Source organism: Tachyglossus aculeatus, chromosome 14 (assembly GCF_015852505.1).
Source record: "Tachyglossus aculeatus isolate mTacAcu1 chromosome 14, mTacAcu1.pri, whole genome shotgun sequence".
In the NCBI taxonomy this organism is placed as follows: domain Eukaryota; kingdom Metazoa; phylum Chordata; class Mammalia; order Monotremata; family Tachyglossidae; genus Tachyglossus; species Tachyglossus aculeatus.
In genome coordinates, this window is record NC_052079.1 from 6,698,772 (window position 1) to 6,824,034 (window position 125,263).

At 44.9% G+C, this 125,263-nt stretch overlaps 2 protein-coding genes across 3 annotated transcripts; one reads left to right on the forward strand and one right to left on the reverse strand.

Moving 5' to 3' along the window:
• Positions 1-56,375: 56,375 nt before the first annotated feature.
• On the forward strand, positions 56,376-77,993 carry MIS18BP1 (MIS18 binding protein 1). 2 transcript variants are annotated; one of them, XM_038756001.1, is made up of 17 exons: positions 56,376-56,424; positions 61,714-62,417; positions 63,661-63,822; positions 64,883-65,346; positions 66,140-66,213; positions 66,794-66,924; positions 67,295-67,382; positions 67,931-68,109; positions 68,756-68,925; positions 70,621-70,723; positions 72,917-73,784; positions 74,729-74,901; positions 75,204-75,352; positions 76,182-76,327; positions 76,439-76,526; positions 77,557-77,626; positions 77,798-77,993. In XM_038756001.1, exons 2-17 carry the CDS (start codon positions 61,799-61,801, stop codon positions 77,911-77,913), a joined length of 3,600 nt encoding a protein of 1,199 aa, XP_038611929.1. In that variant the 5' UTR covers positions 56,376-56,424; positions 61,714-61,798; the 3' UTR covers positions 77,914-77,993. The 2 variants fall into 2 exon arrangements, with proteins under 2 accessions (XP_038611929.1, XP_038611930.1); XM_038756002.1 differs by lacking the exon at positions 56,376-56,424 and adding an exon at positions 58,250-58,269.
• On the reverse strand, positions 62,160-120,957 carry FANCM (FA complementation group M). Its single transcript, XM_038756000.1, has 26 exons — positions 120,721-120,957; positions 112,917-113,089; positions 112,586-112,663; positions 111,398-111,556; positions 110,380-110,511; positions 108,147-108,279; positions 107,499-107,630; positions 106,105-106,191; positions 105,444-105,628; positions 103,166-103,372; positions 102,080-102,287; positions 100,437-100,594; positions 99,052-99,207; positions 93,732-95,664; positions 91,154-91,236; positions 91,002-91,070; positions 88,982-89,110; positions 87,239-87,395; positions 86,428-86,534; positions 85,181-85,735; positions 84,506-84,878; positions 82,821-83,112; positions 82,100-82,309; positions 70,469-70,627; positions 68,242-68,412; positions 62,160-62,233 (listed from the first exon to the last, which is right to left on the reverse strand). The coding sequence occupies exons 1-23, from the start codon at positions 120,935-120,937 to the stop codon at positions 82,168-82,170; spliced, it is 5,865 nt and encodes a 1,954-aa protein (XP_038611928.1). The 5' UTR covers positions 120,938-120,957; the 3' UTR covers positions 62,160-62,233; positions 68,242-68,412; positions 70,469-70,627; positions 82,100-82,167.
• Between the last annotated feature and the right edge of the window lie 4,306 nt (positions 120,958-125,263).

The following is a 125,263-nucleotide window of genomic DNA, read 5'->3' on the forward strand; positions in this document are numbered from 1 at the left end:
CGGAGACATCTCTTCCAGAACGCCCCACTCTCCATCTGCAATCTTTCTGGCAGTGAATCAATAGAGTTTTCTTGGTAAAAAATATGGAAGTGGTTTACCATTGCCTCTTTCCGCGCAGTCAACTTGAGTCTCCGCCTTCGACTCTCTCCCACGTCGCTATTGCCCAGCACAATTGAGTTTTGTCCATTATCATATTTTCACGGACCAAGTGGGCAAGGGTGCAAGAGATTGTCAAATTGTAAGCTCTTCCACTGGATTGTAAATTCCTACACTAGACTGTAAGATCCTAAAGAATAATAATAATAATTGTAGTATTTATTAAGCACTTACGACGTGCCAGGCACTGTTCTAAGCACTGGGGTAGATATGCAAAGGTAATCAGGTGGGACACAGTCCCTGTCCCATATGGGACTCACAATCTTAGCAGGAGGGAGAACGGGTATTGAATCCCCATTTTACAGATGAAGAAACTGAGGTAAAGGTGCTTGCCCAACAGCACACCTAAGGGCAGGGTTCACGTCTATCAATTTTACTGTATCGTACTCTCCCAAGCACTTAGTACAGTGGTCTGCGTACAGTAATTGCTCAATAAACACCACTGACTGATCAACTGATTGAAAGTCTCTCTGAAAGACCCTCACTCACATAGGTGTTTTCTCACTCTGGCAGCGTCACTTTTGAACTGTATTAACTTGTACTAAATGAATACTATATACTCAGAGTCGTTTTCACATGAAATTAGCTGACAGCAGTGAAGAGCCATTTATTATCATTTTCACGATTGGGATTTAAATATTCTTCATACCCCTAACAGTGCTGTATCCAGAATACTCAGGGAGACAATGTGGCCTCGTGGAAAGGGCATGAAACTGAGAGTCAAGAGACCTGGGTTTTAATCCTGGCCCTGCCACCCACCTGCTGTGTGACAAGGTATTGAACTACTTTATACCTCAGCTTCCTCATCTGTAAAATGTGGTTAAGATACCTGTTCTTCCTCCACCTTAGACTGTGAGACCCATATGGGACAGGGACCGTGTTCCACCTGATAATCTTGTACCCACCTCAGAGCTTAGAACAGTGCTTGACACATAGTCAGCGCTTAACAAGTACCCTCATTATTAAATGCCTGAAAACTGGGAAAGGGAAAATGCAAACCTACAAGTAAAAGTCGATCTCAGATTCCAAATCAGTAGATTTCCATATCTGGGAAGATAATGGAACAGTCAAACCGGCCAACAAAGAGTGGGTCTTTAATTTGACTAAAGCAAGAGGAAATGGGTTTAGTTGCAGTAAGTCTGAAAGAAGAAGGACAGATGGTTTAATACTAGAGGAAGTCTAGGAGGGGATGTGGTTTCCCCCAGAGACATTTATGAATGTAACCAACAGCCATATATCTTGGATGGTATAAACACAGTTCTACTCGGAAGCAATTCTTTTCCCCTAATGACACCAAATTGCTTTTGGAGGAATCAGCAAGTTGATGTTGTGCTCTCCCTTTTGTGGCAAATAATGATAGTATCTGTTAAGCCCCAACTGTGCTCCAAGCACTGTGCTAAGGGCTGAGAGAGTACAAGATAATTACTCCATTCACAGTCCCTGTCTCACGTGGGGCTGACAGTCTAAGGGAAGTACAGTGTTTTTAACCACATTTCACAGATGAGGAAACTGAGGCGCTGAGTAGTTAAATAACTTATCCTAGGTCACACAGCAGGTGAGTGGCAGGGCTGGGACTTTGAACCCAGGTCTCCTGACTCCCAGTCCTGGGATTTTCCATTAGGCCACACTATCTCCCTAAGTGTTCTGTACGAACACTGTTAGGAAAGAAAACACCACTTTTCTAACAGTGCGTAGAGGGTTCATCACAGACATAGCTCCTTCATTACAAGAAAACTGAATGTACTTTAGAATTGTTTAAGCCTGTATACCTTTATAAATCCAGCTACGTAAACACAGCCAAAGTCAGTAAATTAATCATTTTTATTGAGCACTTACTGTGTGCAGAGCACTGAACTAAGTGCTTGGGAGCATACAATATAACAGACACATTCCCATCTCACAATGAGGTTACATTCTAGAGGGGATCAATCAATCAATCGTATTTATTGAGTGCTTACTGTGTGCAGAGCACTGTACTAAGTGCTTGGGAGGTACAAGTTGGCAACATATAGAGACAGTCAATCAATCAATCAATCAATCCAATCGTATTTATTGAGCACTTACTGTGTGCAGAGCACTGTACTAAGCGCTTGGGAAGTACAAGTTGGCAACATAGAGAGACAGTCCCTACCCAACGGTGGGCTCACAGTCTAGAAGGGGGAGACAGAGAACAAAACCAAACATATTAACAAAATAAAATAAATAGAGTAGATATGTACAAGTAAAATAAATAAATAAATAAATAGAGTAATAAATATGTACAAACGTATATACATATATACAATGTACAATACAAGGGGAAATGTCAAAGCTGGTCAATAACATTTTTTTTAATGGCTCTTGCTAAGCACTTACTATGTGCCAGGCACTGTACTAAGGGCTGAGGCAGATACAAGAGATAATTACGTTGGATAAAGCTCCTGTCCCACATGAGGCTCACTATCTACTTCAGAGTGGGGAGGATTTAATGCCCATTTGACAGATGAGTAACTGAGGCACAGAGAAGTTAAGTGACTTGCCCAAGGTCATACAGCAGGCAAGTGGCAGAATCTTAAAGGCAGAATGGAAGCAAGGCTGCATTACTGACCACGGTCCTTTCCACTTTTTCAGATAATGTGGTCGCCTGGTTCAAATATTTCTTCTTTAACATCAGTTCAGTCAGTTATTGGAAAGAAGCTCATTCAATCGTACTTCTCATCCAATCGTATTTATCGAGCACTTACTATTTGCAGAGCTCTGAACTAGGTGCTTGGGAAAGTACAATACAACAATAAACCAGTGACATTCCCTGCCCACAACGAGCTCACAGTCTAGAGATCCGCTGGGATCATTGCACCATTTAAAGTAACACCCGGGCTCTTCATAAAGCCACAGGCATCAAAGACTGACCAACAACTATTATTTACTCAGATGGAAAAGCCCGCTTGGGGAACAAGGGGGACAACAAACTTGAGTGCTGTTGTTTTTTAATAGCTCATTTAAAAAGTGATCTTTGCTGGATTATTTAGGGGAAGAGGTTAACTGTTTAAAATGAACACCTTCAACTTCTTGGAAGCCTAATGAACATATTGGACTACCTGTGGACAACAATTTGCAGACATTTATATATCACTGGAAGTACATTTCCTTCTATTTAAGGCTATTGCACTTTGACTTCCAACCGTTATTAAACACTGGTGAAATCACCATCCTTATCATCATCATCAATCGTATTTATTGAGCGCTTACTATGTGCAGAGCACTGTACTAAGCGCTTAGGAAGTACAAATTGGCAACATATAAAGACAGTCCCTACCCAACAGTGGGCTCACAGTCTAAAAACAATATGAAACAATAACTGGAAGAGAAGAAAGGTAAGAAGAACTCCACTTACGCTTAACCTATCCTACTTGAAAACACATTAAATTTGAACCTACGGCATATGTCTATCACTTCATTCCATACTCCATTCTTCTCCTTAGCTATATTATGATATCTTCTCACATTACTATACAAGGGTGGCAAAGACCTAATAGTTCAAATGAAATTAGAATAGGAGCTGCTTAGCTGAGCTATAATTTTCCAGACTAACAGCTAGCTCATAGGATTCACCCACTAACACAGGTAACAAATCCAAATACTAGATACTACCCTTACCGCTCTCTTCTAAATATGAAAACACAAAGACATTTTCCAGCGTGAAGTCATAAAGAACTAGAATGCCATTTTAGAACATGTACTATCACACGCCTGAAAAGCTTGCCTGCTTTCATAGCTCTTGACAAGACAGCACATCTGAAAGTTGAAAGAAAAAAGGACATAACATTTCTTCAATTTGCTACTTTCCTGGAAAAAAGCTACAACGACACAGATACGATTAGCATCACCTCGTATGGGAAAATAAATGGGGCTGAAAGAGGCAAACAGAATAAGCGAGGAAGGAGAAAATGGCCTCGATGAGCAAAATAAAGAAGGTCCAAGCTTCAAGCCAATTGTGCTCAGAGAAAGAATTGGTCCAGAGTTCCAGACTTTATGGAGAGAAATGATGGGATAAGCCCTTTAGAGTGGATAAAGGATGGGCCTGGGAATCGGAAGGACTGTGTTCTAAACCCGGCTCCGCCGCTCTCTGCTGAGTGACTTTGGGCAAGTCACTTCAGTTTTCTGCGCCTCAGTTACTTTATCTGTAAAATGGGGATTAAGACTGTAAACCCAAAGTGTGACAGGGCTTGTGTGCAACCCGATTTACATGAATCCACCTCAGCACTCAGTAGTATTCCTAGCACATAGTAAGTGCTTAACAGAGACCATATATGCATATATTCTCTTTTGGAAAGAAAAAACTTAATTTTTGCAAAGTTCTCATAAAGTTTCACAGCATTTGCTGAAAATTTGGTTGTTCCTTTATCTACCTAGAAGGGTTTTTTCCCCCAAATTAATCTCATGTTGGGTTTTGTTCTAAATTTGGTTTGCCAAACTCCAACTCAGCAAATAAAATGCTGTTCTCCAGGGATTTGAGAGGGAGCAGCAATAAATCGTGTATTGGAGAATGTGTGTTGAATTCACGCTGTGTGGAAAGTTTCTCTATATTGCAATGTGTCTTCTGTCGTTCTGTGTCATCCACAAGCTTGGCTCGTAGAGTGTAATAGTCTGTTCTGCTTAGTGTTCTCATTTGCGACAATCAATATTATTTGTGGAACACCTACTGTTTGTGGAGCACTGTATTCAGCCCCCGAGAGAGTATAATAGAATAAGTGGATATGATACCTGTCCCAAGGAGTTTGGATCCTGTTGCTTACAAAATTACTTACAGTATCTAGTAGGTAGTGCATTATACATAGCTTCTGACAGCATGTTCAGAACTACAGCTGAAGCTTTCATCTACCAAAATAATCCAAGATGTCTTTGGGGATGTGGATGAAATACAAGTTTGGGGAAAACTGGAATCCAAGCACTGCACCCAAATTTCCTCTAAGATACCATTTTGTAAATAGAAAGATTCAAGGCCTCCGGTTCAATATTCAAAATGTTATTTCATCTCCTAAAATAAAAAATGCTGTACATTGCTCTACAGCTCTCTGCCTCTGCCTTTTCCAAACCATGATGTTTCCATTTTAATAATGGAAGATGGAATTCAATTGTAAATAATCCATTGACAAACCCAGAAAGCAATTTTCTGTGCAATTAATACTGCCAATACACATTTCAGATGCTGGCTAAAATTCATAAGAAGACCGGGCAGTTTTTATTAGAAGTTCTGAGAGGTTGAGACAAAGCGGTCATCTCCTACAATTTCTCAATGCCTCAACTTAGCAAAAACGAAGAGTGCTGTTCCAAAAACATAGGCTAAAACCTAGCCTTTCTTTTCTGGATACTCTGCCCAGTCTCTTTTGAAAGTTGCATTGCACATCCCTGTTTAGCTCAAGAATCGCTCAGCCCCTAAGCATGGTTTCAAAGCAAGCACTATTATTCCCACTTTTTTTTTCATATAACTGAGAGGTAGAATATACTGTCTGGCCTGGATTGCTACAGCCATAAATCATTCCATTCTTGTCCCTCTCCGCTCTCCATCCATTACACAATGTTTCATGTAAGAAAAGAGGAATCTTGCTAAGATTAAGGGAGCTGCTAAATCGATTCAAACCATCTCGGGGGAGCCTCACCGGGCACCCAATTAATTCTCTAAATTTTTCTTACCATATTTGCTGGCCCCACTTCTCTGTTTGGACAGCATTTTAAAATGCAGAAATTCGAATGCAGCCCCGCGGAATAGGGCAGTGCAGTTTACGTAAAATCTCATACAGGAACGCCCATCCATTGTGGACACATTCAAGGAGGGTCAGACTCGGTAGCATTAAAGTAGACAATCTTCATTTGCAGAGATGAAGCGGACCATAAGAAAGGAAATGACAACAGAGCCTCCTTCCCCGTTAGGATAGTCAGAGAAAAGAGAACAGACTTCAGAGCTTAAGTCTGCTCTGCCAGGAACCGTTAAAAGGTCAGCATTTTCAAATGGGGAATTTATGTGAAGATAAAAATAGGATATAAATTAAGACAGAAAATAAATTTCATGCAGGTACACTACCCTGGGGGAATGGAACCCATCTCACGTTGGAATTCTAAACTTTCATGAGGCAAGAAATGTTTGTTTTGGGTCTTACCTAGAATCACTCCATGCAGCATAACTGAGGGGGTCACTGAAGAATGTAGAGTCAACGCACCTCACGGACACACTGCTTTATCGGGTGGGCCCGTGAGCAACGAGAGCGGCAGATGGGCCTCAATCAATCAGGTATTTACTGAGCGCTCAGAGCACTGGACGAAGCCCTTGGAAAAGTACAATACCGCCGAGTTGGCAGATGCAGTCCCTAGCCAAGAGGAGCTTACAGTCTACAAGGGAAGACAGGCGTCATCAGTCCTGAGAATATGCCCAGAGGAACTGATTAGAGCGTCGATGGCTTGCAAAATGCCACCGGGCTCCCTCATCCATGCCAGGCGTGTTCTTGCTGAGGCACGGAGGGCAAAGGGCAAGCGGGTAGACAGGGGTACAGCACGTGGCAAACTGCACATTGGGGCTTCCCCCAGGCCAGCCACCTGATTGGATAGGAACTAGAGAAAAGCTTTAAAGACAAGGGCAGAACGGGATCAAATTAACATGTCTAGGCTGGCCAGGTGAGCAGCAGTCGACTGACTAGATTGAAGTCGAGAGAGTCCGCTCTCCTAGGACAAACCGGGACTGCAATAACCGGGACTCCAAGCAAGAGGCGGGTCTAAAAACAGAGAGGGCCCCTAAACGGGGCACACAGGGTGGCAGAGAGGGACGATCGCATCGACTTTTTCCGCCACATCCGCACACCTGGAGAAACACACAGGATGATATCCGATGGAATAACCAGAGTTGGAATGCAAGACTGATTCTACTGAAATAAACATAAACCCTGGAGCTTTTATTGCAGTCCAGGAAGAACAATACTACCCTTCAGCTAACATATTTTTCCAATCCAGAGACCGCCGTATTGGCCGGTATCCAGTTTCTAAATATAAATGCCCAGCCTAAGGCCGAGGAATAGAGACATATGCTTTCCCCACCCCCCACCCTGCCTCAATATAAGACTATAACAAAAACAGGGTCAGCTGGTCAGGATAGGTGATTTATTTCCGCAGCACTGATAACCAAGGGCTGGTGATACCTAACTGCTATCTCTTCTCGATGTTGTCATATTCCATTTGACACAGGATTTGGGCTCCCCGTGAGGCAAGTTGGATTCTGGACAATTAAGGATTATTATTTTAATTGAAAAGAACCACCCAGAAGATGTTGTAGCCTCAAGTAACTGGCAGATCATCCTCTGACAGGCACTTACTCTGATGAATGGCCTCGATAATTTCCCACAAGACTTGAGAGAATGCATTTCGAGGTTTCTGAGGCTCGTGAGTGCTATGGGGGAACTGTGACCACATAAGAAGAGTTCCCCTGTCCCTTTTAAGTGTGGATTTTTGGCAAACATAAAACTACCATGAGTCATGCCGTGACAATAGAGACCCAAAAACATAATAATGATTTGCCACTTACTACAAGACAACGTCTGAGCACTTAAATGTCTCAGGGCCACAAGCTTAGGATAATGGATTCCCAAACCACCACTTTTTCTAGTCCTCAGGAACAAAAAACAACTAAAACCGTTTAAGAGTAATAATACTTGTGGCATTTGTTAAGAGCTTACCAGCTGGGCACGTAGTAAGCGCTGGAGTAGAAACAACATCATCAGATCCCACATGGGGGTCACAGTCCAAGTAGGAGGGAGAACAGATATCGAATCCCCATTTTCCAAATGAGGAAACTGAGGTAGAGAGGGGTGAAGTGATTTGAGCAAGGTCACACAGCAGACAAGTGGCAGAGCCGCAATTAGAGCCCAGGTCCTCTGACTCCCAAGCCCACTAGAGCATCCTATTTTCCTATCTCAGACGGGACACAGTCCCTGTCCCATACGGTGCTTGCCGGCCGGGGAGAGGGAGAACAAGTATTGAATCCCTACAATACAGATGAGGAAACTGAGGGACAGAGAAGTGACCTGCCCACGGTCCCACAGCAGGTTGGGAGCAGATCAGAACCCAGTTCATCTAACTCCCGGACCTGAGCTCTTTCCACTAGGCCATATGGCTTCTTAATTGTATTTATTGATCACTCACTGTCTAGAGCACTGAACTGAACATCTTGGAGTGTACGATACAACAGAGTTGGTAGATGTGTTCTCTACAGGGACTACCAAGAAGTCTTGACAACACTCTCCCCACAGCACTGCGGAAAACATCCTCCTGATAATGGTAAGAAAACTAAACAAGGATGTTCCCAAACAGTTTGGGACCCTTAAATCAGTTTCTCCTGTTAGGATATGTTACTCAACACAGTACCTCTCTGCCACATTGTTATATCGTGCTGGGTCACGAATGAAATCATGGCTGTCCTATGTCCAAACTGAAATGGAATTAGTCCACTGACCCTCTAGCCAAGGTTGACGAGAGCTCGAAACTGAAGGCTATTTGCCATATCATCAGCGGTCTATTATTCTCCTTTTTTAGCTTTGTTATTCCTTTCTTAGCAGGCAAAGTTACCCCACGGACTTGAAAGCCTGTGTCACGTCTCTGGCTGTCTACAGGAACAATTTTATTAATCAGGACTCAAGAGGAGACCTGTTAAAACGGCAGGACCTTCCTCTAAACAACGTGAGTGCATAAAGCCAAACTTGTTACCTTGGAAACCAGTGGTAAGTAGCTTGTTATTTTTAATTATTTCCCATCTTTAGTAGGGTTTATTCTTTTGAACAGCAGCTTGTGACTCAGACTCATCTTTGGAACTTGGGAAAGTTGGTGTCCTCATACCAATCGGCAGAGTGTCAGGAGATGCCCTGGGCCTTTCCATGATAGTCTGTAAACAGCACTCCTCATCTTCCCACCCAAACCTTGTCTTCTCCCTGAATTTCCCATTGCTTTAGACAGCACCATCATCCTTCCTGCCTCACAGGCCTGTAACCTTTGCGTTAGCCTTGATTACTATCTCTCCCTCCACCCACATATTCCATCCGTTACTAAATCCTGTCAGTTTGACCTTCACATCTCTGAATTCCCCATCCTTTCTTCTCCATCCAAACTGCTACCACTTTAATCAATCCAAACGCTTATCCCACCTCGATTACTGTATCAGCCTCCTTGCTGATCTCTCTGCCTCCTGTATCTCACCACTCCAGTCCACACTTCACTCTGCTGTCCGGATCATTTTTCTACAACAACACTCCCTCTACATTTCCCCCCTCCTCAGGAACCTCCAGTGGTTGTCAATCCACCTTTGCATCAAACAGAAACTCACCATCAGCTTCAAAGCACTCAATCACCTTGTCCTCTCCTACCTGACCTTGCTTCTCTCTTACTGCAACCCAGCCCCTGACCTCTGACCCTCTAGACTGGAAAGCCCTCCCTTTTCATATGTGACAGATGATTACTCTCCCCACCTTCAAAGCCTTATTGAAAGCACATCTCCTCCAAGAGGGCTTCCCTCATTTAGGCCTCAGTTCGTCTTTTCCCACTCCCTTCTGACTTGCTCCCCTTACTCGCCAGCCCCAGAGAACTTAGGTACATAACCATAATTGATTTGTATTAATGTCTGTCTCTCCCTCTAGATCCTAAAGGTCCGTCATATTGTTGTATTGTACTCTCCCAAGCACTTAGTACAGTGCCCTGCTCCCAGCACACACTCAATAAATACAATTGATTGAAACAAGTCACAGGCACTCAAACAAAAATCAAGGTGCCTAGTGAAACCCAAGACCTTAAGTTCAGCTGCACAGCTTTCCAACTCAACATGAGGATTGAATGAAAGAGAAAAATGCTGAAGATATTTATCTGAAAGTTGAATCAATCGATGGTATCTATTGAGCACTTACCGTGTGCACAGCATTGTACTAAATGCTTGGGAGAATACAACACAATAGAGTCGGTAGGCGCAATCACTGCCCACAAGGAGCTCAGCGTCTAGAAGGGGAGACAAACAGTAAAATAAATTACAGATTGGAGGAATGGGAAAGTATAAGGGTATTAAGGTGAGTGCTGTGGGGCTGAGGGTGGGGTGAATATCAAGTGGTTAAAGGGATCAGATTCGAGCGTAAAGGTGATACAGAAGGGGAGGGAATGGGGGAAAGATGGCTTGGGGAAGGCCTCTGGCAGGAGATGTGATTTTTAGAAAGGGTTTGAAAGTAAGGAGAGTGGTGGTCTGCGGCTCTGACGGGGAGGGAGCTTCAGGTCAGAAGGAGGACAAAGGCAAGGAGTCAGTGGTGAGATACACAAGATTGAGGTACAGTGAGTAGGTTGGCATTAGAGAACCATAGTGTGAAAGCTGGGTTGAAGCTAGAGATCAATGAGATAAAGATGAGGGGGGAAAGTTGCTATAAAATTGATGGTAAAGTGTTCTCTGTGTGATTCAGCAGTGGATGGGCAACCACTGGAAGTTTCTGAAGAGTGGGGAGATGCAGACTAACCTTTTTCTAGAAAAACAATCTAGGCAGTAGAATGCAGTATGCTTTGGCTGCAAAGGACAGGGCGATATCACGGAGAAGGGAGACACCTTTGGTACCTGAATAGTATGTTGGATTAAAGTTGTTATATGGATTTAGATCAAAGAAGGGAATAAAATGGGGACAGGTAACCAACTGCTTGAAACACAGACATTTGATCACTTTTGTGGCTACACTCTTTTCAACTAAGGGCTGCACAGACACTTTAAAACTCAATAAAGACATAAATGTTTGTCTATATGAGAAAAATTCATTTTTTAAAAAATCACTAGTTCCTCTCTCTCACATTTGGGCAAAACTACATAGTCCCTCACTTGTTTACTTCCTAAACTCTTTATCCAGGGTTCCAGGTCATCAAAATCATGGCTAACTTTCATTCTGTTCTAGATCAACCATATAATTGGAGGTCAAACCTGTGCCTAGATAGGAGGGCAAAGGGTTTGTGTCTCAGGGACTGATCAATCAATCAATCATACATACTGAGTGCTTACTGTGTGCCAAGCACTGTATTAAGCACTTGGGAGAGTACAGTAGAACAGAGTTGGTAGACACGTTCCCTGCCCACAAAGAGCTCACAATCCAGAGGGGCAGACAGACATTAATATCAATAAATAAATGGAGGATATGGACAAAAGTGTTGTGAGGCTGAGAGAGGGGAGTGTGAGAGGTGCAAATCCAAAGGCAAGTCCAAGGCCCCAACCAATACAGACCACACCAAACACTTAGGCACGGACAGCACGCCTCAAAGTCACAGCTCCTGCTCATCCTTTACCTCTACAGCACTAAGGATGGTTTCTTACAGGGGCACAGTCATGTCCATGAAATTAAATCCTTCCATGTAGTTTTGAGGCCTGTGAGGGGGAAGATGTGAAACCAAAGACAGGACCAGGCAAAGCAAGATGGGTGTTGTTGTGTGGTTCGTGAAATCAAAGTCAAGTGTCAGGGGCCACTGATCGACTTCACTGTATTATCTGAGCTGAAATAAGGTTGAACAGAGCAGCCAACGGTTCCGGCAGGGAAATGCTGAAGACGGAGGTGATTTTTTTTTCCTTTTTTATCTTTTATAAAACAAAGAGCTGACTGCTTTTGATGAACTTCCAAGAATCTAAAGCTCTTTGGGGTGAAAAATAAGGACTTGCAAAGGTCAGCTGCAGTCCACAGAATTCTGAAGCCTTTTAAAGGGTTGAATTTATGATTCTCTTAGTATCTAACCATCTCACCCTTCAACAATGAGTAATGATCATTATTCTCCAAAGGTTATTACCTGAGGAGCCCAGGCTGACTGACAACTCAGCTTCCACTTGGTAACAGGCACTGTTTCAGTCCTGCCCCTCCCTTCCCATACTTACAAGGCACTAGAGCAAGCAAGGTAAAAGAGCTTCAGAGTGCTCTACTTAAACTAAGCTCAGGCTGCAGTCTTGAATTCCTTTTAAAAGTGCCAAAATATAAAAGTTCCAGAGGGGAGTTTCAAAGAGACCATTTCCCATCCTATTTTCTCTTCCTTCTGTGTCACCCATGCACGTGAGTCTGCTGTCCCTAAGTGCTAAGGACCTCACCCCACTGAATTTACGTACCTCTCTTTATTCCCTGTGGCTTCCCCTGCGTATGACTTATTATAACGGCTGTCTTCCCCGCTTAACAGTAAGCTCCTTGAAGAAAGGACTCATTTCTGCTGACTATACTGGACTCTCCCTTGCAACAGGTAGTGCTCTGCACACCATTCATTCATTCAATTGCATTTATTGAGCGCTTACTGTGTGCAGAGCGATGTACTAAGTGCTTGGGAAGTACAAGTTGGCAACATATAGAGACGGTCCCTACCCAACAGTGGGCTCACAGTCTAGAAACAAGCACTCAGTACATTATTATACCATTTGTTAAGCGCTTACTATGTCAAGCACTGTTCAAAAAGCTCGGGTAGATCTAAGTTAATAATTAAGAACTGAAGGAAGTGAAAATATTCTTCTCTATCATCTTGTCAATAGGCAAAAAAGCTGCACTGACTCAGACTGAAAGCTCATTGTGGGCAGGGACATATCTACTAATGTGGCTCAGTGGAAAGACTCCAGTCTTTGGAGTCAGAGGTCATGGGTTCAAATCCCGGCTCCACCACTTGTCAGCTGTGTGACTTTGGGCAAGTCACTTCACTTCTCTGGGCCTCAGTTCCCTCGTCTGTAAAATGGGGATGAAGACTGTGAGCCCCCCGTGGGACAACCTGATCACCTTGTAACCTCCCCAGCGCTTAGAACAGTGCTTTGCACATGGTAAGAGCTTTATAAATGCCATTACTATTATTATTGTACTCTCCCAAGAGTTTAGTACAGTGCTCCAAACGCAGTAAGCACTTAATAAATACCATCGATTGATTGACTCGGGCAATCAGAGTCCATGATGAAAGTTGAAAGTCTTAGATGCCCAAAGAAACAAAATAGAAAGAGACCAGAAGCCACAACAGAATTCAGCGAAGAAATGTTTGCCCTGGAATTATTCATACTGGGCTTTAAATCCAACTCCACCAGGAATAGGGGATGATTAAGATGTATTTCCACATAAACAGCCTCATCAACAATTAGGCAGTACTGAAAACGGAGTGAAGAGAGAAATGATGGATCAAGAGAGAGGTGCTGAGAAGGGCACACACAAAAGTCGGAAAAAGAAAGTTGAGAAACACAGGACTCTTTGCAAGGATATTTGGGAGATGATTGAAAAAGACTCTGAAGAGTTCAGAATCAGTTGAGAGCATCAAAAGAAATGAAGAGCTTGAACACAGTCAAAAGGGATACGAGGTTGAAACAATATCCCAGGAGCAGTAAAAGACGAAAATGGAGAAGATGACAAATAGATCCGAGCTGGTGGAGCTATACACAAAATTCGACTCCGGACTCCTCTCCTTCACCGAGTCACAGCACACCACGGAGAGCGATCCCAGAATCAGTCCAGAAAGTAACTTGGCAAGAAGGTAGAAACTTCATTCCCACTGGGAATGCAGAAAATATCCAGGCAGAGCCATCCCAGAACCAGAATCTCTCAAAGGCAAGGGGGTGGACACGAGTGCTGTGAACTTGTTTGCATCTGCCTTGCATCTGCCCCACAGCACCTGTATATATGTATATATGTTTGTACATATTTTTTTACTCTATTTATTTATTTATTTATTTTATTTGTACATATCTATTCTATTTATTTTATTTTGTTAGTATGTTTGGTTTTGTTCTCTGTCTCCCCCTTTTAGACTGTGAGCCCACTGTTGGGTAGGGACTGTCTCTATATGTTGCCAATTTGTACTTCCCAAGCGCTTAGTACAGTGCTCTGCACATAGTAAGCGCTCAATAAATACGATTGATGATGATGATGATGATCAGTTTGGATCAACCCCCGTGCTTTGTACACTGCCTGGCACATAGAAAGCACCCAACAAATACCATAATAAACTGCTGAAACCATTTGCTACCATGGAGAACCTTGGAAGAGGAAAGAGGAGGAATTGATTTTAATTTGAAATTCATTACAGAAATTAATGACGGTGGAAAGATGAACTAAATGACTTTAATTTTCATCTTTTTCAGAATGAAGTACCACGGCGGTAACCCAAGTCTCCTGTTAATTTTTACAGTGGCCTGACATTCACCATTACCTACTTATAATGTTCCATTGGGTAGATACGGCGAGGGAAATATTTGTTAAGAAAATGAAGAAAAATTGAAGTCTGTGACATTGTTAGTTCTTTCCCCTCAGTTAACCTCCCCCTGGGCAATATGATGGCATCTCCTAGACCACAAAACCATCAGAATGTCACAACAGTGGAAATCTAGTGTACACGAATGAGGTAAAACATCATTTAAGGCTGGCAGAGTCATAATAGCTGACCTTGGGCTGCTTCTGAAAAAAATGAATAAGCTTCCAGAAGTAGTCAAGTGGAAAGCTGAAACTATCATTTTCTAAAGATATTCAGGGTAAAAGGCCTCAGAGACGATCTTCTGTCAGTTTCTGAAGCTTGATTAACTGTCTTAATTCACTGTGATTAATGATTTTTAAATCGCCAGGGTTTCACGGTTCTTTATATGTTACATTATTCAAGTCTTTTCTATGAAGTATTCCTCAATGCCACAACCTATATAAAATCTCCCATCAACCACCGGAACTTATAAAAATTTTATGCATTTTCGTCCGACGGTTGATACGAGAGACGTTTCTGGGTGAGGCATCCTATCCATTTAAATATAGATGTCAGCTTCTCAATGGAAATATAATCACACATCACTTCCACTGGAAATTTTTATATCAAAGATAAATGAGCAGCCACCTCACCCGCCGTGTTTTCACAGGTGACCATGTCGCTTAGGGAAGATTACCAATGATAAATTCTCTTCAAGTCTACTCGGGTCTTGGCATTTAGAAATCTGTCTCTCTACGACAGGGTGATGTGAATGAACTAAAAAGCACGTAAAGGCCGATGGCATTTATGGAGTAACTGTGTGCGTAGCTCTGTACTTCATGCTTGGGAGAGTACAACAGATGTGTGATGCACAAATCCTGCCCACACGGAGCTTACGATCGACAGTCTTATAGTGTACACGGAAGGGTTGGGGGAGGCCAGTCTAAGGTTTTGTTGGCTCTGAGACAAAATATAAATAAGTGGGCTCCTGCTCATCTTCTTCCTCCTGTCCCATTTGCTAATAACTGGCCGACAAGCAGCACGGTCTAGTGGAAAGAGCACGGGCCTGGGACTCACAAGGCCCTGGGTTCCAAACCCAGCTCCACACTTGTCCGCTGTGTGACCCTGGACAAGTTACTTCACTTCTCTGTGCCTCAGTTTCATCAACTGTAAAACGGGGATTTTAATCTCAGCCTGTGAGCTCCATTAGAGTCAGGGTCTGCATCCATCCTGATTAATTCGAATCTACCCCAGGGCTTGGAACAGCGCTTGGCACATAGAAAGTGCTAACAAGTGCCATAATAATAATAACAATAATAATGAGGGGTGTATGGAAGGGCAGGGAGGGGCTCCCTGGGGTTTCATACCTCTACCGGACATTTACAAAATAAATATATGTTAGCATCTTTCGTCATACAGAAACAGCCTTTGGCAAATTTTTAAAAATCATAGGGCAGGGAAATTATTTTTAGAACACATTTCATGTAAATAAAACACAGAACATGCAGGTCATACATTGCAGCTTACCTCTAAAAAATGCTTGCAGAAATACTTGCGTTTTGCCTGGGCTAGCTAATCAATAGATCAGTGATATTTACTGAGCACTTCCTGTGTGCAGTGCAATGTACTAGGCATCAGGTAGAGGACAATATAACAAATATAGTAGATGTGATCCCTGACTATAAGGAGTTTACAATCTACGGGGGAAGACGGTCATTAGTCCTCATTCCCTCATCTGTAAAATGGGGCTTAAGACTGTGAACCCCACGTGGGACAACCCGATTACCTTGTACTTACCCCGGCACCTAGAACGGTGTTTGGCATATAGTAAGTGCTTAACATCATCATCATTATTATTATTATTACTATTAATAAAGTAGATAAGGGGTAGGGGAAACAGTACAGTAATTTGCTAGACTATTTACTGCTTCTTACAATGGGCTTTTCTGATTTTCCTTCCTCTCTTCCTGTTTTCTTGCTACTCCCATTCAACCTCTGCTCCAATGTTCCCATTACTTTCCCTGCCTTGTATGAGAGAGTGAGTGAGTGTGTGTGTGTGTGTGTGTGTGTCAGAGGTGAATGTGAGTGAATGTGTTGCTCTCACCCTTCCTGACACTAATATCCATTTGAACATGTGCTAACCAAACGAGAAAAACAACATTAATTCCTCCTTTCGGCACATTATTTCAGAGTCTGCCTCTCTGCTAGATCATAGGAAACAGTGGTCTACCTAACTCCATTGTTTTGTACACTCCTGGGCGCCTAGCTTAGTGCTCTGAACATAGTCTATACTCAATACTATTGATGACTGAAGTTCCTAAATTCCATTATTACCATGTAAAACTTGGGATTCCTCTTTTTTTGTGTGTGTGCGTGGAAATAAATCAGTTACTAGAGAAGCAGCGTGGCTTAGTGGCAAAAGTAAGGGCTTGGAAGTCAGAGGTCGTGGGTTCTAATCCCGCCTCCGCCACTTGTCTGCTATGTGACCTTGGGCAAGGCACTTAACTTCTCTGTGCCTCAGTTACCTCATCTGTAAAAATGGGGATTAAGACTGTGAGCCATACGTGGGACAACCTGATTACCTTGTATCTCTCCCAGTGCTTAGAACAGTGCTTGGCACATAGTAAGTGCTTAACAAATACCAAAATTATTATTTCTAATTCATGTTTCCTTATTTGCTAAAAATTTTACAACACCAGAGGAAGCATAGATCAGAATGAAAAAAAAAAAGTACCTTCCTGTATTGATAGGCAGCTGAGAGATTGAACCAGTCTTTGCCAATTCTTTCTCATTCTCAACTCTACTCTGATCAAGGTTATTCAAGAAAGTAGCTCCCAGAAAACTTCTTGGTGCCATTAAAAAAAAGGCCCTCAAATTAATACCCAGTGGAGAGAAATGAACACACACACACACACATCCACACGCACAGTCCTTAATGTGTTTCTCTAATGTGGGTCATTAATCACTCAGAGGAGGTTAAACTGGCACCGCCCCCGGTGAAAATATGTAACATCTTATATGGTACAAGATCTGTGACAGATGAAAAATTCATTCTACTTCTGCCCTTGTTAATAAAACACATGAACTGTATGTCTGCGAAGTTTGATGCTAAGCTACTGGCGACTAAGTTTACTGTATGGAACGGGGAAATGCATGAAGTGGCACCTTGGGAGGAAGTGACACTGAGAAATTTATGTGCAGCGAATACTTACAGGCTTATTTGATGCTTTCTTTTTTTCCCCGGGAAAAAGGTTTCATGAACTCTAATTAAACTTAAGGTTCCTGAGTAGGGCTTCTGGCCATGGGGCTTCAAAGTAGGCACGAAACCAAAGTGCAAATCTCCTAAAGACGAATGAATGACTGAAAAAATTCAGAAACCCACCCATTCAGTTTGCTGAAATTCCTCAGTCCCTCACCTCGCTATTCTCCCACTATAACCCAGCCCGCTCAACTATCTCATACCCCCACCTCTCACCCAGTCCTGCCTCTGGCCTGAAATGCCCTCCCTCCTCATATTCAACAGATAATTGCTCTCCCCTGCTTCAAAGCCTTATTTAAGGTGCATCTCCTTTGAGACACCTTCCTTGACAAAGCCCTCCTTCCCTCTTCTCCCACTCCCTTCTGCCTTGCCCTGACTACTAGCTACCTTTATTCATACCCCCCCCAACCACCCAGCACTTATGTACATATCTGTAATTTATTTATATATATTAACATCTGTCTCCCCCTCTAGACTGTAAGCTCATTGTGAGCAGGGAATGCATCTATTATATTTCTCTGTTGTACTCTCCCAATCGCTTAGTATAGTGCTCTGCACAGTATGGACTCAATAAATCAAACTGACTGACTGACCTCCTCCTACCTGCACACTCCATCCCTCATCTTTCTGTCCCTCAGGATACCGGCTCCTCTGACATCTCTTCTCTTCATCCTTTCCTCCCTTTCTCTAGGGTTCCCTACCTTCTTTTTCCTCACGTCTTACTCAAAGTGCAGAATTTCCGATTCTCCAGGGTTTTCTCCCTTTCTTTTCTTTTTTTCCCCCTACCAACACCTGATTTGTTTTTGTCTCCTTTTTGGTTTTTTTTGCCTCCTGAATTTCTTTTTGTCCCTTTGTCACCCCTGTGTCACACTTGCGCTTGGACTTGCACCCTGTTTTCCCCCTTCTTTAGCCCCACAGCATTTATGTCCATATCCATAATTTATTAATATTAATATCTGTCTCCTCTGCTAGACTGTGAGCTCATTGTGGGCAGGGAAAATGTCTACCAACTCTGTTATATTGTGCTCTGCCAAGCGCTTACAACAGCGCTCTGAAGACAACAGGCACTCAATAAATCCCACTGATTGATGGATCATACTAACAAGGGGGGGTTCCTGAGGAGATTCTGGGCTGAGGGAGGAGGAATCCAGACCCCTGATGTCAGGGAGGAGGGCAGGACCTGGGAGCTGAAGGAGAAGAAACTGGAAAAGAGGACTGAGGCAGGGCCAACTCTGCAGGTGACCTACAGTCCCTGTGGGGCTGGGACAGGGCCTCCTCAGGGCTGGGAGCCAGAAACTCCTCTTCAGCCACAGCCCCGATGCCAGAAAAAGAGCCAGGCTGACAAGATACATTCCCCAAACTTCCCCCTCGGGTCGTTTCCCGCCCCAGCCACCCAGCACCTGGATGGGGCCGGATCCTTGATCCTATTATGGGAAAGCCCACTGCAGAATAGCTCCATTTTTCAATAGGTTCAGGAACCAGGAAAGAGAATTAGATCAGCGCTCCAGAGCTGGGGCCTAGAGGCTACAAGGAAGGTCTGACAAGATCGCAGACTGCCACAAAGTCACTGTTGGGGACCCCATCCCACTGTCTGGTGGGATGATGCACAACTAAATACGGAGGCCTCAGAGAAAGCTACTCCTTGAGCTGACTGCGCTCCATAGCCAACTCTCCTTTAATCACGAATTCCGTTCTAATGCGGAAACGAACTGGCTACGGGTCTCTAATCTTTCTCCCATTATTTTCCCCCTCTTTTATTTAAGTAGTTAAAAACAATACTCATTCTACACACAGTAAGCGCTCAATAAATACGATTGATTGATTGATTGATTGATTCTGCATGAGGCTACCTTGGCACAGCCATGAGCAAGTGAATACCAGATCAATTTCCTAAGCTTCGTTACCCCAAATGGAGTCATTCCTAACCATTCTGTCATGCTCTAGCATTCTCTTCTGTTAACCATTTTCTTTTCCCTGGTGCTACAAAGCGCTGCTTATTTATCCTAAATGAAGTCAATTTAATGTCAAATTTTTCTTTCTGTGTCTGGAATGTAATCATTCAGGTGCATGAAACTCCTACCAAGAATTCTATTTACATATATCTTTAATGTTCAGCCTGTAGGCATCTACTAGGTTAACGTATTGTGCCTTACGTTCACAATACACACACTAAACATAATTTAACACTCGGGGAAACTGCAAATATTCTTACGGCACAAAAGAGGTATTTCCAATCAGAAAAAAAAAATCGGTTTACTGGGTACAGAGTGGATGAATAAATGACTATAAGTCATTTGTGAAAAAACTCAAACTGTGTTATACAAGCAAGAAAAACAGAAGAGCTAGTATTTCATCTCTCCCCCCAGATTGTAAACTCCTTAAGGATAGGGATCATGTCTAACAACTGAGGCCTCTTTTTGGTCAGATCACTGTACTAAGCATTTTGGGAGCGTACAATACAATTGACAGACACAATCCTGTACTCTCCCATGAGCTTAATACATAGGTCTGACCAAAAAAAGGTCTTTATAAATTCATTCATTCAATCGTATTTATTGGGCGCTTACTGTGTGCAGAGCACTGTACTAAGGACTTGGGAAGTACAAATTGGCAACATATAGAGACGGTCCCTACCCAACAACGGGCTCACAGTCTAGAATACCACTGATTGAACGAATCTCTCTGCCTGTAACTCCTTTTACTGTCCATCTCCCCCACTAGATTACAAGCTCCTTGAGGACAGGAGTCACGTCTACTAACTCCATTGTACTCTTCCAAATTCTTTGTACAGTGCTCTGCACAGAGTAAGCACTCAGTGAACACGACACATTGAGTACATTCTGCACACCCTGCTTGTTGCTCAGGTTTGTGGTTGAGAACTGACAATTTTAAAGGATGAGAAGGGTGGAGCAGGAGAGGAAGACTGCATCCCTGGAGAATTTGCAGCAGAAATCTGTTATTGGCAGATGTGGTCCTCATTGAGCTGACACATCCCCTCTCCCCCAGACACACATCCGGGTATAGAGTGAAAAAAAAAAACGTGAGTGGGATTTAAGGAGAGTCACCTTTCCTGCCACCTGAGCCAAACTTAGGACAACACACAGTGTTACTCCTTCTGTCCCTGGCCTGAATGAAGCAAGAGAACAATAGTATTTTGCATAAAAGGTTCATAAAGGAACTCTTGAAGTTCTTTTAAAAATCCTGTTTCCCCTCTCCACCCCCCAACACACCATCCCACCAAATGTCTTAGAAATATCATCCTCATTTTGCACAAAACAGAATAAAGAGGGTGAGGTCGAGACTTCTGTAACGGCTGCTATTACTACGCTCAGTAATAATAATAATGATGGCATTTATTAAGCACTTTCTATGTGCAAAGCACTGGGGAGGTTCCAAGGTGATCAGGTTGTCCCACGGGGGGCGCACAGTCTTAATCCCCATTTTACAGATGAGGTAACTGAGGCACGGGGAAGTTAAGTGACTTGCCCAAAGTCACACAGCTAAGTGGCGGGGCCGAGATTTGAACCCATGACCTCTCACTCCAAAGCCTGGGCTCTTTCCACTTCGCCATGCTGCTTCTCAGTAAGCTCTGGGCCTCTCCTATTCAGAAACAATACGGCAGACTTTTACCACATTCACCTGCCAGGGTTAGCCTACCACACCCTCTTTAAAGAGAAAATGTCGGGTGAAACTTGGAGAAATGACAAAGCAAGGAAAACCGCACCGGCAACCGAGGCCACTTCCTCAGGTGATGAATCAGTGGATCATATTACAAGTCATCCATCTCTGAGAAAACCCTCTCTGAAAACTGTCAAGCACACTGATGATGGCATTTTTTCAGGTTTTCGGTGACATTCTCTCCCCCGATTTCTCCATCTAAAAGTTTTCACTTTCTCTTTCCCTCTTTCACCTATTTCTTCTGTCGAACCAATTATCAATGCCTGAAAATGCTTCCTGGTATTCCGTGCCCGTTCTCGCCATTAAAAGCCCCGGGGTGTGCTTAAGTCTTCCAGGAAGTCCATTCCAATGAGTATTCTTCAGAACTGGCTATTCAAACCTTTCTGGGCCACCGAAACCCCTCTACTCACCAGCTTCATCCAACAATTCGTTCCAACTCATCAGATAAACCGCTGCCTCCTAAACAAATTACCATTACTGAACTACAACTGGCAGAGCAGTACGACTTTTATATATCATTTCCCCTCAGCGTGACTAGCTTTGAACTGTCCTTTCAGAGAGGAAATAAGCCGCCCTAGGGCCCCGCTTCCTAAGGTAAAAATACAAATAAAGAAAAGAGTCTCATAATTCTCCTTCTTCGGCAATCATTGGACCATAAACGAAGGCATCTTGAGAAGCGTCTCATTCTTTAGCACAAATCAGGTTAATGACAAGCCGGGCTCTTTCGCACCAATCTAGATGCCGCCCTGCCAACTTGAAATGCAACGTTCTTCAACTGTGACCATTCTACAGAGGAATTTTGCTTGGGCTTTATTTCCCTAAACAATATCACTCACAAATGCAAACAGATATACTGCCAAGTCATTATTCCGGCCATTATTAAGGCAGGAAGTCGACACCGCTGACTAACCCGGGGCACCAGAAATAATGAGGGTGTTAAACTGTGCCCAATGAATAATGCATCCAGCCCGATTCCTCCAATCTCTTTGGAAGCTCTGCGCCAACCGGCTGAAACAACGCAAGGTGATTATTAAAAATTCACCGTCTGTATGGTTCGGATACACGCCTCCTCTACTGCGGTAGCTCAACTGTTGAAAAATAATAATCGGTGGGCTAGTTGGCATTCTGGGGCTTCGGCGTTGGAGAGTTAATCAATAATCGTACTTATTGAGCACTTACTGTGTGCACAGCACTGTACTAAGCGCTTGGGAAGTACAAGTTGGCAACATATCGAGACAGTCCCTACCGAATAGCGGGCTCACAGTCTAAAAGGGGGTGACGGAGAACAAAACCAAACATACTAACAAAATAAAATAAATAGATATGTACAAGTAAAATAAATAAATAAATAAATAGAGTAATAAATAAATAAGTAGAGTCATATGCTGAATTACAGTCCCGCTGATAAGGTCCCGCGTTTCCCTTACACGCTCACGGTCCGATGTGTGGAGTTTGTGGGTCTATCTGTAAAGGACGCTCTTGGGGAAATGGGGGTGTGTTGTTGGCTTAAGAACACCCAAACAGATCTGTGTCGTCTCCCATGGGAAAATCCTCCTGCGAACTCAATTCCGTTGAACTAAACCTGTGCAGAACAGACCAAAAGGCCAACTCCGTCAGGGCTCAAACCTCCTCATTCTCTGGCACCGGCTGGATTTAGAGTCCAGCATGACTTAACCTCCAACGGTCCTTCTAATGGCTTCAGCATCGCTCTGGCTGACGATGGATGAGTTTGCTAAATCTTACAAATTACACCATGTCTTAAGCGCCTACCCTGTGCCAAGCCCAGGGCTCACTGCTCCATTGAGTAAAAATTCCTGGTATCTTTCACTCTGCTGCACTCCTGCCTGTGCATTCATTCATTCATTCAATTGTATTTATTGAGCGCTTACTGTGTGCAGAGCACTGTACTAAGTGCATGGGAAGTACAAGTTGGCAACATATAGAGACGGTCCCTACCCAACAGTGGGCTCACAGTCTAGAAGGGGGAGACAGACAACAAAACAAAACATATTAACAAAATAAAATAAATAGAATAAATATGTACAAATAAAATAAATAGAGTAATAAATACGTACAAACATATATACATACATATGGGTGCTGTGGGGAGGGGAAGGAGGTAAGGTGGGGGGATGGGGAGGAGGGGGAGAGGAAGGGGGGGCTCAGTCTGGGAAGGCCTCCTGGAGGAGGTGAGCTCTCAATAGGGCTTTGAAGGGAGGAAGAGAGCTAGCTTGGCAGATGTGCAGAGGGAGGGCATTCCAGGCCAGGGGGATGACGTGGGCCGGGGGTCGACGGCGGGACAGGCGAGAACGAGGCACGATGAGGAGGTGAGCAGCAGAGGAGCGGAGGGTGCGGGCTGGGCTGGAGAAGGAGAGAAGGGATGTGAGATAGGAGGAGGTGAGGTGATGGATAGACAGCCTTGAAGCCCAGGGTGAGGAGTTTTTGCCTGATGCGTAGATTGATTGGTAGCCACTGGAGATTTTTAAGGAGGTGAGTAACATGCCCAGAGCGTTTCTGCACAGAGATGATCCTGGCAGTGGCGTGAAGTATGGATTGAAGTGGGGAGAGACAGGAGGATGGGAGATCAGAGAGTAGGCTGATGCAGTAATCCAGTCGGGATAAGATGAGCGATTGAACCAGCAGGGTAGCGGTTTGGATGGAGAAAAAAGGGCGGATCTTGGCAATGTCGCGGAGGTGAGACCGGCAGGTTTTGGTGACGGATTGGATGTGAAGAGTGAACGAGAGAGCGGAGTCGAGGGTGACACCAAGGTTGTGGGCCTGTGAGATGGGAAGGATGGTAGTATCGTCAACAGTGATGGGAAAGTCAGGGAGAGGGCAGGGTTTGGGAGGAAAGATAAGGAGTTCAGTCTTGGACATGTTGAGTTTTAGATGGTGGGCAGACATCCAGATGGAGATATCCTGAAGGCAGGAGGAGATGCGAGCCTGGAGGCGGGGGAGAGAGCAGGGGCAGAGATGTAGATTTGGGTGTCATCAGAGTAGAGATGATAGTTGAAGCCGTGGGAGCGAATGAGGTCACCAAGGGAGTGAGTGTAGATAGAGAACAGAAGGGGACCAAGAACTGACCCTTGAGGAACCCCTACAATAAGGGGATGTGAGGGGGAGGAGAAGCCCGCAAAGGAGACTGAGAATGAACGGCCGGAGAGATAAGAGGAGAACCAGGAGAGGACAGAGTCTGTGAAGCCAAGGTTGGATAGCGTGTTGAGAAGAAGGGGGTGGTCCACAGTGCCAAAGGCAGCTGAGAGGTCGAGGAGGATTAGGACAGAGTATGAGCTGTTGGATTTGTCAAGCAGGAGGTCAATGGTGACCTTTGAGAGGGCAGTTTCCGTGGAATGTAGGGGATGGAAGCCAGACTGGAGGGGTTCGAGGAGAGAGTTGGCGTTGAGGAATTCGAGGCAGTGCATGTAGACGACTCGTTCAAGGAGTTTGGAAAGGAATGGTAGGAGGGAGATGGGGTGATAACTAGAAGGTGAGGTGGGGTCAAGAGAGGGTTTTTCTAGGATGGGAGAGATGTGGGCATGTTTGAAGGCAGAGGGGAAGGAACCAGTGGAGAGTGAGCGGTTGAAGATGGAAGTTGAGGAGGGGAGAAGGGATGGAACGAGAGATTTCATAAGATAAGAGGGAATAGAGTCAGAAGCACAGGAGGCTGGAGTAGCACTTGAGAGGAGGGAGGAGAGCTCCTCTGAAGATACTGCTGGGAAGGATAGGAGAGTAGCAGAGAGCATTGAGAGCTGTGGCACTCTGGTCCCAGGGGAAAGACAACTGCCTGGGACAAGAGAATTCCAACGGCACTGCGTACACCGCCAACTCCAAGAGAAGCAGAATGGCTCAGTGGAAAGAGCATGGGCTGCGGAGTCAGAGGTCATGGGTTCAAATCCCGGCTCCTCCAATTGTCAGCTGTATGACTTCAGGCAAGTCACTTAACTTCTCTGTGCCTCAGTTACCTCATCTGTAAACTGGGGATTAAGACTGTGAGCCCCCTATGGGACAACCTGATCACCTTGTAACCTCCCCAGCGCTTAGAACAGTGCTTTGCACAAAGTACGTGCTTAATAAATGCCATTGTTATTATTATTAAAGTCAGTTCCTTTGTCCAGGTTCGCAGGCCTGAAGGCCTGGTGATTGGACCGAAGCTCGTTGGCCTCTTATGAAGAGGAAACGCCCTCATTATCATCCTAATCCATCACAGAGTCCTGACAGTTGCAAGCAGAATTTCACAAAATGAAAGTGTTACTTCTATCAGTCCCCACAGGATCAGGAACTAACAGATCTGTTTTTTGGTGGGGATTTTATTGATATTCGTTAAGCGTTTACCTTGTGCCAGGCACTGTACTGCGCGCTGAGGTAGACAGATGACAGCTAATCAGGTTGGTACAGGCCCTGTCCCACATGGGGCTCACAGTCATAATCCCCATTTTACAGATGAGGGAACTGAGACACAGAGAAGATAAGTGACTCGTCCAAGGTCACACAACAGACGAGTGGCCGAGCTGGGATTAGAACCTAGATCCTCCTGACGCCCCGGACACACTGCTTCTCTCAGACGTGAATTCCCTCCAAAAGAAAAACATACTGAACTGGAAAATTCAGCAAAGAATAGTCCTGGTGGGCCAATTTTCTGAGAAGTGGTATATCAAAATAGCTTCTGGGTTCAAAAAAAAAAAAGAATGAGTAGAAGAAGGGAGGCATCAGCCCTGGGAGAGGAAAAGAGGGTGGCGGGAGAGGGTTGAAAGGGGAAAGAGACTACCTAGAGATACTGTTTTACTTGGAACTCTGAGGGCAGAATGGGAATTGAAAGATGGCACTAGTTTTGGAGAGCTAATGACCCTTCCCTCACCATAATAAGGTCACGCTAAGCATCTGCTGTCCCTGTATTAAAGTTTTTCCTTCTCGCTCATGAATAACTACAGCTACTAAACCCTTGTTACTTGGTGCCCTGAGATACAGATGAAGAAAAGTACCATAGCCAGGGACCTGTACGCAGACTTAGGCAGACAACAGAAACACTTCATCTGTGTTCCTGTTGTAAACAGTGCTCTGAGTAGGAGAGCGGGCAAGAAAGTTAAAGATAGATGCCTGCCTCGAGCCTCCAGTTGTCAAGAAATATTGCACGTAACTGGAGAAGAGTCAGGTGAAAGTTTGGGTTGTAATTTACTGCTCAACAGAGGGAGAAAGTAAAATTCTAGATTTGGTTGCATGTTTTCGTGAAGGAGGATATGCTTAGATTTACAGAAGTCCCAGTATCGAGGAAGGAAAAATATATGGAAAGAAAACTCTGACCAAATTTGAGGACTATACCTCCAAAACCTAAGGTACTTGAAAGGGTACATAAGTGTTCAGAGGCATGCAAAAGCAGGATGAAAGTGTGGTAGAACATACATGTAAGAAAGCTGAAAAAGTTGGGTATTACCTGTCTGCATAGAGAAGTAACAGGCTCTGTGATGAGAGATTAACTGTGATAACTCAGGCAAAGCACTGAGAGAGACGACTGCATGATAGGACATAACTCTTGATTGGCAGAATAGCAGAACCTGTGATGGTCCTGGCCAGCCCCAAACAGAGAGTTTATGTACTGAGCAAAAAAGAACATGGTGGGCAAACTAGGGTGACTATTTTCCTAAATTTAAATTGGGATTGGGGATCAAAATTAGGGAGAAAGAAGCAGAAGCAAAGGGGGAGAGAGGGAGAAAAACTCAGTCACCAAAAAAGTCTTTCCTTAGGGAAATCAGGTGCCCTAGGTGAAGTAATTAGCCCTCCTCTCTCCTCCCCCTCCACTGCTGCTTCTCTGCCTTAACCAGCAGCTGTGGCCCAGCCCTGTTCCTGCGAGCTGCAATCTTTTAAGTTATTTTAAAAAGTCTCCAGTGAGAGTGCCAAACCACAAGACTGGAACTACCATCCACGAGTCAATCCGCGGCAGCTGGCAGTGGAACAAATGCTGGTCACTTATCAAGCCCGCCAAGCACAAGCCCATAAGTTTAGTTTAATAACTGGGGAGACAAAAAGGGGCAATATATAATAATAATAGCATTTATTAAGCGCTTACTATGTGCAAAGCACTGTTCCATGCTCAGTTCTATGTTCTCAGTAAATGGTATTTACTAAGCAATTACTGTGCACAGACCACTGTGTTGTACTAACCACTGGGTAGAATACACTCTGTGTTGGCAGACACGTTCCCTGCCCAAGCTAAACCAGGTCTAAAAGATCCCACTTTACTAATGATACAGATCTGTCTCAAAAAAACACTCTTTCATCAACTCCAAGCAAACTTGCATAGGCACAGCAGCTCCACAGAGCCCAAGATGAGTACTTACTGCTCACGACACAGGCCCTGGAGGTCAGAGGCTTGAAATGGCTCCCCTCCTGAATTTAAAAGTTCTGTCCCGCTTGCCGATTGGGTCTCATTCTCAGAGAATTCTGGTTAATGTAGTTCCCAGGACACAGATTCATTCAATCGTATTTATTGAGCGCTTACTGTGTGCAGAGCACTGTACTAAACGCTTGGGAAGTACAAGTTGGCAACATATAGAGACGGTCCCTACCCAATGGTGGGCTCTCAGTCTAGAAGGGGGACACAGATGCTAGGAGAGTCAGCCCTTGAGCTCAGTTCTGCCTCCAGTAGAGGCTTGAGTAGTTTTCAAGTCTTCATTACTCCAGGAAGGACTATTGTCACCCTCCTGCTCCCCCAGATCTCCAGGGTTTGGTCAGATTGCTCCATTCATTCATTCGATCCTATTTATTGAGCGCTTACTGTGTGCAAAGCACTGTACGAAGCACTTGGAAGAGTACAATATAACACTAAACAGACACATTCCCTGCCCACAATGAGCTTCCAGGTTAGAGAAGCTGGAACACCCAGGGAGGTGACACCCAGCGGATGCAGCTGCCACATAGGGCCAAAATAACAACAATAATAATAATAACGACATTTATTAAGCGCTTACTATGTGCCAAGCACTGTTCTAAGCGCTGGGGAGGTTACAAGGTGATCAGGTAGTCCCACGGGGGGCTCAGAGTCTTCATCCCCATTTTCCAGATGAGGGAATTGAGGTCCAGAGAAGTGAAGTGACTTGCCCAGAGTCACATAGCTGACAAGTGGCAGAGCTGGGATTTGAACCCACGACCTCTGACTCCAAAGCCCCGGCTCTTTCCACCGAGCCACGCTACTTCCAAAAGCCTGAAAGTCAGAGCTACCAGCCAATTCAGGGAATCAACAGCATCATAGGTGTGGACTCGCTCGTTTCCTCGCCATGGAGTGTAGGCTGCTGGTTGCCCGGCTACCAGGGTCCCTGCCAAACCAATTTTCTTAAAAAGAAAACTTTCCGTCAAAAGTTCAGGTGCCTGCCCTCTCCCCTGGGCCTTCCTGGACCAACCTACTCACCGTACCTCGACATCCCCTCCAAGAGGCCTTCTCCGACTAAGCGCTCATTTCCCCTACTACCTCTCCCTTCCGCATTCCCCTGTGCACTTGGCTTTGCGCCTTTTAAGCACCTGATATTCATCCCACCCTCAGCCCCCCAGCACAAATGTGCATATCCATAATTTATTTCAGCATCTGCCTCCCCATCCAGGCAGTGAGCTCCTTGAGGGCAGGGAATGTGACTATCAGCTCTGTTCTAGAGTATCTCAAAGCGCTTAACACAGTGATTCGGATACAGTAAGGGCTTAGTAAATACCATGGATTGATTGACTGTATTGTCGCCATATTCCAGGCACCGGATTACATTCTGCGGAAATATCACCGTATTGATGGGTTTCTATTTCTCTGTCTTTCCTTCCTGGACCCACGGAGCTGAGATAATCAAACATGGCTCTAGGGAATTGGTTGCCCAATTGGTCTCCAAGACCTCTAATTCCAGCTGCCTTTTGAGGAAGTCCTCCCTGATTAGCATTTGCCCAACCGTGCTGCACAGGAGAAGAGTCCGCAAAGTATTTCCGCAAAGTATTTTGACATTCCCCGGCTAAATAACTGCAGGTTAACTTGTATCCACTCCAGCACTTGACACAGTGCTTGGCGCCTAGTAAGTGCTTCACAATACCACCATTAATATAAAACAACAGGCAACTGCCTCCTCACTTTATACCTCACAGGTCCAGCCCTATCCATCATAAGGATTCCCTTCCAGCCTCGGAGGATGAAATCGATCATCATCAATCATCAATCGTATTTATTGAGTGCTTACTATGTGCAGAGCACTGTACTAAGCGCTTAATCGATCATTCCATCAATCAATCATATCTATTGAGTGCTTACCGTACATGGAGCACTCTACTAACCGCTTGGGAGCATACATTAGACAGAGTGGGTACCACTCTGCCCACAAGGAGCTTATAGTCTAGGTGGGGAGAGAGACATTAGTAGAAATGAATCCATTTCGGATATGGACAGGGTAGGAAGATGGCAGCGGGAGAGCTGACAGAGGCCTGTGGAGAGAGATGAGGAAGCAGACAGAGAGGGAGTTGGAAGGAGAGAGATAGGATAGGGAGAGAGTTGGAAGAAGAGAGACAGGAAGGGGACAGAGGAAGAAGAAGAGATGAGCAAGAGTAAAATGATGAGAGACAGAAACGGGACAGAGGAAGAAGGAGAGATGAACAAGAGTAAAATGGTGAGAGACAGAAACATAGAGCATGTTCAAGAAGATGTGCCTGGGATAGGGCAAAATGTTCAAATAGCATAAATGTTGCACAGGTTTGAGCTAGAAGCACCATATTTCCACAATCGGACAGCCAAGTTGGTTTCACAGTTTTGATGTTCACGATTAAGGCTCCTTTACTTGGCTAATTATGTATATGTACTTTTGAATTTTGGGCTGTACCGAAGGATCTCTGACTGAGTTCCAAACAGAAATCCCCGTTTCCTTCTAGATCCTCTATTTCCTTCACAGATAACAAATTTATAAAAAGCATGAAGGCCTTCATCTGAAAGAGAAATCATTTCCTCGAAGAAATAAATTTCCCACTTTTAATTTAAAAGGTATTTGAGAATTAATATGCTACTCTGAAGATTCGGGCCTTTCCTATTAATTTAAGTGTATAAATTAATGATACCATCAAATATTTAACTGTGATATTGAAATACTGAGCAGTGACTTAACATTTATTATTCTTTTAAAATTAACATTTTCCTGGACTGCCCATACTATCTGTTCCATAATAGCACCACAGAGGACGATGGAAGGCTTTGGGTTTGTTCTGAAACCAGTTTTAAGAGGCAGTATTTAATACAGATTAAGATCAATTTTGGGAGAACCAATGAATCAACACTCTAAATGAGTGAAATGGATGAGCCAAATGGAAAATGTTTCTTTTCAAATTAGAGCAACTTGTCTCACAGGGTCAAATCCAAGGGTCTTTTCTTCTGATAACTGTTCAACACTTACTATGTGTCAGGCACTGTACTAAGTGCTCAGGTAGATTCAAGCTAATCGGGTTGAACACAGTCCCTCTCCCACTTGGGGTTCACAGACTTAATCCCCATTTTGCGAATGAGTAACTGAGGCACAGAGAAGTGAAGTGACTTGCTCAAGATCACTCAGCAGACACGAGGTGGAGCTGGGATTAGAACTCAGGTTGTTCTGACTCACTAGGCCATGCTGTTTCTCAAGGGCAGGGATCATCATCATCATCATCGTCATCAATCATATTTATTGAGCGCTTACTATGTGCAGAGCACTGTACTAAGCGCTTGGGAAGTACAAATTGGCAACATCTAGAGACAGTCCCTACCCAACAGTGGGCTCACGGTCTAAAAGGGGGAGACAGAGAACAAAACCAAACATACTAACAAAATAAAATAAATAGAATAGATATGTACAAATAAAATAAATAAATAGAGTAAAAAATATGTACAAACATATATACGTATATACAGGTGCTGTGGGGAAGGGAAGGAGGTAAGACGGGGGGATGGAGAGGGGGATCCTGCCTACTGACTCTCTGTAATAATAATAATAATGGCATTTATTAAGCGCTTACTATGTGCAAAGCACTGTTGTAAACGCTGGGGCGGTTACAAGGTGATCAGGTTGTCCCACGGGGGATTCAGAGTCTTAATCCCCATTTTACAGATGAGGAAACTGAGGCACAGAGAAGTGAAGTGACTTGCCCAAGGTCACACAGCTGACAATTGGCGGACCCATGACCTCTGACTCTAAAGCCCAAGCTCTTTCCACTGAGCCACTCACCCAAGGGCTTAGTACAGTGCACGGTGCACAGTAAGCGCTAAATAAATACCACTGATTGATTAACTGATTGATGGAGTTCCGGTCTAAGGGGGAGAGAGAGAACGGGAATTGGATGTGAGGATCCAAAAACCAATGAGCAATGTGCACTGGCTCCACATTTCACCCTTCCTAAAGTGCACATCTGGAGAAAATCTCTCCATCAGTCCACGGTGTCAATATTCCACCCTCTTGGGTCTGGAGGGGAAGGAAAACCTTCCACATATCTATTCTATTTATTTGATTTTGTTAGTATGTTTGGTTTTGTTCTCCGTCTCCCCCTTTTAGACTGTGAGCCCACTGTTGGGTAGGGACCGTCTCTATATGTTGCCAACTTGTACTTCCCAAGCGCTTCGTACAGTGCTCTGCACACAGTAAACGCTCAATAAATACGATTGATTGATTGATATATATATTATATATGTTTGTACATATTTATTACTCTATTTATTTTACTTGTACATATCTATTCTATTTTTATTTTATATGTATATATGTATATATGTATATATGTTTGTACATGTTTATTACTCTATTTTACTTGTACATATCTATTCTATTTATTTTATTTTGTTAGTATGTTTGGTTTTGTTCTCTGTCTCCCCCTTTTACAGCGTTAGCCCACTGTTGGGTAGGGACTGTCTCTATATGTTGCCAACTTGTACTTCCCAAGCGCTTCGTACAGTGCTCTGCACACAGAAAACGCTCAATAAATACGATTGATTGATTGATATATATATATATGTATATATGTTTGTACATATTTATTACTCTATTTATTTATTTTACTTGTACATATCTATTCTATTTTTATTTTATATGTATATATGTTTGTACATGTTTATTACTCTATTTTACTTGTACATATCTATTCTATTTATTTTATTTTGTTAGTATGTTTGGTTTTGTTCTCTGTCTCCCCCTTTTAGACTGTGAGCCCACTGTTGGGTAGGGACTGTCTCTAGATGTTGCCAACTTGTACTTCCCAAGCGCTTCGTACAGTGCTCTGCACACAGTAAATGCTCAATAAATACGATTGATTGATTGATTGATATATGTATATATGTTTGTACATATTTATTACTCTATTTATTTTACTTGTACATATCTATTCTATTTTTATTTTATATGTATATATGTATATATATTTGTACATGTTTATTACTCTATTTTACTTGTACATATCTATTCTATTTATTTTATTTTGTTAGTATGTTTGGTTTTGTTCTCTGTCTCCCCCTTTTAGACTGTGAGCCCACTGTTGGCGCTTCGTACAGTGCTCTGCACACAGTAAATGCTCAATAAATATGATTGATTGATTGATTGATATATATATGTTTGTACATATTTATTACTCTATTTATTTTACTTGTACATATCTATTCTATTTTTATTTTATATGTGTATATGTTGCCAACTTGTACTTCCCAAGCGCTTCGTACAGTGCTCTGCACACAGTAAACGCTCAATAAATACGATTGATTGATTGATTGATATATATATGTATATATGTTTGTACATATTTATTACTCTATTTATTTATTTTACTTGTACTTATCTATTCTATTTTTATTTTATATGTATATATGTATATATGTTTGTACATGTTTATTACTCTATTTTACTTGTACATATCTATTCTATTTATTTTATTTTGTTAGTATGTTTGGTTTTGTTCTCTGTCTCCCCCTTATAGACTGTGAGCCTACTGTTGGGTAGGGACTGTCTCTATATGTTGCCAACTTGTACTTCCCAAGCGCTTCGTACAGTGCTCTGCACACAGTAAACGCTCAATAAATATGATTGATTGATTGATATATATATATGTTTGTACATATTTATTACTCTATTTATTTTACTTGTACATATCTATTCTATTTTTATTTTATATGTGTATATATATATATGTTTGTACATGTTTATTACTCTATTTTACTTGTACATATCTATTCTATTTATTTTATTTTGTTAGTATGTTTGGTTTTGTTCTCTGTCTCCCCCTTTTAGACTGTGAGCCCACTGTTAGGTGGGGACTGTCTCTATATGTTGCCAACTTGTACTTCCCAAGCGCTTAGTACAGTGCTCTGCACACAGTAAGCGCTCAATAAATACGATTGATTGATTGATTGATCCCACTTTGCAGCTTATCAGAGGCTCTCCGGGAAAACCCAGAGGAACTCTACTATGTGGCTTCAAAATGCAGCACAATGAAGTGGGGTCTTGGAGAGGAGCGAGAACGAATGTTCGTTCTACATATCTATTCTATTTTTATTTTATATGTATATATGTATATATGTTTGTACATGTTTATTACTCTATTTTACTTGTACATATCTATTCTATTTATTTTATTTTGTTAGTATGTTTGGTTTTGTTCTCTGTCTCCCCCTTTTAGACTGTGAGCCCACTGTTGGGTAGGGACTGTCTCTATGTGTTGCCAATTTGTACTTCCCAAGTGCTTAGTACAGTGCTCTGCACATAGTAAGCGCTCAATAAATACGATTGATTGATTGATTGATTGATTGAATGGGCCAGAGGATACCAGCGGACGATCGGCTCTAATCCCGGCTCAATCAATCAATGACATTTGTTGAGCGCTTGCTATGGGCAGAGTACTGTACTAAGGGCTTGGGAGATTACAATACAGCAGAATTAGCAGACACGTTTCCTGAAACGCATCTGGTTATTGTTATATTGCACTCTCCCAAGCGCTTAGTGCTTTGCACTCTCCCAAACGCTTAGTACAGTGCTTTGCACAGAGTAAGCACTCAGTAAATACAATTGAAATAATGAATGCCCACAATGAGCTTAGAGTCTAGAGAGGGAGACAGACATCAATATAAATAAATAAGTAATTTATAACATAGAATTGAGAGATATGTACATAAGTGCTGTGGGGCCGGAGGTCTGCTGTGTGACCCTGGGCAAGTCACTTAACTTCATCATCCCTACCCTCTTTGAAGCAGCACTGCCAATTAGACCGTGAGCCCACTGTTGGGTAGGGACTGTCTCTATATGTTGCCAATTTGTACTTCCCAAGCGCTTAGTACAGTGCTCTGCACACAGTAAGCGCTCAATAAATACGATTGATGATGATGATATCCTTCCTCTCTCTCAGTTCCCTCTCGCTCCCTCTCAACTGATAAATTTAGGATTCTAAAGTGTCAGCTATTTCTTCCCTCTATGTCCTGGACTCTCCAGATACTCTTGCCCTCAAAGCTCCCAAGCTTTGAAACCGTCTATTATGTGGAGACGGCTCCATTACAAGCGATAATGGAAATTTTATTTAACATTAATTGAGGAACGAAGGACCTACTGAAAAAACCATTATGTGGGGCAGATGGATGAGAAAGTTCAACCAACCCCAAACTCCAACTCCACATCTGCTCCCAAACTGAAACACTGACATTAGGAGACTGAGTCCTCACCATCATTGCCCGGGACACCCCAATTATCCCCCTGAAATTGCTCCGTTTCAAGGAGGACATTTTCAGTTAAGACCTGATCTACTGGGGTTTCCTGGGTAAGGGATGAGGAGGCCACAAAATGAAATAGTCAGATTAGGGCTTTTTTTTTTTAATATAGGAGAACTTAGTGTGCAGAAAAGCAATTGGAAGGAAAAGAATTGCTCCCAGAGTGGGGATTAGGACGGGGTTTAATAAAACACGCTTATTAAAATTACCTGTGAATGAGACTGCTCTTAGGAAGGGCACAGAGGTGTTCCTTTTTTATTTCTTCTAAAGACAAACCCAGGGCATATTCTTCCACGGATGGCTACCGTCTGTGAAGAGCAGCAACAGGCTGGGAGACTCAAAGGGCCCCGTTGAGCTGTGGAAATAGAATATTACAATTCTTTCCCCGCAGAGATTAAGTAAGAAGCTGAAAGGTAGGTGAGATTTGGCTGATTTCTGAAATAAAAGCCTGTCACATCTCAACTCCATTTCAATTCAGCGAGAGGCAACGTGACCTTGTCGAAATTGCCCAGCTCTGAGAGTCATAGGACCTGGGTTCTAATCCCAGTTCTGCCACTTTTTTTTATCGTATTTGTTAAGTGCTATATACCAGGTGGACTAAGCCCTGGGTTAGATACAAACTAACCATATCCTTAAATGATATACTATAAATTACTTACTTATTCATATTAATGTCTGTTAATTAGTGTCAGTTTCCCCCTCTAAACCGCAAGGTCACAGAACAGGCAAGTGGGGGAGCCCGAATTAGAACCCAGGTCCTGTGACTCCAGGCCTGGGCTCTTGCCACGGTGCCCCGCTGCTACGCTGCACCGCTCCTAACAAAAGGAGCATAATGGCAAGCAGAATGATAGGCTTCACCCATCGGTTTTCATCAGGTAGTGTAGCTACAGATTTATTTTCGGTGATTTGGACAGAGTAATGGTCCCGTGTGAGTGGGTAGGTGGAAGACCTCCAGGAGATTAGGCCAAAATATTTACTCATCAAGGAAGCACATAAACCACAGTCACAGTGCATGGCTCAGAAAATAAACACAAGCACATCCAATGAAGGTATTTATTTTCATCCCTTCTCAGTTCAAAATTCTTAGGGAGAGGATAAAGATCCTTAATTGCTGCTCGGCTATTGATAGAAATAAGAGAGAAGGAGTATGCACTAGTGAAGGAGCCCTGGCCTAAGAGTCAGAAGACCTGAGTTCTAATGCTAGGAGTCTGCTGTGCTACCTTAGGTAAATCACTTAACTTCTCTGTACCCAATTCATTACATTGTAAGCTCCTTACTAAACTGTCAACTACCTATAATGATGGCATTTATTAAGTGCTTACTATGTGCAAAGCACTGTTCTAAGCGCTGGGGAGGATACAAAGTGATTAGGTTGTCCCACGTGGGGTTCACAGACTTAATCCCCATTTTACAGATGAGGGAACTGAGGCACAGAGAAGTGAAATGACTTGCCCAAAGTCACACAACTAAGTGGCGGAGCCGTGATTTAAACCCATGACCTCTGACTCCAAAGCCCGTGCTCTTTCCACTGAGCCACGCTGCTTCTCTCATCCTACCTGATGGAAGGGAATGTGTCTATCAGTGCTTTTAGATTGGACTCGGCCAAGCACCTGGTTCAGTGTTCTGCACGCAGTAAGTGCTCAATAAATACCATTGATTGCTCAGTTTCCTTATCTGTAAAATGGGGATAAGAATCCTGTTCCCCCTCCTGTTAGACTCTAAGCCCCATGAGAAACAGGGGTTGCATCCCATCTATTTACCTTGTACCTACCTCAGGTCTCATTTTAGTGCTTGGTACATAGTAAAACCTTAGTAAATACTACTATTACTGATATTAAATGAAAGGAATAGATGAAAAAATCAGTGTTTGATAGTACAATAGCAGCTATGATCTCTATTACTTTCCCTACCAAATCGTTCATACGTTTCCTCCTCTTACAACAAATGCCTATTTCTAGATGCTACTTTCTAAAGCTTCCCTAAAAGATGGGAGTCATAGACCTTGGATTAAAAAAAGCCCTTTCAATTCCAAATGAAAAAACTGGAAAACTTTGCAATATGATAGTCAAATCAAAAAATGTGATTTTAACATATTTGTGAGTTGATCTAATTTCTGCCAATCATCTATTCTAGTTTTGTGTTTGAATCCCTTCGGAATGTTCAATATTTAACATAAATCATCATGACCATTCAATATAGACTAGATTTGTGCTGAAAATACATTATGGCTTACTCATGTATCCTACTGACAGACGGAGAGATAAAATTACCCGATTTAAGTGGCTTGTTTTCTACCAAGCATATTTTTAAATCTAGGAAATCAGATAACATCTTGGATTTACTTTTAACTACATGTTGGGTGCTTATCTGAACCCAGGGCTGCAGCTCAAGAAAAATATTTGTTTTGTTTTGCCTTGGGAGATGTGACGACATAAGCCTAATTAGTTATTCATTCATTCCATCATTTTTATCGAGCACTTACTGTGGGCAGCGCACTGAACTAAACGCTTGAGAAGTACAAATCGGCAACATACAGAGATGGTCCCTACCCCAACAACGGGCTCACGGTCTAGTTAGTGGAGCTGACCTCCTGGAAAGACAGTACTGGCAATGGAAAATATCCCCTCGGGGAATGGGAAGATTAAGACTGTGATTTTTTTTATAGATTTATGTTTAGTTTAATTCCTATAAAACAAATATAGCATCCATAAGGGGATGATCTACTTTAAAAATGTGTAAACTATTAATGTGTAACACTAGAACATTTTCTCTTCACTGAGTGGTTTATAAAAATAATAATAATGGCATTTATTAAGCGCTTACTATGTGCAATATGTATAGCACCTGTATATATGTATGTATATATGCTTGTACATATATATTACTCTATTTATTTATTTATTTATTTTATTTGTACATATCTATTCTATTTATTTTATTTTGTTGGTATGTTTGGTTTTGTTCTCTGTCTCCCCCTTTTAGACTGTGAGCCCACTGTTGGGTAGGGACTGTCTCTATATGTTGCCAATTTGTACTTCCCAAGCGCTTAGTACAGTGCTCTGCACATAGTAAGCGCTCAATAAATACGATTGATGATGATGATGATGGGGAGGTTACAAGGTGATCAGGTTACCCCACGGGGGACTCACAGTCTTAATCCCCATTTTACAGATGAGGTAACTGAGGCACAGAGAAGTTAAGTGACTTGCCCAAAGTCACACAACTGACAATGGGCAGTGTCGGGATTTGAACCCATGACCTCTGACTCTAAAGCCCGTGATCTTTCCACTGAGCCACGCTGCTGCTCTACAGAACTCTATAGAACTGGTTTATCCAGGTCTTTAATCATTTTAAGATAACGAGGACTTGTGGCATCAGTGAAAAATTGTGGTGCTCCATCTATCAGTATCAACTTATCAGTCAGTGATATTTATTGAAAACTTACTGTGTGCCTAACACTGTACTAGATGCCTGGCAGAGAATAGTACCATAGAGTTGGTAGAAACTGTAGGATTCATTTATATTTCATGAGAAATTCTTCCATGAGAGGAAGAATGGAGAAATCTTTCTCACCTGGATTATCAATTTGCTACTAGCTCCTGCTTTCTCCACCCAAATCTTCTGTGCATCTTTGAAATGACTCACATACATGGCTCCCTGAGAATCATGAAACCCTAGGAAACGGTTTTGATCTGTGCTACTGCTAAGTTTGCTTAGAGAAAGGAATATGGAGTCAGTTGACAAGACAATCCTAAAACTCTTCCCACTATCAGGACCGTAGGGCATCCTTGGTTCAAAGATGACCCTGTTGACACTGCAAATCGAGGATTCGATAGCTGTTCTTCCTCCTATTCGGACCGAGTCCCAGTTGGGACTTGTACATATCTGTCCTATTTATTTTATTTTGTTAGTATGTTTGGTTTTGTTCTCTGTCTCCCCCTTTTAGACTGTGAGCCCACTGTTGGGTAGGGACTGTCTCTATATGTTGCCAATTTGTACTTCCCAAGCGCTTAGTACAGTGCTCTGCACATAGTAAGCGCTCAATAAATACGATTGATGATGATGATGATTTCTTGTATCTATCCCAGCACTTAGAGCAGCGCTTGGCACATAGTAACTGCTTAACAAACACTACAATGATTTATTATTAATAAAAATAATAATAATCCCCATAGCTCCCAGGGCTGCTTTTGGATTTTGCTGTTGCTGCTGAGAAATACGAGAGTCGGGCGCCATCTAGTGGAAGCTAAATATTCCACCTATTTTAATTAATCAATCAATCGTATTTAGTGAGCGCTTACTGTGTGCAGAGCACTGTACTAAGCGCTTGGGAAGTACAAGTTGGCAACATATAGAGACAGTCCCTACCCAACAGTGGGCTCACAGTCTAAAAGGGGGAGACAGAGAACAAAACCAAACATACTACCAAAATAAAATAAATAGAATAGATCTGTACAAGTAAAATAAATAAATAGAGTAATAAATATGTACAAACATATATACAGGTGCTGTGGGGAAGGGAAGGAGGTAAGATGAGGGGGATGGAGAGGGGGACGAGGGGGAGAGGAAGGAAGGGGCTCAGTGTGGGAAGGCCTCCTGGAGGAGGTGAGCTCTCAGTAGGGCCTTGAAGGGAGGAAGAGAGCTAGCTTGGCGGATGGGCAGAGGGAGGCCATTCCAGGCCCGGGGGATGACGTGGGCCGGGGGTCGATGGCGGGACAAGCGAGAATGAGGCCTAACGGGGAGGAGATTAGCGGCAGAGAAGCGGAGGATGCGGGCTGGGCTGGAGAAGGAGAGAAGGGAGGTGAGGTAGGAGGGGCGAGGTGATGGACATCCTTGAAGCCCATCATCATCATCAACATCAATCGTATTTATTGAGCGCTTACTGTGTGCAGAGCACTGTACTAAGCGCTTGGGAAGAACAAGTTGGTAACATATAGAAACAGTCCCTACCCAGCAGTGGGCTCACAGTCTAAAGCCCAGGGTGAGGAGTTTCTGTCTGATGCGCAGATTGATTGGTAGCCACTGGGAACTGGTCAAGAGCCACATTCATGGGCAAGGAGATTCTTGTGGCATCTCCTGTTGGAAATTTAATTCAGCCCATACATCATCATCATCATCATCAACAACAACAATTATATTTATCGATCACTTACTATGTGCAGAGCACTGTCCTAAGCTCTTGGGAGCGTACAACACACACATACACACACCTTCCCTGTGGACATCCGGGTCAGTTATTTCTAAAATTCCTTAGGAGTAGAACAATAAACCTCTTCAGCCTCAAGGTATCCCCTGAGAAAAGCAGCATCTGTTGGTACAAACAAGGTCTACGCCACTCTTGACCCTCTCCAGGCAGATTAGAAAGAGAGTTCCTTAAGATCACTGACTACAGAAAACACACATGTTTAAGGTGATGTCAGTATTTCTCCCATAATGACCTGATTTCAGGGACATATAAATCGAACTGAGGAAACAGAGGTAGCAAAATATCTACCTCGGGCCATTGAGGCCTTAGCTGGGGCGGGTACCTAGGGTTGGCTTAACCACAATTTGGAATCCCCAAATCAAGTCTAGGAGCGGAGCTTCCGCAAAGTTGCAATTTCCCCAATGTTAGCATTAATAGCTCCACATGAGGCAAGTAAATTGCATCCCGAATAATTTGTTGGCCTAGACCCGTGCTCGTCCTACTAGTCCACACTGTTTCCCTACACAGGGAGAAGTTTGGAAGACACTGATGTCAAAGACCATGGAGGATGTAGGACTGAACTGAAGGGTGCCCTGTTCTCTCCAGCCCCAGAGAAAGAGTTGTGGATAATCATCTGTCAGCACGGCTACTGCCAGAAAACTGTTGAGGTGTCCATTCATGGCCCTAAAGGGACAGCATTAAGTCTGAGATGCATCACTTCATTCAATCATTCATTCAATCGTATTTATTGAGCACTTACTGTGTGCAAAGCACTGCACTAAGCGTTTAGGAGAGTATAAGAAACACACACATTCCCCGCCCACAGTGAGCTTGCAGGCTAGAGGAGGAGGCAGACATTAATATAAGTAAATAAATACATTATAGGTATGTAACAATAATAGTGATGGTGTTTGTTAAGCGCTTACTATGTGCAAAGCACTGTTCTAAGCGCTGAGGAGGTTACAAGGTTATCAGGTTGTCCCACGGGGGGCTCACAGTTTTAATCCCCATTTTACAGATGAGGTAACCGAGGCACAGAGAAGTGAAGTGACTTGCCCAAAGTCACACAGCTGACAGTTGGCGGAGGCGGAATTTGAACCCATGACCTCTGACTCCCTGGCTCTTTCCACTAAGCCACGCTGCATACCTTGGGCAAGTCACTTAACTTCTCTGAGCCTCAGTTCCCTCATCTGTAAAATAGGGATGAAGACAGTGAGCCCCACGTGGGACAACCTGATCACCTTGCCACCCCCAGCGCTTAGAACAGTGCTTTGCACAAAGTAAGCGCTCAACAAATGCCATTATCATCATCATAAGTACTGTGGGGCTGGGTGGCGGGGATGAATAAAGGGAGCAAGTCAGGGCCATGCAGAAGGGAATCGGAGAAGAGAAAAGGAGGGCTTAATCAGGGAAGACCTCTTGGAGGAGATGTGCCTTCAATAAGGCCTTGAATCTGTCGGATATGAGAAGGAAGGGCGTTTCAGGCCAGAAGCAGGATGTGGGCGAGACAGTATGCAGGAATTAGAGGGGTCGTGGGGCAGAACTGAGATAGAGTAGAGAAGGGAGAACCCTCCCAGGATGGCTCTCTTCCTCCCTTCAAGGCCCTACTGAGAGCTCACCTCCTCCAGGAGGCCTTCCCAGACTGAGCCCCTTCCTTCCTCTCCCCCTCGTCCCCCTCTCCATCCCCCCCATCTTACCTCCTTCCCTTCCCCACAGCACCTGTATACATGTATATATGTTTGTACATATTTATTACTCTATTTATTTATTTATTTTACTTGTACATATCTATTCTATTCATTTTATTTTGTTAGTATGCTTGGTTTTGTTCTCTGTCTCCTCATTTTAGACTGTGAGCCCACTGTTGGGTAGGGACTGTCTCTAAATGTTGCCAATTTGTACTTCCCAAGCGCTTAGTACAGTGCTCTGCACATAGTAAGCGCTCAATAAATACGATTGATGATGATGATGATGATGATGGCTGAACATTTCGTGGCCATTTTTTCGGCTTTCCATATGGCCGGGCCTCTTTCAGGTACAGAAATGGCACCGTCTGCCTTCACGTCTGGTATTTTTCTTTCAAGCCCCCGGCCTTCCTCCGGGTCAGCTCCTGCCGCTGAGTTCTGCGGCTCGGAAGCCGTGCCCGTTTTCTGAGATTCCTGGGAAGAACAACAAAAGTTCTGGAGCAGGTGGAGCCGAAGTGGGTGGGGTGGGGAGGCCCCCCCCCCATAAGAAATGCTCTGAATTTAGGACTGATAGCCACCAAAATGGTCCATGGGATATCATAAGAGTAGGCAGCGTCTCTGGTGTACTGTGTGACTTCACGGTACCCTCAAGTACCTCGTGTGTCTGGTACCTACAAGGACCAGGATGTTGCCAACAGGCTCTTCGTCAATTACCCAAGGGTGCATTTTGTTTTTTTAAGGTATTTGTCGAGTGCTTATTATGTTCTGGGAACTGTACTGAGAGATGGAGTAGACACAAGCTAATCAAGTCGGACCCAGTCCCTGTCCAACATGGGGCTCACAGTGTTAATCTTCATTTTACAGATGAGGTAACTGAGGCCCAGAGAAGTTAAGTGACTTGCCCAAAGTCACACAGCCTACAAGCGGCGGAGGTGGGATTAGAACCCACGACCTCTGACTCCCAAGCCCGGGCTCTTTCCACAGAGCACACCGCTTCTCAGTAACCCAATAAATTGCTTTTCAGGAAGATGGTAACCCAGATCCTAAAGGCACCAGTCCCTAGACCACATATACCTGTATATATGTATATATGTTTGTACGTATTTATTACTCTATTTATTTATTTATTTATTTGTACGTATTTATTCTAATTATATTATTTTGTTAACATGTTTTGTTTTGTTCTCTGTCTCCCCCTTCTAGACTGTGAGCCCACTGTTGGGTAGGGACCGTCTCTATATGTTGCCAACTTGTACTTCCCAAGCGCTTAGTACAGTGCTGTGCACACAGTTAGCGCTCAATAAATACGATTGAATGAATGAATGAATTTTGCCTGCTCTAAAGAGATCACGGTTCCTTCCCAAAACCCAGCCCTCTTACATCCACTTCCTACGCTCCCCTGGCCTTAACCGACTTGTACGTTCCAAGCGCTTAGTACAGTGCTCTGCACCCAGTAAGCGCTCAGTAAATACGAATGAATGAATGAATGAACCCAATGCCGAGGAAACACTGCCAATTTCCACACTTAGACCACCCTGCTCCTTTTCCACACAACTCCACGTTTAAGTAAGCTCTTCCAGCCTCAAGCCTGAAACGGTTCTAGCCACTGCAGAGATGAAATTTATAAGTGTCCGGCTTTAAAAAAAAAAAACACCGCTCTATATTTCAAGGAACAAATTATGCTGACCGGGCCATGAGCTTTAGTGGTGATGTATGATTTTGAGGTCAAAGAGAAGAGCCGTCTTCATGTTGAATTAGGTCCCAACTCTCAAATAGGGAGGGGACACGTCAAAGTTATTGATGATAATTCTTAAGAGGAGAAAGTAAGTGGATGTCATAAAATTCTTTGAAAGGTTAATGGGTTTAAAATATAATAAGGCAGGAGTTATAGTTAAGAGAAGAAGAGGTGCCAGGGAAAATGGAGAGAAAGTTGTTTATGCATAGGTTGTATAATAAGGTATCAAAGGCAATAAAATCCATTATAGCCTCAGAACTTTCCCAGAGAACGTTTATGGCTAGAAAAGGGAAAATGACCTCACACAACTGCTAGACATAAGGGTAGCATACGAAGGCAGGGGGAAGTCTTCCAATTTTGAAATTCTCAACTGCAATCGATTTCCCTTTTCTCCTCAAGGTAGAGGTATGTCATGCTACTCTAAGGGTTGCTTGGATCTTATCCGGATCGATCAATCAATCAATCCTATTTCTTGAGCACTTACCATGGGTAGAGCACTGTACTAAGCACTTGGGAGAGTACAAGGTAACAGAGTTGGTAGAAACACTCCCTGTCTTCAGAGAGCTTGCAGTTAAGAGAGTTATCTGGTGGATGCTGGAGATTTGTCAGGGGCCCACTCTTGAATAATAATAATAATAATGGTATTTGTTAAACACTTACTACGTGTGAAGCACTGTTCTAAGCACTGGAGTAGATACAGAGTAATCAGGTTGTCCCATGTAAGGCTCACAGCCTTAATTCCCATTTTTTCAGATGAAGTAACTGAGGCACAGGGAAATGATGTGAGTCGCCCAAGGTCATACAGCAGACAAGTGGCGCAGCTGGGATTAGAACCCATGTCCTCTGACTCAGGTAATCTGCTGAATTTAAGGCTGTCAAACCTGGCAGTCACGGCCGTCCTCGGCTTCCAAGCCCTTCTAAAAACCCAGCTCCTCTAGTAGACATTCCCCAACTAATTTCCATTATGGCTGGCTTGTCATCCCAACCACCTCACTCACCACTTTTGCATTCTGTCAGTTCTCGTTTAATCTGTGTTTTCATTCTGGGATTTGGCTAGAACGCTACTGAAAAACCAGGGAGTATTTTTGCCACTGCATTCCTCTGTCTGGACAGAATATCATCTGGAAGTCGGGGCAAGTAGTTGAAGTTTCAGAAAAAGTAATTATGCTTATGCCTGTGGTATTCGTCGAGGCAAGAATATTATAACGCAATTTTGCCTTTTCATACTTCTTCAGTTTATAGGAGAACTAACTATATACTATTTTATGGTCTCCATTTATTTCTTCATTTGTCCATACTCTTGCTACAACAGATTTTATTTCTATTTTACCCCTGCTTTCTCTATATAAATGCCATTTATACCTGCTCATTTCTCCCATTAGATTTTAAATTCTTTAACAACAGGGACTGTGTCTTTTGCTTTTATTATACTCTTCCAAATGTCTATGACAATGTTTTGCACTAAGTAGCTGCTCAATTAATACTATTAAATGAATGAGTTAATCCTGATTGGGGGAGAAACAAATTTTTTTCTTGACTTTTTCAAATAACAGCACCGCCTATCTGCTTCATTTTGGTTTCTGTTCGATTCTCAGATGAGAACTACTTGGGGCATTGGGAACTGTTTAAGACTCAGCCACCAAAGATGATCTCAATTTTTCCTTTGCCGTGGCTCACTCACTTCAAAACAGCTGAGAGGGGAGCATCCGACACTATGGGCAAGTTAAATGGCAAAGATGTTTAAAAGTTCACCACTGCGGGTTGGGTTGAATTTAACCCACAACTCTGACTCAACCAGAGAAAGATCCTGGCAGCTTCCACTCCATACCTTCTCTTCGAACCCTAAAGAATATATACGCACTCTGACATTTCTTTTTTCTGTAATGTATTTGAAGGTCTGTCACCTCCTTTAGACTTTAAGCTCCTTTTGGGCAGGGATGTTGTTTTCTGGATCGTACTTTCCCAAGCACTTACTACAGTGCTTTGTACACAGTAAGTGCTCAATACATACCGATGATTGATTGACTGGAAGAGTTGTGGAAGAAATGGCTCTCTAGAACTAGATACTCGGAGGATAGAAAGGAACAGTGAAAAGACACTTATTCCACACTCTCCCCTCCTTTCCAAGATTAGAACTCATGAACAACCACTGAAAGAGACAATTCCAGGGTTTACCCTATTCCAGGGTTTACCAACATTCACAACAAATTATTTTTTTGAATCTCAATCGATGATAGTACTTATTATGTTCTTACTATGTGCCGAAGCATTGCACTAAGCACTGGGGTAATTGTAAGATAACCAGATCAAACACAATCCCTGACACAGGTACACAGTTTGACGGAATGTTACTTGTCACTGAGTATTTCTCCTTCTGATGACAATCCGTTGCCAAATGTGTCTTTGACTCTTCCTGTTGAATTAGATTTCCTTCATTACTCTGAACATTACATTTTATCCAGAAATTTTAGGGCCAAGCATCAAAAACACAAAAAAATTACGGTCCAATCACCCTTTATGATTTTATGGCAAATTAGTTCATAGCAATTGTAAAGGTCTATCAAATATATTTAAAGAGGTAATTAAATCTAACCCATTCATTTAGCATCCATAAAAAGAATTGCAAATTCAGTTGGCTTGTATGTCTAATATTCTCCATTATTATTTAGAAAAAGACATTTCTGGCAGAGCAGAAGGGGGATACTGGGCAGAGATAAAGAGCAAATGACACAGCCAATTTCTGGAACACACGATGTGTTAAAATTGTCCTCCTTTCTTGGTGAATCATTAAGTACAAAACAATTAAATTAGATGGTGCGAAAGTATCAAAGTCATTGTTGCTTAGGCCCCGTAAGCATATTTAGAGCATTCTAATCAGCATTTTTTTGAGTACTTAGCACTGCACATTCTGTGCCATGTTTTTTTGTTAATTGTCATATTAGGAGACAAGGAAGAATAAAAATTTACAAATTATTTACGGGTGTTCAGGTTGGATGTACCAGCGGTGTTTCGAACTGGGGCGAGGGCATTCTAACAAGGAACATTTGCCGAAGGATTTCCAGGTACAAATCACTGAATCTCATTTTTGCCCAAGTTATCTGATCAGAGTAAGGTTAAATTTTTGATTAAATGTTTCCATCAGCTTTCCGTTTCTTATCTTCCCTCTCCAATCTCCTACTAAAACCCATAGAAAACTGCCTTGAAAGCAGCCCTTGTAGCTGTCCCGGAGACTGTTCCTTCAATCAATACACCAGTGACACTTACTGAGCACCTCTTGATGCGATGTACTGTTCTAAGTGGTTTGGAGAGGGCCTCAGAAGCAAGGTCTTGTCCTCAGGGAACTTATCATCTAATGGTGAGGACAGACAAAAATTATTTACACGATAGGGAGAACAGGAGGAAGAATAAGGACAGATATGCTCCTTGTCTGGACTTGTCTTTCTCCCTTGTCCAATTCAGGCTGGATGGCATTATTTCTTAAATGAGAATGGAGTCTGAAGAATTGCATGGTGGTATTCCTTATTTGCGGAAAATTATTCAGTGCTTCTGGAAAAGCTACTGCAAATTGGCGATGGAGGGATAGAGTTTGAGGAGTGAGAATATATTCCAACACACAGACTAAAAGGCATTCACAAACAAGAGGAAGAGTGAAAACTACCAAGTGTCATCAGAGCTCCTGATAAGAAATATAAATACAGAAATGTAGTGCCTGATCACACCTTAGAGTTTAAAAACCTGTTGGCTTCTTAAAAGAGAAGAGTTCATAAAATAATAGTCAAACAGCTTAGATTTCCAGCCAAGCAGCTTCTCAGGGGCACAAATCAATCAAGGGTATTTACTGAGCATTTACTGAGAGCAGACCACTTTACTAAGCACTTGGGAGAGGACAATACAACAGAATTGGTAGAGACGTTTCCTGCCCACAACAATCTTACAATCTAGAGAGAGAGATGACCATCTGTTCTCATTAATCACTACCTATTTTCTTAACATCGCTCAACAAAATAGAATGGGGCGGCCATAATTACAGCAAGGCTATACAAAAATCATTTTCTTTTCCCCAAACTGGGCAGATTTAGCTATGGAGAGTAGAATTGGTAATGATTGGGAAAGGACGAAAAAAAAATACAAGGCCCCTTCCCTCTCCACAAGGATCTTATACTCGTATCCTCTCAATCAGCGAAGTTCTCCATGTGAAACAGCATGGTCTAGAGGATAGACTCTGGCCCTGGAAATTAGAAGGCCCTGGGTTCTAATCCCAGCTCTGCCACTCATCTGCTGTGTGACCTTGGGCAAGTCATTCACTTCTCTGTTTCTCAGGTACCTCATCTGTATTACGGGGATTAAGACTGTGAGCCGCATGTGGGACAGGGACTGCATCCAATCCAATTTGCCTGTATCCACCCCAGCGCTTAGTACAGTGCCTGGCACATAGTAAGCACTTTAAAAATACTGCAATTATTATCATTCTTTGAAATCACATAATGAAGAAAATGGCCTAACAAAGACACAGCAGAAGCTACCCTTGAGGGAAAAAATAATGAATTTCACTTTCCATTTGTGGACCTAAAGTTAGAGATAGACAGATTTAGAATCCCCAAAATGTCAGGCTCTAATAAAAAAAACTCCGTGGAGCAGTGCCTTCTATCGAAACAGAGGTTAACATTTCATCAACTTGGAGGTGGCAAATCAGTCAGATTATTGTTTCGGGCCTTTCGTGGCTTCTAGAAAAAAGCAGCATTATGATGCAGCGCACAAAGATTCTAGGCAATCCCTTATCTAACGAAGAAACTCGAGAGATTCGAGGAGCCCTGAGAGGTTTTAGGAGCCTTAAGAGGTTGAACATGCTGGGCAGAACAGGATCTGTAATGATTCCAACTCATAAATTATAAATTACCTTTCAGCCCTAAGTGCTTCAATGACTGTATGAATAAGGATGATTTACCTAGGATCGAGCTGCTGGCATTTCAAGGTGGCGGTCCTGAAAGTCAGTGCTGGTAGAAGTGCATGGCAAGTTATAGAATTGGAAAATAATTCCTGCCCATTTTCAATTAACGGAGGAATTTTAAATAAGGGTCTGGAGAGGGTTCTCCTTGGAACTGCCTGGTCTGACTGTTTTTGGCCAGCCCAGAAAGCTCCGGGGAAGACAAGCCAGTATTATCTAGGATTCCTTGTGAGTCATCTCAATGGAGTGAGAGGAGGGGGGGACGGGAATCCTTAGAAGAAGAAAAAGTAAAAATACCCAAATAATCCAACTAATCTGGATAAAGTTTCCCGGATTAGTATCCCTTTGGTTTGGGCTCAAAGTATTGGTGAATTTCTATGAAGCATCAGGATGAGACTCACCTGAGGTTCATAATGGGAGAATTCTTCTTCATCATCATCATCATCATCATCATCATCATCATCGTCCTATGCAGTAGGCTAATGGCTAATGCAGAGGCAGTAGGCTAATGGAAAGAATATGGGAATGGGAGTCAAGAGGTCTGGGTTGTAATCCTAGCTCTGATACTAGACTGCTGTGTGACCTGGGGTAAGTCAGTTAGCGTCTCTGAGCCTCAGTTTCCTTATTTACTCTATTTACCTTTTAAGATTGTGAGCCCGAGGTGACATTTTTGAACTGATTGTCTTGTATTGATCCCTGTACGTGGCACAAAATGAGTGCTTAAAAATTACCATAACTAACAAATGCTATTATATTTTCTTCTAAAATTTCAGAGCCATTGTCAAGTCACTATTCTTTTTAATAATAATAATAAAGAAGATGGTGTTTGTTAAGTGCTTACTATGTGCCAAGCACTGTGGTAGATACAAGGTAATCAGGTTGTCCCACATGGGGTTCACAGTCTTATTCCCCATTTTACAGATAAGGGAACTGAGGCACAGAGAAGTTGAGAAGCAGCGTGGCTCAGTGGAAAGAGCCTGGGCTTTGGAGTCAGAGGTCATGGGTTCAAATCCCGGCTCCGCCGATTGTCAGCTGTGTGACTTTGGGCAAGTCACTTCACTTCTCTGTGCCTCCGTTGCCTCATCTGTAAAATGGGGATTAAGACCGTGAGCCCCCCGTGGGACAACCTGATCACCGTGTAACCTCCCCAGCACTTACAACAGTGCTTGGCACACAGTAAACGCTTAATAAATGCCATTATTATTATTATAACATCACACTCCAACATCGCATCACTCTAAAATCTTCGTAGACATACTTAATAGCTATAAAGAAGGACCCAAATTCTTAGGATGAAAATAAGGCAATCTGCTAAGAACTTCAGTACTTATACCGGGGTAGCTGTAAGATAATCAATCAATCAATCAATCAATCAATCGTATTTATTAAGCGCTTACTGTACTAAGCACTTAGGAAGTACAAGTTGGCAACATATACTATATAAGATACTGTCCTTGTCTCACATCTAGACTGTGAGCCCGTTGTTGGGTAGGGACCGTCGCTATATGTGGCCGATTTGTACTTCCCAAGTGCTTAGTACAGAGCTCTGCACACAGTAAGCGCTCAATAAATACGACTGAGTGAATGACTGAATGGGGCTCACAGTCTAACAGGCTATTAATCGTATGAGTTCCCTCAAATTTGCTTCTTTGCTCTGTCTTTTATTGTGTGTTAAAATAGTTTCTCATTAACAATGAAAAAACTCCCAACACTTCATAAATGTACTAGTTGCTTAATGATATTTTTACAGAATTTAATTCAAATTCCATAATTAGGTAATAGCATCTCTTGAAATTTGCAAACCCTCATACTGAGTTCCCTAAACATATGACTAGAAAACATGAAAATAGCAGGCCTCAGTTACCAAATATTTCAAAACTATTCAATCTCTTCAGCAGGATTAGAGAGTTCGACGGCGAAAAGTGAGCCATATTCCCTATTGATATTTAAAATTTTCTAGTATGCATGTAAACTGAGGAGGAAGAAATTATACAGCTGAGGGACACAGGAAAAAGTGAGCATAGTATGGTTAAAAATTAGACGTGAAAGACCAGCAAGGCCAGAACTGTAGTTCTGAAAAATATAATATGAGACTTGATCACACCAGCCGATGGGGAAAAGGGAGATTTAACATCTCACTTGATCACGTCTGGAGGCAGATGTCTGAGCTCTATTATCTGTTCCTTAAGTTACACTTTTGCTTGTCTTATTTCACAAAAAAGCTTCATCCACCAAGGCAGTTAATGAATAGTCATCCTCTTTTACACCAAAGAAGATTTTTGTCTTGCTTCCATTTCTGTCTAAAGTACAATAGACTCTCCATAGGGGCAGATCGATTTGGAAGAATAAATGACAGGCAAAGGCTTAGTTGTTAAGCAGAAATGAACTAGGAATAAACAAACAAGTTTCAACCTGATTTAACACACAGGATGCCGTTTTCTTCTTGACTTCTGCATGCCCTATTTACTTCTCTTTGAAGATGAGCAAGTAGAGATGCAATTCCTCTAACCTGCCATGTATTTTTTTTTAATCTGTTACTTTTAATGATAGAACATAAGGCAAGAATAAAAGCTAGAAGGCTAAGGATGGAGTAATTCTCCATCACAGGCGATCTATCATTCTAAATAACAGCATCCTTTATGATCTGGGCTTCAATATTTAAGGAAGTCTAATGGAAAATTTGAATCATAAATTTGGTGAATTCAATTTTTTTTCTGTGAAACTTGCTGGAATCTCATTAAGATTCTGAAGCTAAAAACAGTTTTTCTAATGATTGGGTACCGAGTTGTGCCAGTAATCCCATTTCTTTGAAATGGATATTGACTTGCATTTTCATCGGATTAGTTTTCAAGAACTCCAGCCTCTATATTATGCTGTTTTAAAGGGTTTTCCCTACCTCAAAATAAAGTAACCCGGTACAAAGATTAAAGTTACTTTGCTGCCAAAGAGGCCTTAGGATATGCAATAGAGCAGCAGCATGGCCTGGCAGATAGAACACGGGCTTGGGAGTCGGAAGGAACTGGGTTCTAATTCTGCCTCCACCACTTGTCTGCTGTGTGCCCTCGGGCAAGTCACTTCGCTTCTCTGTGCCTCAGTTAACTCATCTGTAAAATGGGGATTAAGACTGTCAGTGTTCAACCTGATTAGCTTGTATCCTCCCCAGTGCTTAGTAGTCATTCAGTCAGTCGTATTTATTGATCGCTTACTGCGTGCAGAGCACTGCACCAAGTGCTTGGGAGAGTATGATATAACAATATAACAGATATGATATAAAAATATAACAGACAGATTCCCTGCCCGCAATAAGCTTACAGTCTAGAGGGGGAGACAGCCAGTAATTTGAACAAATAAAATTACAGATAGGTACCTAAGTGCTTGGGGCTGGGAGGGGGGATGAATAAAGGGAGCAAGTCAGGGCAATGTAGAAGGGAGTGGAAGAAAAGGAAAAGAGGGCTTCAGTCAGGGAAGGCCTCTTGGAGGAGATGTGCCTTCAATTAAGCTTGGAAGAGGGGGAGAGTAATTGTCTGCCAGATATGAAGGAGGGCTTTCATTCCTTCATTCATTCATTTAAGTGTATTTATTGAGCGCTTTCTGTGTGCAGAGCACTGTACTAAGCACTTGGAAAGTACAATCCAGGCCAGAGAAGGGACATGGGCAAGAGGTTGGCAGTGGGATAGACGAGATCAGTCAATCGTATTTACTGGGTGCTTACGTGGTGCAGAGCACTGTACTAAGCGCTTGGGAGAGTACAGTACAGCAATATAACAGACCCATTCCCTGCTCTTAAATGGGTAGGCCGTAGTAGGAGATTAACAAGTTGAGTTGGAGGGGGCAAGGTGATGGAGAGCTTCGAAGCCGATGGTGAGGAGTTTGTTTGATCATCATCATCATCATCATCATCAATCGTATTTATTGAGCGCTTACTATGTGCAGAGCACTGTACTAAGCGCTTGGGAAGTACAAATTGGCAACATATAGAGACAGTCCCTACCCAACAGTGGGCTCACTGTCTAAAAGGGGGAGACAGAGAACAAAACCAAACGTACTAACAAAATAAAATAAATAGAATAGATAGGTACAAGTAAAATAAATAAATAGAGTAATAAATATGTACAAACAAACAGATATACATATATACAGGTGCTGTGGGGAAGGGAAGGAGGTAAGATGGGGGGGATGGAGAGGGGGACGAGGGGGAGAGGAAGGAAGGGGCTCAGTGTGGGAAGGCCTCCTGGAGGAGGGGAGCTCACAGCAGGGCCTTGAAGGGAGGAAGAGAGCAAGCTTGGAGGATGGGCAGAGGGAGGGCATTCCATCATCATCATCAATCGTATTTATTGAGTGCTTACTATGTGCAGAGCACTGTACTAAGCGCTTGGGAAGTACAAATTGGCAACACATAGAGACAGTCCCTACCCAACAGTGGGCTCACAGTCTAAAAGGGGGAGACAGAGAACAAAACCAAACATACCAACAAAATAAAATAAATAGGATAGATATGTACAAGTAAAATAAATAAATAGAGTAATAAATATGTACAAACATATATACATATATACAGGTGCTGTGGGGAAGGGAAGGAGGTAAGACGGGGGGACGGAGAGGAGGACAAGGGGGAGAGGAAGGAAGGGGCTCAGTCTAGGAAGGCCTCCTGGAGGAGGTGAGCTCTCAGCAGGGCCTTGAAGGGAGGAAGAGAGCTAGCTTGGCAGATGGGCAGAGGGATTGGGGGCATTCCAGGCCCGGGGGAGGACGCGACCACCTCCACACATCCACCAAGCTAGCTCTCTTCCTCCTTTCAAAGCTCACCTCCTCCAGGAGGCCTTCCCAGACTGAGCCCCCTTTTTCCTCTCCTCCTCCCCCCCACAGCACTTGTATATATTTGTACAGATTTGTTACTCTATTTATTTTACTTGTACATATTTTCTATTTTATCTATCTTGTTAATGATAATAATAATAATGGCATTTATTAAGCGCTTACTATGTGCAGAGCACTGTTCTAAGCGCTGGGGAATTTACAAGGTGATCAGGTTGTCCCCCGTGGGGCTCCCAGTCTTCATCCCCATTTTCCAGAGGAGGGAACTGAGGCCCAGAGAAGTGAAGTGACTTGCCCGAAGTCACACAGCTGACCAGTGGCGGAGCCGGGATTTGAACCCATGACCTCTGACTCCAAAGCCCGGGCTTTTTCCACTGAGCCACGCTGCTTCTCTCTCTTCTTCTGCTTCTTTAATGATGTGTGTATAGCTTTGACACCCGTCTACATGTTTTGTTTTCCTGTCTGTCTCCCCCTTCCAGATCGTGAGCCCATTGTTAGGTAGGGACCGTTTCTATACGTTGCTTACTTGTGCTTTCCAAGCGCTTAGTACAGTGCTCTGCACACAGTAAGCGCTCAATAAATACGATTGAATGAATGAATGGAGGTTCTCGAAGAGTGGGGAAACATATTTGTTCTGACGACTTTGATACCTGTCTCCATGTTTTCTTTTGTTGTCTGTCTGTCTCCCCCTTCTAGACCGTGAGCCCGCTGTGGGGTAGGGACCATCTCTCTATGTCGCCGACTCGTACTTCCCAAGCGCTTAGTACAGTGCTCTGCACACAGTAAGCGCTCAATAAATACGATTGATTGATTGATTGATTGAAACATGGCCTGAACGTTTCTGTAGAAAAATGATTCTGGGGGAGGGGAGGGGAGGCAGAGTGACGTGTGCTCTGACGGGGGGGGGGGGGGGGGGAGAGACAAGATACAGGAGTGACCTTGGCCAAGTCACTTCACTTCTCTGTGCCTCAGTTTCCTCATCTGTAAAATGGGGATGAAGACTGGGAGCCCCACATGGGGACAACCTGATACCTTATCTCTACTTTGGGCAAGTCACGTCACTTCTCCGTGCCTCAGTGATCTCATCTGTAAAATGGCGATGAAGACTCTACTTTGAGCAAGTCACGTCACTTCTCCGTGCCTCTGTGACCTCATCTGTAAAATGGGGATGAAGAGTGGGAGCCCCACGGGGACACAACCTGATCCCTTATCTCTGCTTTGGGCAAGTCACGTCACTTCTCCGTGCCTCAGCGACCTCATCTGTAAAATGGGGATGAAGACTCTACTTTGGGCAAGTCACTTCACTTCTCCATGCCTGTGTCCTCGTCTGTAAAATGGGGATGAAGAGTGGGAGCCCCACGGGGACACAACCTGATCCCTTAGCTCTACTTTGGGCAAGTCACGTCACTTCTCCGTGCCTCAGTGACCTCATCTGTAAAATGGGGATGAAGACGCTACTTTGGGCAAGTCACGTCACTTCTCCGTGCCTCCGTGACCTCATCTGTAAAATGGGGATGAAGACTGGGAGCCCCACGGGGGGACAACCTGATACCTTACCTCTACTTTGGGCAAGTCACGTCACTTCTCCGTGCCTCAGTGACCTCATCTGTAAAATGGGGATGAAGAGTGGGAGCCCCACGGTGGGGGGGCAAACTGATCCCTTAGCTCTACTTTGGGCAAGTCACGTCGCTTCTCCGTGCCTCATTGACCTCATCTGTAAAATGGGGATGAAGACTCTACTTTGGGCAAGTCACTTCACTTCTCCGTGCCTCAGCGACCTCATCTGTAAAATGGGGATGAGGACTCTACTTTGGGCAAGTCACGTCACTTCTCCGTGCCTCAGCGACCTCATCTGTAAAATGGGGATGAAGAGTGGGAGCCCCACGGGGACGGCAACCTGATCCCTTAGCTCTGGTCAAGTCACGTCACTTCTCCGTGCCTCAGCGACCTCATCTGTAAAATGGGGGTGAAGACTCTACTTTGGGCAAGTCACGTCACTTCTCCGTGCCTCAGCGACCTCATCTGTAAAATGGGGGTGAAGACTCTACTTTGGGCAAGTCACGTCACTTCTCCGTGCCTCAGCGACCTCATCTGTAAAATGGGGGTGAAGACTCTACTTTGGGCAAGTCACGTCACTTCTCCGTGCCTCAGCGACCTCATCTGTAAAATGGGGGTGAAGACTCTACTTTGGGCAAGTCACTTCACTTCTCCGTGCCTCAGCGACCTCATCTGTAAAATGGGGATGAAGACTCTACTTTGGGCAAGTCACTTCACTTCTCCGTGCCTCTGTGACCTCATCTGTAAAATGGGGATGAAGACTGGGAGCCCCACGGGGGACGGCAACCTGATCCCTTATCTCTGGTCAAGTCACGTCACTTCTCCGTGCCTCAGTTGCCTCATCTGTAAAATGGGGGTGAAGACTGGGAGCCCCACGGGGGGACAACCTCATCGCCTTGTAACCTCCCCGGGGCTTAGAACAGTGCTTGGCACGGAGTAATAGCTTAAAAAATACCTTTTTTTAAAAAAAGGTAGTTGGGAAAAGAAGATTTCCCGCCGGGGAGAGGGGGGCGGGATCCTCCGTCCTCCCTGAGGCGCGGCGGCGGCCACGACCGTTGGCCGCGTTGAAAAGCGCGGGAACCTCAACCGCCCGCCCCCCCACCAAAAGACTACAACCCCCAGAAGCCACCGCGCCGCCCTCCCGGCCGCACGGCCCGCTGGGAGCGCCCTGAGGGAAGGGCGGGAAGCGGAGCAGCCCAACGGCCCGGAGCCGAGGGGGGCTCGCTCATTCATTCATACCGCCTGAGCGCTTACTTTGTGCAGAGACTAAGCGCTTAGCAAGTACAGGTTGGGACTAGATAGAGGCGGGCCCGACCCCCGCAACGGGCGCCGTCCGGGCGGTGCGGGGCGAGGCTCCCCCTCCGGGCTCCGCGGGAGTGGGCTCGTCCGGCCGGCGGAGCCCCGCCCCCTTGGGGACGCGCAGGCGCGCGGGGGCGTCGTGTGCGCTCGGTCCGCCCGGTCGGTCAGTCGGTCCTGAGGGAGGGGCGGGCGTCGGTTGTGCGGGGGTGAGTGTCCGCCTCCCGGGGATGGCGGGACCCGACGGGTGGGTGTGTGTGTGTGTGTGTGTGTGTCTGTGTGTCCCGGGAGAAGGGAAGGACTTTCGGCGCGGCTCCGTCCCTCCCCCCCCCCCCTCACCTGACTGACGGACCCCCGCCCCTCCCCCCCACCTTGACCTGACAGACCCCTCCCCCCACCCCGGTCACGTGACGGACAGACCCCCCCCCCCCCCCTTCTAGCCTCCAACTTGGACTTCCCAAGCGCTCAGTACGGTGCCCTGCACACGGTGAGCGCTCCGTCAATACGATTGAATGACTGTAAGCTCCTTGTACTTCCCAAGCGCTTAGTACAGTGCTCTGCACACAGTAATCGATCAATCAGTCGTATTTATTGAGCGCCTACTGGGGGCAGAGCGCTGGACTGAGCGCTTGGGAAGTCCAAGTCGGCAACATACAGAGACACGGTCCCTCCCCATTCATTCATCCATTCAGTCGCGTTTATTGAGCGCTTACTGGGTGCGGAGCACTGTGCTAAGCGCTTGGGAAGTACAAGCTGGCAACATCTAGAGACGGTCCCTACCCAACAGCGGGCTCACAGTCTAAAAGGGGGAGACGGGGAACAAAACCAAACATACTAACAAAATAAATAGAATAGATAGGTACAAGCAAAATAAATAAGCGCTCAGTAAATACGATTGATTTGTACTTCCCAAGCGCTTAGTACAGTGCTCTGCACATAGTAAGCGCTCAGTAAATACGATTGATGATGATGATTGATTGATTGACTTGTACTTCCCAAGCGCTTATTACAGTGCTCTGCACACAGTAAGCGCTCCATAAATCTTACCTCCTTCCCTTTCCCACAGCGCCTGTATATATGTATATATGTTTGTACATATTTATTACTCTATTTATTATTTATTTTACTTGTACATATCTATCCTATTTATTTCATTTTGTTGGTGGGTTTGGTTTTGTTCTCTGTGTCCCCCTTTTAGACTGTGAGCCCACTGTTGGGTAGGGACTGTCTCTAGATGTTGCCAATTTGTACTTCCCAAGCGCTTAGTACAGTGCTCTGCACACAGTAAGCACTCAATAAATACGATTGATGATGATGATTTGTTAAGCACTTACTATGTGCAAAGCACTGTTCTAAGCGCTGGGGGGGACGTTCTCCTCACCGTACCTCGTTCTCGCCCGGCCCACGTCCTTCCCCGGGCCTGGAATGCCCCCAATCCCTCTGCCCATCCACCAAGCTCGCTCCCTTCCTCCCTTCAAGGCCCTACTGAAAGCTCACCTCCTCCAGGAGGCCTTCCCACACTGAGCCCCTTCCTTCCTCTCCCCCTCGCCCCCCTCTCCATCGCCCTCATCTTACCTCCTTCCCTTCCCCACAGCACCTGTATATATGTAGATATGTCTGTACATATTTATTACTCTATTTATTTTACTTGTACATATCTATTCTGTTAATTTTATTTTGTTAGTATGTTTGGTTTTGTTCTCTGTCTCCCCCTTTTAGACGGTGAGCCCACTATTGGGTAGGGACCATCTCTATATGTTGCCAGTTTGTACTTCCCAAGCGCTTAGTCCAGTGCTCTGCACACAGCAAGCGCTCAATAAATACCATTGATGATGATACAGTGTGATCAAGTTGCCCCACGTAGGGCTCACAGTCTTAATCCCCATTTTTACAGATGAGGTCACTGAGGCTCAGAGAAGTGAAGTGACTTGCCCAAGGTCACACAGCAGGCTTGTGGTGGAGCCGGGATTCGAACCCACGACCTCTGACTCCAAAGCCCGGGCTTTCTCCACTGAGCCACGCTGCTTCGTGTACAGTACGGTGCCCTGCACACAGTAAGCGCTCCGTAAATACGATTGAATGACTGTAAGCTCCTTGTACTTCCCAAGCGCTTAGTACGGTGCCCTGCACGCAGTAAGCGCTCCATGAATACGATTGAATGAATGTAAGCCCGTTGTTTGGTAGGGACCATCTCTGTACGTTGCCGTCTTGTACTTCCCAGGCGCTTAGTACAGTGCTCTGCACACAGTAAGCACTCAATAAATACAATTGAATATATATATATATATATGATGGCATTTATAAAGCGCTTACTGTGTGCAAAGCACTGTTCTAAGCGCTGGGGAGTTTACAAGGTGATCAGATTGTCCCACGTGGGGTTCACAGGCCCATGAGGTAACTGAGGCATGAATGTAAGCCCGTTGTTTGGTAGGGACTGTCTCTGCACCTTGCCGACTTGTACTTCCCAAGCGCTCAGTACAGTGCTCTGCACACAGTAAGCGCTCAATAAATACGATTGAATGAATGGAAGCCCGTTGTTCGGCAGGGATTGTCTCTGTACGTTGCCGACTTGTACTTCCCAAGCACTCAGTACAGTGCTCTGCACACAGTCAGCGCTCCATAAATACGACTGAATGAATGAATCTGACAGATGGACCTCTGCCTCCCCCCTGCCCCCAGTTTTGATCTGACAGGCCCCCGCCTCCCCGCAACTTTCATCTGATAAACCCCCACCTCCCCTTTAACCTGACAGACTCCTGCCCCCCAACTTTGATCTGACAGACCCCTGCCCCCCCTTATCTGACAGTCTTCTGCCTCCCCCCAACTTTCATCTGATAAACCCCTGCCCCCCTTTCATCCGACAGACTCCTGCCCCCCAACTTCCATCTGACAGACCCCTGCCTCCCCCCCGCAACTTTGACTTCTAGACTGTGAGCCCGCTGTTGGGTACTTCCCAAGCGCTTAGGACAGTGCTCTGCACACAGTAAGCGCTCAATAAATACGAATGAATGATCTAACAGACCTCTGCCCCCCACTTTTACCTGACAGACCCCTGCCTCGCCCCCCAAACTTTGATCTGACAGGCCCCTGCCTCCCCCCCACCCCCAGTCATCTGATAGGCCACTGCCACACACACACACACCCCCCCTTTATCTGACAGTCCTCTGCCTCCCCACAGCTTTCACGCCGTAGAAGCAGCGTGGCTCAGGGGAAAGAGCCCGGGCTTTGGAGTCCGAGGTCAGGGGTTCAAATCCCGGCTCCGCCACCTGTCAGCTGGGTGACTCTGGGCAAGTCACTTCACTTCTCTGGGCCTCAGTTACCTCATCTGTCAAATGGGGATGAAGACTGTGAGCCCCCCGTGGGACAACCTGATCACCTTGTAACCTCCCCAGTGCTTAGAACAGTGCGTTGCACATAGTAAGCACTTAAGAAATGCCATCATCATTATTATTATTATTATCTGACAGATAATAGTTATCTGACAGATAATAGTAATTATCTGCCTCCCACTTTAATGTGACAGACTCCTGCCCCTCCAACTATGATCTGACAGACCTCTGCCCCTACTTTACCTGACAGACCACTGCCCCCTCACAAATCATCTGACAGGCCTCTACCATTCCCCCTTTATCTGACAGTCCTTCGCCTCCCCTCAACTTTCATCTGACAGACCCCTATCCCCCCGAACTTTGATCTGACTGCCACCCTGCCAACTTTGATAATAATAATAATGATGGCATTTGTTAAGCGCTTACTGTGTGCAAAGCACTGTTCTAAGCACTGGGGGCGGGATACAAGGTCATCAGGTGGTCCCACATGGGGCTCACAGTTTTAATCCCCATTTTACAGATGAGGTCACTGAGGCCCAGAGAAGTGAAGTGACTTGCCCAAAGTCACATAGCTGACAAGCGGTAGAGCCAGGATTAGAACCCATGACCTCTGGCTCCCAAGCCCGGGCTCTTTCCATTGAGCCACGCTGCTTCTCTTGATCTGACAGACCTCTGCCCCCCATCTGACAGACTATTGCCCCCCCCCCCCCCCACTTTGATCTGAAAGGCCACTGTCCCCTGTGCCCCCCAACTTTTCATTTATTCATTTGATTGTATTTATTGAGCGCCTACTGTGTGTAAAGCTTCGTACTGAGCGCTTGGGAGAGTACAGTATAAGAACAGACCGACACACAGTGTCCCACAACAAGCTCGCAGTTTAGATGGGGAGACAAACATTAATATACATACAAAAATAAATAATAAATGACAGATATTATAATAATGATGGTATTTGTTAAGCGCTTACTATGTGCAAAGCACTGTTCTAACCGTTGGGGGGGTACAAGGTAATCAGGTTGTCCCATGCGGGGCTCACAGTCTTAATCCCCATTTTATAGATGAGGGAACTGAGACACAGAGAAGTTAAGTGGCTTGCCCAAGGTCACACAGCTGACAAGTGGGGATTCGAACCCATGACCTCTGACTCCCAAGCCCACGCTCTTTCCACTGAGCCACGCTGCTCTACATATGTGCTGTGGGGATGGGAGGGAGGATGAATGAAGGGAGCAAGTCAGGGCAACACAGGAGGGAGTGGGAGAAGAGGTGTCAAAGCCCTCCTAAAATCACCTCTTTTTTTGTTAAAGCGCTTACTGTGTGCCAGGCACTGTACTAAGCCCTGGGGGAGATACAAGCTAGTCGGGTTGGACACAGTCTGTGTCCTTCATCATCATCATCATCAATCGTATTTATTGAGCGCTTACTATGTGCAGAGCACTGTATTAAGCGCTTGGGAAGTACAAATTGGCAACACATAGAGACAGTCCCTACGCAACAGTGGGCTCACAGTCTAAAAGGGGGAGACAGAGAACGAAACCAAACATACCAACAAAATAAAATAAATAGGATAGATATGTACAAGTAAAATAAATAGAGTAATAAATATGTACAACCATATATACATATATACAGGTGCTGTGGGGAAGGGAAGGAGGTAGGATGGGGGGATGGAGAGGCTCACAGTCTTAATCCCCATTTTACAGATGAGGTAAGTGAGGCACAGTGAAGTGACTTAACCACAGTCACGCAACAGACAAGTGGTGGAGCCGGGGTTAGAAGCCAGGTCCTTCTGAGTCCCAGGCCTGAACTCCATCCACAAGTCCAATGCTGCTTCTCTTTTTTGGGAAAGCCTTCTCCGTCTAACCTCTCCTCTCCCCGCCCTCGACAACTCCCCCAGTACTGCTTCACTGTGCACTTGAGTCCTCACCCTTAAGAACTTTGATACTCACCTCATACACCCCCTGCCCTGCTTCCCTTTATATTCTGTTGCTTTCTCTACCGCAGATTTATTGCAGTGTGGTCTCTCTCCCACGCTCCCCCCTGACTGTAAGCTCCTCGAGGGCAAGGCTTGAATCATCTTACCCTATTGGTACAAATGCCCAGTACAGTTTGATGCCCAGAGTGAGCGATCAGTAAGTACCATTGATTGTTTCCAACCTCTGTCTTTGCTAGAGTACAGTCCCACCGAATGACGGCTCCAATTTAGTTTCAAGCAAAGTGACAGACACCGCACAACAAGCTTTCTGGCGCTGCCGAAATGTTTACAACCCCTCCGAAAGGTCTGGGATTTCCAGGCTCCTCCGAAAGAGAAAATATGCCTTTTCCCGGAGTCCTTATGAGCCATATACCCGTGGAGACTCTCACGCCGCTGAAAGACTTGGCAAAGTTTCAAAGATCGGGCTCTTCGGCCTCAAAAAAGGTTTCAGCTCCTTCAGGTTCAGACAACTGCAAAGAGAATTTGCCAGAAAAAACGGGATCCAGGGTGAAGAAAGAATCTATACTTCACTCCACGCTGATAGGAGCAAACACCTGCCCCACGGAATTTCCCAACATCAGTGATATCAAACCCAGCGGTGACAGTTTAACCCTTTACAAAAATGAAATGGTTTTCCAAAACCGCTTTAAGAGAGAATTTGACCCTGTGACGTACGAATCGCCGGTAAAAATCTTCGAGAGGATGAAAGCCAAAGCCCTGCAAGATAAACAGAAGCAAAATTCAACCAACAGAAGGTGGCTGGATCCAGCCAGCCATAAGCGAGATATGATTTTGACTCCCACTAAAGGGTCTATCCACAAGGTCCCCCAACCGGACAAAAGGGAACGCAAAGGCGACCAGGGAACCCGCAGACCGTTCAGTGACTGCAATTCATTATCAGGTGAGTTGTCCTTGTTCATTCAATCGTATTTATTGAGCGCTTACTGAGTGCAGAGCACTGTACTAAGCGCTTGGGAAGTACAAGTTGGCAACATATAGAGAGGGTCCCTACCCAGTAACGGGCTCAGAGTTGTTGCCGTTGACTTATTGCTCTATCATTGCTATGTTGTAAGGCCAAACTGGTAAAAACATAAGGCTGTATTCATGCATTTTTGACTTCAGTTGGGTATCTGCAGGGGGTGTGTGCCATCTGATTACCTTGTACCCGTGACAGTGCTTAATAAAATACCAATTTAATTCCCCTGGTTGAGCACTGAACTAATAGGGGAAGAGGTTGGTAGTGGAGTCTGGTTCCTCAGGAGCCTTGCTGTTGGGCAGTAGAAAGAGCATGGCTGGGAAACAGGAGACTAGGGTTCTAGTTCCAGCTCCGCTGGGTCTATGCCATCAGCGGGGGAAGGTATCAATTAGAGTATCTCACAGAATGGACAGGCCCAGCAGAAATCTTGAATAATTCTTAAGATAATGTCATTAATGAAGACCACAGTAGCTATCAAAGCAGCTGAAGCAACACTAGCACCATGCTGGGATCACTTTGGTCTTGCACGTAAAACTTTAGCATGTGTTCATTTTTTGGTTTATTTCTATTTAATGGTGTTTGGTAAGTACTTACTATATGCCAGGTGTACTCAGGACTGGGGTAGATAAAAGATAACCATGCTGGACAATGTCCCTGTCCAATATAATGATGATAATAATAATAATTATAGGTTGGACACAGTCCTTAATCCCCATTTTGCAGATGAGGTAAGTGAGGCACAGTAAAGTGACTTGCCCACAGTCACACAGCAGACAATAATAATTGTGGTGTTTTGTTACGCACTTACTATGTGCCAGGCACTATACTAAGCACTGAGGTCTTGTAGACTGTGAGTTCCTTGTGCGCAGGGAACATCTTTACCAACTCTGTTGTATATTACTCTCCTAAATGCTTAGTAGAGTGCTCTGCATACAGTAAGTGCTCAGAAAATACCATTGATTGATACACTGCACCATATCAATGCCAAAGTGCTCTAATCGATACTTTGTCACGAACTCTCAGTCCTGAAGTTCTTGATGGGAGATTTCTGCTCTAATTTCCTGTGATCTGTGTCATTTAGAATTCTGGACTGTATAAATGAATCACTCTACTAGGCTAATTGATCACTCCTTAGTTTAATTTTTGATTTCTTTTTTTTTTTTTTCAGTGACTACTCAAAACCAAACTTGGGTTATGCCAAAGCAAGCGGTCTCTCACAGAGAAGAGGAGACACTTGGATTAAAATCCCCAAATAAGTTTGCTTTATGTGTGAAACCAAAAGTGGTAAAGCAGAATGAGAAAAGATCTTCCTGTGGTACTTCAAATGATGGTTGGTTTCTTATTTCATAAATCTCGCTACAGAAACACGTTATAAAAACGCCAACCAACACCCTTTGTTTGGTCCATGAAAACACCGTGGTAAATAAAAGGGTGCTAAACGAAGTGTAATTTACAGTAGGAAATAATACCGAGTGCTTGCATGTGTTCCCAAGATCCAAAAAAATGAACCCAAACAATATGAATGTTGTTCAAGGTGGCGAATAGCAATATAGTTAGTCCTACTGATTTACATGATCAAATTATTAGATTCCAACAGTGAAAGATTTAGAATTGAAATAATTAAGTGTTAATATTTGCACATTAACAAAAACTGTCCTCCCTGAAAGCTGTCCACACTTGATTTGATGCTCACCTGAATCCAGGCACTTCACGTGTAATTTAACCACAAGATTTGTGCTCTTTTGAAGTTTGCTATTCCGCTCCACAAGCCACCCGACTGTTGCCTGCTTGGTTAGATGCCATGGCAATTTCCCAGGCGCCTTCTACTGTCTTGCTGTGTTTCAAATTTGCTTTAAAGGCACAAATATATGATTGGAGGGGTAATTAATGCAAAACACTTGGGCATGTGTGTGGGAATTGCACGGTGGGTTGGTTAGCACAAGGTGCTTTTGAAATATCACACCATGAAATCGAACTGTATTTAAACACACACACACTGACACTGAATCGTGGGCACCTATTGTCAGTGATCCTGTGTCTCTTGGTATGGTGCTATATTATGACTGGTTTGAATACATTTCTATTGTTTTAGTTGATTTGAGGGGGTCTTGGGGATGTGTTAATGTGCTTTCCATTATTTCACATGGGAAGCTGTGCTTCATTAAGTACTCTTCCCCTTAACAGTGTGTTTTCATGGAATCAGTTGCTTGCTATTTCAAAGGATGGGACAAGGGCAAAAATTCAACTTTGGAGATTGGAAAAAGGGCAGTGCCTTTCAACCTAAGAAAATCTTTCTTTTTATTACTTTTTAGAGTTAAGAATTAGTCACTCGAGTTTATCTTGGGTTCTTGTGGCCCTTTTAAAGAATATTATATTTTCTCTTTCAACAGATTTTGCAAGAATGAATCAAAATACCAATATTCCTGCTTCACCAGTTGGGGGCAAGACATCAACCAAGTTCACTTTTGAGCAACAAACGAATGACCTCACCACCACTGCCTTCACGCCAGAGGGTGTGCTGACTTTGGAAAGCATTGATGCCGATGATGAGAGATCTCAAAACACCTTTCTTAATACCATTAGTACCAGCTGCATCCCTGGCAGAAATAGTAGTCAGTTAAAGAGTACAGACAACGCCAGGAAACCAAAAAAAACAGTCCAGGAAATGGCAGCCGAGAGTGACAGTCCAGAAAAGGAGACGGATATTCAGGATTCCTCCCCAGATAAGTGTGAAATTTTGCTTGCCTCTCCAAGGATTAAAATACCAACAAGGCAAGAGTACCAAATCCACGGTGATAAGACCCCCTCAAGCTTACCTCACACCGACACAAAGAAAGTCAGCCAAAAGAAGCAGGTAGGAATCTATGAGTGGTTTTGTAAGCTTGGTAGGGAGCTAGAGTAGATGTTCTGGGTTTCGGGGTGGTTTTCTTTTTTACTGTGAAAATCGTTAGTCATATTCAGTATTTATGTATTTAAAAGCCCTCTGTTGAATCTCAAGTCACTAGCATTTCTCTAAATACTCAGTTTAGGATATAATTTCACAAGTACTTCAATAATTGAAACTGAAATGTGTAACATGAAGATAGAGCAGCTTGGGCCTGTCGGGTGTGAAAATAAATTGCCAGTTGAGTTATCTGTCTCTTGTATTTATCAGAGAAAAACAGGATCCAGTCGTTAATTATTTCTATATATGTGAGTTTACATTTTTAATTTCTCTAAGGTAGGAACAGAAGGACAGAGACCTTAAGGCCTGGCTGTCTTTATTCTGTTCCATCTGCGTATCAGTCGATCAATCTCTGGTCTTTTTGAGTGTGTACTGTGGTGCAGAGCTCTGAACTAAGCATCGCTCACTGGAGCACTGAAACTTGAAGTTATGTAGTCTAGAGAGCAGAACACTTTAATGGGACTTGGGAAATCTGGGCTCTGGCCATGGTTCTGGCTCGAATTTGGGACTCCTGGTAGATCACTGACCCTCTCCCAGTGTCCTCAGCTATAATGGAATTAATATTCCCACCCCCACCCACCAGGCCTCACAATTAGCTTAGAAAAACATAGTGGAAAATCTAGTCGTGTCACGACTAGATTCACTAATGTTGTAATGGTTTTGAGCAAATGTAACTAACGCTGTACTTTCTTTCATAAATAAGGTAATTTACCTAAAAGAGTGGCTGATTAAAGTCATCAAAAATAATAGGGCGGTGTGCCTGGAAGGAAAACTTAAGTAAGTAAAAATTTTTCTGTAATATTTCAATGTTTTTAGATTAATCAGTATCATCGTTATTATGTCACCTATTAATGATTTGTCCATTTGGACCATAGGGAAGAGGAGGGGATTATGAAAAAAATGCTCGAGATTAGGTGATTTCTTTTTAGTAGAGCAGTCTGGCAAAGAAATGATGGCAGTGTAGGCACCAACAAGGAAAATGCAACCAATACACATGCTGACAGGAATGGTGGTGGAAGTGGGTTTAGCTGCCTGTGTGATCTTTGAGTTTTTCCTCACTGGAGACGCTAGTCTGACACTTGCCCCAACGTCATCAGCCAGTATTATTTTTTCATATTCAGCCTGACCTTCATAATCCATTTTTTAGAATGGTTATATAAAGCCCCGGCCCATTTTTAATGAGAACAGATTGAAAAGGTAATGGAGAGCATTGGTAAACCCAAGTGTGTTGTGACTTGCCTGCTATTATAAGTGACTGGGGAGGTAGCTGCATGCTCATTTACTTCAGATCAGTCTTGCCTATGAAGATTTGGTTTTGATCATTATCTCAGAACCCTGTAACTTTTTTCACCTTCAGAAATTCTACTGATCTGTATTGGCACAGTAATGCAATCGAGAAGCGCCTTGAGCACAACCAACTTCAAACCGTGTCTGGGAACATATATGTACTGAATGGAACTATAGACACCATTTCTATGAAGCAAGAAGGTAGAGGCTAGAATTATACTTTTTCATTGTTCAGCAATGAGGTGACCTATTTGAAAACTCAAGAGGGAGACCATTAATTGTTTTTTTAAGTTATATCAACTGCAAAGTAGAAAAAAAAAAACCTGTGCCAAAATTAAGATAAAGGTTTTTGAGAGGCTTCTGTAAAGTAAATGAATTTTTTCTGTTTCGAAAATGTTAAGTTGTCGCTTAAACTACTTGATATTCATAGAAAAATCTAAGGTAACATTATTCTGAAAATAAAAGTCCAGTTGTTTTATGGTACACATCACATAGAATGCACTCAATGTGACCAAAACCAGACCTTTAGTCCTTTCTTTAACTGTTTCATGTCCGATTTTATTTTCAATAGGGTATCCTTACCAGTTTATAAGGAAATTTATGTTTGGATTTCCTGAAAACTGGAAACAGTATGTTGATGATTTTCTGAAGGAATTAAGGTAAGTCACATATTCCTCTAAGTATGACTTTAAATGGTCTCTGCTCCTAAAATTGTTTAAATGAGCCACTTAAACTTCACCTGCACTTCTAGTCCCTTTAAGCATAATCCTAAAAAAATCCATGTTCCTGGGTCCGTTGGATGCCTAGTGAGCTTAACTATCCCAGCGTCTTCTCGTGGAGAAGACCCGCTGTGCTCGGGTAGGGACGTATCAGGCCGGGGGGAGACACACAACTGCCCCACCTGCTGTGTGGAGTTGCCATGGAAATAGCAAGGCTGCCCACTGTTTGGGAAGTGGTAGTCAACAGTGGGTATTTTCTGCCATTTTGCCAGGGATTAATAGTGTTTCGGCTTCCCTTCCGGGCCCTTGAGTAGTCCATATGGGAGAAGAGTTGCCAGGAGGTGCAGCTGGCCAGGATCTGGGTGGTGGCCCTCAGCCAGATCCATGGAGGGGAGAGAAAAGAGGTGGTTCCCCTTCCTCCGGAAAAGGGCGGGTAGGGTTGTCAGCTATAGCTCCGAATTCTTCATATTTCAACTTTTTTTCCTTAGGGATCGTCAGAAGAAAAGAAAAAAAGGTGGTAGGATACAGGAACAAAAACAGGAAGCTAAGAACCAGGGTTTAGGAAGGGAGAAGTTTGTGGAAATAGAAGAGAGAACTAAAGTTGCTCCACAAAAGACTAGAAATACAACTTTCGATGTTGATCCTGAAAAGTCTGAAAAGCATTCTGGTAGGCGCTTGATATTTTCTCCTCTGTTAAAGTGACATGTTTGGGAACGATTGATTCAATTCTGAAGTAGTGTTTAGTTCTACATCCAAGATCTAGTGTGTCAGTCTGGTAGGAAAGGTGAAACTATCTTACCTTCTTCAGGGGTGGATTTACCTTAGGAGGAGCCAAGGAGATGTTCCCTGGTGTTGATGCCTGGTGGGCTCCCTGACTTGGGTACCAGCTCCTTCAGCCCATGGACCTTTGCCGTTTTTCCAACTGCTCTGAACTTTGATTGATATATATGATGGTCAGGAACTTGGAATCCTAAAATAAAAGCACAGAATTTGGTACTCTGCTCCCAGCATCTCATCCCTGAAATCTCATAGTAGGTCTTTTTGCCCAGTTCTTCCCTGTTCCTTGAAAAAAGGGCAATTAAATGTGGACCCACGCTTTGGGCTTTGCCTCAAAGATCAGAACGTTTTATTTTCTACTGGTCGCTTCAGACCCACAGAGCCGGAGGGGAACAGACCACTCCGTGCTTAAAGGAGGTCAGTTCCGTAGCTTGGTTACTGGTAGAGCCCACTCTCTGTAGAAAACACCCTACCTTTTCCTTTCTCATGTTTTCATGATAGTACTAATGAGGCCATCTCCATCTTTCGATTCATAGAATTAAGTCCAATTAGCCACAGTCCTTCAAAAGTTTCAGAACTGAGATATAGCCGAGTCGGCCGGCCCCTTAAGTCCCCATTGCAGTTCTGGCGCGGTGAACGGGAAATTTGCGACCATGAAATGAATGTTACTTTCCATGAAGGCGGGGTTGACCACCTGCAGTCATTGGTGAGTTGTTTTTGTTTTTCTTAATTTACTGGTGTTGGGGCTCCTTGTGACAATTATTCACAGATAATTTGGGAATTTTCTGTTTCGAGGAAATATTTCGCTTTAAGAGATTTCAAACCAGAGAAGAGCCCTTTGCCAACCATACTAAATTTCAATTTAAAAGTGTATACATTTGTTTTACTTGGTGAAATGCTTGGTTCTTTCCTAATGCTAATAGCAACTGTGGTATTTGGTAAGCGCTCGCCCCGTGTCAAGAACTGTACTAAGTGGCTAACGGCGTCAGGTCAGACACCATCCCTGTCCCACATGGGGCTCACGGTCTAAGTTGGAGGGCAAACAGCTATTGAATCCCCATTTTGTAGCTGAGGAAACTGAGGCACGGAGAACTTAAATGACTTGGCCAGGGTCACACATGTCTGCAGAGTTAGGATTCGAACCCAAGTTCTCCCACTCCCAGACTTGTGCTCCTCCCACTAAGCCATGCTACACAAATATAGAAAATGATTTATAAATATTCCCATCTTCCCATCTCCTCTGCATTGTGAACTCTTTGAGAGTAAAGATCGGGTCTCAGGTTTTTATTACACTCTCCCTGGTGCTTCGTAAGGGTGCATAAGAGGCATGAGAACACAAGAAATGATATTATTGGGTCAGACCAGTGGTGCAGCCAGCCCGGTATTATGGCCCAGGCAACTAGTCCTCACAACAGGAGTTTTTAAAGCAGCAGAGTCCGCTGATTCTTGGTCTGAGGGGGGATAGAGAGCTAGGCAGAAGCAGAAAGTGCCAAAGCCTGAGTAACCCAGCTGGGATTTGCATGGCTCATTTGTGCAGCACTGCTTCTCGCGGTTTTCTGCTGGCTATTTGGTCGCTCTAGGGTCACCTGAGCACCAGCCCACGGTAAAGGGGGAAAGAACAGCGGGACATTGCATGCAAAGCAGCGTGGCATAGTGGATAGAGCCCGGGCCTGAGAGCCAGAGGACCTGAGCTCTGATCCTGGATTCACCACGTACCTGCTGGGTGAGTCACTTAACTGCACTTACCTCATCTGCACAGTGGGGATTCCATTTTTTTTTAATGGCATTTGTTAAGCGCTTACTATGTGCAAAGCACTGTTCTAAGCGCTGGGGAGGGGAATCAAGGTAATGAAGTTGTCCCATGTGGGGCTCACAGTCTTCACCCCCCATTTTACAGATGAGGGAACTGAGGCTCAGAAAAGTTAAGTGATTTACCCAAGGTCACACAGCAGACGTGGCAGAGCCGGGATTCGAACGTACGATCTCTGACTCCAAAGCCTGGGCTCTTTCCACTGAGTCCCGCTGCTTCTCCAATTCTCCTCCCTCCCACTTAGACTGTGAGCCCTACGTGGAAGAGTGATTGTGCCCAGCTTGACTAGGTCGTATCTACCCAAGCGCTTAGAACAGTGCTTGGCACATAGTAAGCGCTTGACAAATGTCAGTTAAAAAAATAAAAGATCAGTGCAACCTCAGGAAGGCCTTTTTGAATATTTAGTCTCTAATCCTAGACAATTGAAGGAGCTCATTACCTGGGTGGAGCGGGTGAGGTCCGGAAGCAGTGACGGGAGCCAGCCAAGTTTTCATTTCAGTGCTCTTCAGCGGTGTTTGGCTCTAGCACCCTGACTTGGTCCCTTCAGTGTTACCCAGAGTTAAGTAATGCTGAGATTATTGACCCTTTCAGGAATCGACTGGAAAAACAGAAAAAAAGAAGCTGTCACTATCTCAGAAGAAAGTCAAAAAAGAAGTCAAAGCAAATGAAAGGATGAGTAAAAGTCACCACAAAGGTAAGAACCCATAATGCTTTTATAAATGAGAGACTGTGGCAAGGAGGAGAAACAAAAACGGCATCAGGCACTTTGGGTGGCAGGCACAGCGCTGCAGCACTGCAGCACTGTCAGTTCCCCCAGTGAGTGGACTGGACAGAGAGAGACCATCAGGCAGACCAACACAGATCTCACTGGCGGCATCATCATCATCAATCGTATTTATTGAGCGCTTATTGTGTGCAGAACACTGTACTAAGCGCTTGGGAAGTACAAGTTGGCAACATATAGAGACAGTCCCTACCCAACAGTGGGCTCACAGTCTAGAAGGGGGAGACAGAGAACAAAACCAAACATGCGTCATCATCAAACCCTAAGGGCCCCCATTTATAAGAAGGTGTAGAGTTCAGGAATTTGATTGAAATAAGGTATTGGTTGAAATGTAAAAAAGGCTCTCTTAGAGTGTTCCTAAAACGATTCAGAGGAATGAAAATGGGGCTCTTTCCTAAAAGTAAGGTAATATATATGTAACAGGGTCTGGATCTTCAAGGTTTTATTCAGCTTTCCTTGATTGCCACCCCCCGAATCATTCATTTAAAAGTAAGTCCAAAACTTTACTGTGTTTTTTTTTTTTGAAGTCCATTTTGTCAGTGAAAGCATCAGGTGATTTAAACCTATATCCCGATGGACGGCCAGTCAGTATGTTGCCAATATTTCCTGTCATCCGTAGATTCGCCATAGATTTTGGAAAGATACCAAGGGATTTCGAGCCCTTTTTTTTCTTCTCTCTATTTAGTAAAGAGCCTGGAATCTTTTCTGTGAGTGCAGGTCATATGTGTCCTGCCCCTTTATGTGACACTCACCTCAGAATTGAGATTCGAATAGGATTTTTAATTTGGGATTGGTGCTAGAAGCCAATATCCTAAACTCTTAAGTACTTACAATGTGCCAGGTACTGTACAAAGCACTGGGGCAGATAGGAGGTCATGGGGTTGGACGCAGTTCCTTCCCCACAAGGCTCACGGTGTTAAGTAGGTGGGATAACAGGTCTTTCCCATCCCCATTTTATAGATGAGGAAACTGAGGCACAGAGAAGCAAAGTCACTGGTCTAGGGTCACACAGCAGGCAAGTGGTGGAGCCGGGATTAGAACCCAGGTCTTCTAACTCCCAGGCTCATGTTTCTTTCACTGGGCCACATGGCTTCCAACAGCTAAACAAGGTTGACTTTACTTAGTAGGCAAAGCAGCAGCTGTAACATCAAGTATTCTTGTAACACATTTATTCATTTGCAAATTAATGGAAAGGAATAACACTTGCCATTGCAGATCTTGTGAATGATTAAAAATCAAGTATGAACTACTTTTTCAAAAGCCTAATTATTTTCACCCCCAAATATCCCTGTCCTATGTGACTGAAAACTTAGTCCCAAGTTAAAAAAAAGTCCTAAGAGGAAACATTTCATTTTCATATTTTCAGTTTGTTACTCACGTTAATAAGTTGTTAAGTTTTCTATTACCCTGGAGGTCAAAACGTTTTCCTTCCCATCAACTGAAATCTCTCTTGCTTTACACTAAATCAATTAATAAATCGGGGTATTTATTGACCACTTATGGCATGCAGAACACTGTATGAAGCACTCGGGAGGGTACAGTAGAATTACCGTATGTGATCCCTTCCCTCAAGGAATATTTCCCGTTGTTCAGTTCCCCGTAAGACCCTTTGTTTTCTTGAAGTCTTATCCTTCCGTAGGCTAGACAACCTCAATTCCATTACTTGTTAACTCATCTAAGTCTCACCTCTGTATACTTGTCCAGTGGTTAGTACAGTGCTGTGCTTCCTGTGGGCACGTAATAAATACTGTGACTACTCGTTGGACCTGTTCTCCATCCCTTTAGTATTTTGCCATTCTCTGCTGACCCTGTCCCTAGTTTTGGCATCCTTTTGCAAGTACACTGGCCCAAGGTGGACACAGCCAATAGCAGAGAGACCGCAGTCCATCTCTTGTAGGTCTTTCTTAGCAGGGTTTGATACCATCTGGTAAATGACTTCTCCAGGGTAGTAAAGAGTATCTGTGTGACCTGAAAAAGATGGTTATTTACAAATAAATAATATTGTAGTCCCAGGTTTTTTTGCTTGTTCTGGGATTATGATCTGGACCTATTAGTTGTGAAGTTCAGGATGTGTTCATTTGTTTTTTGCCGTTCCTTTTAAAGAAAGAACTGGTGCATCGCAAGAAGAGGGCAAGGAAGAAATCCAACCCAGAAAATCACAATCACCAGCAAAGTCGTCTGTTTCAGGCATTAGAGAGAATGAATGGAGAAACCCTTGTATTTTGTTAACTCCACTGCATTCTAAGAAGGCACTGAGTCAAAAGTGCATGAAATATAATTTGTCTCAAAATACCATGAGGAAGATTTCTACCCTTACTATGGCTTCATGTAATAAAGAGAGCAAAAGAGACAAAACGGACTTGAGCGAAGCTGAAAGGACTCTTGAAAAATCCTTGGAAAATTCATGCTCAGATGAGGATTGGGACGCTTTCACTAAATATCCTCCAGACATTCGCAAGAATCAAGCTAAACCATCTTCCTCCCTGAAGGAGCCGAGTCAAAAGGCTGGCAATTTGCAGAGGGACTTAAGCAAGTCTTCAAAATTAAAGAGATCTAACCCTCCTGCCATCTCTCGCCACAAAAATTCCAGCAGATTACCGTCGACTAGCTCGGACAGTGAAGTAGAGCAGCGGTCCCAGAAGAGAGCTCATCCAGTTGCAAAACCTGGACAGAGAGATTCCAACGGATCTGTAGCACCCCAGAGGAAAAGTCCCAGGCTAGCCCAAAGGGAGAGCCAAGAAGCATTAGCGAGTGAGAAAAAGAGCACCCCAGTGGCCCAGATCAAACAGGAAAAAGACAGTTTTTCATTTGATCAGCCTGTGCAGAAATCCCTCCCAAGGAATAAATATTCCTCTGGAAAAGTTGAGTTAAAGGAACTTGGTAAAGCGCGGGAGCTCAAGTCCTCAGACCGTTTTTCTGGGTTAAATGTGGAAGAAGACTGGACCGAAGAGGAATTACAGAGATTTCGGAGGCAAGTGCTTCTGTTCGGTAATCGAAACCCTAAGTTCTTTGCTAAGTAGTGTAGTTGGAGTGTAGGTTATTTGGAGTGGAATTTGTCCTATTACTCCAAAGGTTTAGAGTGGAATTTGTCCTATTACTCCACAATTTCAAGGCTTGGGAGCTATTTTCCACTTTCAGAATTAAGGATCCGTATTAAAATTGAGGTTTAAGGAATTACCAGGTCAATCACATTTATTGAACGCTTACTGTGTGCAGAGCACTGTACGAGGTGCTTGGGAGAAATCCCTTGCCCACAACTAGCTTCCAGTCTAAAGGGGGAGAACAGTCTAGAGGGAGAGATGACCAGGCGATGCTGGCTTGTAGCCGGCTCTTTCCCTTAAACTTCTTAGATTGTGAGTACCCCCCGAGCGACAGGGACCGAATCTTCATTCCCACCCATTTATTCTCTCCCAGTGCTTAGTGCTCACAGAAAGCCTTTAATAAATACTAGTAGTACTACCACCACTACTTGTTTACATTGAAAAAATCTCAGCTTCAAGTTTCAGTGCAGTGCAGCCCCCCCATGACCAGTCCCCCTTGGACTATTTCCTCTCTCCCCAGTTGCAGTGCATTGGATCCAGTGGGTGCTCAATGAGTACTATTATTAATGCTACTACTGCTACTGTTTCACCAATCTTCCCCACTGCTCTCTCCTCCTGGTCTGTGGCCTCACCACCTCTCGCCCCCACCACCACCCTGTTCTCCACAACCATCACTTCTCCCTCTGCCCGGTATCTCACTTTCTCATGCCTCCTGCCCAACTGTGCAGGAGAAGGCCGTTTCCGAGATAAAAAGGTTATTCCCGCCCCAGGATTCTGTAACTCGGCTGCTTCATTCAGCAGCAGAAATGGAATCGTATTTTTCACAGGTCATCAGGCTGGATAATTCACTTTTTCGTCTTTGGGCTTTCCACAGTGCATTCGTTGCTTTGCCTAAGCACAAAAACGGTTTCTGGTTGGACGTAGCGATGTACGTGGGAACGCGTTCTGCGGAGGAGTGCCAGAAGAAACATATGGAAGAGTGGCAAGGGAGCGGTCTCAGGCCACAAGCCACCAAGAAGGCCGTCCTGGACCAAAAAGCCAGAAATGGTAATCCTCGTTTGTTAAAGGACGGTATCTCTCTGCTCACCCCATTTGCTGATGTTGAATGAGTTGCCTTGCATCTCTGCTTACCTTGGATCCGCCTTGCAGTCAAAAGGGGCAGCCAAAGGCTAGAAAGAGCAGGACAGTCCGTGGGTCTTGACTACTCCGCGAAAGGTATAAGTGGCCCAAGTGTGGGGCGGGTCTCTGTGTTGGCGAGGCAGAGCAATTGTGGTACAGCCTGTCCCCTCTCCAGCATAATGTGGGGACAGGCCTGACTAATCCTCTTGCTCAAATCGGGCACCCGACAGGTGATGCCAGTAAGGAACCCGTAAGGATAACCGCCAAAGTGGGGACTCTGAAGCGGAAGCAGCAGATGAGGGATTTCCTGGACCAGCTGCCGAAGGACGATCACGACGACATCTTCAGCGCGTCCCCTCTGCAGGCCCGGAGAGTAAAGGTAACTGTCTCTATATGTTGCCAACTTGTACTTCCCAAGCGCTTAGTACAGTGCTCTGCACACAGTAAGCGCTCAATAAATACGATTGATGATGATGATGATGAGTGACCTACGGCACGGAAGGCCGACCGTCCGTCCAGAAGACTGCCAGCTTGGACTCCTGCCAGGGGTAGGGGCGGTGTGCGTTGACTGGACGAGTCTTGCTTGTCCAGAGTAGGCCGTGAATTGCTCTGATGTGGACCCGGGAGGAGGGGCAGACACTTTAGAAAACTCCATGGGTCTGTGAGACTCCCTGGGCCCTGAATGGAAATATCAACTCCTAAATATGCCCAGTTGAGCCAAGAAAGCTTGCAAGGTTTGCAGGGCTTGGGGGGGATGGCACACTCCCGTCCCCAAGCTTAGGGGCAGAAAGGGAAGCAGACTACTTTTCCCCAGAGGGATTGGCATAATTGTCTCTTTCCTAGAGGCTTTGCCTCTGGGTTCTACTATCTCCTGCACTCCCAGGAGAGTACAGATTAGGGATAATCGGCGGTATTTATGAAGTACCTAAGTACTTTTGTCAGCGAAGCTAATGTCGAGGCCCAAAGCCGCCCCAATCCCAGCCAGCGTGATTAAGTTGCCGTTCTTGGCAGTGCACACCCACAGTTATTCACTTAAACACAGATGGGGGAAAGCTGGTCAGAGGGAAGAGACATTCAGCAGAAGCTTCAAAGGCCAATTAAAGAACAGAGTGGAAATGAAGGGATAAGGCGGCTGTCCCTCCTGAAGTGGTGTTGTAGAGGCCGTCTCTTCCAAGTCCCTTGTCTAATCCATCAGTTTGCCTCGGTAGCTCCCGATGTTCTCCGTCAACGGGGACGACGAGGTCTTTCCCCTGCTGAGCACGGATCCAGCCACGCCGTCGTCCGCTTCCTTCCCGCTGGCCACCACCCCTCAGTGTGAACACATCAGCCCCGGCATGCTGGGCTCCATAAACAGGTAACGGGCACTTTGCCACGGACCACGACCGCACAGAACCCGCCGCTGACCAGCCCTGGGGATCGGCCTCAGTCCGTGGTATTTTCACGAACGTTGTGTGTGTTTCAACAGGGATGACTGTGATAAATTTGTACTGAGAATGCAAAAGGACAAAAAAGGAAGCGGCGGACTCGCCTGGGGCAATGTCAAAAAACAGAAGGTAAAGCCTCAGGGCTGGCTAGATAAGCCGGCTTTATTGTACTTGTTCAACATTAAAACCTGCCCCTCAGATCTGTTAGTTTTCAGATAGGAGACTTTTCAAGTAGGTGGATCAGTAGTATTTATGGAGCGCTTGCTGTGGGCAGAGCACTGTGCTAAGCATTATTTTTCAAGAAGAATTTGAACTGGCAAAATTGGGGGTGGGAAGTGGATATTTTGCCATTAGACAAACAAAATGGCAAACTGGCCATTTTCCCTCCTCCTCCTCTTGCATAGTAATAGTCCGGGCTATAATTTGAGCTACCCAGTTTACCAAGGAGAGGAGAAAATGACCCAGAGAGATTAGTTTATTGGTAGCAGATTCAGCCAAGCACCTTCAGTGCATTTTTTTCATCCTTAGACGAAGTAGTCCTTCCTTCGCACCTGCCATTCCCCGCTATTGAAAGGACTGTTTTCCTTTGCCCCGGAAAGGGCAGGGAAGTGTGGTCCTACGGTCAAAGTAATGACCCTCCGACCCAAGACCCCTTCCTCTTCCCGAAGTTGGTCTTTCCCAGTATTTCAGCAGATCAGAGCTCACAGGTTCTTTCCCATTTTCTGGGTTTCATGCTTCGCTCCTTCCTCCTGCTTTCCTGGTCTGGACCATAGGAGGGTCCAAATCTGGCAGTAGAGGAAGCCACTGAGGCCAGCTAAGTAATAATAATAATAATGATGGTATTTGTTAAGCGCTTACTATGTGCAAAGCACCGGTCTAAGCGCTGGGGAGATTCAAGGTGATCAGATTGTCTCAAGTGAGGCTCACAGTCTTAATCCCCATTTTACAGATGAGGGAACTGAGGCCCTGAGAAGTTAAGTGACTTGCCCAAGGTCACACAGCTAACAAGTGGCGGAGCTGGGATTTGAACCCATGACCTCTGACTCCAAAGCCCGGGCTCTTTCCACTAAGCCACGCTGCTTCTCTGGGTGACATGGTTATGGCAGAGTTTTGTAACATATAAGGACTTGGAAGCTAAAATATGAACTTACCGGTTTAGGTCGGAACGGATTTCACCACTCCGACGTCGAGAAGAACGGGCTTTCGCAGAACGGCTGTATGTACCCCAAGTGAGTAGCCAACAGAGGTATTTTTCTCTTCAGATGTTCAACTGCCTTATAATAGGACTCGGTGCCCCAAATCAGTGGGTTCAGTATGGCATACGTTTCCTCCCTATGCACTCAAAGGTTGCACGGTCCCGGCACTCACTTGTCTTTCCCCAAACTCTGTTCTGGTCGCAGGTGGAGCTGACAAATCTGGAGTAGGAAAGTTCTTCACTTGTCCAACCAGTTCTTATTCAGATGAGGAGGAGGAAGAGGAGGACAATTACTTCTCCAGCTCTGATTCGGAAGAGTAATATTGGAAAAGCAGTGGCAGGGGGATCCCTCCCCTTCCCCACGGTCTTTGAAATGACTGTTATTAAAGTTTTATATTGCATGTTGTTTAGTTGCAAGGCCTATTTGGATCTTGATTTCATAATGTTGAAGTATGAAGTATTTAGAAGACGGGTCATGTTGGGCCAAACCAAGGATCCATCCAGCCCAGCGTTCAGTTGCCAGTGCCCGAGGCACCAAACGACCCACGAAAGAACACTGCCAACCAAGGCTCAAGGTTCACCACCTCCTTGTGCAGGCAGTCCTCTGGCTCACGGACATTCATCCAAACAGGGCTGGAAATCCATTTTTTTTTTTTTTTTTTTACCAAAACTGCCTGGAATTGGATCCTTGGATTAATTAAAGACCACCAATATAGTTACTCTGTAATGTAATTATATTGTAAATAGTCATTCTGACTAATTGCCCAGAAGTTATAAAGGGAGTATGTAATTAATTGCATTGTACAGTTTGCATAATCTGCCCCCCCCAAACCCCCTTACCTACCAATGATCTAAAATACAGAAAAATAAAACAAAAATGTTGACACAAAAGTGGGCTTATGATTGGAACTGACGGGGGGGGGGGAAAACTGCTGGGCTCGTTTTGATGGACTTTGGCCCTGAGTCATCTCAGCTGTGATTTCATGTCTGCTTTCTTAAAGAAAGTGTCCAAGGAAGTTGTGGGCAGATGTTCCCCTCTTTTCCTTGGCCTGTAGTTTTAGATGCTATCCTGCTCTGGTCCCACCCATCCCCAGAACACTTTCTACTATCTTTGGCAGGGTGAAGGTGAGGGAAAAAGAAAGTGGGTGTATACACTTGATATCTGTGCATACGAACATGTGTTGGAGAGAGATGGGAAAGTGGGTATGTGTATGGGTAGGATGGCAGGGAAGGTTCCATATCTGTATTGAGTATTGAAGGGTGGGGTGGAGGTGTTCATGTGGATGGATCCTGAGTGTGGGCATATGTTGAAGGGTTATAGATAACAGAAGGGACAGAAGATTTACTGGGGGCAGTGTGTGTGTATTGGTTCCCAGAGGAGCAGAGGACTGGCAAGACGGAGCAGTAGGTAATGAGGATCCCGCAGTAAAGGGATCTTCCTAGCTGTGGCACCCGCAGGAGATGGGTGGCCATGTTTACCAGGCCAGAGCCTTGCCAACCCCAGACTGACAGCATGCACAGATATTTTTTAAAAAGTCCAAATAGATTTCAGGAAAAATTTATGCCGCCGAATCCACTGATCAGTTAAGGAGAAAACCGCCCGGGAGAGGGTACTCACAGATTGGCCGGCATCTCTGATCCTGTTGAGGCTTGTGATTTGGAAAGCTACTGCAGGCTTTTATCTGCCTAGGCCATTCTCATCCACATTCGGATCTTGTTCGGTTTGTTTCTAACACTTGAGGATTTTACACAGCCCGAGATGAATGCTTCATTCCCCGTTTCCAAGGAGTAAAGTACTCACGGCGGCCAAAACGGCTTGAATCCAGATCTGTCCTTGATGTCGGATGCTTCTGAAAGGGCCGAGAAAAGTCTTGGGAGTTGCTCCCTGGACTTCTGGGTCAGTTGTGCTGCAAAAGCCTGTGCTATCGGCTGTGCTCTGTTTTGGCCTGAAGCTGTAACTTAGGAAAGAGCGGTTAACCCACCTTCTTCCAGTCTGGAAGATCCTGGTAAGATTCTTGCTAAGGAGAGCAGGGAGATTTTCCCCAACAGGACTGGAGTCCTGTTACTATTTCCTGATGATATGGCTAGTTGAGTCGCCGCAAACTTGTCCTCTGAAAACAAGATACTTATCCCACTGTGAGAGAAATCTTTTCTATGAACCAAAGACACTTTCCCCCCTCGCTATTTCAATAGGGCAGAAACTGTAAGCTCGGTGAGGGCCTGGAATGTGTCTATCAACTCTGTTTTGTATGTTCCCCAAGCACTTGTAGCACTTGTCTCTGTACACAGTAAGTGCTCAATAAGAACCACTGAGTGACTGCAAGAAATTGGGTTTTGTTTGGTATTTGCTACTTGCTTATTTTCTATCAGACACTGAGTGGCAGCAGAAACAAAAACCTTCATTTTTGGGTCGGTCCTAGTAGTCTGGCTTCACTGTTGCATTGGTCTCATTTCCTTTTCAACAAGAAGTTAAAAAAAAAAAAAAAGGCAGGATGTTGCCGAGGAGGAGGGTGATGCGGGTAAATCGATTGATTAATCAAACTAATTAGTTATCTGAAACCCAAAAGGCGGTTCAGAGAACTAAAAACAAACCAAGATTGAGGGGCCCTTCTCCAACGCAGTTTCGGCTCTCTTAACAAAGATGGGGGTTTGTCTAGTGCAGACTTACCTCAACTTTCCTCTCTCTCTCTCGCGTCCAGGAGAGGTGAAGCCCAGGGGGGAGTCAATCTGTAACTCCTCCCCTTATATAACAACTGCAGTATTTTGTAAGCGCTTACTATGTGCCAGGCACTGTACTAAGCACTGGGGTGGCTACAAGCCAATCGGTCCCTGTCCCACGTGGGGTGCACAGTCACACCTTCTCTCCCCCAGGTTCAGGAGCACTCTTTTCTTAGAATGTTTACAAAATATATTCTTGGTTCTGCTTCACCAAAAGGACCGGCCAAGACCACTGTTTCACAGTCTAAAAGGATTTCCATCTCCTTCCCTGCTATTGGGAAAACTATATTGCTGGAGTATTTTGAGGACATTTTCTAATCACAAAAAACCCCAGAACGTTTTGCTAAAGAGCAGATAAACAGAAAGATGGAAACATCAACAGGTAACTGATAACTGAATAACAGATAAACATTACCTCCCAAGTTTCAATTGGATGGTCTTCGAGAGGGCTTAAGTTGGAATGGTTTGCAAGCTGGGAAATAGATGCTATGTCCTTTTTTTCCTCGGCCCCGCACCCCATCCCAAGGTCTAGAAGAAACAGACCCCACCCTGTTTTAAAGAATATAAACACTAAGGCTGCATCTGGGCTACACTCTCCCTCAAGGCTCTTCAGAGACTGCCTGTGGGATAAACGTCCTATTTAAATTTACACCAAATTAATTCTTCCTGACACAAAAATCTACAACCCTTTCTTGTTGGCCATGTTCAGATCAACTGATTATATTCATCTTGGACCTCACACACTGATTGATTGGTATTGTTTAAGGTCGGTCATCATTCAACATGCATTAACTTTTCTTGAAATACCTCTCAAAATACCCTCAGGGTTTGAACTTTTGGTGTGTTACTGTTTGATCGTCAAGTCACTAGGAGTAAAAAATGATTTGATTTTTAAATAGAAACATTCTACTTTATTAAAATCTTGAGAGGGCTAATCTTCACAGTAACCCGGATTTCCTTTGCTCTCAGCTCAAAAAGCTAATGAATGTTTCTCTTACCTATATATGTATATATATATATATATATATATATATATATATATATATATATACACACACACACACACACAAATCCTATCATATATATATATATATATATATACAATCATATATCCTATTATATATATATGATAGGATATATGATTGTATATATATATGATAGGATTTGTATATATATCATATATATCATGAATGAATGTTTCTCTTACCTATATATGTATGTGTATATATATATATATATATATATACAAATCCTATCATATATATACAATCATATATCCTATCATATATATATATACAATCATATATCCTATCATATATATATATATATATGATAGGATTTGTATATATATCATATATATATGATAGGATATATGATTGTATATATATATGATAGGATATATGATTGTATATATATATGATAGGATTTGTATATATATCATATATCATATATATATGCTAGGATATATGATTGTATATATATATATATATATATATATATATATATATATGATAGGAGATATATATATATGATATATATATACAAATCCTGGTGTCTCTGTCTCTCTCTCACCCCCCCCCCCCCAACAACCCCCAAACACAGAAACACACATGCATGCTATTTCCAATAGCCTACTCTCTTCAGTGAACAAAAAGACTGACATCCATAATGCATTTTGGAAATATGAGCTTTTAAAAATAAACCACAGTCCACGGGTGAAGGTACAACTAGAATTTTCTTAGAAAATAATGAAATAAATTCTTATTTACATATCTTACACTTTACTCACAAATCGAGCTATTTCATAAAGTGCATTTCTGGTATCTGGAGTTTCCCGCCGTCCTTTCCTGGGCCCTGCTATTGTAATCTGGGTTTCGCCTTGCCATGATTCGGGTTGTCTGGCAACATTTGTTCATCAAAGGCATAGTGAATGTAATGGTAGATCTCCTCGGCTTTCTGCTGAGTTACTTGTGCGCAAAAAGCAATCGCCTCGAGTGAGCTGAAAAACAAATCATACCTCTAATGACGCTTCTGGCCTCTAAGAGGATTTGAGAACACTGAACAACTGGATATCACAGAAATAAGACCGGCGTCCCAAGGGCCTTCCTTATCCTCTGCGACTAGTTAGTATACTCACTATCAATATAAGAAAAATGATTCATTTTTTCTTTAAAGAAAAACCTTTTCTTCCTAATATTGATTTGGGGGAGGCCAAGGGCACTAAACAAAGTCTTCCTAGTTATCTCTAAGAACTTCAGTTTTGTGAAAATGATTGCTTTCAAAACTGCACATTTTTTTTACAAAAGAAAAGGAATTTCAGGGCTGGAAGGGGAGTAGTCGTAGTAATACAATCGATAATACTGTAATCACATACAGTAAGGATGATACTTTCGTAGCTATGCCCACGTAATTCCCAAGCGTTTAGTCCAGTGCTCTGCACACAGTAAGCGCTCAATAAATACGACTGAATGAATGAATTATGGAGGGAGAACAGAACGGTGTGACTTTACCTGTTGGCCATCTTTTTCACACACGGAAAGTGGTGGCACATGTTCAGCGCAGTGACGTAGCTTATGTTGGGAATCGTCAGGTAGAACTGGAGGATTCCCTGCCTGCTGCCCGTCACTGCTGTTGGCACTTGAATACCAACATTTTTTCTCTGCTCCACTAAAGCCAATTCTTTGAGCAAATCCGCAGTTTCCTCTTGGCAAGAGCTGAAAAGAATTCGGATTCCGGCACTGATTAAGGCCGCCAACAGGCTATCGTAGCTCTTGGTTCTGTGGAACAACCTGGATGTGTCTCCTACAATTCCAAACCGAAATATTTTAACATGAGTTAGGGACACCAACTGTGGTGGCGATAAATAACATCAACCATCACTTCCATCAGGCACTCTGCACTTCTTAAAGAAATCTGATTTTTACATGTAGGATAACAGGCAGAAGCCAAGTACTGGCTCATTGTCTTTTAAGATAAAAAATCTCCCGGTTCTTCAACAGGCATCCAGATATTTCATTTTTCAGAACTGAAGTTGATACATTCTGACTATAATCAATGATAACGCTGATGATGATGACAATAAAGCCATTTCGTTAAGCCTTTAAACTGATGAGCCCAGCAACAAGAAATTCACAAAATCTTTGGAAAGGATTATCCAGCTGCAACTAAAATGATCTGCCTGCACACTAGATTTCATTGCCTTCCATGAGACTGACGGCCAATCTCCCTGTTTTTCACTTACTAATAACTGTGGTACTCACCAAGTACGGTACTAAGTGCTAAGGCAGATACAAGGTAATCGAGGTCAGACTGAGTCCCTGTCCCACAGGAAGAGGGAACAAGTATTTCTGCAGATGAAGAAACTGAGGCCCACACAAGTCAAGCAACTTGCCCTAGATCACACAACAACAGGCAGGTGGCAGAGCCAGGATTAGAACCCATAATCTCTGCCTCTTTCCTTGAGAACACACTGCATCCCTCTGGTCCCTTTTATTTTTATCTCCAAGCCTTTTTCTTTTCTCCTCCATATACCTGGAAAATCCCCACAAACCTTCAGCAAAGACTTTCCCCTTCTCCCTCAAAACCCATTTTCCTCCAGGAAAAGGCTAACCAGTCAGGGCACTGTGGGCAGGAAATGTACTTTCCTGAGCTTTCAGTATAGTGCTCAGCACACAGTAAGTGCCAAGCTGGCTCTCTTCCTCGCCAAGCTAGCTCTCTTCCTCCCGTCAAGGCCCTACTTAGAGCTCACCTCCTCCAGGAGGCCTTCCCAGACTGAGCCCCTTCCTTCCTCTCCCCCTCGTCCCCCTCATCTTACCTCCTTCCCTTCCCCACAGCACCTGTATATATGTTTGTACATATTTATTACTCTATTTATTTATTTTACTTGTGCATATCTATTCTATTTATTTTATTTTGTTAGTATGTTTGGTTTTGTTCTCTGTCTCCCCCTTTTAGACTGTGAGCCCACTGCTGGGTAGGGACTGTCTGTATATGTTACCAACTTGTACTTCCCAAGCACTTATTACAGTGCTCTGCACACAGTAAGCGCTCAATAAATACGATTGATTGATTGATTGATTGATTGATACAAACGTTTGAATGATTACCAACTCTGTTATACTCTCCCAACGACTTAGTATAGCGCTTGGCACACAGTAAGCGTGCAATTGACTGACTGGTCGATTCCAATACCAACCTGTTTTTTCTCGGTCCTTTTCCACAATCACACATATTCTTTCAAACTTGCTTTGCAAGTGCTGAATCCGCTCCACAAGTTTAGTTCTATTCAGACTGTTCAGCAACTCAGACAGAGATTTTCTTTCCACCACCATTCGGTTGCTCACGATATAATCACAGCCACTGAGGGAACACACCTCCACGTCTAATTTATGAACTGCCTTTAGGGAAGAAATGATTTCCGAGCCGGACGAGATCTCCCGGCAATCTACCAGAATACAGGTTTGTTTTCTTTGGTCCATTGCGACATCGGGCCGACCCGAGCGTTCTTCTGGAAGGGAGCCACATAAAGCAGAAGTGTACGGCTCAACAGCCTTCAGAGAGCCATCTCCCTGCATAAAAAATCAAGGGGGGTTAAAAATCGAGATCAGAAACTTATGTCGGTCTTCCTGGACCGAGAAAAGGCATCTAGCTCATTTGGGAAAATCAGTTTTCTTTTTTTCCGCACACTGCCATTCGGAAACTCTGACGGCTCTTGTAAAGACGGTTAGCGTGCAACAAGGAGAGAATCTCCGCTATTAGATGATACGCGTTATTCATGCGCACATACTTTTTAGCATCTGCCACAACTTGGGTTCAAAAAATAGTGACTGCTATAGGCCTGTGCAAGTTTTTCCTCTCTTTCACGTCATACCTTGAGTTTCCCTGAACGACGCCCGCCGTCTCTTCCCGAATCGGCTGTGACTGCAGCCGGCAAGGCACAGATCACATCATCCCTATGATCGGGCTGGAAATCAACCACTTCGGAGACGGCAGCCTTTAACCCGAGCGGATTTGGCTTATGGGTCAGTGACTGAGGAGCACCACTCTGACTCGTGTTGGCTTGTGGCTCCATAGAAGGGCCAGGCGGCAAACGGGACGCAGAACAGTCCCCCTGAAGCTCCTTCTTGCTCGAATTGGGACCCGCTGTCGCATTGGACTCGGGTTTATCGCTAGCATTGTCCTCCTCCTCGCTAGAATCATCAATAACAATAATTCTGGATAATTTCTTCCTTGGCAATTCACGGGCTTGCTTCAGTTTCACCGCTCGCCGAGTCTGGTATTTTTTCCGGATGCCGGTAAAGCATTCTTCGTTGAGTAGGTTGAAGTCAACGCATATCTCTTCACCTGAATCGCTTTTACAAAGGGCTTCCTCTTCCTCCTCCACACAGAAGCTGTCTTCTACATAAGCCTCATCTTGCTCAGGAATCTAGACAGAGAAGGTCCGTCCTTTAACAGTGACATTTTGCATTCCCGTCAGTTCAGCTCAAGCCTGGTTGGTATCTGACATTCAGTTCACATCTACAGTACAATAGGCACTGAGGAGAAATATCAGAGACGCGAAATGGATGTATCTGTATTTTAGGGCAGCCGAAGAATAGAATTTGTAATAAGAGAAATACTCGCTTTACTGGCACCTTATAATTTGAGAACAAATTTTAGGCATGGATGCTAACAGACACCCCACTTGTTCATCTTATTTTAAAGCTAAGAAGATTTTACTAATACGATAATGCACCCTGTTCAGCTGCAGGCTTCCATGACCTGTCCTATACTGAGTGACAGCAGAGTGTCTGTGAATCCATTCCAATTTCCCATTAATAGATCGTAGAAGTCTTGAAAGATTAAGGCCACGAGGCATAGAGCCAGGCCCTGTCTGCCCAGGGCTGCTGAATTACTGACTAATTGGTCTAGTCTAGGCTGAAAGTGACTCGGAAACCTCACTAGCCCACTTTCCTGACTTAGTCAAGGCCCTAAAGGAAGTTTGGAGCTACAGTTTTAAAATGTCACTGTCAAATTCCCCCAGAAAATTGCTCCACCGTTCCCATCAAATATACCAATTCCAACATCTGTCAATCCCTATGGTTGGAAAATTCATTCTTAGTTTGCTATAATTCCTACCTGAGAGAAAATGGTGGTCACATCACGTCTCTTGTGCACCATTTTATACTTATTGCTCATCCATGGACTGCGCACAGATTTTAGATAAACACCTTCCATCTCAGAATCTGAGAGAGAGAGAGAGAGAGACGCGGAGAGTCAAAAGAATCCCCAAAAGGCAATAATATACATTACTGAATTGGTAACGAATTGGTAATTCCTTCCTCTCCCCCTCGTCCCCCTCTCCAACCCCCCCCCATCTTACCTCCTTCCCTTCCCCACAGCACCTGTATATATGTATATATGTTTGTACATATTTATTACTCTATTTATTTATTTATTTTACTTGTACATGTCTGTTCTATTTATTTTATTTTGTTGGTATGTTTGGTTTTGTTCTCTGTCTCCCCCTTTTAGACTGTGAGCCCGCTGTTGGGTAGGGACTGTCTCCATGTGTTGCCAACTTGTACTTCCCAAGCACTTAGTACAGTGCTCTGCACACAGTAAGCTCTCAATAAATACGATTGATTGATTGATTGGTAAAGCCTATTGGTAAAATGTCTGACCTAACACAAATCTTTACAGACTACTCACTGGAAAAAATTTTACCCCTCCTCCAAGAAAACTGCTCCCACACGCACGCACTCACAGATTTCACCACCAGCGGCGGAACCTCTGAGTACAAAAAGACAACTATTTATATACCCCCCACCCCTCCAAATGATTATGACATTGTTTATGGCTAAAATCCAGTTTGCGATGAAATTATAATGGAAAACCAAGCCAAATCATATTTCCAAACAAAATCCAAGTGAGAGCTTGATGTCTCTACCATTTAAAACCTGGGAAAGTTGAGTTCCATCATTAAGGAATTCAAGGAGCATGGGGTCCTGTTCATTTTCGGAGTCATCACTTTCATCTGACGAAACAGTGTCCCCATCTCCCTGGGAAAGCTCTGCCTCTTCATCTAAAAACTGCCTCCCTGCAGACTAAGAAAAATGAAGATTAGTGACGAAGCCCCTTCCTTCAGCACCTCGGGACATTCTTCTTAAAATCAGTTCTAGGGAAGCAGTTTAATGACCCTGCAGAACACTCCCAATTAGGTTTTTGAAACTAAATGTGTCAAGTATGGAACAGGAAGGAAGGTCCGGAAGAAATGACTAGGAAAATAATGTGAACAGTCTGCCTCAATGTCAAATGAGAGGGGGGGGAAACAACAGAGTAGTTTACTAAACGATCAACAGCTGTTTTTAGCAATTTATTTTTAAAAGGAAACTTCAGCCTCAGGGTGCACTGTACTGTTCCCTTTACTTACTACATCTCCTTCGCTCACATTGAGGCTACACACCGAGGCAAACGTTGGAAAGATTGCCTCAAGAAAAACGCAGGAAAAGGTTAAATAGGGAGAAACCTCAGCGTGGTTCAGTGGAAAGAGCACGGGCTTTGGAGTCAGAGATCATGGGTTCAAATCCCGGCTCTGCCAATTGTCAGCTGTGTGACTTTGGGCAAGTCACTTAACTTCTCTGTGCCTCGGGCACCTCATCTGTAAAATGGGGATTAAGACTGTGAGCCCCCTGTGGGACAATCTGATCACCTTGTAACCTCCCCAGCGCTTAGAACAGTGCTTCGCACATAGTAAGCACTTAATAAATGCCATTATTATTATTATAACTGACCCATTTTGCCTCATATAGGGAAAAATGTAAAGGGGAGACCTTCTGGCGTGTGTTTTATCAACAAAAATTCTACAAGTAATGTGACCTAACAAGGTTTACTGATGGGATTTGCTTGTGGGCCCATAAAACCAAATCTATTTGAGTCAAAAGAAAAAAAAATGTATTTTTTCCTCTAAAAAGATTCTTCCTGCTCGCATTGTAGGCATGAAGAACAGCGAGTTGGGGTTAAAGGCTCAAGAACATTCTTTCCCTGGTGGCCTTGATTTAAAGCCAGGAAGTTTTAAAATGGTCAAAATATCACTTTCATCTGTTGTTTGTGCCTGAATGTATCAATGTTGCCAACTTGTACTTCCCAAGCGCTTAGTACAGTGCTCTGCACACAGTAAGCGCTCAATAAATACGATTGAATGAATGAATGAATGAATGAATGAATATGGTCTCCAGACAGCAAGCTGGAGGCGGGCAGAAAACCTATCTACCAACTGTGTTGTACTGTCCTCTCCCAAGTGTTCGGTGCAGTGCTCTGCACTCAGTAAGTGCTCAAATACAATTGGTTAAATTCCAAATGCTACTGTTTTGACATATTTCATCTCCTCAAACAGCAAGAAAGGGTTTCACTGAACTTGGCGGTTTCCATTATAATGAGAAGTAAAAATATCCTCAGGTTACACTGTTGAAAATCTAAATTTGAAGCCTCAAAAATCTTTTTTAATTGTTTTTTCATTCATTTGTGCTCCGGAAAGAGAGAAAATCAAAATGACAGCAGCCAAGTCATTCCTCTTGATAGCAACTCCATTTAACAATGTAACCTTATTTAAATAGAAATTCAATGAAATCTATTTCTTGGCACCTTAATATCCCTCCCCAAAAGAGCCATTAGTTGAGAATTTTGCTCCAACCTTCAGGTGTAGATGGTTTTTTTCAGCTCGAGCACCACTTCGAAAATGCTTGTTGTCGCTCTTGAAGTTCCTATTCTGAGGTCTGGCTGGCTTTTGAAAATCCGCACTCTCATCACTAGAAGATTCTGACTGGAATGACAGAATAAGTGTTTGTGGAACAAAAGAGGTCACTGATCATAGGGGGCTGCTATTTATTGCATTCTTTCAAGTTTTCCCAAGATCAATCAATCAATCGTATTTATTGAGCGCTTACTGCGTGCAGAGCACTGTACTAAGCGCTTGGGAAGTACAAGTTGGCAACATATAGAGACGGTCCCTACCCAACAGTGGGCTCACAGTCTAGAAGGTAGACTTCTAGATATATAGAAGATATATATATATCTACATATAGATATAGGTATCTATAGATATCTATATCTATAGATATATGGGTATATATATCTATAGATATATAGATATCTATATCTATATGGATATCTATATCTATAGCTATAGACATATCTATCTTCTATATCTATAGCTATAGATATATATCGATATATATCTATAGCTATAGATATATATGGATATACATCTATTATATCTAGATATACTATAGTATACTATACTATATATAGATATATCTATAGCTATAGACATATATCTATCTTCTATATCTATAGCTATAGATATATATCGATATATATCCATAGCTATAGATATATATCGATATATATCTATTGTATCTAGATATACTATAGTATACTATACTATATCTATAGCTATATATATAGAGGATAGATATATATCTTCTAGATATATAGAAGATATTACTTCTATGATCTTAAAACTCTTCCTTTAAAATACTGCACCAACCTTTTTTGGAAATTACTTTTCATTGAGGGTGGAAAAAAATACAAAGACAAAGGATCCGATCCCAAGACTCCACCTTCCAGAGTGAGAGATTTAACATGTAAAAGGCTCATTTGCTTTGGACTTCTTCTCTTCTTTGTGTCTTGGAGGAGGCAGAGGAGAAAGGGCCCTTGGCCAGTATGAGGGGAGCCACTGGTGAGGGATTTCTCCTCTGCTGCAGAAGGGAAGATCAGGGAGGGAGGGAGAAACAGAGACAAGTGCCAGACGCCAGCCAGCTCACACAGGCTCTGCAGCATATCACCTGGAGGCCTGGTGCACTGTGTCTGTTGGGGGAGTCAAGGAGGAAGACATGTCACAGAATCTGCGGAGACCTGAGTTCTAATCCCGGCTCCTTCACTTGTCTGCTCTGTGACTGTGACCAAGTCACTTCACTTCTCTTGGGCTCAGTTACCTCATCTGGAAAACGGGGGTGAAGACTGTGTGTCCCACATGGGACAGCAACTGTGTCCCATCTGATTAGTTTGTACCAACCGCGGGGCTTAGTACGGTGCCTGGCACATAGTATGTGCTTAACAAATAGCATTAAAAAAAATTTTCCCCACAATGTGATTTTCCCCACAGACTTGTGTAAAGGGAAAATCGGCAACTGTGTATTTCGATTTAACTGCGACAATCCCCAGTCCTTGATCTGTCCTCCTGGTGGAGGTCCCCCAGTGTCTTTTCTCTGGAGCAGCAGTTCTACGTTCTTTCTAAAAAGCACATCTACTTACACCAGCAAATCCACCAAGAAAAATGACTGTTTTAACTATTTTTTACTAATGCCCCTCACTTCCCTAATGTGAAAATAGGATATTGCACAGCAGAGGATGGGTGGGCTGGTGAACTGAACTTGGAAATCATCTGCAGACAGAGAGCAGAGTAGCCCAAACCACGGACGGCTCCCTTCCTGAGTCTTAAAGTCATTTCTACCCCTAACCTCAAATTAAAGCAAAGCTGTGGGGCATAATAAAAAACAGATTCAGTTTACCCCCCTTTGTAAGGTCTACATCTGATGTATTAGATAGATTTGTTTGAATAGAAAATAGTCCCTCCACACTGCAACACTACAGACATTTCAAAAGTAAAGAGAGATGGTCTTAAACAAAAATTTCAACCAGGGAGGACTCACTGTGTTTAATGGACGTCTCCGTTTTTTGACGACATGAAGAGGAGAATCAACATCACTCTTATTCGAACCCTTGACGAACAGATAACAGAAAATGTCAAGAAAGAAGACTGCTTTATGGTTGTTTCTGTTACTTTTGTTATTGACTAACTCACCTCAGGGGATTGCAAGACATCTCTCTTCTTTTTCTCACTTTTTCTTTGGAAAGCCACATCATCGTCACTTTCACTGCTACTTCCTATTAAGAAGGAATAAAAAAGTAACTTGTTTAAAAAAAAATTTCTACAATCAGAAAGTAAATGGCTTGAGGGGCAACATACACAGAATCACTTCACAGTTGCCGTTATAATTTTCTCTGGCAATCCCCACATTCTATCTGTTCTCTAAAAAGAGTCTTTATTTTGGACAAATGAAAAATACCTTACCAGGCAGAAATACTGAGGTAATTCCCAAGTTGCCTTTTCTCCCCCTGGGAGAACAGAGCTATCTTTACACTGATGAAAAGATGACTAAAGTAATTCCAGGATACCTAGATCTATCATTTATTCATTCATTCGTATTTATTGAGCACTTTCTGTGTGCAGAGCACCGTACTAAGCGCCTGGAAAGTACAATTCAGCAATAGAGATGATCCCTGCCCACAACGGGCTTACAGTCTAGAAGGGGGGAGACAGACATCAGAACAAGTAAACAGGTATCAATACCATTTATTATGGGGGGGGGGAAAAGCCACAAGAACACTTTTAAATGAAAAGACAGAATTTGGGACTAATCAGAGGTGCCCACTAAAATTGAGAGTGTGTGCCAAATTTAATGTAAAGATTACCATTACATGCTTTTTATGGTATTTGTTAAGCACTTCCTACGTGTCAGGCACTCCACACAGCTCTGGGGTAAATACGAGGTAATCAAGTTGGACACAGTCCCTGTCCCAGTGGAGTTCAATCCCAATTTTACAGAGGAGGTAACTGGTGCACAGAGAAATTAAGTAACTTGCCCAAGATCACACAGCAGACAAATGGCAGAGCCGGGATTAGGACCCAGATCTTTCCTGATTCCTAGGCCCATGCTCTATTCACTAGGCCAAGCTGCTTCCCTAGGATAAAAACCTAATATTAGACATTTCTCGCAAGGTAACTGGCTCAATATTAAGTTCAAAAATGTGCTACAATATCTGTTAAATTTTGCCTTCCCCACAAGTGTCTAGCAATGTTATACTCGTTTCAAGGTATCAATCAATCGTATTTATTGAGCGCTTACTGTGTGCAGAGCACTGTACTAAGCGCATGGGAAGTACAAGCTGGCAACATATAGAGACAGTCCCTCTTGATCGCTTTTTCCGAATAAAAGAACTGCAGAGCAAAATGATTTGTAAATGTACGTTTCTTAAAAAGGCCCAGGAGGAATGTGTCCAGTGTGCAATGATGCGGATCGACTTGGCAAAATTTTCAAACGCTTTGAAATTGATTTCCAAATCTATTAAGAGTAACGTTACTGCTGAGGATTCAGGATTACTGCTGATTCACAATTCAGCAAATTGTGAAATCATAACCCTACGTTTCTTAGACAACGCACTAAATCTAAAAAGACAATTCTTTTCAAAGCAAAGATGCACTAACCCTTTCCAACTACTCACTGAAAAATTCCAAGTAACAAATTTAGTTTTGAAGGGCTCTCTGGTATAGAATTACAATACGATCAGGCAGTTTCCTACACCCAACCCCACACTCTGCTCCTCTATGCCAACCCATTCGCTGTACCTCAAACTTGTCTATCTCACCACCAACTCCTTGACCACATCCTCCCGCTGGCCAGGACCTCCCTCCCCTCTCATAAACAACAGACCACCAATTTCCTCACCTTCAAAATCTCCTAAAATCATATCTCCTCTAAGAGGCCTTCCTTAAGCTCTCATTTCTCCTATTCGCCCTTCCTTCTGCATCACCTACTCGCTTGGATCTGTCTCCCTTAGGCACAACATATTTTACCCCACCCTCAGCCTGACAACACTTTTGTTCATATTCGTCTTTCGTGCCATCTTCCCATCTGAAATGTATTTTAATGCCTGTCTCTCCCTCTAGACCGTAAACTCTGTCGACAGGGATTGTGCCTACCAACTCCGTTCGTTGTATTATACTCTCCCAAATGCCTAGTAGAGTGCTCTGCATTCAGTAAGTGCTCAGTAAATACCATTGATTGATTGATTTAGGTATTAGAGAGTTCAGTTTGAAATATCAGGATGCATACAGATGGCACCAAGGATTAAAGGAGGGGTTTTTTTAAACGGTATCTGTTAGGCACTTATTATGTGCCAGGCACAGTACTAAGTGCTGGGGTAAGATACAAGGTAATCAGGTTGGACACAGTCCATATTCCACATGGCACTCACAGTCTCAATCTCCATTTTACAAACGAGGTAATTGAGGCCCAGGAAAGTTAAGTGACTTGCCTAAGGTCACAGAGCAGGCATGTGGCAGAGCCGAGATCAGAATTCAGGTCCTCTAACCGCCAGGGCTGGTCTTTTTCCACTAGAGAACACTGCTTCTCACTTCTCAACCCCGATTTCAACTCAGAATTTAAGACATTGGGCTTTTAGCACGGCCTAATGGATAGCGCACGGGCCTGCGAATCAGAAGAACCTGTAAAATCTATTCTATCCTCATCAGAGAGTGTGTAGTCCCCCTACCAGATTTGATTTCTTTGATCAAATTTTAAATGAGACAGAATCTTTACCTTTCACAATAAAAGGACCAGCCTCATGCAATCTTACATGAGTGTTGCTTTTCACTTTTTCTGTGCCTAGTCCGGGATTCTCAAAAGCTGAATTTAAAACTTTTTTGATACTTCTTGGATTTACTCTATGCCTATGAGTAGCTGGGGTTTGAAGTACTTTCTGTCCAGTCTTGGAAGATGAATTCATTGCATCTGGTCTGCAGGACGGAGTGCTCCCCATCTTTTCAACTCCCAATGAAGAAAATGATGTAGCAGCGACGGCATTATCAGGAGATCCGAATTCCCTTTCTTTTGCTTCACTCAGAGGAGAAAACTCCGGATCAAATGGTTTGGATCGTTTTTCTGAACCCCTACGATGATTTTGAAGGGTTAATGGGGTAGAAAATACTGTTTGAGTCTCACTTCCATTATGACCCCAAGGTGAGGATGCCTTACTTAATTTAAAATCTGTACCCTTCATATTTTTGCAATCCGCAGGGCTCCCAGAAAGATAATTTGGTTTCTCAACATCAATTGGATCCACATCTGCTGCCTGCTCTAGGATTTCATCGTCGGAATCCGGCAGGCAAAACCCTAAATCAAAGGTAATAGAAAATAATTCTTTAGAGTTGTCATATGCTTCACCATTCTGCAGTTTGCTCTCGTTCTCACCCCAAAAGTTTTCAGAAGATTCCCGGATTTCAGGGTTGTTCTCTAGTGGATTTCTGGATTCGGAATCATTGCCTTCAATCTGTTCATTAGAAAAGGGGGAATGAAAGGCAAGAGGAACTTCTTCTGCTGCAGCTCTGTCTGGGGTCAATAAAATCCTGCAGCTACTGCTGAGATGAGAAGGGCTTTTGTTGTGAAATTCATCATCGGCATCTTCAAATAATCTTATGCTGTCTTGATCGATTTCCAATCCTTCCACATGGCTTCCACAAGCTCCATTATGCCTTTCTCCATTTAAGGTTTTTGGTGAAACACTGTTTGTCTGAATGTGATTTTCCACTTCCAGATCTTCGCCTTCGACATCTACGTTCGCTTCATCGTCACATTCAAATATATCATCCCAGCTCGGCCTGTCATGCAACGCGTCAGAGGAGAGATTTGGTTTTGAAAGTTGGCTGTTTTGGGGCAATTTTAATTCCCAGCTCAGTTGAGTGTGTATAGTTGAATGAGCCCCAAGATGGATGGGGCTGCCGTTTTGAAATTGCTCTGCGCTGGGGAAGGAGGGGTTGCTTTGTAAAGCAAGAACTTGGAGTCCGCCATCTTCAAAATCAGAGCTTTCACTTAGAGGAGGGGGAGACCGTGACAGAAATCTTTCGACATTAGCAAGCATTTCCTGGGTCAATGAGTGGCCACCTTGATAAAACTCAGCAGCTGCTCCAGCTGAAAACAGTTCTTCTTCCGGAGGGTAAAACATGCTGGATGAAGCAGATGAGTTCTCTCCAGCAAAGCTGTTATAACCAGAATCTGCGCACTTACTGGTCATTGAGAAATGACCCTCACATGACCGCCCACCTGCCAAAGTCTCAGCTTTTTCACTAGCCTCGCCTTGGACCGTCATTTGCTCCGCGGTGGGCTCCATTTTACCCTCCTGGAGACCGCCCCGAAGTGAATGTTCAGCAGGAGAGCGAACTGGAGTTATCGAGGATTTAACACCCCCATCGGTGTTTTCCTCAGTGGGCTGCGCTTTTTCCACTTCCGCCAGGATTGTTCTTCGCCCGGGCTGTGGTGTTCCGGAGGCTCTGAGCCCAGCTGGCGGTTCGGACAGGGACGTCTGTCCATCAGCGGACCCGATGAACGGGGATGACGGCTCGCCGATCCCTTCCCTCTGTGGCTTGGCGGGGCCGGAGATGGGAAGGGCACAGCTCCGCCTCAGATCACTCGCTGGGAAAGTAACGTCCTCCATTTGCAAATACGGTTTAATTTCCAGGTCGTAGCTACATTCCCCCTGTGGAGAAAGAGGAAGATATAGAAAAATCAATGAAGTGGTGACCTTGCTGACTCCCCTCCCTGCCACACTCCAAACTGGGCTGTCTCAGTTGAGCACTTTAAAAACCACTAAGCCCCAAAGAACATGTGGCCAAAGTAAAACAATCCCCTAGTATTTTCAAGAGCTTCTTTTTTCTGACTTTTTCCCCCCCAGGAGCTCTTTCCTATGAAGCCTCAGAATTCAAAGGGAAACTACGGGTGACCTTCCGGTGACAGGAGGTTAAGTAAGTGGATAAGATGTAAAGGGGAGGGAGGACGAGTCAAAATTAGGAAGGGTAAATAGGTGGAGCAGTGCTAATAGCCATGAGCCCACTGATGGGTAGGGACTGTCTCTATATGTTGCCAATTTGTACTTTCCAAGCGCTTAGTACAGTGCTCTGCACATAGTAAGCGCTCAATAAATACAATTGATGATGATGATGATGATTAACAGAGTACAGTCAATACTGTGGACTAAGCACTTGGGAGAGTCTAATACAGTTGGTGGACATGGTCCCTGCACAACAGACACTCAATGCAAACCGTGTGTTGGACAAAATAGTTTTCCTTTTTTTGTGGAAAAAGGACACACACCCACACCCCCCACACCCCGGCCAAAGTGAAATGGCACAGGGTACACTATTAGAAAGCAGAAAGGGAAGCAGTGTGGCCTAGTGGAAAGAGCATGAGTTTGGGAATGAGAGGACCTGTGTTCTAATCCTGGCTCCGCCATTTACTGCTGAGTGACCTTGAGCAAGTCACTTTCCTTCGCCTGCAAATTGAGGATCCAATACCTGTTCTCCCTCCTACTTAGATTGAGTCCCATGTGGGACCTGATTATCTTGGATCTACCCCAGTGCTTAGTGTATAATAAGCGCATAACAAATACCATGATTATTCTCATTATTACTATTACTACTAGGAGGGGAGAGAACTGATTTAGTACCTCACTCTTGAAAAATACTATGCAATCCAAAAATTGAAGAGATTATAATCAATCAATCAATCGTATTTATTGAGCACTTACTGTGTGCAGAGCACTGTACTAAGCGCTTGGGAAGTACAAGTTGGCAACATATAGAGACGGTCCCTACCCAACAGTGGGCTCACAGTCTAGAAGGGGGAGACAGAGAACAAAACAGAACATATTAACAAAATAAAATAAATAGAATAAATATGTACAAGTAAAATAAATGGAGTAATAAATACGTGCAAACATATACACATATATGCAGGTGCTGTGGGGAAGGTAAGGAGGTATAAGAAATGGTAGCTGGCTTTAAAGGACAGTTGATGTCTTTTATATTAAAAAAAAAGTTATTCCACGGTTTCTGCGTGAATGCTTTTATAAAATGATAGCTATGCACAACAGACACCCACTAACTCCTGTATGAAAACACTAGCATTGGAACCCCAATAAGGCACATAAAAGGTACCAGGTGCCTGGGCTGTTTTCTGTAAACAACATGTTTATCACTGAAATCTTCTATGCTGTGCCCTAAATTCCACTGAGGAAGAAGCAGCATGGCTCAGTGGAAAGAGCCTGGGCTTTGGAGTCAAAGGTCATGGGTTCAAATCCCGACCCTCCCAATTGTCAGCTGTGTGACTTTGGGCAAGTCACAACTTCTCTGTGCCTCAGTTACCTCATCTGTAAAATGGGGATTAAGACTGTGAGCCCCCCGTGGGGCAACCTGATCACCTTGTAATCTCCCCAGCGCTTAGAACAGTGCTTTGCACATAGTAAGCGCTTAAGAAATACCATCATTATCACTATTATCATTACCTAACTCCTCTAATTGGTCAGAAGGAAGTCCAAGCTTAGGCCAAATCAAACTGCTCATAGGTAGTGAAACAAAAGGAGTCACAGATACTGTCTGTGCCCTGAAGGCAGTAAGCGCTCAATAAAGAGCATTGATTGGTTGACCGCCTGTCACTGAAAAACAGCGGCCGTTTTAACACTTGCAGTTGAAGGTGTGATCCCATAAATGATTTGTCAAGGTTTCTCTCTGGGTGAGTTTCCTAAAGTGACCCGGAGCGGGGAGGGTGGCAGTCATTTCCTTTCTCCCCAAAAGGCAAGAAGCAGCATGGCGTAGTGGACAGAGCCCGGGCCTGGGAATCAGAAGGTCATGGGTTCTAATCCCGGCTCCACCACCTGTCTGCTGAGTGATCTTAGGCAAGCCACTTCACTTCTCAGTGCCTCAGTTACCTTATCTGTAAAATGAGGATTGCGATGGTGAGCCCCACATGGGACAGGGACTGTATCCACCCCAGTGCTTAGTACAGTGCCTGGAACAAGGCGCTTAAACACCACAATTATTATTATTATTAAGTGGGATCCACCCAGGGAAGGGCATTACACCACCTCAAGGTCAAGGAGCATCGTGGGAGCAGGAAAAGGACATGGGGGTGGTACAGGTCCCCTTTCCCAAAGGAATCCGTCTGACAAAGCGGGGAGAGGACAAAATGGAAGAGAGGGGACGATACTTAATGGGCAAGGGAGGAAATGCTGGCCAACTGGCGAACGATAAATGACCCACAAAATCAATACCAGGACAACAAAGCAAAGCACAGCAAAAATGAGAAGAAAAAAATGGATGCTGAGCTCTGAAATGAAAAAACGAGGCAGAAAAAGATGAACTACAACACGGTTGTACAATATGTAATTCTGCTCGCTCAAAGTAAGATCCCACAGATAGCTAAGCTACCTAGAGTCAGGCTGACAAGGCATGACGATAATGTAGTCATGGCAACAACCACAGACCAACTTCATTGTGGATAAATGATCCTGGGAAGGGAAAAAAACTGAGTTCCACACTTGGTGGAAAGCATACATAGAGCTTCCTCATATTGTCCTAAGAAAAGCCTTTCGGTCATGATCAGTCAATCAATCAATCGTATTTATTGAGCGCTTACTGTGTGCAGAGCACTGTACTAAGTGCTTGGGAAGTACAAGTTGGCAACATATAGAGACAGTCCCTACCCAACAGTGGGCTCACAGTCTAAACTGTAAACATTATTAAAGAAGGAAGCGATTTCCAAAAAAAATAAGAAATGGGGTACTGAAAAACCATCACACTAATACCAAATATGAAACCTCTATTCCAGTCACTTTCCTTAATTTTTTTAAAAAAGAAAATAAAGCAGAGTCAATAGTAACTTTAAAAAAAACCCAAAACACTCCACACACCTCAAGCACGATGGACGCTCTAAACTGTCATTTGCCGGAGGATATAAATCAGGCATTTAATAGCTTGGAGGTGCATAGTTTACCTGTCCGTTCATGACCCCCAGCTAAATGGAACAGCAATGAGTGCAGGGCCCTCACGACAGACATTCCACATTTTAGAAATAAATTTCTAACTCTCACCTCTTCGTGTCTCATCAGTTCGATCGTTTCCATGATGCTTATGAAGTGGTAGCAACGCTCTGAATGATCGACTAGATGAGTGGGAAAGGGCCGATTCTGCCAGACTCTCCACTCAAAGAGAGACAGTTCACGGGTGCCGGCTCTTGGGTTCTGTTGCTAGGATAAAAGACAAACGCTGTCATTTCATCAGGAAACTGAAAAGGCCGACTCGAGGGTCAGGTACCCGACAAAGCATTCCAAACAATTTAAATCCTTACAGTTATCTTCATACATCAATCTATCAATCACATTTGTTGACCACTTACTGCCTGATTACCTTGTATCTACCCCAGGGCTTAGAACAGTGCCTAGCACCTAGTAAGCGCTTAGCAAATGCCATTAAAAAAGAAAAAAAAAAGAGCGGTCAATCAATACTGTTGACTTACTGGCCCTAAAAAGGCATTTGGAGGATCAAGCACATCTTCTCTCACATCCCCAAGCATTCCCACCAAATGCTTATAAATCATAAATCTACTTAAATCCTTCCTGAGGTTTCCGACGTCCCTAACTTCCCTGTAGTAACTGATGATGAATCTATCATCCCCTAATGCATCTAGACCTTTCTTGAACCTAATGATGTTTCTACCTGCACGAGACCTTGGGACAATCAATCAGTCATATTCACTGAGTGCTTACCACATGCAGAGCACTGTACTGAGCGCTTGGAAGAGTTCGACAGGGTACAGACACATGAGGAGCTTAGACTGAAGTCTTAGTTTTCTACCTTGAGTTCCCGCTGTGTTGGTATTTAAACTAGCACCTTCTAGCTTCAGTGGTGCCTGAACTGTGAAATCTGGTAAACAGAAATCCCAGCTTCCCCTTTATCCACACTCACTGGGCTTTTATAGTCATCATTCTTGTGAAAGGAGCAGAGGTAGTTATTTCCTCAGCAATTTCTGACCCCCGGCATCAGATTATTGATCATATTTATCAAAACCCATCATGAAACGATTGTTTCCTGATGCTGGTTTACCAGTCTTTATTTGCTCTTCTCCTGGCATACAACACCTAATAATAATAATAATTGTAGTATCTGTTAAGTGCTTACTATGTGCCAGGCACCGTACAAAGCACTGAGATAGGAACAAGATAATCGGTTGGACACAGCCCCTGTCCCACATAGGGCTCATGAGGTAACTGAGGCACAGAGAAATTAAGCGACTTGCCCAAGGACACACAGCGGACAAGCGGAGGAGCCGGGATTAGAAGCAGGTCCTGCCTCTCTACAACGTCTAACCCTATACTTCTTGAATTCCACCAGGGTAACAAGATGTTTAAAATGTCAGATGTCCTTGCAGAGTAGCAGAACCACTGAAAAGAAACCTGCGCAGAAAAGCCAAACTCACTGGTATTTCTTTCTCATCTTGCAAAGATGCAAACCGGCCCTGGGGGAAGATGATTTCTTGTATTTGATCACTTTCTTTTAATCTATAACGCTGGTTCCATATTTCAAATTCTTCTTCTGAAAGGCACCAGCCTTCCTTTAAATTTCTCTGCTTGCCTCCTGGAGGAGGCAAAAATAGAAAAAGAAAGATTACACAGCAAATCAGGGGGAGCAAAGCAAGTAGTGTAATAATAATAATAATGACGATGGTATTTGTTAAGCACTTACTATGTGCCAAGCACGGTTCTAAACACTGGGGGAGATACAAGGTAATGAGGTTGTCCCACATGGGGCTCACAGTCTTAATCCCCATTTTACAGATGAGGTAACTGAGGCCTAGAGAAGTGAAGTGACTTGCCCAAGGTCACACAGCAGACAAGTGCCAGAGCCAGGATTAGAACGCAAGACCTTCTGAGTCCCAGGCCCAGACTCCAGCCACTAGGCCGTGCTCCTTCCTACGTCTCTGTGGCCGAATTTTTTTTGGTTTTTTTTTTTAATGGTATCTGTTAAGAGATTCCTATGAGTCAAGCACTGTTCTAAGCACTGGGAAAGATACAAATCAATCAAGTAGGACATGGGGATCACAGACTAAGTAGAAGTTAGGACAGGTATTTGAATCCCCATTTTACAGTTGAGAAAACCTGAGGCCCCGAGAAATTAAGTGACTTGCCTAAAGTCATTCAGCGGGCAAGTGGCTGAACAGGAATTAGAACCCAGATCTTCCGACGCCCAGATCCGGGCTCTTTTCACTAGGCTACACTGCTTCCCTATCTCACTCTAGTGAAGATTTGTTTGTAGATGGGATTACTGGTAATGGAGATATAAACCACTACTCCCACTTCTCATTCTGTCCTGGAAGCCCTGGTAGTAATCAATCATATTTATTGAGTGCTCACTGTGTTCAGGGCACTGTACTAAGCGCTTGGGATAGTATAAAATAACGGAGTTGGCAAACATGTTCCCTACACGCAACAAAGTTAGAGTCTACAGGGGGAGACAGACAATTACAGAAATAATGTAATTACAGATATATACATAAGTGCTGTGGGACTGATGGTGGGGGTGAATACAGGGATCAAACGTGGCTTAGTGGCAAGAGCAGGGGCTTGAGGGTCAGAGGTCGTGGGTTCTAATCCCGGCTGCGCCACTTATCACTGGGTGACCTTTGGCAAGTCACTTTCCTTCTCTGTGCCTCAGTTACCTCATCTGTAAAGTGGGGATCAAGACTGTGAGCCCCAAGTGGGACAACCTGATAACCTTGTATCTTCTTGCATCTCCCCCTGTGCTTAGGACAGTGCTCGGCACATAGTAAGCGCTTAACGTATACCATCATTGTTATTATTACTATTAAATCCAAGTGCAAAGGTGTATTTAACTTTCCTCCTCCCCGGGGCTCCCTCGCCACTGGCTGATTCCAGCAGATGACAAGTGAGCCCGGCATTCCAGGAACGTATGACAGGATCTGGAAAACGAGCCTCCTCTCAGCCTCGGTGTGTGCCTTTTACAACTGCTCCTTCTGGAGGTCCCACCTGCAGTCCCATCAGAGCAGTAAAAACAGAAACAACAAAACACATTCTTTAGGAAAAAAAAAAAATCACTAATTACCACAGGAAGACAGTGATGACTTTCGCGGCAGAGTTCTGGAAGGCTTTGCTGACTCTGGTGTTTCAGGAGTGATGAACATTTTGTGCAGTTTAGGGTTGATTCCATCGGGAACCATACGCGGGCTTCCTTGGTAAAAATGAAGGGCCTTGCTATTTCCTGCGATCGCTTTATAAATACTTTTTCTGTTTGCCTGACTTTGATTATACATCTGAAAAAGAGATGAATATGCTCATTTCAGAATTTTCTATAATAAAAATCTACTGCGGCATTTACTTTATGACTTTGCCCAAATAGAAGCAATTCTTTGTCATTAACCAAGTTGCTCTTATGGTTTGAGACCACTGATTGGTCATTTAAGTTTCTAACATGATGTAATCTGGGGTTAATTGAGTTTTCTTCAACCTGAAATTTCAATTTAGGTCCTCTAGTTACTCCTGGAAACTAAGGATAGAATACCCTAAGGAAACATACAATCGTAATAAATGGTCAAAGCAACCAGCCTTTTAAAGAAATAAAAAAACCTGCCAAATGGTCTTACGATCTAAACGTAAGAAGAGGTTATTGAATATTACTGGATCTTAGTAGGGAAAGATCCTTGAAATACTTATTAATTCAAGGGGTACAAATTAACCATTAATTCTTTTCATGCCCCCTCTTCTATTTTAAATGTGAAGCACACACCAAAATTTTTGTTTCATTATATGTTTAAACCTCTTTGAATTGCAAATGCAGTAATTTCAAAGTATATATATATATATATATGGAAATGGTTTAGTCTGATTATCGCTGAAGTATCTTTGATTTGCAAAAGATACAGTTAGAAATCAAGTCATGATATTAAGTGAATCGGGCTGCCTGACTCTCTGGGGGTTGGAAGGTCAGTGAGCTTAGTTTTATCTGATAGGGAAATGACAATTTAATTTCACAGTGGGGTAGAAAAACAGCATATTCTTTTCTCAGCAAAATGACTCTCTCCCTCCCTCCCTCCCTTCCCCTCTCTTTTTTTGCCCCCCTTCAGAAAAAAAATCAGGGTGAGGCACAAGAGGTTTGTCCACTTGAACTACACGCCTCAGATACAGCACTTACCCGTTCTTCTCTTCCTTCTGACAGAATTACCACAATCCTGCCTTGACGTTTGCGGCCGGTTCTTCCCATTCGTTGCACGAGGCGAATTGGACTCTTTTGGGCATCAAAACAGACTATAAGATCAACTTCTCCAATATCCAAACCTTCTTCACCGACACACGTCGAGACCAGTGTGTTATATCCCCCATCGCGAAACTGTCTCACTACCTAAAGTGAGGATTATTCCAAAAGACAAAAGACATCAAGTTTTCTAGAGAGCTCATTTCTTGATGGGCCCAATCCTGATGGGGTATGCTTATTTATGTCATACAGCTTCCAAAATTACAACAGGTTTCTGCCGATGCGTTTCTCCCAAGACACTGAGGCAAAAGCTGGGTAGGTGGGAGCTGGAGAATGAGCTGGTTTCGGGGGGAGTGGGGTGGGAGGAAAACAGGAAACAGGGGGTCAGGGAATGAAAGAAATGATGCTCTCGAAAGGACAATAATGAACTAGAACAGGGCTAAGCGGTTAGCAGACTGCTCTGCAGACAGTAAGCATTCGATAAATACAATTGGTGTATATATATGTACGTATTTATAATTATAATTCTACTTATTTTTGGTTAATGATGTGTACATATCTATATCTCTATTTATAATGATGCTACTGATGCCTGCTTACTTGTTTTGATGTCTGTCTCCCCCCTTCTAGACTGTGAGCCTGTTGTGGGCAGGGATTGTCTCTGTTGCTGAACTGTATTTCCCAAATGCTTAATACAGTGCTCTGCCCACAGTAAGCGCTCAATAAACATGACAATGAATGAATGAATGAATGATTGGTTGATCTGGGCATGAACATATTAACCACTCTAACCAAGAACTCGGATAATGGAATAAAGAAAATGACTGAAAATAGAGCAGACAAACCAAGTTGGGTGAAGTGGCTAGCAATCAAATCAAATCATCTTTATTCATTCATTCAATCGTATTTATTGAGTGCTTACTGTGTGCAGAGCACTGTACTGAGCGCTTGGGAAGTACAAGTTGGCAACAAATAGAGATGGTCCCTACCCAACAAAACAGACAGACAACAAAACAAAACATATTAACAAAATAAAATAGAATAGTAAATATGTAAATAGTAAATAGAGAAGCAGCGTGGCTCCATGGAAAGAGCCCGGGCTTTGGAGTCAGAGGTCATGGGTTCAAATCCCAGCTCCGCCAATTGTCAGCTGTGTGACTTTGGGCAAGTCACTTAACTTCTCTGTGCCTCAGTTACCTCATCTGTAAAATGGGGATTACGACTGTGAGCCCCCCGTGGGACAACCTGATCACCTTGTACCTCCCCAGTGCTTAGAACAGTGCTCTGCACATAGTAAGCACTTAATAAATGTCATTATTATTATTATTATTATTACAAGTAAAATACATAGAGTAATAAATCTGTACAAACATATATACAGGTGCTGTGGGGAGGGGAAGGAGGATCTTTACTGAGCACCTACTAAATACCCAGCACTATATACTGAGAGCTTGGAAAGCACATGACAGAATGATCTCTGCCCTCAAGGAACTGTCAGTCTTAGTGGGGGAGAAAGACCTAACAAGAAGATAGAGGAAAAATGGCCATTTTAGATAAAGAAGTGCTTAAATCATAGGGTAAGCCAGCCAATAGAAGGGGTATGCTTCAGAGAGCTAATAGCCAAGACAGCCTTGGGTCTTTCAGCCGTTTGAAAACTCCCACCTTTTGTCAGGGGCCTGGGATAAAGGCAGGGTTGGGAACCCAGCTCAGCAGATCACTGGGGAGAGACATCACTCCCTCTGCCCTTTGGAGTAGCCACCTATGCCGGCTCCCCAAAATCACAGCTGTTGGTTCACTAGACAAACTCTAGGAGAGTCGGTTCACCTACTGACCCAGGGGTTGTTGAGCCACTTCTAATTCTCTGGGTCTTAAAACCCCATCATTTGGAAAGAAGGTATAAGTCACATTTCCATGTAAAAAAATTGCCCAGAGCTTCCCCAAAATGGAAAAAAAAAATACATTTAATCAAGGTCCACGCAACATACTTTGAGCAAAGAAAATGTTCTGAAGTCTCTACCTTTTTTAAAAAAAAAAAAATGACTTTTCCAAGAGAGCTTTGAATGAGAAGTACTGTAATTTTACCTTTAAAAATATGTGTAACTTTTAAGGACAATCTTTGACAGGAACCCCATTTAGTAACTGAATAATGATGCAACAAGAATAGGAAATAAGGGGGCAATGCCGGTACATCTCTATTATAGGAAAGACTGGCGATTACCTCAAGTTGCTCCTTCTGGGTGAAACCCTTCACGTTCTTCCCTGAACCTTGCCCGACAAACGTCATGGCTCTGATAATAGGGTGGTGCTGATGAAGCATGTCTGCGATTTCTTGGACGCTGTCTCGAAACGAGGAGAAGATCATAACCCTGGTACCGTCACAATTGCTTTCGGATACCCTTTGATCTGTTCAATACAAAACATTTTTAAAGCCTACGGCACGCTGAATGTCATTAAGGGATTAAAGTAATGCTTTGTTCCATAGTTTTCCTTTCGAGAACAAAGATGCTAATTAAGAAAAAAGAATTAGGTAAATTAGTAAATAGAGCCTCAGAGAAATAATGTTTCTAAGAGAGTAACATTTCAGAAGAAAGATGTAGATTTTAAGGGCATGAGATGAAAACTTGGAAAAGCATAAATTAGGGATTTTTTGTTGGATAAAAAAGCAACAGCAGGAAAAGTAAATTTAAATAATGGAAGAGAGAGTAACAGAAAAGCACTCTCATTTTCAAGCCCACATGACAGTGGCTCAATATTTGAAATAGATTAAAGTGTAAATTTCCTTCTGCCCAGACAATACTGTTGTCAAGAAGATTTGAGCTAGGTTGTCAGCGCACACCAACATGAAATCTCTCTTGCCCTGATGAGGTTCAATAACCCACCTTTCCACGTCCTGAAGTGTTCCACTACAACTTCTTCTAATTTTTTTAATTTGGGGTGGCTATAGAAAACCTTTCGATCTTCATGTCCTGCAACAAAGCAAACAACAAAGATCAAAAGCATCTCTACATTTCTGAACACTCTGGGTATTTTCTACTTTCTCCCCCTCGGCCAATCTCCTCTTCAAATGGAGCTTTCAAGTCTTCAATCGAACTAGCCCTAGGCAGTGCACATAAAACTAAGTTGCTTGAAAAAAACGATTGCAAAGAAAGGGGTATTTTGATTGCAGTGGAAATAACCCTTGTAGAAGAAACAGGTGTTGAAAAAATTCCACAAAACGCTATTTCCCCAACACCGGTCCTCCAAATCCAACAGTCACAGCCGGCTTTCCCACTGGTTGGCAGCAGTGACTGACAGGTAGACTCTGCTCTTGCTCTCAGTCATTTCCTCCCTCAGTCTTCCAGCAACGCCATCCACAATCTGCTGTGGCAGCAGCTACTTTCTGCTCGGCCCTTTGGGGTCCTCCGGTTCCAACCAATAGCCCAGCGCTTAGTACACTGCCTGGCACGTAGTAAGTGCTTAACAAATACCATAAAAAAAATCCCCAGGGTTTTGCAAGAGCGGCAGCTGTGGCCAAGTCATCTTTTCTCCTTCCCTTTCATCCCTCCAACCACCCATCCATCTGGACTTCCATTTTTTCCTTATTTCCTCAGGGTGGGCCACCCAACCCTCCACTGGGAAACAAGCCAATGATGGCAGAAGCCACAGCTGTCCCCCCCACATCCTCACTCCCTCTCCGGGCTTTCTGGGGAATCTCAGATTACGTTCCCAATAGCTCCTATCCGCACTGCATCTCTTCCTCTTCCCGCCATCCCGAACCCCCTCTTCCTTAAAAATATAAGGGTCCAGAACCGTTCTCTTCCAGGTACGGGCAGAGAGTAGTTCTTTCAATAATGTTGGTCTTGGAAACTGGAACTGGAGGATCTCTGAAGAAACGAAAGGGGTGGGTTGGGTGCTGATAAAGGTCGCCTCCCTTTATCCTTTTCTTGCCCGACTATGCCATTCCCTGCTGTCTGCAGCTGACAGTCACTGAGAATCTACTGTGCTTCTCACCCTTCAACAGGGAAAACACAGAACCTCCTTCCAGTGTGCATCTACAGATGAAAGTCCTGGTTGTCAAAATTCCCAAGCCAACTTGAAGCTTACGTTTCAGTCAGCCTTTTGTGGTTCAGTTCTGAAAACTGCTGAACACACTACACAAAAGCTTCAAGTATTTAACAAGCGCGTTGCTAAGTAACTACATCCATAAATACGCAAATGGGCGCTACTGGAACACGACCGAGGCGAAAGAAAGCCCATGACGGACACAGATCCAATTTCAATGATGTCCACAGACCTATCCGTGTGGCGCTAATGCCGGTACTACTTCCTGAATGTGTCCCACTGTCTGGGAACATGCTCTCCAGGTGTCTGTACAGCTTCATGAAGTTCTCATTCCGCCCAAGTTCATTTCTTGCACGAGCCAAGCCTTTAAAATCAAGGAGAGATTTCCCATTTAAGGCCTGAATTGGGTTTTTTTAGTCTAATTATTTGTTAAATTTTGACAACCAAAGTTTTGGAAAGCTTTAAATACGGAAATGATCAATAATGACAATTGCTTTCAATCAATCAATCCTTCAATCTGTATCGATAAAGTGCTTACCGGGGGCAGAGCACTGTACTAAGAGCTTGGGAGAATACAGTATAACAGAGTTGGCAAGCACGTTTCTTGCCCACAACAAGCTTACAGTCTGGGGGCTGGGGGGCGGGGGGGAACATTAATAGCAATACATTCCAATTTTTTAATTTTGCCAAAGTCCTTTTTTCCAGAAAAACTTAATTATGAAACCATGTGATCAGTCGTTTCAAAATTATGAAATTTTAAGATTTTCATCATCAAAATATTTTGTCTAAAATTATTCAAGGAAGAACATTTTTTTAAACTAAGCCAAAGCATTCCAAGAATTGTCTTTTAAAACCCAATAACAACAGTTTGCTTCTTTACCTTTAGTTCCATCCATAATTCCACGCAGGAACATGTAGAATGACCTCAGTCCCATTTGCTGCAGTAGCTCAAAACCATGATATAAGCTAATACAGAGAGCAAGCTGCCCTTCGACGATGCCTTGCTGAATCCCCTGAAAAAAGTTCACAGCAGTCATTTCAAAGATGAGATAGGATTAACGATGCACGATGAGGTTGTCACGGCAACAGTCAGCCAAACGTTTGCTTGTACCAGAAAGAATCGCTTCACAGAGGATCTGCCTCCCCAGAACTTAGGAATTAGGCTACGGAGACAGTCGTAGCTATTTTTGGTAGTCAAAAAATAGCTTCATTAAGGAACTGAAATTTTAAGTGGGTCACAAGTGGGAAAAAATCTCCACCCTTTTTTCAACAAAACCACAAGCGGTACTCTACTTCTTCAGAAGTGAATTCTTGGCATTTAAATTTTTAAGGTAAGATTACCTCTAGACTGTGAGTTCGTTGTGGGCAGGGACTGACTCACTTTACTGTTGTATGGTACTTTTCCAAGTGCTTAGTACAGTGCTCTGCACATAGTAAGCGCTCAATAAATGTGACTGAATAATCACCAGCTCCTCAATTTTTCTGTCTTTAGTTAAGGCAATCCTTCTGGATTGAATTCCTACGCTTTGAAGCATTTTGTCTATTCCGACCTTCTGGAAAAAAAAACAAACTCTCGGATCCTTCTCCAGGACAGATTCGAGGGCGTGTCATGCTCGACCGGACCGGAGGAGCCACGGATCTGTTTCCAACGGCGCTGGAGATACGTCGACTTCTCCCCTCCAGGACTGTAAGCTCCTTGAGGGCAGGGGTCAGGGTTTCTAACTCTTCTGTAGCCTCCCAGGTGTTGGTAGAGTGCTCAACGCGCAGTGGACGCACGATATATATTTGCGACTGGCTCCGCCAGGCAGCTGAGGCTGCCGTCAGCTGTCCGCCGCCGGCAGACAGCTGGGATCGGATCAGAAGGATGGCAAGAGATGGAAAAGGAGCGCAACGGGCCTCTCTCCTTCCTGCTGACTTTCCCAGTCCCCCCCACCACCACCCCTTCACCTCTCTCTTTACAACTTTTCTCAGGGCCTGTACCCTCTTTTAGCCCCCCGCCCTGCCTCTGCCTTTCATAAAGCAGAGACCAATCAATCAGTTGCATTTGTTGAGCGCTTACGGTGCGCAGAGCACTGTACTAAGTGCTTGGGAACATATGACATAACGGTTGGCGAACACGTTCCCTACGCGCAACGAACTTACAGTCTAGAGGGCGAGACGGACATTAACAGAAATAAATTAACCACAGGCTCGCGCATATCTAGCAGGAAGGTCACTTGAGGAAACCATCCCCTTCTCCAAGTCAGAGGGAAAATGTGGAGTGGTTGGCCAGCAAACCACTTGAGAACAGGCTGTTAAAATGAGTGAATGAACTCCATCTACAGTACAGCCCTACAGCACCCACAAAGACCTCTACACCTCTACCAAGATACATCTGTTAAAAAAAAAAATCCCCAGACCAATATATTTGGACTGCCAAAAAGGGCCTTGGGGTGAAAAATGAGAGCGTGGTTCAGTGGAAAGAGCCGGGCTTGGGAGTCAGAGGTCATGGGTTCGAGTCCCAGCTCCGCCACATGTCTGCTGTGTGACCTTGGGCAAGTCACTTAACTTCTCTGAGCCTCAGTTCCCTCATCTGTAAAATGGGGATTAAGACTGTGAGCCCCATGTGGGATAACCTGATCACCTTGTATCCCCCCAGCGCTTAGAGCAGTGCTTTGCACATAGGAAGCGCTTAACAAATGCCATCATTATTATTATTATTATTATTAAATGATTACAAAGCTTAAAATGATCATTTCATTTATTCAGGATTGCAGAAATTCCTTCTATTCTAGTAGTCTGAGCAGTACAATTTACTGAGCACCTTCTTAGAGCAAGCGGTGCACTGAGCCAAGTATTTGGGAAGTACAAAACGAACGAGTGACATGCTTCCCGTCCACAAGGAGAAAGAATATATGCCCTAAAAATGGAGTGGCATAAAGATCTTTACCAATAGTCAAGATAATTGAACGTACAGCTGAATAAATGAAGAGACCAAAGAGCGGAGGGTGGGAATCGGTGAATTCCCAAGGGCTGGAAATGACCTGGGTGGGGGGCTGGGTTCACCGGGGAAGGAACGAAAGAGGGGGAAAACAAGCTTCAACACCAAAAATAAAATTAAACCAAATACTTACGACCATTTGTGGGGAGGGGTTTTTCCTAAATTGATCTCTGGCTAGAATGATCTGATACTTGGTGAGATTGGGGATGTCTCGCCGCATCAAGATGTTCATTCGAATCAGGGGACTGGCAAACGCTTCTAATACCTGCAGGTGAGAAAGAGGGAAGTCACACTCACGTCACGGAACTCAGCGCGGAGTAAGCGCTTAACAAATACCATCATCATTATTATTATCGTCTTTCCAGGCTTCAGAAGCAACCTACCTAACACCCCACCCATGGACTCTGAAGTTTTCGTACCTTCGGGAGCCCGTTGTTGGGTAGGGACCGTCTCTATATGTTGCCGATTTGTCCTTCCCAAGCGCTTAGTCCAGTGCTCTGCACAGAGGAAGCGCTCAATAAATACGGCTGAATGAATGAATGAACACGGCCCAGCTGGGCCCGGCCCCCTGGCTCCAGGCCCCACCTCCCAGAGCCCAGCTCTGCCCCCTCTTATTCCCCTGCCAGCCCCGTACCACTTCTCTACAGAGCCTCCTTATCGGTTCCTAGTCACCTCTCTAGAGATGAGGGTCCACAGACTTTGAAAGAACGTGAGGCTATTTCTTATTGACTGACTTGAGTAGAGAAATCAGAGTGCCCAGAAGCAAGGGAGATGGGAGAATATAATACATCGACATTTCTCTCTATAGAAAGATTTCAAAATTTCAGCGGGTTTCGAGTGACCGTCGTCATTTTGGGATAAGCCACTCTTGGTCGACTCCTGACTGGCCGGCGTCATTCCCAAAACTTAATCCCATAATTGCCTCAACTCCACACCTCCCCATATTATCGAATCGGGTCCCATCGGTCACCGACATAACCCACGCGTATTCGGAGAGCTCCCAAGGTTGCCTCGCGCCGGACAAAAATCAAAACAAAAATCGGCTGGGGAGTACAGAGACGACACAGATTCCATCCTAGAAGAGCTGCGGAACAATTTTCAAATTACCCATCCAGCTCGGGGAACCGAATCCTCCCAAGGAAACATCTTACCTGGATATAAGCATCCTGGATTGCTGCTAGGTCTTCACCAAGCGGCACCACGAGTTTTTCGACCCGTCGCTCGTGGGAGTAAGGGATGATATCCGGGGAGTCTTCAGAACGGAGCTCTATCTGTCCGATCAGGAGGTTGGAAACAACCTGCTGGACGGCCTGAAGAAAGAAATCGAGTGAGAAAGCGCAGGTTTGGTGATTCACCTCACTACCGGACATCAAGCTGCCACAGTAAGAGCAACAGACGTCCCTCTCTCCTCTCCCTCCCTTTCTCTCTCGGGCCTCTGACGGAACAGGCCGGAGGTGGGTTTCCCTGGCGATGTAGGGAAGATATTGAGCCTGTGCACCCATTGTTGGGCAGGGACCATCTCTATATGTTGCCGACTTGCACTTCCCAAGCGCTTAGTACAGTGCTCTGCACACAGCGAGCACCCGATAAACATGCTTGAATACCTGGGGAAGAAAATCCTCACCTCGGCTACTGCTCAACTTCGACTGGCCTGGGTTTTGGCTCTGTTCTGGCCCCAAACTGGGTTGAGCTGCCAAATTTGAGGCCTTATATCTCAACTGATATTTCAAAAGTGAGAGTCTGGGAGAGTGGGTTGAGCAGAGGTTGAGTTACTGTTTTTAAGACGACTCGCTGATGTGGGTAGGAAAAACATTTCTACAGCTGATTTTGGAGAGAAAAATCAATCCCATTTTCTCGTAGCAAGCTAGCTTACAGTTCGCGCCCATTTTGTTTTATTTCTGGAGTGTAAATGAATGGTCCTTATTCATTAGCTCTGGACTGTAAGATCCTTGTGAGCAGGGATCATGCCTATGAACTCTAACTGGGTACTCTCCCAAGTGCTTAGCACAGCGCTCTGCCCCCAGTAAGTGCCCAATAAATACCACCGATCGATCGACTGGCTGATAAAAACGGTCTTCCGTCGTGTCGTCCACTGCCGCCTCATTACGTCTGAAGCACAATCGACCGATGGTATTTATTACGGGCGGGGAGCATGTCGGCTAATTCTGCGGTATCGCCCCTTCCCGAGCACTCAGTACAGTGCCTTGCACATAGTAAGCCCTCAATAAATACCACTGACTGATTGAGTGCCCACCCTCGTACTAAATAACCAGGAGAGGACAACAGAGGTTTAAAAAAAAACCCCAAAAACACCCACAGTGCTAGAGTATTTGACTTACCTTTGTATCACTGCCCGGGGTTGCACTGAGAGCCAGAATTCGAAAGTGATTTGTATACTTTGTTAACTCCCTTACAACCTAAAAATGAAAAGTAAAGAGTCAGAAAATGAGCCCCGTTTGCTGTATTTAAAAAGGAGAAGAAAAGTCTAACGTTTTTTGGTTAAAGGGTACGGACCCAAGCGGGTAGACGATGGAGAAGGGAGACTCGATTAGGGAAGGCCTCTCGGAAGAGATGCGATTTCAGGAGGGATTTCGACCCGCGCGCGTGACTTCCGTTCCCAATAATTATTCCCGGCAGGGCCTTGATTCTAGAGGTCAAGATCATCCTCACCTGACAATAGGCGTAATTTCCAAGAGCCTTATGGGCTTCGTCGATGACTAGGCATTTAATTTTAACAGCGGGGCAGGCTCCTCGAGAAAGGTCATTCACCATGACTTGAGGGGTGAGGAACAGGACTCGCTTACTGGTCCAGATGTCCTTCCTGATGTGGGCCTGAGTGGAGCCTGCAAATAAATGCAAAAAAAAAAAAAAAAAAAAAAAGATTTATGGGGCAGATTCCGCGTCCTGGGCCAGGGTAGAGATGAAACGATCGGATCCGACACTGCCCCTGTCCCACTTGGGGGCTGAGTTGGGGTGAGAAGACAGGAAAGTGGGCAAGATTTCAAAATGAAACCAAGAAGAGCGACCGGGTTCTAGGGTGGTCACTCGGCCAGTTGGCCGCTGGTCGGTCCCTCGTTTGGCACCGGGTGGGTGGGGTTGGCAACAAGTGCCCGCCATCGCGTCGCTAACTACCCTCCGCTTGGGAACTGAGGTTCGGGATCGGGATCTCCTTGGCTCAATCGGTAACTCAGTAGTATTTACTAAGCCCTTGGTAGAGAACAAGAGTACAATCAATCAATTGTATTTATTGAGCGCTTACTGTGTGCTTGGGAAGTACAAGTTGGCAACATATAGAGACAGTCCCTACCCAACAGTGGGCTCACAGTCTAAAAGGGGGAGACAGAGAACAAAACCAAACATACTAACAAAATAAAATAAATAGAATAGATATGTACTAGTAAAATAGAGTAATAAATATGTACAAACGTATATACATATATACAGGTGTTGTGGGGAAGGGAAGGAGGTAAGATGGGGGGATGGAGAGGGGGACGAGGGGGAGAGGAAGGAAGGGGCTGAGTGTGGGAAGGCCTCCTGGAGGAGGTGAGCTCTCAGCAGGGCCTTGAAGGGAGGAAGAGAGCTAGCTTGGCGGATGGGCAGAGGGATTGGGGGCATTCCAGGCCTGGGGGATGACGGGGGCCGGGGGTCGATGGCGGGACAGGCGAGAACGAGGCCTAACGGTGAGGAGATTTAACGGCAGTGGAGCGGAGGGTGCAGGCTGGGCTGGAGAAGGAGAGAAGGGAGGTGAGGTAGGAGGGGGCGAGGGGATGGGGAGCCTTGAAGCCCAGGGTGAGGAGTTTCTGCCTGATGCGCAGATTGATTGGTAGCCACTGAGAGATTTTTGAGGAGGGGAGTAACATGCCCAGAGCGTTTCTGGACAAAGACAATCCGGGCAGCAGCATGAAGTATGGATTGAAGTGGGGAGAGACACGAGGATGGGAGAGCAGAGAGAAGGCTGATGCAGTAGTCCAGACGGGATAGGATGACAGCTTGAACGAGCAGGGTAGCAGTATGGATGGAGAGGAAAGGGCGGATCTTGGCAATGTTGCAAGAGCCACGCTCCCCTTCCTTTTTGTAGTAATTGTATTTCTAAAGCCCTTACTGGGTGCAGGGCATTTTACTGAGCGCTGGGAGAGAATTTGCAGGTGGGAATGAAACGCGGTCCCTCGTCCCTCACGGGGCTGGCAGGGCTAATGTCTTTCAACGGAAATTTCCTCCCTCCTGCGTGGACCTCCCTCCCCCGTCCTACAGAACGGACCGCCACTCTCCCCCTTTGTCTGGGCCCCGTGCAAAAATCACACCTCCTCCGAGAAGCCTTCCCCGCCTAGCCTCTCGTCGCCCCGCCGTATTCTCTCTCCCTTTTGTTCTGCCCATTTCCCCGGGGTCCATATCCGCGCTTGGGTAATCCTCTCAACCCCACGCTCTCCGGCTTCGCCCGGGAGATTTTTGGTTTTTATGGCATTTGTCTACTAAACGCTGGGGTAGATATAGGCTGACGGGGTTGGACACAGTCCCTGTCCCACGTGGAACTCGCAGTTTTCATCCCCGTTTTACAGTTGGGACTGTAAACTCGTTGCGGGCAGAGAACGCGCCTGCTCGCTCTGTTGTATTTTCCCAACAACTTGGCGCAGTGCTCTGCACGTAGGAAGGGTTCAATAAATACCGCCGATTGATTGAGGGGGTGGACTGTGGCTCAGAGAAGTGAAGTGACTTGCCCAAGGTCACCCAGCAGACAGGTGGCAGAGCGGGAATTCGAACCCAGGCCCGTGCTCCATCCACTGGGCCATGCTGCTTCTCCTCACAAAAAGAAATTGCCGGTAAATTTGGGCGCCCATCCTCCCCGCTAGACTATAAAGTCCTAGAGGCCGCATCTACACCCACTACTGTATCGGATGCTGCCCTCTGCTCGGCACACAGTGAGCGCTCATTCATTCATTCAGTTGTACTTATTGAGCGCTCACTGTGTGCCGAGCACCATATCAAGTGCTCGGGAGAGTACAATATAGGAATTCACAGAGACATTCCCTGCCCACAATGAGCTTACAGTCTAAAGGTCTCTAGCGGACGTTCCTCACCTTGTCCTTTAACTCCATGGCACTAAACTCTCCCAAGCCATCACTACAGTGCCCTGCCCGCAGTGAGCGCTCTATAAATACTATCAATCAATCAATCGTATTTATTGAGCGCTTACTGTGTGCAGAGCACTGTACTAAGCGCTTGGGAAGTACAAGTTGGCAACATATAAAGACAGTCCCTACCCAACAGTGGGCTCACAGTCTAAAAACTACTACTCACCCAAGTGCTTAGTACGGCGCCCTGCCCATAATAACCATTCAATAAATAGTACTGCTAGTCTCCTGAGCGCTTAGTACGGTGCCCCATCCACAGTGTGCACTCCTCCTCTCGCAATCACTTAGTACAGTGCCCTGCCCACCGTAAGTGCTCAATAAATCCTTCTACTAGTCTCCTAAGCGCTTAATACAGTGCCCTGCCCACCGTGAGTGCTCAATACTACTACTCTCCCAACCACTTAGTACAGCACCCTGCCCACCGTGAATGCTCAATACCACTACTCTCCCAAGCGCTTAGTGGAGCACCCTGCCCACTGTGAGCGCTCAAATACTACTAGTCTCCCAAGCGCTTAGTACAGTGCCCTGTCCAGTGAGCACTCAATACTCCTCCTCCTCTCCCAAGCGCTTAGTACAGCACCCTACCCCTACTGGGTGCTCCATAAATAGTACTCCTCTCCCAAGCACTTAATACAGTGTCCCGCCCACAGCAAGTACTCAATACTCCTCCTCCTCTCCCAAGCGCTTAGTAAGGTACTCTGCCCCCAGTGAGTGCTCCATAAATAGTACTCCTCTCCCAAGCACTTAGTACGGCTCCCTACTCCCAGTGAGCACTCGATAAACAGTACTCGTCTCCCAAACGGCTTAGTACAGCGTGGCTCAGTGGAGGAAGGAGCCCGAGCTTGGGAGCCAGAGGTCATGGGTTCTAATCCCGGCTCCGCCGCTTGTCGGCTATGTGACTTTGGGCGAGTCACTTCACTGGGCCTCGGTTCCCTCATCTGTCAAATGGGGATGAAGACTGTGAGCCCCACGTGGGACAACCTGATCACCTTGTATTCCCCCACAGTGTTCGGCAAATAGTAAGCGTTTAACGAACCCCCTCATTATTATTCATTCATTCATTCAATCGTATTTATTGAGCGCTTACTGTGTGCAGAGCACTGTACTAAGCACTTCGGAAGCACAAGTTGGCAACATACAGAGACGGTCCCTACCCAACAGCGGGTTCACAGTCTAGAATTATTATTATTAGTATTATTCTCTGGCCTCAGTTCCCTCATCTGTCAAATGGGGATGAAGACTGTGAGCCCCACGTGGAACAACCCAATGACCTTGTAACCCCGCCGGTGCTTAGGACAGCGCTCAGCACATAGTAAGCGCTTAACGAATGCCATCATCATTACTAATACTATTACTATTCTCTGGGCCTCAGTTCCCCCCTCTGTCAAGTGGGGATGAAGACTGAGCCCCACAGGGGGGCAACCTGATGACCTCATATCCCCCCCGGCGCTTAGAACAGTGTTCAGCACACAGTAAACACTTAACGAATGCCATCATCATTACTACTACTACTATTATTATTACTATTCTCTGGGCCTCTGTTCCCGCCTCTGCCAAATGGGGATGAACCTGATGACCTTATATCCCCCCCCCCCCCGGCGCTTAAAACAGTGCTCGGCGCATAGTAAGCGCTTAACGAACGTCATCCTGTGAGCCCGCTGTTGGGTAGGGACCATCTCTATATGTTGCCAACTTGTAAAGAAGCAGCGTGGCTCAGTGGAAAGAGCCCGGGCTTTGGAGTCAGAGTTCATGGGTTCAAATCCCGGCTCTGCCAATTGTCAGCTGTGGGACTTTGGAGAAGTCACTTCACTTCTCTGGGCCTTGGTTCCCTCATCTGTCAAATGGGGATGAAGACTGTGAGCCCCCCCCCGTGGGCCAACCTCATCACCTTGTAACCTCCCCAGTGCTTAGAACAGTGCTCGGCACATAGTAAGCGCTTGATAAATGCCATCATTATTATTATTATTATTGTATTTCCCAAGCGCTTAGCCCAGTGCTCTGCACACAGTAAGTGCTCAATAAATGCGATTGAATGAATGAATGAATACTACTATTATTATTATTCTCAGGGGCTCAGTTCCCTCCTCTGCCAAATGGGGATGAAGACTGTGCGCCCCACAGCGTGGGGGGGGGGGGGGCGACCCCATGACCTAATATACCCCCCGGCGCTTAGAATAGTGCTCGGCACACAGTAAGCGATTAATAAATGCCATCATTATTATTATCATTGTACTTCCCAAGCGCTTAGTCCAGTGCTCTGCACACAGTAAGCGCTTAATAAATCCGATCGAATGAATGAATACCGTTATTATGACTATGCTCTGGGGCTCAGTTCCCTCCTCTGCCAAATGAGGATGAAGACCGTGAGCCCCACGGGGCGGGGACAACCCCATGACCTCGCACCCCCCCCCCCCGGCGCGTAGAACAGTGCTCGGCACATAGGCAGCGCTTAATAAATGCCATCATTATTATTATTACTGTACTTCCCAAGCGCTTAGTCCAGTGCTCTGCACACAGTGCGCGCTCAATAAATACAATCGAATGAATACTATTATTACTACTATTCTCTGGGGCTCAGTTCCCTCCTCTGCCAAATGGGGATAAAGACTGTGAGCCCCAAGGGGGGTGGGGTGGGGGGGCAACCCCATGACCTAATATCCCACCCCCGGCGCTTAGAACAGTGTTCGGCACATAGTAAGCGCCTAACGAACGCCATCATCATTACTATTATTATTACCATTCTCTAGGCCTCAGTTTCCTCCTCTGCCAAATGGGGATGAAGACTGTGAGCCCCACGGGGGGCCAACCCCATGACCTAATATTCCCCCTCCTCCCCCGGCGCTTAGAACAGTGCTTTGCACATAGTAAGCAATTAATAAATGCCATCATCATTATTATTATTGTACTTCTCAAGCGCTTAGTCCAGTGCTCTGCACACAGTAAGCGCTCAATAAATCCGATCGAATGAATACTATTATTACTACTATGCTCTGGGGCTCAGTTCCCTCCTCTGCCAAATGGGGATGAAGACTGTGAGCCCCACGGGGGGACAACCCAGTGACCTCGCATTTACCCCCCCCCCCCCCCCGCCGGCGCTTAGAACAGTGCTCGGCACATAGTAAGCACTTAATTAATCAATCAATCGTCTTTATTGGGCGCTTACTGTGTGCAGAGCACTGTACTAGGCGCTTGGGAAGTCCAAGTTGGCAACATAGAGAGCCGGTCCCTACCCAACAGTGGGCTCACAGCCTAGAAGGGTGGAGACAGAGAACAAAACATATGAACAAAATAAAATAAATAGAATAGATATGCACAAGTAAAATAGAGTAATAAATCCGTAGAAACATACATACATATATATAGGTGCTGTGGGGAAGGGAAGGAGGGAAGGCCGGGGGGATGGAGACGGGGAGGAGAGGGAGAGGAAGGAGGGGGCTCAGTCTCGGAAGGCCTCCTGGAGGAAGTGAGCCATCATTATTATTACTACTGTACTTCCCAAGGGCTTAGTCCAGTGCACAGTAAGCGCTCAATAAATCCGATCGAATGTATGAATACTATTATTATGACTATGCTCTGGGGCTCAGTTCCCTCCTCTGCCAAATGGGGATGAAGACTGTGGGCCCCACGGGGGGACAACCCAGTGACCTCGCATCCGCCCCCCCCCCCCCGGCGCTTAGTACAGTGCTCGGCACATAGTAAGCACTTTCAATCAATCAATCGTATTTACTGCGCGCTTACTGTGTGCAGAGCACTGTACTAGGCGCTTGGGAAGTCCAAGTTGGCAACGTATAGAGACGGTCCCTACCCAACAGCGGGCTCACAGTCTAGAAGGGCGAGACAGAGAACAAAACCAAACATATCAACAAAATAAAATAAATAGGATAGAGATGTACGAGTAAAATAGAGTAATAAATATGTACAAACATATATACATCTATACAGGTGCTGTGGGGAAGGGAAGGAGGTAAGGCCGGGGGATGGAGAGGGGGAGGAGAGGGAGAGGAAGGAGGGGGCTCAGTCTGGGAAGGCCTCCTGGAGGAGGTGTCATCATTATTATTATACTTCCCAAGCGCTTAGTCCAGTGCTCTGCACACAGTGAGCGCTCAATAAATCCGATCGAATGAATGAATACTATTATTATGACTATGCTCTGGGGCTCAGTTCCCTCCTCTGTCAAATGGGGATGCAGACTGTGGGCCCCACGGGGGGCAACCCCATGACCTAATATCCCCCCCCGCCCCCGGGCGCTTAGAACAGTGCTCGGCACATAGTAATTGATTAATAAATGCCATTATTATTATCATTGCACTTCCCAAGCGCTTAGTCCAGTGCTCTGTACCCAGTAAGCGCTCAATAAATCCGATCGAATGAATGAACACTATTATTATTACTATGTTCTGGGGCTCAGTTCCCTCCTCTGCCAAATGGGGATGAAGACTGTGAGCCCCGCGGGCGGGGGGGGGGGGGGGGGGCAACCCCATGACCTAATATCCCCCCCCCCGCCCCCGGGCGCTTAGAACAGTGCTCGGCACATAGTAATTGATTAATAAATGCCATTATTATTATTATTGCACTTCCCAAGCGCTTAGTCCAGTGCTCTGTACCCAGTAAGCGCTCAATAAATCCGATCGAATGAATGAATACCGTTATTATGACTATGCTCTGGGGCTCAGTTCCCTCCTCTGCCAAATGGGGATGAATCAATCAATCAATCAATCGTATTTATTGAGCGCTTACTATGTGCAGAGCACTGTACTAAGCGCTTGGGAAGTACAAATTGGCATCACATAGAGACAGTCCCTACCCGATAGTGGGCTCACAGTCTAAAAGGGGGAGACAGAGAACAGAACCAAACATACCAACAAAATAAAATAAGTAGGATAGAAATGTACAAGTAAAATAACTAAATAAATAAATAGAGTAATAAATATGTACAACCATATATACATATATACAGGTGCTGTGGGGAGGGGAAGGCGGTAAGGCGGGGGGATGGAGAGGGGGACGAGGGGGAGAGGATGAAGACTGTGAGCCCCACGGGCGGGGCCAACCCCATGACCTAATATCCCACCCCCGGCGCTTAGAACAGTACTCGAGTACTCGGCACATAGTAAGCGCCTAACGAACGCCATCATCATTACTATTATTATGACTATTCTCTGGGGCTCAGTTCCCTCCTCTGCCAAATGGGGATGCAGACTGTGAGCCCCACGGGGGGGCAACCCCATGACCCAATATCCCCCCACCCCCGGCGCTTAGAACAGTGCTCGGCACATAGGAAGCGCCTAATAAAACGCCACCGTTATCGTTACGCCGGGCGGTGCGGGGGGGGCGGGGTGACCGACCTGTGAGCCGTGCCATGTGGGCCCGGGGGATGGCCATGAGGCGGGCGCAGGCGTCCCGCTGCTGGGCGACGAGCGCCTTGGTGGGCGCCGTGAAGACCACCTTGCCGTCGGGGAACCAGCGGTAGAAGTTGTACATGAGCACGGCGGCGATGAAGGTCTTGCCGAGCCCGGTGGGCAGGCACACCAGCGTGTTGCGGTACAGGGCGGCGCCCGCCATCTGCACCTGGTAGCCCCGCAACGCGCAGTTGGTCGGGTAGATCCACACGGAGCCCGCCGACACGCAGAAACCGCCCGCCCCGGCCCCCGCCGCCCCGGCCTCCTCGTCCTCCTCGTCCTCCTCCTCCGGCGGCGTCGGCGGGCGGCCCAGCCGGGCGCCCCACGTCTGGAACAGCGTCCGCTGCCGCCCGCTCATCCCGCCGGCCCCACCACCCGCCCGCCCGCCTCCGGGGCCGGGGACCGACTCACCGCCCCGCGGCCCGGAGCGGCGGGCTCGGCCCGGGGGGCGGGGCTTCCCAGGACGATCCCAACGCCGATTGGCCGCCGCCCGGCCCGGAGGGGCGGGGCTCTCCCGCGATTGGCCGCCGCGCAGCCCGGGGGGCGGGCCCCAAGGAAAGGGGCGGGCTTCCCCATAGAAAATACAACCGCAGGGACGGGCGCTCTCCCGTGATTGGCCGCCGGGCCGGCGCTCTCCCGCGATTGGTCGCCGCGCAGCCCTGGGGGCCGGGGCTTCCCCCCTTCGAAGATGCAACCGCAGGGACGGGCGCTCTCCCGTGATTGGCCGCCGCGCAGCCCCGGGGGGCCGGCGCTCTCCCGCGATTGGGCGCCGCGCAGCCCCGAGGGGCCGGCGCTCTCCCGCGATTGGCCGCCGCCCAGCCCGGAGGGGCGGTGCTCTCCCGCGATTGGCCGCCGCGCGGGACGGGCGCTCTCCCGCGATTGGCCGCCCGCCGCGCCGTCCGGGCCCCAAGGAAAGGGGCGGGGCTTCCCCCCGAGAAAATAATACTCTCCCGCGATTGGCCGCCGCGCAGCCCTGGGGGCCGGTGCTTCCCCCCCTCGAAGATACAACCGCAGGGACAGGCGCTCTCCCGCGATTGGCCGCCGCGCAGCCCCGAGGGGCCGGCGCTCTCCCGCGATTGGCCGCCGCGCGGCCCCGAGGGGCCGGCGCTCTCCCGCGATTGGCCGCCCGCCGCGCAGCCCTGGGGGCTGAGGCTTCCCCCCCTCGAAGATGATACAACCGCAGGGACGGGGGCTCTCCCGCGATTGGCCGCCGCGCAGCCCCGAGGGGCCGGCGCTCTCCCGCGATTGGCCGCCCGAAAGGGCGGGCCCCAAGGAAAGGGGCGGGGCTTCTCCCATAGAAAATACAACCGCTGGGACGGGCGCTCTCCCGTGATTGGTCGCCGCGCAGCCCGGAGGGGCCGGCGCTCTCCCGCGATTGGCCGCCGCTCAGCCCGGGGGGGCGGACCCTGGGGAAGGGGCGGGGCTTCCAGCTGGAAAGCACGGCCGCTGATTGGCCGGCCCGCCCCTTCCCCCAGGGCCCTCCCGTGATTGGCCGCCGCGCGGCCCGGAGAGGCGGGCCCCAAGGAAAGGGGCGGGGATTCCCGCTCGAAAGTAACCAGTAAACTAATAACGGCATTGGTTAAGCGCCTACTATGTGCAAAGCACTGTTCTAAGCACTGGGGCGGGAATACAAGGTGATCAGGTTGTCCTACGGGGGGACGGGGGGGCTCACAGTCTTAATCCCCATTTTATAGATGAGGGAACTGAGGCTCAGAGAAGTGAAGTGACTCGCCCAAAGTCACCCAGCTGACAACTGGCGGGAGCGGGATTTGAACCCATGACCTCTGACTCCAAAGCCGAGCAGCGTGGCTCGGTGGAAAGAGCACGGGCTTTAGAGTCAAAGGTCATGGGTTCAAATCCCAGCTCCGCCAACTGTCAGCTGGGTGACTTTGGGCAAGTCACTTCACTTCTCTGTGCCTCAGTTACCTCATCTGTAAAATGGGGATTAAAACTGTAAGCCCCTCCCCGTCCCAGGACAACCTGATCACGTTGTAACCTCCCCAGCGCTTAGAACAGTGCTTTGCACATAGTAAGCGCTTAACAAGTACCATTATTATTATTCTTATTTCCACTGCGCCACGGTGCTTGGCGGCTTTAAGTCGCCCGTTAAACCAGGAGCCCGAGGGGCTTCACGACGCATTAACCGATTACAGATCACATATCTTGTCATTCATTTATTAAAGCAGCGTGGCTCAGTGGAAAGAGCCCGGGCTTTGGAGTCAGAGGTCAGGGGTTCAAATCCCGGCTCCGCCAACTGTCAGCTGTGTGACTTTGGTCAAGTCACTTCACTTCTCTGGGCCTCAGTTCCCTCATCTGGAAAATCGGGGGGATTAAGACTGTGAGCCCCCCGTGGGACAACCTGATCACCTTGTATCCACCCCAGCGCTTAGAACAGTGCTTGGCACATAGTAAGCGCTGAAGAAATACCAACATTCTTAGTAGTATTATACAACTCCTCTGCCGCTAATCTTCTCACCGTTAGGCCTCGTTCTCGCCTGTCCCGCCGTCGACCCCGGGCCTGGAATGCCCCCAATCCCTCTGCCCATCCGCCAAGCTCGCTCTCTTCTTCCCTTCAAGGCCCTACTGAGAGCTCACCTCCTCCAGGAGGCCTTCCCACACTCAGCCCCTTCCTTCCTCTCCCCCTCGTCCCCCTCTCCATCCCCCTCATCTTACCTCCTTCCCTTCCCCACAGCACCTGTATATATGTATGTACATGTTTATTACTCTATTTATTTATTTACTTTACTTGTCCATATCTATTCTATTTATTTTGTTAATATGTTTGGTTTTGTTCTCTGTCTCCCCCTTTTAAGACTGTGAGCCCGCTGTTGGGTCGGGACCATCTCTCTATGTTGCCAACTTGTACTTCCCAAGCGCTTAGTCCAGCGCTCTGCACACAGTAAGCGCTCAATAAATACAACTGATTGATTGATTGATTGATTTCCACTGAGCCATGCTGGCACTTCACTTCTCTGGGCCTCAGTTCCCTCCTCTGTAAAATGGGGATGAAGACTGTGAGCCCCCCGTGGGACAACCTGGTCACCTTGTAAACTCCCCAGTGCTTAGAACAGTGCTTTGCACATAGTAAGTGCTTAATAAATGCCATCATTATTAGTAGTACTAGTACTATTTAGTACTAGTACTAATCAGGAGGGATTTTCTTAAGTTTTAAATTCCCCAGCGCTTAGAACAGTGCTTTGCACATAGTAAGCGCTTAATAAATGCCATCACTATTAGTAGCAGTAGTGCTAGTACTAATCAGGAGGGATTTTTTTTAAGTTTCCGTTTTAAGGTTTCGCGAGCGCTTCGTTGATTGATTTCTGAGCATCCAGAGCCGGTGTGTTTCTTGCTCCTCCATGTTGCGAACCTTGGTGACAGTGCTTAAGTTCTGCAAGACTGTTCTTCCTTCTCGACTGTGAGCCCACTGTTGGGTAGGGCCCGTCTCTCTATGTTGCCAACTTGGACTTCCCCAGCGCTTAGTCCAGCGCTCTGCCCCCAGTAGGAGCTCAATAAATACGACTGATTGATTGATCTCCAGTGGCTACCAATCAATCTGCGCAGCCCACTGTTGGGTAGGGACTGTCTCTGTATGTTGCCAATTTGTCCTTCCCAAGCGCTTAGTACAGTGCTCTGCACATGGTAAGCGCTCAATAAATACGATTGATGATGATGATTGATTGATTGATTGATTTCCACTGAGCCATGCTGGCACTTCACTTCTCTGGGCCTCAGTTCCCTCCTCTATAAAATGGGGATGAAGACTGTGAGCCCACTGTTGGGTAGGGCCCGTCTCTGTATGTTGCCAACTTGGACTTCCCCAGCGCTTAGTCCAGCGCTCTGCCCCCAGTAGGCGCTCAATAAATACGACTGATTGATTTCCACTGAGCCATGCTGGCACTTCACATCTCTGGGCCTCAGTTCCCTCCTCTGTAAAATGGGGGTGAAGACTGTGAGCCCACTGTTGGGTAGGGCCCGTCTCTGTATGTTGCCAACTTGGACTTCCCCAGCGCTTAGTCCAGCGCCCTGCCCCCAGTAGGCGCTCAGTAAATACGACTGATTGATTGATTTCCACTGAGCCATGCTGGCACTTCACGTCTCTGGGCCTCGGTTCCCTCCTCTGTAAAATGGGGGTGAAGACTGTGAGCCCACTGTTGGGTAGGGCCCGTCTCTGTATGTTGCCAACTTGGACTTCCCCAGCGCTTAGTCCAGCGCCCTGCCCCCAGTAGGCGCTCAGTAAATACGACTGATTGATTGATTTCCACTGAGCCATGCTGGCACTTCACTTCTCTGGGCCTCAGTTCCCTCCTCTGTAAAATGGGGATGAAGACTGTGAGCTCTCTATGTTGCCAACTTGGACTTCCCCAGCGCTTAGTCCAGCGCCCTGCCCCCAGTAGGCGCTCAGTAAATACGACATTGATTGATTTCCACTGAGCCATGCTGGCACTTCACTTCTCTGGGCCTCAGTTCCCTCCTCTGTAAAATGGGGGTG

What these genes read in the sequence shown, in the direction of transcription:
- MIS18BP1 (XM_038756001.1), top strand. Translation starts at nt 61,799, where the DNA reads ATGTTTACAACCCCTCCGAAAGGTCTGGGATTTCCAGGCTCCTCCGAA. An exon ending in AAGTCAGCCAAAAGAAGCAG is followed by an intron (nt 65,347 to 66,139) that starts GTAGGAATCTAT and finishes TTCATAAATAAG; the next exon opens with GTAATTTACCTAAAAGAGTG. An exon ending in CATTTCTATGAAGCAAGAAG is followed by an intron (nt 66,925 to 67,294) that starts GTAGAGGCTAGA and finishes TATTTTCAATAG; the next exon opens with GGTATCCTTACCAGTTTATA.
- FANCM (XM_038756000.1), bottom strand. Translation starts at nt 120,937, where the DNA reads ATGGCGGGCGCCGCCCTGTACCGCAACACGCTGGTGTGCCTGCCCACC. An exon ending in TCCAGGATGCTTATATCCAG is followed by an intron (nt 110,512 to 111,397) that starts GTAAGATGTTTC and finishes TCTCACCTGCAG; the next exon opens with GTATTAGAAGCGTTTGCCAG. An exon ending in TGGTCCTTTTATTGTGAAAG is followed by an intron (nt 91,237 to 93,731) that starts GTAAAGATTCTG and finishes CCTTCTTAATAG; the next exon opens with GAAGTAGCAGTGAAAGTGAC.